Source organism: Spermophilus citellus, assembly GCF_964194105.1.
Source record: "Spermophilus citellus genome assembly, chromosome: 18".
In the NCBI taxonomy this organism is placed as follows: domain Eukaryota; kingdom Metazoa; phylum Chordata; class Mammalia; order Rodentia; family Sciuridae; genus Spermophilus; species Spermophilus citellus.
In genome coordinates this window covers 63,045,176-63,170,151 of record NC_138200.1, presented here as the reverse complement: position 1 = coordinate 63,170,151, position 124,976 = coordinate 63,045,176, and the positions used below count along the sequence as shown (strand labels likewise).

The window sequence follows — 124,976 nt, the reverse complement described above, 5'->3', positions numbered from 1 at the left end:
TTGCTCCCTCGCACCCGCCTCTGTGTTCCAGAAAATCCTTATGTGTTTTTAAATAATTTTCTTTTAATAGTGTTAATTCAATACTTCTCTCATTTGAAGCTTTTGATGTTTAATACTTCTGAGCATCTTTTTTTCTGTGTACTCATCACGAGAGTAGATGGTTTCTTTGTGTATCTTAATTTAATTGTTGTAAACATGGTTTTAACAGGGTTTTTCTCTTTGGACTTTATGCAGCCTTACTTTAGAGTTGTGTCTTTACTGAGAAGGCTCTGTTTGTCTCTGCTGGGCACCCCTGACTCAGATCTCCTTGTATAATTTTGCAGTTCAGGGATCCCTGGACATCTTGAGTAACACATGTTATTCAGGTTTAGGTGAGGACAGACTCATGGTTATGAATTCCAGGGAAGCATTTTTCCTACTCGGAGCCCAAGATGAGTCACACAGGTTTAATCATTTTCCTGGCCTGGCCGGTGGTTGTTTTCTAGTTAGCTTTTCTTGGAGGGTTGCCCTTTGGTTCTCTCTGTTTGCAGCCCCGAGGGATTGTCTTTACTTTTCTGTGAGCTCAGCCTGCTTTAAAAGCACACTTGATATCTGCACTGTAGTGTGTCTTTGGTAGCTATTCAGCAGGAGGGTTTCTAGGTCATCTCATGAGTCTTATTATCAGAAACATGTTCTGTATGTAAGATTTTTATCTAGGAAAGAATCTGCCCACTGGGAATGATAGTATTTGGTACAATTTGAGGACTAACTCCTCATTCCAAAGGGTGCGGGAGTGTGGAAGGGGTTGGGAAGATTGAGGTGGGGAGGGCAAAGAGATGAATTGTGAATGGGCATCCTGTTTTCAGATGCCTTTGTCTACATATGGACCCTTACTACTTAAACCAGCTACTTAATGTAGCTATTTGCCACTTAAACCATGGGCTAGCACCTTCAGCGTCAGCATCACCTGGGAGAGCTTTTTAGAAATACAGTCTTGAGTCCCCTTCTGGACCTACTGATGGAGAATCCTCATTTCAATAAAATCTCTGGATGATTTGTATGGATATCATTTGTGTGTGTGTGTGTGTGTGTGTGTGTGTGTGTGTATGTGTGTCTGTGTGTAGTGCTGGGGATTGAACCTAGAACCTTGTGCATGTGAGGTAAGCACTCTACCAACTAAGCTATATCTGCAGCCCTGCATATCAAAATTTGAGAAGCACTGACTTAGACTATTTCTGATAAAACTATCCTCCTCAAGGTGACTGCTTCTTTGGGTTTAATGATCTTCCTTCACTCTTGTCATCACTTTTAACTTAATCCTTTTTCCTAGTTATTTTTAAGCATCTTAAATACTTCCCTGAAATATCTGTGTACTGAAGTTTTTGAGAAAAGTTCTTAATGGCAATGTATTATATTGAGGAAGTATCAGTATGACCTGTTGTCATAATGACTGTTACAGCAAAATCTTACTTAAGAGCAAAGCCTTTATGGAAGTTTGGGGGTGTCTGCATTCTCCTCAGTGAACAGAGAAGATGAAGCCTCTTATAGTTCAGGATTGCTGTGATCATAATACCCAACAGGAGGAACTGGGAGGAGGGAAAGTTTATTTTGGCTCATGGTTTCAGAGATTTAGTACATGACTGTCCGAGTCCATTGCTTTGTGCCCAAAGTGAGGCAGAACATCATGGCAGAAGGGTAGGGTGGAGGGTGTCACGTGGCTGGGGAGCAGAGGTGGGGAGGAAGGACTGCTGGGAAAGTGGACCTGTGTAGGGCATGCCTCCAGTGACCCACCTCTTCCAACCCACCCTCTGCCTACAGTTACCACTCAGTGCATTCAAACTAGGATGGACTGATTTGGTTACAACTCTCACATTCCAGTCATTTCACTTCTGAACATTCCTGCATTAGCATGGGAGTTTTGGGGGGATACCTCATATCCAAACCATAACAAATATAGAGAGCTTTACCTGGCCATTTTTCACTGGAGTGTTCATATTTCCTAGTCTCCTTTGATTGTTGGTTTGCTGATTGAACTTACTAGGAATATTCCAGAATATGAAAAGGGATCTTTTCAAAGCTGATAAAAATATTAAATAAGGGGCTGGGATTATGGTTCAGCAGTACAGTGTTTGCCTAGAACATGGAGCCATTGGGTTTATGTGGCTCAGCCCCACATAAAAATAAATTAATTAATTAAAGGTATTGTGTCCAACTATAACTAAAAAAAAATTTAAAAAATTAACTAAACAAGATTATCTAGAAGTCATTCAAGTTGCTATGATGTCTTCACCTACTAGAATTACAGTTTAATTCAGCCAGTAGATAATTTACCAATATTCCATGGGACTGAGGATGGGATTTATGTTATTTCTAGACTAAAGGCTCTCTGTTGTGGGAAGACACCTTATTTTTTAATTTTTTTGGTACCAGAGATTTAACCCAGGGGCACTTTTCCACTGATCCATATCCCAAGCCCTTTTTATTTTTTAATTTTTGAGATAGGATCTAGATAAATTGCTCAAAGCCTTGATATGTTGCTGAGGCTGGCCTTGAAATTACAATCCTCCTGCCTCAACCTCCTGAACTGCTGGGATTATAGGCATGTACCACCATGCTGGGAAACACCTTATGTTTTTTGTTCATTGCTGTATCTTTGTGACTGGCACATAGTTGATGCTCAGTAAATGTTTTTTGTTTTTGCTTTTGGATGAATTAAGTTTTAAAGGATGAATGTATAATGTAAGTGTTGAATTAATTGTTGTCCTGAAGGACTTTAAAATTAATTTTTTCCTTATTTTTCTGTAGATTACTTCATAGGTACATTGTTAGCTATTTACACTTAAAATAAGAAGGGCACTCTGTGTCTACTAGTAGGTCACTGGTTGAATAAGTCATAGTGCATATACACAAAGATGTACCATGAAACTAGAAAAGGGAATGAAGAGGATTTTTCCATATGTGTGATTATGACTATATAGTGATATCTGTATCTTTAAGGAAAAAAGAAATCCTAAAACTGGAAAACTCACTGAAATAAATAACTCTCAGTATATAGCTAGTTGGTTGTATTACAATAATTTTGACTCTTCATCCCTAGAAGGAGATACAAGCTGGGTGCAGTTGCACACACCGGTAATCCCAGCAGCTCTAGAGGTTGAAGCAGGAGGATTGTGAGGTCAAAGCCAGGCTTAGCAATTTAGCAGGGTCCTAAGTAACTCAGTGAGACCGTGACACTAAATAAAATACAAAAAGGGCTGAGGATGTGATTAAGTATCCCTGAGTTCAATCCCAGTACCGAAAGAAAGAAAGAAAGAAAGAAAGAAAGAGAGAGAGAGAGAGAGAGAGAGAGAGAGAGAGAGAAAGAAAGAAAGAAAGAAAATTGCTGTGTCCTCAAAGGAGATACATTCTGAAGATAAAAAGGGCTTCAAATAAGTGTAAGACTATTTGTTAGTAATAAAAATAATATTTATCTTGAAATTGGTACTGTAAAATATCATATACATGTTATAAAATAAGTAATATATTGGTAGAAACCAAGAATTTCAACCTAAAAATAAAACAAAGTAACAAGAATAAAATCCAATTCAAAGCACTGTAATACTCATTTAAATGAGAAATATTAGTTTGAATTCATGATTTATTTTTCCAAAAAAAGAGAGTACTTCCTAGTTCTGTGCACTGAAAAGATCTCTGAAGCAAAGACAGCTCAGCAGTGAGCACCCAAGGCACCCAGTAGTGCTTTCTTCGTATAATTTCTCCTAAAACAAAACAAGGCATCTATAGAGAAATGGCAGATTTAGTTCTTGGGCAGAAAAATGCTATGCTGAGGCTGGGCTTTCTTGTGCCAGAAAGCAAGGAACCTGTCAAAGACAGTTGAAGTCACCAACGCACAGGATTCACCTTGCAGGAGTGCCCACTGACCAGAGATGGACAATATAAGCACCAAAAGGATAGTGCATGTAATATCTATAGTACATTGAATGTATAAATATTCCCAAGTTCATGAAGATACATTAAAAGGCACTGTCGTCACAGAAGGCTGCTAGGGTATCACTCATTAGTTGCAAAGGGAAAAGGTATATGTCCTGACTTTCTTGTATAAACCATATTCAAAATACCTAAATGATTGACTGAAGCAATGTTCTTTTGATCTTGAGCTATCTACATACCATAAAATCCACCCATTTAATTTAATAGTTTTTGTTATATTCACAAAGCTTACAGGTATAACAGTTGAAGTCTAGTATATTTTCATCATCCCCCAAAGAAGCCCTGTACCTCTTAGCAGTCACTCTCCATTCTCCACCTTCCTCCCCAGCTCTGGCAGCCATGAATTCTAATTTGCTGTCTCTATGGATTTGCCTGTTCTAGACATTTTATATAAATGGAAATGGATATAGATCTTTTGGGATTGGTTTTTTCCACCTAGCATAATATTTTCAAGGTTCACCATATTGCAGTATCTATCTGCACTTGATTCTTTTTTATTGCTGAATAATGGGAGAGTTCTTTCTTAAAGAATTCTAGCTAATAAACACAGAAAGACTGTTAAAGTTAGAAAAGTACCCTTTGCAGCCCCTAATACAATAACAGATCAGTGATGTTTAAAACCTGTGGGCGTTTGAAACCATTAGGTGACAGAGAAAGCTTGATGGGGAAGCATTATGTGAATGATTCAGACCAATGAGCCCTGAACATATCGTTCAATCTTAAAATTCATAAATCATTGCTAGTGAGACCACTATGTATTATGTGCCTCCTTTTAAAAATAATGCTTGATGCTGCACAGATTTAATGCAATCCCTATGAAGATTCTATTGACATTCTTTATGGAAATAGAAAAAGCCATCATGAAATTCATTTGGAAAAATAAGAGGCCCATGTAGCCAAAGCAATCCTTAGTGCGAAAAGTGATGCAGGAGACATCACAATACCAGAACTTAAGTCATACTACTATGGTAACAAAAACAGCATGGTATTGGCACCAAAACAGACAGGAAGACCAATGGAATAAAGTAGAAGACACAGTCACATCCACATAAATACAGCTGTCGTGTCCGAGACAAAGGTGCTATACGCATGCATTGGAGAGAAGACAGCCTCTTCAACAAATGGTGCTGGGAAAACTGGAAATCCCTATGTGATCAAATGAAATAGCTCACTCTGCACAAAACTTAAAGATCTAGGCATTAGACCAGAGACCTTGCACTTTCTAGAAGAAAAAGTAGGCCCAACTCTCCAACATGTTGGCTTAGGAACTGAATTTCTCAACAAGACTCCTAAAATGCAAGAAGTTAAATCAAGAATCAATAGATGGAATGGTATCAAACTGAAAAGCTTCTTCACAGCAAAGGAAACAATCAAGAACATGTACAGAGATCCTATAGGTTGGGAGAAAATCTTCACCATCAGTACCTCAGATAAGGCATTAATTTCCAGGATATTAAAAAATATTTAAAAACTTAACACTAGAAAAATAAATAATAGAAGTGGTGATAGGGGGCATCCCTTCTTGTTCCAGATTTTAGAGGGAATGAATTAAATTTTTCTCCATTCAGAATGATGCTAGCCTGAGGCTTAGCATAGATAGCTTTTACAATGTCGAGGTAAGTTCTTGTTGTCCCTAGTTTTTCTAATGTTTTGAACATAAAGGGATGCTGTACTTTGTCAAATGCTTTTTCTGCATCTATCGAGATGATCATATGGTTCTTATCTTTAAGTCTATTAATGTGGTGAATAACATTTATTGATTTCCGTATATTGAACCATCCTTGCATCCTAGGGATGAGTCCTACTTGATAGTTCTCGAAACACTGGCCAGAGCAATTAGACAGATGAAAGAAATTAAAGGCATAAAAATAGGAAAAGAAGAACTTAAATTATCACTATTTGCAGATGACATGATTCTATACCTAGAAGACCCAAAAGGGTCTACAAAAAAACTACTAGAACTAATAAATGAATTCAGCAAAGTGGCAGGATATAAAATCAACACACATAAATCAAAGGCATTTCTGTATATCAGCGACAAAACTTCTGAAATGGAAATGAGGAAAAACACTCCATTCACAATATCCTCAAAAAAAATAAAAATAAAATACTTGGGAATCAACCTAACAAAAGAGGTGAAAGACCTATACAATGAAAACTACAGAACCCTAAAGAAAGAAATAGAAGAGGATCTTAGAAGATGGAAAAATATACCTTGTTCATGGATAGGCAGAACTAACATCATCAAAATGGCGATATTACCAAAAGTTCTCTATAGGTTCAATGCAATGCCAATCAAAATCCCAATGGCATTTCTTGTAGAAATAGATAAAGCAATCATGAAATTCATATGGAAAAATAAAAGACCCAGAATAGCAAAAACAATTCTAAGCAGGAAGTGTGAATCAGGTGGTATAGTGATACCAGATTTCAAACTATATTACAGAGCAATAGTAATAAAAACAGCATGGTACTGGTACCAGAACAGGTGGGTGGACCAATGGTACAGAATAGAGGACACAGAGACTAATCCACAAAGCTACAACTATCTTATATTTGATAAAGGAGCTAAAAACATGCAATGGAGAAAGGATAGCATCTTCAACAAATGGTGTTGGGAAAACTGGAAATCCATATGCAACAAAATGAAACTGAATCCCCTACTCTCGGCATGCACAAAAGTCAACTCAAAGTGGATAAAGGAGCTAGATATCAAATCAGAGACTCTGCGTCTGATAGAAGAAAAAGTTGGCTCCGATCTACAGATTGTGGGGACGGGCTCAAAATTCCTTAACAGGACACCCATAGCACAAGAGTTAATAACAAGAATCAACAAATGGGACTTTCTTAAACTGAAAAGTTTTTTCTCAGCAAGAGAAACAATAAGAGAGGTAAATAGGGAGCCTACATCCTGGGAACAAATTTTTACTCCTCACACTTCAGATAGAGCCCTAATATCCAGAGTATACAAAGAACTCAAAAAATTAGACAATAAGAAAACAAACAACCCAATCAACAAATGGGCCAAGGACCTGAACAGACACTTCTCAGAGGAGGACATACAATCAATCAACAAGTACATGAAAAAATGCTCACCATCTCTAGCAGTCAAGGAAATGCAAATCAAAACCACCCTAAGATACCACCTCACCCCAGTAAGATTGGCAGCCATGACAAAGTCAAACAACAACGAGTGCTGGCGAGGATGTGGGGAAAAGGGTACTCTTGTACACTGCTGGTGGGACTGCAAACGGGTGCGGCCAATTTGGAAAGCAGTATGGAGATTCCTGGGAAAGCTGGGAATGGAACCACCATTTGACCCAGCTATTGCCCTACTCGGACTATTTCCTGAAGACCTTAAAAGAGCACACTACAGGGATACTGCCACATCGATGTTCATAGCAGCACAATTCACAATAGCTAGACTGTGGAATCAACCCAGATGCCCTTCAATAGATAAATGGATAAAAAAAATGTGGCATTTATATACCATGGAATATTACGCAGCACTAAAAAATGACAAAATCACGGAATTTGCAGGGAAATGGATGGCACTAGAGCAGATTATGCTTAGTGAAGCTAGCCAATCCCTAAAAAACAAATACCAAATGTCTTCTTTGATATAATGAGAACAACTAAGAGCAGAACAGTGAGGCTGAGCAGGAAGAAAAGACTAGCATTAAACAGAGACATGAGGCGGGAGGGAAAGGGAGAAAAAAAAAAGGGAAATCACATGGAAATGGAGGGAGACACTCATTGTTATACAAAATTATATATAAGAGTATACGAGGGGAATGGGATAACAAACATGGAGGGAAATGAATTTCAATAGATGGGGTAGAGAGAGAAGATGGGAGGGAAGGGGAGGGGGGATATTAGAGGATAGTAAAGGTAGCAGAATACAACAGTCACTAATAAGGCAGTATGTAAAAATGTGATGTGTAGCCGATGTGATTCTGCAATCTGTATTTGGGGTAAAAATGGGAGTTCATAACCCAATTGATTCTAATCTATGAAATATGATTTGTCATGAGCTTTGTAATGTTGTGAACATCCAATAAAAAAAAAAATCACGGAATTTGCAGGGAAATGGATGGCACTAGAGCAGATTATGCTTAGTGAAGCTAGCCAATCCCTAAAAAACAAATACCAAATGTCTTCTTTGATATAATGAGAGCAACTAAGAGCAGAACAGTGAGGCTGAGCAGGAAGAAAAGACTAGCATTAAACAGAGACATGAGGCGGGAGGGAAAGGGAGAAAAAAAAAGGGAAATCACATGGAAATGGAGGGAGACCCTCATTGTAATACAAAATTATATATAAGAGTTTATGAGGGGAATGGGATAACAAACATGGAGGGAAATGAATTTCAATAGATGGGGTAGAGAGAGAAGATGGGAGGGAAGGGGAGGGGGGATTTTAGAGGATAGTAAAGGTAGCAGAATACAACAGTCACTAATATGGCAGTATGTAAAAATGTGATGTGTAGCCAATGTGATTCTGCAATCTGTATTTGGGGTAAAAATGGGAGTTCATAACCCAATTGATTCTAATCTATGAAATATGATTTGTCATGAGTTTTGTAATGTTGTGAACATCCAATAAAAAAAAAAAAAAAGAAGAAAAAGTTGGCTCCGATCTACAGATTGTGGGGACGGGCTCAAAATTCCTTAACAGGACACCCATAGCACAAGAGTTAATAACAAGAATCAACAAATGGGACTTTCTTAAACTGAAAAGTTTTTTTCTCAGCAAGAGAAACAATAAGAGAGGTAAATAGGGAGCCTACATCCTGGGAACAAATTTTTACTCCTCACACTTCAGATAGAGCCCTAATATCCAGAGTATACAAAGAACTCAAAAAATTAGACAATAAGAAAACAAACAACCCAATCAACAAATGGGCCAAGGACATGAACAAACACTTCTCAGAGGAGGACATACAATCAATCAACAAGTACATGAAAAAATGCTCACCATCTCTAGCAGTCAAGGAAATGCAAATCAAAACCACCCTAAGATACCACCTCACCCCAGTAAGATTGGCAGCCATGACAAAGTCAAACAACAACGAGTGCTGGCGAGGATGCGGGGGAAAGGGTACTCTTGTACACTGCTGGTGGGACTGCAAACGGGTGCGGCCAATTTGGAAAGCAGTATGGAGATTCCTGGGAAAGCTGGGAATGGAACCACCATTTGACCCAGCTATTGCCCTTCTCGGACTATTTCCTGAAAACCTTAAAAGAGCACACTACAGGGATACTGCCACATCGATGTTCATAGCAGCACAATTCACAATTGCTAGACTGTGGAATCAACCCAGATGCCCTTCAATAGATGAATGGATAAAAAAAAATGTGGCATTTATACACCATGGAGTATTACGCAGCACTAAAAAATGACAAAATCACGGAATTTGCAGGGAAATGGATGGCACTAGAGCAGATTATGCTTAGTGAAGCTAGCCAATCCCTAAAAAACAAATACCAAATGTCTTCTTTGATATAATGAGAGCAACTAAGAACAGAACAGGGAGGAAGAGCAGGAAGAAAAGTTTAACATTAAACAGAGACATGAGGCGGGAGGGAAAGGGAGGAAAAAAAAGGAAATCACATGGAAATGGAGGGAGACCCTCATTGTTATACAAAATTACATATAAGAGGTTATGAGGGGAATGGGATAACAAACATGGAGGGAAATGAATTACAGTAGATGGGGTAGAGAGAGAAGATGGGAGGGGAGGGGAGGGGGGATAGTAGAGGATAGGAAAGGTAGCAGAATACAACAGTCACTAATATGGCAGTATGTAAAAATGTGATGTGTAACCGATGTGATTCTGCAATCTGTATTTGGGGTAAAAATGGGAGTTCATAACCCACTTGATTCTAATGTATGAAATATGATTTGTCAAGAGCTTTGTAATGTTGTGAACATCCAATAAATAAATAAAAAAAAGAAAAGAAAAATAAATAATGTAACCAATAAGTGGGCAAAGGAACTGAACAGACACTTCACAGAAGAAGAAATATGAACGGTGAAAAGATATATGAAAAAATATTCGAAATCCTTAGCAATTAGAGGAATGCAAATTAAAACTACACCGAGATTCCACCTCAGTCCATTCAGAATGGCAGTTACAAAGAATACAAGTAACAGTAAATGTTGGCAAAGATGTGGGGAGAAAGGTACTCTCATACATTTTTGGTGGGAGTGCAAATTGATTCAACCACTCTGGAAAGTAGTATGGAAACTCCTTTGGAAACTTGAAGTAGAACCACCATTTGACCCAGTTATCCTAGTCCTCAGTCTATAGCCAGGAAACTTAAAAACAGCATACTGCAGTGACACAGCCACATCCATGCTATGGAAACAACACTCAATAGCTAAGCTATGGAAACAACTTACATGTCCTATAATGGATGAATGGATAAAGAAAATGCTGTGTACATACACAATATTACTCGTCCATAAAGAGGAATGAAATGATGGCATTTGCTGGTAAATGAGTGGAACTGAAAAATATGCTAAGTGGAATAAGCCAATCCCCAAAAAACCAAAGGCTGCATGTTCTCTCTAATTTGTGGATGCTAGCCCAAAACAAGGGCAGTTGGGAGGGGAATAATAGAAATCCACTGGACTACACAAAGGGAAATGAAGGGAAGGGAAGGGAGAGGGGAGGGGAGTAGGAAAGACAGTAGAATTTATTGGATATAACTTTCTTAGCCTCATGTTTGTATACATGACCAAGGTAACCCTCTATCATGTATGACCACAAGAGTGGGAACCTAAATAGAATAAGTTATACTTTACACATATATATTCATTCTACTATCATGTATAACTAAAAAATAAAAATATTTCAAAACATGCTTGAAAGTCCTCTCTCATATTCCTGAATCTAATCAAGCCTCTAGTATTCACTTCCCTTTTACAGTAATCTGAAAGCTAGAGAAGCAAGTTACACAGTCACCACAGAAATCCAAAACGTGTGGCATTCTCTTGAACAAACGGCCCAGTCTCCTTAGTAAATGAATGGCATAAACTCGGAGAGGGAGTGGGCACTGCTTTAGATTAGGAGACTCGGAAACGTAACCCAGGTCAACCTGAACCTGGGTCTGATGGGAACCAACCAGCAGTTTGGAGACAGCTGGAGAAATCTGAGTGCGACTGGATTTCAGATGATGTTAAGAAATGACGGCAATTTTGTTTAGTGTAATACTAACATTGTGATTATGTTTTGAAAATGTCCTTATCAGTTAAAGATGCTTTGTGGTGTTTACAGGGCAAATGAAAGTTGTGTGGGATTTACTTTAATTTGTCAGCAAACAAAGTGGGTGCAGGGGACTAAATGAAGCAAGATTGGCCATGGGTTGGTAACCATTGGCACTGGATGACAGATGGAGGAGGGTTTGCACCTTTTCTCTCTTCTTTAATGAATGCTTGATATTCTCCATGATATATATTTTTTAAAATTTTATATTCTTAGAGTCAAGAAGCAATTTCATCTAGAAATATAACTTTTCAGAAGTATATACCTTTATGAGAAAAAGACCCAGAACTGCTGGTTCTTCTTTTCTTAAATGCCTAAGATTTAATTTGGTCTTTTTGACTCTGAGGAGTTCCGGGTTCTTCTGCTCAAGACAAAGGACAGCCTTTCAGAAAAAAAAAGTGTCGGCAGTGGAAGTGCCACCCTGGAAAAGGACATGGACAAGTGAAGCACGTGTGCCCACCTAGAAACTTACTCAGAACTATTTTGAGGGCTTTTTTTTTTTTTTTTCTCCTCAGGGCTGGCCTTCTTTTCCATGACAAATTCCTATGAATCTAAATTGTCTTTTTCAGACTGTCTTGAGAGGCAGAATCCTGAACCCTGCCATGGTTGGGAATCTGGAATTAGATCTGTATTTAAGCCCCACTCCATCACCTATGAGCGGAGGTGATGAAGGGCAAGTTTACTCAGGCTCTCACAACACCAGTTTCTTGAGCTATGAAATGGGAATGATTACAGCACCTACTCCACAGACTTGTGAGGACTGAAGGATCACGTTTCACGCATGATGAGGTTTCAGTTGGCATGTGCATGGAACACTGTGTCTGTGGGCACCTAGCAGGTGTGTGTGCATGTGAAAGAGAAAGGAAGAAAACAGGAAATAAATGCATGCACCCAGCCATATGAAGAGAAATGCCTTTAAAACCCAATCTCATTGGGATACACGACCTGTTTGAAGAGAAGGAATCACTCCTTCAAAGTGAATTCATACAAGATTCTTACATTTCTAGAGTTGACTGCTCAGAGCTGTGATTCCAAACATTTATCTCATTTCCCTTTGGACTTGATTGGTCTTCTCAGCCCTCCCAGGGAAGAGAAAGAGGTGTGAAAACCAGACAGAGGGACACAGGGAGCTTTTGACTGATGGAGGCAGGCACTGCTAGATCCCACCTGATTTCCACAGAGGAGCAAGGGCCGGTCGCCTGCTCCAGAAGGACTGGGCAGTGTCTCTGTCTTAAGGAAAGGAAGAAGAGGTGGTGGTGTGAAAGGCAAGTTTAAGAATCAGAATTTTTCCTGAGATCTTGGCCTCCCTGTGCATCTTTTGCAAGTTGTGTTACCTCCTTGAACCTCAGTGTTCTGATTTTGAAACTTGCCTTTCACACTACCACCTCTTTTTCCGCCTTTCCTTAAGGTGTCAGAGCTATCTAGTTTCCTAATCTGTAAAACAGGGACAGAGGGAGTATTGGATTAAATTCTTTTCACTGCTAATTTCTTGATTTCATTGCGATTTGCCTTTTGTTTGCACAATATGTTAGTTTCCTGTGATCACTGTAACAGTTACCATAAATGTGTTTGGCTTGAATCAACAGAAATGTGTCCTTTAGTTCTGGGGGCTAGAAGTCTGCAGTGGACCTCAATGAACTGAAATGTGGTGAACTCCCACTGGAAGTTGTGGGGAGGAATCCACGCCCTGCCTCTGCTGGCTTTTGTGGCTGCTGACGTTCTTGGCTTGTGGCAAATCACTGCGATCGTGGCCTCTCTAGTCACATGGCCTTCTCACTTGTGATGGCCCTTAGCGCTCTCCACATAACCCAGGACAATCTCAAGCCCCCTAGTTTAATCACACTTGCAAACATCCTCTTTCCATATAAGCTAACAGGTGCAGGTCCCAGGGATTAGGACCTGGTGTCTCTGGAGGCCATTATTCAGCCTACTGCACCTAGTGACAGTTCTTAGTGGTGGACTCACTTTAGATGAAGCACTGTGGCTATGTCATTAGATGTGTGGACATTGCTGCCTGCCCACCAGGATCTCCAGGAGAGAATTTTCTCAGTGTTCTGAATGGATACCCGAGTTTGATAAAACAATAGGAGACTGCTCTCTGCCCTGCTCCTACAATGAATTACTTTAATTTGTTTAATGTCAGTCATCTTTACTAAAAGGTTAATCATGAAAGTATCCAAGTGCAAGAATTATTTCCTGCATCACCCAATCTCCAAATGGTGGAAGGGAACATCAACTGGGACTTGAGTCAGAAAAGCCTACACTATATTGCAATGGAGTTAGAGAAGAGAACATTTGCTCTATCAGCTGGGTAAGTGATGTTTCTCTAGAAGTATACTCATAAATTTGAAAATATAAAGGATCGGCTCTTACACAGCCCAAGAACAGCTTGTAGCTCTGATTTGGAATGTCGTGTTTTACTGTTACTTAATCAAATCTAAGAGCAGTGGTTGGGAAGTGGGTTTTGTAAATATTGTTCCGAAGCATTCACATTTCAACAGAAAACAGATGCCAAGTGTTTTCATTACTGTTGATGTTTAAAGTTATTGGAATAAAACACGAATCTACTCTCTGGTAAAGCAGAATGCCTGAGAAGGCCCGAGGTGGGGGAAGGGCAGAGGGCTCGGAACTTGCATTTGTAAGGTTTGAATAGGAATGAGGTCACTGGAGACCTTCACTTTTGCAAGAGAGGCCTAGAGATGAAATATTTATCACCAGAGGGAAACAGAAACACAATTATATTTTAAAGTGTGAGTCACAACACTGTCTTGTTCAGCTATGGAACAAAATGGCTTGGAGGAGAATAAAATTACCTTGTTTGTATCTCTTCAGAACATGGTGTTCTTTCAGTTTGCTCCTGTCCTTGGGTTCAGTGGCAGAGTGGCTGTTCTGTCCCTAGGTGGTCAGAGGTCTCATCTCTGGCCATTCATCTGGAGTTGCTTTTCAGAGGAGTAATGTGATAGTGGAAGTAAGTGTTTGCTAAATGCTGAGCGCTGTACTTTGGGCTTTCCTTGCCTTATCTAATTCTCCTCTTACCCTCTAGTAAGCATCGCTGTCCTCATTTTATTAATGAGGAAGCTGAGGCTTGGAGTAACTTGGCCACTTATCTGAAATAACTCAGCTGCTAGGGGTCAGAACTGATGTGTGACTGCAGTGCCCTGTCACAGACAGCCCAGTTCCTGGTCTCTGAGGCTTGGGAACTCCCCTGGCTTTCCCTCCAAGGCCCATGTCACCAGCTGTTATGGTGAGTTTTGCCATGCTATGCTGTATAGTGGTCACTGTAAGTTAAGAGGGTTGAGAGGACGGGTTTGGGCTGCTTGGGGCTCTGAGCACCGATCTACTTCTCACTCTGACTGTATCTCTTCAATTACCATGTATTTCTAAACGGGAGAGAATACAGCATTTGATGGCTTCCAGGAAGAAAGAACAAAATCTCCTTTCAACTAAAGAAAATTCCACTTACTTCCTCATAGAGGTATTTTTCCTTCAGATTCCTTGTCTGCTTTTTTATTTTTAATTTTAGTTGTGGATGGACACAATACCTTTAGTTTATTTATTTATATGGTGCTGAGGATCGAACCCAGTGCCCCACACCTGCGAGGCAAGCGCTGCTCCACTGCTCTAGCCTCAGCCCCAGCCCTCCTCGTCTGCTTTTGACTGACGAGTTGGCACCTGCTTTTCACTGTGCGCTTGCCACAGGCACTTGAGTTCTCTGGGCCGCTGCCATAGAGCTCTGCATTCATACATGCATTCTTCGCCTCAGCCAGTATTTATGGAGCCCCGGCTCTGCCCAGGCCCAGTCTAGCATTGGGGCAGCACTTCTGAACACGTCAGGCCTTGCTCTTGGCCTCCCAGAGCCAACAGCACTTGCAGTGAGGGTACTCTCAGCCTTTTAGGCCAGACAGCACTTCTTGTGAGGGACTGTCCTGCTCATTGCAGGCTGCAGGCCCTGACCTGCTACGTTCCAGAGTGGGAGACCACTTCAAATGCCATCACACATTCCTGTCTGCCTCCAGGGGGCACTGCTGCCCCTGACTGAAAACCACTGCAGGAAGCTGGATTTGGAAGAGATTGTGGTTGGCTGGAGTCTGTGACAATTCTGGTGAGGTATGGTGCATATTTGTCTCCTTTCTAGGATTTTGGCCCATGTTTGCTTAGAAAAAGGAGGTATTTGAAAAAGCAGAGGGAAAACTAAATCCATTTGTCAGTGTCCTGTGCTGAGAAGTGTTCTTCTTACCAACAGAAGCTGGTGTCCAGTTGCTCTTGCTGAGGCTGGGCCAGGAAGGCTGCTCTCTTTCATTTCTTCTTTGCTTTCCCTTCTTTCTGGTCACTTCATCCTCTTCCTTACCCTCTAGCTCAAAAGAAAGCCTGATGGACCTGGTTTACTGATAACCTGAGGCTGAGGCTAAGGAAGACCCTGGTTAGGAGGGAACGAGTGGCCCAGAGCACCCTGGGGCAGGAGGGACTCCTCCATAAGCTGCTTGGCAATTAGAGGGCAGAGGGCACCTTTCTCCCATTCTTTAGATTCTGTGTGTGCTGATTCAGCCAATAGCAAGAATTCACAGTAGATAGACTACACCTCTCCTTCCTTCTTACCGTTAACATGGAAAAGGACTTACACCTACAAGAATGAGGCTGGGACCCCTCTCCAGGAGCCCACTGTCACCTGGCTCTCCTTCATGAAATGTACAAGAGTTAAGAGTCTACAGTGGGGCTGGGATTGTGGCTCACGGTAGAGCGCTCGCCTAGCATGGATGGGACCCAGGTTCAATCCTCAGCACCACATAAAAATAAAGGCATTGTGTTGTGTCCATCTACACCTAAAAAATAAATATTTTTTAAAAAGAGAGTCTACAGTGGATGAGCTAAACACAGTCCTTGCCCATGTGGTATGGAGAAACTAGCAAGAACCATGGATGATTTTAAAAATTTCAAAATTAACAGATGTTAAAGTTGGCTCTAGCATGTGTTAGTAAGGATGCGGAGGGACAGAACTCTTTTTAACCTCTGTTGGCAACAGACGTTCAAGCTGTATATATCTCTGACTCGACATTGCCTCTCCTATTTACATACCCCAAAGGAACACTTCTACAAATACACCAAGAGTTGTGTACTGAGAATTCCACAAGAGCTTTCTTTGTAGAGTTAAGAAAAGCACAAGAAAAGATTCATGAAGAGGAGGATGAATGAATACTCTGTGGTTCTTTCACACACGGGAGAGCCTCATCGAAAATGTGTGAATGGGGACTTCTCCTTCCTGTGGACATGCTGCAAATCTGATAATGAACAATGAAAATAAGTTGCAGAGTAGTTTCTACAGTATGATCCTGTGTACATTAAGTTTAAAAATACAGAAAAGATTATAGCATATTGCTTAGGTATACAAACATGTATATTAGAAGCAGAATAAGACACATGGGAACAATGGACAGTTCCAAAGAACAGTAACTGAGGAGGAGGAAGGGAAGTGATTTCCCAGGAAAGCAGGGGTCTTCCCTTAGGGCTGTGTTTTACATGTGAGGTGGGTGAGATGGTGGCACATTGGTCTTATCTCATTGTCATTTATGTACAGTACCTTCCACGATCCTCTGTGTTCTTCCTTACAGAACCTCCACTTTGTTTAGATACCTCCTTCATCTCTGCATCTTATGCGGGCCTTAGGAAGCTGACCTACCCTCAGGTTACTGTGTGGTGCCTAATTAGTTTAAGAATAACCGATCTTGCCAGTGACTCTTTTCATCCCTTCCTCCCCCTCTCTCCTTGCTGGATCTGGTCTAATTCCTGTGTCCACTTTGAGTTGATTTTTGAGCAGAGTCAGAGAAAGGTATCTAATTTCATTCTTCTACATATTTTTTCCTAGCACCATTTGTTAAAAAGGCCATTTTTTCTCCAATGTCTGATTTTGGCACCTTTGTCAAGGATCAGGTGACTGTATTTATATGGATTTGTCCCTGAATTCTAAGCTCTTCTTTAATTTCTTTCTTTGATGTTTTATAATTTTTACTGTAGAGGTCTTTAGTTAGATTTATTCCTAAGTAATTTTTTTGGTACTGGGGATTAAACTCAGGGGTACTAGACCACCAAGCCACATCCCCAGCTCTATTTTGTATTTTATTTAGAGAGAGGGTTTCATTGAGTTGCTTAGCACCTTGGCATTGCTGAGGCTGGCTTTGAACTCATGATCCTCTTGCCTCAGCCAAGCTGGTGGGGTTATAGGCATGTGCCACAGGGCATGGCCCTAAGTATTTATTTGAGGTTATTGTGAATGGGGCAGTTTTCTTGATTTCTTTGTTGATATATTTGTTTCTAGAGTATAAAAAAAACTATTGATCATTGTAATTGATCTTGTATGGTGTTACTTTGCTGAATTTGTTTATCAGATCTAGAAGTCTTCTGGTGGTATTTTTGGGGTCCTATAGGTATAGAATCATGTCTTCAGCAAACATAAATAGTTTGACTTCTTTTTCTATTAGTTACCACTTTAATCTCTTCTCCTGCCTGATTTCTCTGGCTCAAGTTTTCAAACAGTAAATGGAAAAGGAGTGGTGAAAGTGGACTTCTTTGTCTTGTTTCAGATTTTAGAGGAAATGTTTCCAGTTTTTCTCTATTCAGGATGAGGTTGGCTTTGGTTTTGTCATAAAGTGTCTTTATGATGTTGAGGTAAGTTCCTTCTGTCATTTTCTCCAGAGTTTTAAAAATGAATTGGTGCTGGGCCTGGGGTTGTGGCTCAGTGGTAGGGCACTTGCCTAGCATGTGTGAGGCACTGGGTTCGATTCTCAGCACCACATATAAATAAATAAATTAAGGATCCATTGACAACTAAAAAACTATTTAAAAAATAATGAATTGGTGCTAGATTTTGCCAAAGGTTTTTTCTGCACCCATCAAAATGATCATGTGATTTTTGCCTATGATTCTATTTATGTGATGAATTACATTTATTGATTTATGTATATTGAACCAGCCTTGCATTCCTGGGATGAATCTAACTTGATCATGATTTTTGATTTCTTAATATGTTTTTAAATGCAATGTTCTAATATTTTATTCTGTTTCTATGTTCATCAGGGATATTGGTATGTAGTTTTCTTTCATTGACTTGTCTTTATCTGATTTTAATATCAGGGTGATACTGGCTTTATAGAATAAGCTTAGGAGTGTTCCCTCCCTTTCTATGTCATGGAATAATTTGAGGAGGATTGGTGTAAGCTGTTCTTTAAAGGTGTGGTAGAACTCAGCTGAGAATTCAATCTGGTCTTTGGCTTTTCTTTGTTGGAAAGCTTTTAAGTATTGCTTGATATGGGTCTGTTTAGGTTTTCTATATCCTCTTAGTTCAATTTGGGTAGGTCAAGGAGATTTGTCAGTTCTTCTAGATTTTCTGATTTATTGGATTATATCTCTGGATTTTGCAAATGTCTGGTGATATCTCCTTTCTCATTTCTAATTTTGTTGATTTGGGTCTTCTCTCTTATTCTTTTATTGTGTTACTTTGCTGAATTTTTTTATCAGATCTAGAAGTATTCTGGTAGGATTTTGGGGGTCCTATAGGTATAGAATAACGTCATCAGCAAACAGAGATAGTTTGACTTCTTTTTCTATTAGTATCCCTTTAATTTCTTCTTAGATTTATTCCTAAGTAATTTTGGCTAGACTTTTTATCAGTATTGTTTTTCATTTTAAATAAACGTCTTTAAAAAATTTTTTTTTTAGTTGTTGGAAGACCTTTATTTTATTTACTTGTATGTAGTGCTTGGAATCGAACTTAGTGCCTCACACATGCCAGGTAAGTGTGCTACCACTGAGTCATAGCCCCCAAGAAACAAGTTTTTATTGAATTGATCCTTTGTATTTTAAAAAATTATTTATTTCACTAATTTTAGCTCCTATCTTAATTATTTCCTTTCTTCTACTGATTTGGGAATTAGTTTATTTCTGATTTTTTAAGGCCTTGAGATATAGCATTAGAGAGCTTATTTGGAATCTTTGTTTTTGTTTTTAATGTGAGCACTTAATGCTATATACTTTTTTCTCAGTGTTCCAAAGGGTTTGGTATGTTATATAGCTGTTCTCATTTAATTCTAGGAATTAAACATAAAAATCCTTCTCTTATTTCTTCTGTGATCCATTCCTCATTTAAAAGACTATTGTTGAATCTCATATGCTTATGTGGCTTCTAAAAGTTTTCTTGCTTTTGAGTTCTAATTTCAACCCATTATAATCTGATATGATACACAAGATCAAATTTCTATTTTCTAAAATTTGCCTTGTGTTCTAAAATATGGTTTATTTTGGAAAAGGTTCCATGAGTTGCTGAGAAGAAAGTGTATTTAGTTGTTGGGTGAAATATCCTGTAGATGCCTGTTAGGTTCATTTGATTTATAGTATCATTTAGGTCAGATGTATCTTTATAGAGTTTTATGTCTGTATTACTTGTCTCTGTTTTTTAAAATATATATTTTTTAGTTGTCAATGAACCTTTATTTTATTTATTGATACATGGTGCTGAGAATTGAACCCAGTGACATGCTAGGCAGGTGCTCTGCCACTGAGCCACAACCCCAGCTCAACCTGTCTCTTAATGAGAGAGGTGTGTTGAAATCACCAAGTATTATTTTGAGTCAAGAAGGATTTATTTTATGTAATTAGGTACACTGACATTTGGGGCATAAATGTTTACTATTATTATATCTTCTTGTTCCCTTTAACAGCATGTAGTGGCCTTCCTTGCCTCTTATGATTAATTTTTCTTGATATTTGCTTTATGAGATAGGAGAATAGCTACCCCTGCTTGTTTTCAGACTCCATTTGAGTGGAATATCTTTTACTTTCAGTGTGTGGATACCTTTGCTTGTAAGTCTCTTGCTAATAGCATATTGTTTGATCTTGTTTTTTAATCCACTCTGCCGGTCTGTATCTTTTAATTGGAGAGTTGAGACCATTTACATACATACAGAAATTAATATACAGCATTAGAATAAATGTCTGGTGTCTATTAAGGAATGTACACGATTAATTATCACAAAACGAGGAACTGAAGGATCAGCATTTAATATCAGCAACAATAAGAAGCTGCAAGCTAGATATAGCATTAAAAATAAAAAGCAGGTGTCAACTGTGCCCTTCCCAGTACAAATAGCCACAATAACATGAATAGTGGGAGGTAATTATATGAGCTAAATTGTCCTTAAAGATAGCAAAATCATTAAGAAGAAAGAAAATGGGATAGGAAAGTAAAAGAGTTTAAACTATTTCAAAAGGTGAACAGAGGTGTAGCAGGAGAGAGGTAGCAAGGAGAAGTAAAAGAAGGAGTAAAAAATAAAAGAAATAACGAGGGGGGACGAGGGAGAGAACAAGTAAATCTGACTATTGAAGGAGGAGGAGAAGAGAAAGGAATAATAAGAGAAAGACAAGAGCCAAAACACACAAATAATCAAACCAAGGCACGTAAACAAAACCCGTTACTCCTCTAAAGTCAAAACAAGGCAAGATAGCATATGGTTGAGGAAAGACAACAAATGAAAACTAAAAAGGTAGAAAAAGTGATAAAAATGAAGGTAAAAAAGAATGTGAACACGTTCACAAGCTAATCCACACAGCTAGAGCACACCCACCCACCCACACAAACACACATTTATACTTATGCTCGATGGAAAAAGGAGAAAAGAAGGAAAAAGAAAAAGAAAAAAAGAAATCTTAAAGAAAAATGAAGGGGGGCTGGGGCTATAGCCCAGGCCCTGGGTTCCATCCCCAGCATCAAAAAGAAAGAAAAGATGAGGGTCTCCATTATACAAAATACATGTATGAAGATGTGAAAAAAATGTATCATAACTTTATTTGTTGTACCTTATATCCTATTTGTATTTCATTAAATATTTATTAAAAGAAAAAATATTAAAGAAAGAAAGAAAAGAAAAGTGAAGGGGTTTTCTCCACAGAAGTGTTCAGTGAGACTGCATCACTTGGCTTACTTCCTGCTTGCTGCTGTAATATTGAAGACCCCTATGGTGACTCTCCCTTGAGTGTGAGTCCTGGAGTAGCAGACAGTGGAGCAGGCTGAACAGAGACAGATGTAGCTGAGCTCCAAACCTGCATGCAAGTAAGAAAGCTTCGTTGTTATAAACCCAGGAGATTCTTGGAGTTGTTATAGCAAATGATGAATAATCCATGGTCATGTCGGCAAGCTAGGAGGGGTCCCTGCATCCTCAGGGAAAACACTCCTCACTGAAGGCATCTAAATGGCTTTCAGATATCTCCCCAAAGGGACCTATAACCTCACTCGGTTTTCACTGACAGAATCCTGTGTTGACATTATGTTGATGGGGAGCAACATAAACTCAATGATTGAGAGAGAGTCTGCCTCCTAAATCCTCTGCCACGTCCTCTCTGTGACCTTGGACAATTTGGTTTACCACTTGGTTCCTCCTTTCCTTCACTTGGCAACAGTAGAACCCACCTGAGTCGGGATGTGAGGGACACATGCAGTACAAGGTAGCTGGGACTGTTTTGGTCACTGACTTCCTCCCATTGATGGACTCATCTCTTCAGGAGGGAATGAGGGACATTCATGGGACGAAAGGAAGAACTTTTAGAACTGGAGCTGGATCTCCTGCTGCCCATGTCTGTTCCTTCTGATTTCTGAGCATTTTTTTCCTCCTCAGTAGGTGAGCTTTCTCCAAGGCCAGAGAGGCAAAAGGCCTCCCGTGCTTCCCCATTTACAACAATCAGGGAAGAACTGGAATGGGGCTGGCTTGGGTCACGTTTCCATCCCTAAGTCAACCTCTTCACTTGGGAGGTCTTCTGGGCAGCTGTGACTGGCTCATGCCCCACGAGGCTCTGTTGCTAGAAGACGTGGAGGGCTTTGAGGCAGTGGCACCATGCCCACAGTTGATGTAACTTAGCTCCACTTCGTGACAGTGGGTGTCAACATGAAAACCTCCTGGTCTTAGAAGGCAAGCAGCTGTGTGACCCTGAGAAAGTGTCTTCATTATACTAAACGTTTATTCCCTCAAATGCCAGTGGAAGCACTCCCTCCTTGCAGATCTGTAATGAGGACATGAGGTACTCTATAGCAGCATCTGGACCCTGCTCCACACACTAGTTATTATTCCCTAGGTCTGTTGTACTTGCACCTGGCGGCTTGGACATGAGATGTTTCCCTTTCCCTGATGGCCCATTTCTTAACTTTGCAATGAGAAACATGGCTCTCTTGTGGCCCAAGTGCCACCGTCAGGAGCTCAGTACATTCTCTTCTTGGAGGCAATAAGATGGGAGACCAGATTATCAGAGGGCAGCGTCTTGACAATGACTCTGAAATATATGAAGGAATTTGTGTGATTATTGAGAGGATTTTTTTTAAGGTAGGAAAGATACCTTGATGCTTTGACTTGTTAACTACTTGGCATCATGAATTCCTTAGAGAATTAAAAATGAAGCTTAGATACTCTTCCCAGAAAGATATACAACTACACATACAATTTCAGGAGGTTCACAGAAATCATGAAATTGTTATTAAGTGATTAATAATCCATGGTCGTGTCAGCAAGCTAAGAGGAGTCCCTTAGCCAAGGGATCCCAAGTTCAGACCCCCCCCCCCCCCACACACACACACTGGATGTGTCATCTTGCCAAGGAAACTCTGATCACTTACTTAATGGACACAGAATGGTGCTTTGATGGGTACTGCAAAAACAAACAACAACAACAAAAAGATGTGATAATTATGTTTTTTCTACACTGTTACTTCCAGGTTACATATATCCCCATATCAGACTGATCCCAACAGTTTAATTGAGACTATGGTCACATCATATAAGAACTTGCCAACAAAATGGAAAATTTAAGAAAGTCTTTCCAAGTTGTTAAAAGTTAGCTTGAGGAATAAATTAAGTTGTAGACAATTTCTTTCAACTAGAAAGTCTTCCAGAAATGTCCGTTTTAGAACCAGCTAAACACATACAACATGCACACTCACACACACTCACCAGAGGCCCCCTGAAGTTGTTTAGAATTTCATGTCATCGGTCCTATTTTAATCTTCCAACTTCTAATTGAGCTCATCTTCCCTGAAGTTTTGCTATTTCCTGATAACTGCAACATTTTTTTATATAGTACATTGTAGATTAGAGAGTGTTTCCCTTACTGTTACTTTTTTTCTTCACACTCATTATTTACCTCAATGTACAAATATGGAACCAATACATGGGGATGAGGTGCAACTTTCCTATACAGCTGGTAAGGGGGGGAAGAAGAAGAGAAATGTAACTCAACACAATCCCTATGCTTGTTTTCCAAAGGTTATGATGGGCTGCTACAGTTTTGGAACATATAGGATGTTTTTATTTACAGAGAATAAAATTTAGTTGTTTATGGTAAAAGCTATTTTATATAAATTTTTGTATGAGTTTTAACCCAGCAATACATCATTACCATTTTTTTTTACAATTTCCTCTGCCTTTCAGATGTCATTTTTATTGGAGATGTTATAATTTATAATACCATTTCCTAGTGTTAGGCATTTAGTTTCTAGTTGTTTTTCTGTAACAGTTGACAATGTAATAAACATGTTTGTGACATATAGCCTTTCCCTTTTGTTGAATTATTTCCTCAGAATACATTTCCAGGAGTGAAATTACTAGAGATGTTTTATAATATTGTTTTCCAATGAGGTCATCTTAATTTGTAAAGGTATCTATAGTGAATGAGAGTCTGCATTTCATTCCAAATTGGCCCACAATATCTACTGTTTATTTTGTGAAATTTTTCCAGATTGAGTAAGTTTAAAATGATATGTCAAGACTGCTTTCTACTGCATTAAAATTCAGTAGCATGGATTTTGATTCTATGCTTGTGTATGGGGAGTATACTGGGGGTTGAATCAGGGGGTGCTCTATCACTGAACAACATTTCTTTTTACATTTTATTTTGAGACGGGGTCTTGTTATGTTGTTCAGACTGGCCTCAAACTTGCCATCCTTCTGCCCCAGCCTCCAAAGTTGCTGGGATTACAAGTGTGTGCCACCATGCCCAACACTGTGCTTTTTTTAAAAAAAATATTTCTATTGGTGCATGTATATTATTTATATCCTTTCCCTATTTAAGTATTGGATCTCAATATGTTCATATAAATCTGAGTTATCTCAAGGTTTAATACATTTACTTTAAATATTTCTTTCAGTGATTAAAGTTTTAAACAGATTGAGGTAAACAGTTCACATAGGGCAAAAAATCACCCTTTTCAGATACTGTGACAAATGCAGGCAATCATGTCCTCACCAGTGCAATCAGGAACAACTCTATTCACCCTGTCTCCCTCCTTCCCCTGTGCAGTGCCCTCTGCCATCAAGCCTAGGCCCTGGGAACCACTGATCTGTTTTCCTGTCCTGTAATTTCTCCTTCTCCAGGATGTCACAGGGGTGGAAACATGCAGGCGTAGCCTTTGGAGTCCGGCTACTTCCCCCTGCAGAGAGCCCTTTCAGGACCATGGGTGGTGCTCCTTCTCTCGCTGCGTCAGGTTTCATCCTATGGTTGCAGCCGTCTATTTATCTCTCTCTCTCTTTTTCAACCTTTCTATTTTTAGCTTTGTGAATCTCCCTTTCTAAGAGTTTTAAATCTTAACGATTTGCATTTGTTGGCCAATCTTTTCATTTGGGATTATTTTTCTGGAGAAGATTTCACTTCATCAAGTTCTTTTGCAAATAGGAGAATTCTAAGAAGCGGAGTCCGTATGTGTCCATCCATGTCCTTTCACAGAGTAACTCACATTTGTCAACATCCCATTTTCTGCCACTATGGGCCAACTTCTGAGCATCCTCGTGAAGTGGCATAATCCTGAGAGCTCTCTTGCTGTGAGCTCTTGATTTTAATGGAATTTTAATTGTTCGTAGTAGAAATGAAGATGCTGAAAATAAACATGTTCCCCTGGAGGCAAGACAAATGCCTGGTACCGCAGGGATGCAGCACCACGTAGGAGGGGAGAAGTGAGCGCCATCTCACCTGGTTGGGAGACTGTGGTGCACTCAAAGTAAACATCACTTTAAATTCAAGGAAGTGTTTGCTTTTATGTTAGTTGAATTCTCAAGTGTCCCGACATTCTCCTTGGCAACTTCTCAGAGCAGCTGACAGATGATTTTCAATTCCTTCTCCCAGGTCATTATCAGGATTGAGCTTGCACAGCTCCCCTGGAGATACGTGGGAGAAGTAGAGAGCTCATGGGACCTGATTTGAGGGGACTCTTGTATCCTATGGGAAAGGAACATGTGACAGAGAATCGGGGGGGTTTCCGAGATCTCAGTGATTCATCTTGGTTTGAAGCAGTCTTTTTAAAATTTTGCAAATATTTTTTCCTATCATCAAGCTACCAGCATGACATTGTTGAACATGAAGTTGGAAAAAGATGAGGCCCATCAGCTCTGGTTAGCTGGCCACGTGTGAGCTGGCTCAAACACACTCCTGAGTCCACTGACCAAGGTTTTATGTCTCCAAACTGCCCCAGCTGCCCCAGCTTTCACCAGTTCTCTCCCCTGCCATTCTTCCCTTCCCCTGACAGGGCACTCATGAAGGCATGGGGAGAGGACTCAGTTTCCAGTGCATGTGAGGCCTTCTCTTAGCCTTTCACTGACTGATTTGTTCAAGTGAGAGTTCTGGAGTATCAACCCCATGAGAAGAAGTTAGTTGTATGTGTCCTGGTTTCAAGAGTTAACAGGCTTGCCAAGCTCCCTGCTCAGAGTTAATAGTCTAGCAGTAGAGGCACTCAAAATCCAGTAAAAAGCAACGAAGATATCAGATAATACTAAGTGCTGTGTGGGGCATTTAAGCAAAGTTAGTGAGAAGGAGTTCTAGGTGACTTTTAGGTGGATACTCAGGAAAGACTTCTGAGGAGGTGACATTGGAACCAAGACCAAGAGGCAAGAGACATAAATCTTGTTTGGTCTTTGTCAGTCCCTGACTACTTACCTGTTTTGCATATTTTATTATTATTATAATAAAAATATTATTATTAGTAGTAGTAGTATGTGTATGTGTAGGTATGTGCTGTGTATTGAGCCCAGAGCCTTGCTTATACTAACTACATGTTATACCACTGAGACGCACCCCCAGCCTCTAATATTTCTTGATAGCACTTAGCATCCCATGGCCTTTACATGTTGATTGCTTATACCCCTAGTATTTAGAACAACGCCTGGAACATAGTTGATATTCATACATATTTATTAAATTGATAACTAATTGAACATGATTTGCAGTCTCACTCAAAAAGCCTAGGCATCAGCTTCATCATGGTGATCCAAATACCTCACTTTTCCAAATCAGTTGGAGGTTTCTAATTAGAAGGACGGGGGCTTCAAGGTTAGTAAAGTTCAGCTAAAGAAACCAGCTATTAACAGTTGAGATGTCCTTGTGTAAGTGTAGGGCCATTCACGGTTCTCTTCCTTGAGATTAGTTAGGTAGCTGGTGCAGAATGGGGAAAATGCAATATTCAAGTTTTTTTTCACCTGAGTTCATTCCAGTGTTGCTTGAAAATTTCTTTTTGATAATTTTAGGGTTATGAGATTTCTATGTCCTTAAACTGTTGATTTTTAGGAGAACACGGGGCCTCTAGGAGAAGCAGATTCCTCTGCCTTGTATCTTGATCTTGCAAAAAATTAGCTAACTGAGGGGGCTGGGATTGTGGCTCAGCGGTACAGCACTCACCTAGCAAGGGCGAGACCTGGGTTCGATCCTCAGCACCACATAAAAATAAAGGCATTGTGTTGTGTCCATCTACACCTAAAAAAAAAAAAAATTAGCTAACAGGACTTACCTGGGCACTTCTCGGGAAGGGATGAGGTTGTACCACGGGGAACAACTCTGTAACTCCTCATCACTAGCCTATGAAGATTGCAAAGTTTGTTACTTGGTTTTATTTCCAGCCAGCTACTAAACTGAATTGTGGCTTAGCACCTAGATTCTCTCTATAGAAAATGGTCCTGAATGAAAGACTGGACTCCAAGGGAGGTCTTAGCCTTCTTCAGACATTTTTTCAGCAAAGCCTTCCTTGATAGCCTGTTACATGCCATGATCTTTTCCCATATTTTTTTGCATATTTTTATTGGTGCATTATAGATGTACATAATGGAGGGATTTGTTGTTACATACTCATACACGGACACAATATAACAATATACTTTGGCCAATAGCATTTCCCAATATTTCTTCTTCCCTCCTTTCCTCCCCCCCCCCCCGTCTCTTTCCTGTCCTCTAGTGATCTACCTTGGACTTTCATGAGACTCACCCACGTCCACCACCATCGCCTTTCTCTTCCTTTTTACTCTCCAGCTTCCACATTTAAGAGGAAAACATACAACCCTTCAAATTCATGAGTTTGGCTTATTTTATCATAATGTTCTCAAGTTCCATCCGTTTTTCTGCAAATTATAAACTGTAATTTTTCTTTATGGCAGAATAAACCTCCTTTGTGTGTGTGTGTGTGTGTGTGTGTGTGTACATATCCCATTTTCTTTATTCATTCATCTATTGATGGACCCCTCTATTGGCTCCAGAGTTTGGCTGTATGCTCCTATAAACATATATATCCCTATAATATGCTGCTTTAATTCTTCAGGATAAATGCCAACGAGTGGTATAGCCGGGTCGTATGTTGTTTCCACGTCTAGTCTTTTGAGGAATCTCCATACTGATTTCCATGGTGGCTGTACTAATTTACAATCCCATCAACAATGTGAAGTGTTCCTTCTTCTCCACATCTTCTCCAGTATTTATTACAGTGTGTGTTCTTGGTGGCTGCCATTCTAATTGGAGGGACATAAAATCTCAGTGTCATTTGTTTTTTCCAGTGCAGTTTTGATTTGCATTTCTCTAATTGCTAACAACGTTGAACATTTTCTCATGTATTTGTTGGCCATTTGTATTTCTTCTTTTGAGAACTATCTAGTTAATTTGCTCATTAATTAATTGGGTATTTGTTTTCTTGGAATAAAGGCTTTTGAGTTCTTTATATATTCTGGATATTAATCCTCTTTCAGCAGAGTAGCTAGAAAATATTTTCTTCCATTCTGTAACTTCTCTCTTCATTCTGTTTTCTTTGCTGTGCAGAAGCTTTTTAACTTGATGCTATTCCACTTATAACTCTTGGCATTATTTCCTGAGCTTTGGGGATCCTATTGAAAATTTTTGTTGCCTATGCCTATACATTGGAGTGTTGACCCTGTTTTTTCTTCTAGGAGTTGTATAATTTCTGGTTTAATTCCTAAATCTTTGACCCATTTTGAGTTGACTTTAATGCAGGGTGAGAGATAAGGATCTAATCTCATTCTTCTACATATGGATAGCCAGTTTTCTCATTACCATTTGTTAAAGAAACTGTTTTTTTTTCCTCCAGTGTGTTTTTGGCATCTTGGTACCACATCAGATGACTATATCTGTATGTGTTTGCATCTGTGTCTTCTCTTCGGTACCATTGCTCTGTGTGCCTGTTATCAGGCCAGCATCATGTGGTGTTTGTTATTATTCCTCTAGAGTACAATGTAGTCAGGTATTGTGAAGCCTCCAGCACTTTTTTTTTTCCTATTTTGTTATTCTTTCAAATGAATCTTGGGACTGTTTTTTTTCCAGTTCTGTGAGGAGTATCATTGTTATTTTAATGAGGAATCCATTGAATCTGTATATTGCCTTTGATAGTATGGCCATTTTAACAATATTAATTATACCTATTCTTGAACATGAGAGGTCTTTCCATCTTCTTGTGTCTTCTTCAATTTACTCAAGGTTCTATAGTTTTCATTGTGGAGGTATTTCACCTCCTTAGCAAGATTTATTCCTACATTTTTACAAAGGTCTATTGTGAATAGGATTGTTTTCCTGATTTTTTTCTCAGCAGATTCATTATCCATGTATAGAAAGTTATTGATTTTTATGTTGATTTTTTAACATGCTACTTTGCTGAATTTGTTTTAATAAGAAAAACGGTGGTTTTGGTGGAGTTTTTTTTTTCTTTAATCATATAAGTATAGGATATGTTTGGGCCAACTTTTTGTTGCTATGACTAAAAGATCCGACAAGAACAATTTAGAGGAGGAAAAGTGTAATTGGCTCAAAGTTTCAGAGGTTCAGTCCATGGTTGGCTGTCTGACTCTTTAGCTCTGGACCTAAGGTGAGGCAAGGAGAGAGAAAGATGGGGGGTTGGGGAAGTTGGGGGAATAACTCTTCTCACCAAGGACAAAATATAGACCCCAAAGACATACCCTCAGTGACATCCTTCCTCCAGTCATCTTACCTGTCTATAGTTACTGCCCAGTTAATCCAAACTTGTGCATTAACCCACTGATTATGTTATACCTCTCATAATCGAATCATTTCACCTCTGAAAACTTTTACATTGCCTCACACATGAGCATTTGGGTGACAACTCATATATCTAAATCATAATAGGATTATATCATCAGCAGTGACAATTTGGACTTCTTTCTTCCTATTTCTTCCCCTTTTACTTCCTCCTCATGCTTAATTGCTCTAATACTACTTTGAACAAGAGTGTTGAGAGTAAACATAAAGGGCTTGTTCTAGATTTTAAGGGAATGCTTTTTTAGTTTTTCCACATTCACTCTGATGTTGGCTTTGAGGCCTCCACAATATTGAGGTTAGGTTCCTTCTGTTCCTAGTTTCTTCAGTGTTTTTCTTTTATCATAAATGTGCTGAATTTTTATTAAAGACTTTACCTGAATTTATTGAGATGGTGAGGTGATTTTTGTCTTTAATTTTATTTGTGTGGTAAATTACAACAATTGGTTTGTGCAGTTAAGCTACACTTGCATTTCTGGGATAAAGTGAACTTGGTCAAGATGGATAGTTTTCTTAATGCATTGTTGAATATGATTTGCTAATATTTCATTGAGGATTTTTGCTTCTAAGTTCATCAGTGATGTTGGCCTGTGGTTTTCTTTCCTTGATGTGCCCTTGTCTGGTTTTGGTATGAGCGTGATACTGGCTTCATAGTTTGTATTTGGAAGTGTTTCATCCCTTTCTTTTTCATGGAATAATTTGAGGAGAATTTGTGAGAAGAAGGAGAAACTATTCTTTAAATGTCTGGTGGAATTCAAATTAGAATCCATCTGACTTTGTTGAAAGACATTTTATTGCTTCCTATATCTCAGTGGAAGTTATTGATGTGTTTAGTTTTTTTTTTTTATGTCCTCTTGATTCAATTTTAGTAGGTCATATGTGTCTAGAAATGTATCCATTTTAAGTTCTCCAAATTTTTGGTGTGATGTTTTCAAAATAGTCCCTAATGATCTCTGGATGTCTGCGACTTCTCCTTTTATATCTCTAATTTTATTAATTTGGGTCTTCTCTTATTTATTTTGACTAGTTTATGCTAAGGGTTTATCAATCTTGTTTATCTTTTCAAAGAACCAGCTTTAAAAAAAAAAAAAAAAAAAGATCAACCTTTGTATTTTTAAAATTCTCCGGTTGATTTATTTCAGCTCTGATCTTAATTATTTCCATCCTTCTACTGGTTTCAGAATTGGCTTGTTTCTCTTTTTCAAGGACGTCATTTCAAGATGCATCATCAGGTTGTCTGGGATCTTTTCAGTATTCTTATGTAGGCCCTCATGACTATGAACTTTCCTTTTTGAACTGACTTCATAGTGTCTCAGAGGTCCTAGTATGTTTTCTACTCTTTTTGTTTGATTTTAATAGTTTAAAAATTTCTCCTCTGATTTCTTCTATTACTTGTTCATCATCAAAAATGTGCTTTTCAATCAAGCTGTCCCTGTCTGTAATGTGAGTCTCTTACAAACAACATATAGTTGGCTCTTGTTTTTTTAATTCACGCTGCCAGCCTATGTCATTTAATTGGAGAGTTGAGACGATTCACATTCAATGTTATTATAGAGAGATGTTTATTAATTCCTGACATTTTGATTTATTTCTAATGTTTAAATTTGTCTTGTTTCTCATTTGCTTAGCTACTCTTCAAATGAGACTTTTCCATTTGTGAACTCAGGTTTGTTTTTGATTGCTTCTCTGTGTAGTATTTCTTTAAGTATTTTCTGTAGTGCTGGCTTAGTGGTCTCAAGTTCTTTTAGTATCTGCTATCTTGGAAGGTTTTTATTTCTTCTTTGATTCTGAAGGATAGTGGTGGCTTGATAAAGCAATCTTAGTTGACAGTTATTTTCTTTCAGGATTTGAAACACATCATTCCAAGTCTTCTGGATTTTAAAGTTTCTACTAAGAAATTGGATGTAATTATGATTGGTTTCTCTCTAAATGTGACCTGACGTTTTTTCTTCTGAGGCTTTTAAGATTGTTTTTTTTAACCCTGTTCTGAATGTTAGGTATTTTCATTATAATGTGTCATGAAGAGGTTCTTTTCTGGTCTTGTCTATTTGGGGTTCTGAATATATTATGTATCTGGATGTTAATCTCATTCTCAATATTCAGAATTTTTCTGTTATTATTTCCCTTAAAATGTTATTCATACATGAGTGTGCATTTCACATCCCACTTAAATGCCAATGATTCTTAAATTTGGTCTCTTAATGTTGTCCCAGAGTTTTTGTATATTCTGTTCATCATTACTTGTTTTCTTTAATATTATCTGAATGCTCAAGGCTAGACACTTTGTCTTCCAGTTCTGAGATTCTATTGGCCTATTCTACTAAAGTGACTTAAAAAAATTTTTTAGTTATAGTTGGACACAATACCTTTAATTAATTAATTTATTTTTATGTGGTGCTGAGGATTGAACCCAGTGCCTCACATGAGCTAGGCAAGTGCTCTACCACTGAGTTACAACCCCAGACCTTAAAGTAACTTTCAGTTGTTCATTTATTTGTGTCTTTCATTTCCAAGATTTCTGTTTGATTCTTTTAAAATGTCTCTATCTCCTCATTGAACTTCTCATTCATGTTTTGCACAACTTTCTCAATTTATTCCATTGTTTTTCTTTTGAATTCTTAATCTGATACTTCACTCACTTCCATATCTTTGGAGGCAGTTGCTGGTGAATTAAGAACTTTAGGAGGCATTGTGTTACCTTGTTTTTTCATATTTCTTTTATTCCTGTGCTGAGTTTTATGTATCAGTTGGGATAGATTTCTCTTCCACTCTTATCTATGAGCTCTTTTAGGGCATGGGTTCTCTTGTTAAAGTGTCCCCCAATGATCTATATTGAGACCCCTCCTATGTGCTATCTACATGCTTTGTGTTAATTCTCTTTGTTTTTGGTGTAGGAGTGTGTGGTGAGCCATTTTGCTGCGCTGCCTTGTGTGGGTGTTGGCTTAGTTCTTGGATAGTGACTCAGTTCCTTGTGGTCGGCCAGTTCCTGGAACAAGCCGATATGATAATGTACTGAGTGTTCTAAGAACCGGTAAAAACTGGTAAGAACCGGTTGACCTGTTCTTCCTGGCTCTGGGCGCCAGTGCTGAATTCCTTGCCTTATTGGCTGCTGCTGTGTTGCTATGCGCTTTTGTCCAATCGCGTGAGACTTAGGCCGTGGCTCTAGTATATTAGGGGTGGTCTTTTTGGGCTTGGGGTCCTTTCTCTCAACGAAACATAATGGATGCTCCCAATAAAGCGTGCTAAAGAAGAATCCTGTTTTGTCGTCGTCATTCCTGCTGGCGGGTAGACGCGACAGGAGTGGATGCCCTTGAAGGGACCTTAGAAGCCCTCCCAACCACTTCTGCCTGGGGTCTGGTCATTAGGTTTTATTTGTTTGTTTGTTTTGTTGTTGTTGTCTATTCTATTCTTTGTATTAAGGTATTGCTGAAATTTGAGTTTGTGAGACAAGTTATACTGTCTCTTGGCTGGGTTTAGTTCATCAACAGATTCTCTACCTATGAACATGTAGTGTTCCTATAGATCCCCAGAACCTCTCAGAAAACAGGGAAACAAACCATATCAACAACTGGAGAAACCATATAAGCTTTAAAATAAGTACCCAGTGCTTATTCTGACATCTACAACACTAATCACCTTAAGAACAGGAATGGTGGGGTTAGAAATTGCCAAAAGCAAAAGCAATAAATATCTGTGAGCTAGGTCTGGCATTAAAGTAAACAGCAGGTATCAACTCTGCTATCCGTAGTACCAATAACTGCAACAACACAATTGGGGGGGGCAGGAGTTGTATAAACCAAATAATTCTAAAACATGGTAAAAAATAATTCAGTAAAAGAAAATAAAATGTAATAGGAAGGAAAAGAATGTTTAGAATGTTCAAAGTGTAAACAGAGAATGCAGAAGAGATGTAGCATGTGATGGCTGTATAGGAGGAGGAAAAAATCAATTAAAAAAACAACAAAAAAGTAAAGGTAGAGAACAAGAGTGTTTGACTTCATGGGAGAATAAAGGAGAGAAAAAAGGAACAAACAAAAATAGACAAACAAAATTCTAACCCTCAAAAGACAAAAAAAAAAAAAAATCATAAAAAATGCTAAAAATGGGGAAGAAAAAAACATCTATACATCCATGAACCAATCACTACAGTAAGAAGACCACATGTGAATACACGTGCACACACGCGCACACATACACACATACACGTACACATACACACAAGGAAAAAAAGGAAAAAAGATTCATGATTAAAAATGGAAGAATCATCTCCCTTGAGGTTGTCAGAACTACTGACAAGGATGGGTGGTCACTACCTGTGCTTGGCTATCCTTTCCATATATTCTTGGTCAATGGAGAAAGGGGCGGGGGGCGTGCACAAGTGTGATGTGGGTTTATAACTCCTTTCTCTTTTTGTGTTGCTCACTGAACTGCCAGTTGGAGTAGCCTAAAACTGAAACTATTGAACTAACTTTCAACTTCCCTTCTCACCAGTATATGGTAGGATGGAATCTGAAGAACTGTTGATTGGAATTTTATCCAGACAGACTGGATTGATGCAGTCCCAGAGTGGAGTTCCATTGCCTGGACCTTAGGTCTAATAAGATCTTAGGGACTTTGTTGGTATCTCTTCTGGAGACATTAGATCAACACCCCCTCAGAATTAGGTAGATGTGGGTTTCTGCTGGGAATCTGGATCTCAGGTGCCTCCCAAGAATTCTACTTATGGGGCTTGGGAACTGCCACACTCTGCTACCCAAGAATACTTACTTCCCTGGCTTAGTCTCTGAGTGTATTCATACCCACCTGTTCAGTGTTCTGACCATCTTCAGCTAGTCACATGAGCTGCCAGACTCAAAAAGAAGTGAGTTGGACTCCTCTCCTTATCTCTGACTTGTACACCCCTGGGTACGTGTTTCACTCATGTTCTGCTAAGCACATACTAGTCCCCACATGGTAGTCACTTGCTGGGTCAGTATGGCAATATTTGCTTTGATCTCCTGTTCCCACAGCAGCAAGCTGTGGTGTGGCATCCTCAAGATCCTTCTTCCTCAATTTTTTACTTGCCATTTGAGAATCTGAACGCACAGGTTTCAAATACCGGTTTTCTGTGTAGCCTCTGGATCAGCTGAGTTCTGATTGCTTTTCTGATCCACAGGTTTTTTCATGCCAAATTTGTCTGTTGGTTTCTCTCTCTGTGTTACCTTTCCTCCTCTGTGGTGAACCTGCTGCTGCTGCTGCTGCTGCTGCCACAATCACTGTGGCTCCAATTTACTCTCCTTGCTCTTTGTTCAATGCACTCAATTTTCTGAGTTTCTAAGAGACTCTGACTGTCTGATATTGAATTTCAGTGAATTCCTCCTTTCACCCCACCTTGCTGAGAATCTGTGCTCCTGCTGCTACAGAGCACCTGGAAACACAGCCTTGCTCTAACCTGCCATCTTGAATATATCATCTTTTTTTGTACTGCCTCATAGAACAAATTCCTACCTCAGCTTGTAATTATGAATTTATCTCTATGTTTTTTTGATTAATTTCCATCATCACCACTAGACTATAGCCTCCAGGAGAGCAAGGGCCATGTTTGTTTTGCTAATATGGTATCCTGAGAGCATAGTTCTTGATAAGTATTTATTAAATGCATGGATGGATAGATGAATGGATAGATTGGTGGATGGGCTGGGTGATGAGTAAATAAACTATTGTATGGAAAGTTTCTTGACCAATTCTCTGAAACTACAAGGCATACATCATATAAATACATCGAGGAGGCCGACCTTGTTCACCTCATGGTGCCGTGGAATAACAAGGAGGCAGATCTTGAATTGAGGTCAACAGAGCCACCTGGAAAACTTTTTTTTTTTATTTTTAAAAATTTTATTTATTTATTTATTTGTGGTACACAGGATCTAAACATGGTGTGCTCCACCGCTGAGCTATATCTATCCACACCTTTTCCTTTTTTGAAACAGGGTCTCACTAAGTTGCCAAGGTTGTCCTCAAACTTGCAGTCCTGCCTCAGCCTCTTGAGTCACTGGGATTCTAGTTGTGTGCCACCATGTCTATCAGATTTTTTTTTTCGGTGGGGGGAGATATAAAAGACTTAGGCATCCTGAAACCTGGAAAACTTTTGACTTCAGCATCCAAGATGGAAAATAAACACAAACCCAAGCTGTTGGGGGTTAAAGATGTCCAGATACTCCATGTGGAATTAACCCAATAGGTTGCAAAGGGTCAGCCTATGGTCTGTTTAGATGGTCAAGTCTAAAAAGCGGGGCTCAGCTGATGTGGGGTCCTTTTTCAAGAGGGACATAGGTGGAAGAGGTGGGGAGATTCAAAAGGACTTAAGCCATTTCTTGGCATAAAAAGCTGCCACCTCAGACCAAGATATCCTGAATACATTTCTTGAGCCCTGACATCTTAATTGCAAGTATCTAATCTTTACTTTCTTGTAAAATGTCTTGTAGTCAGAATCTTCTAGTCTTAAGGCAATTGTGGAATATGGAAAGTGTCCTCATTAATTGTCGTTCTCAACCCAATCTGAGTGAACTAAATTGGTAGTGTGACTTCCTGAGCCCTGTCAGAATGGAGATCTGGTGGTACCCTTGGGTTCCCCAATGTGGGAGGAGGACAACACATGACCTCGTGTTGGCAGATGCTATGGGTGCAGAGTACACAAGCCCAAATACCTGTGGACTCCACAACTTGAGATGTGGATTTAAGTTGGTTTTTTAATACTGTAGACAAAAACAACACTTTTTTTTTAGCCTTTTCTCTTTGAATCCATTGCTTCAAAACTAGATTAAGCCAAAATGTTAAACCCATTATCCAAACAGAGAAGTAGCTATTTGCCAGTGTGGAGACGTTTGATGGGACCAATGCAAGGAATCTGGAAACTAGGTACAAACAGCAGAAGCCCAAACTGCATTCCCTTCCCCACTGATCAGCTCCAGCTGGATATCCATCCTGCAGAAATCTCTACCTCAGAATGTCAAACATTGAACTCATCCTAGTCCCTGGTATCCTTCCCTTAGTGACAAATACCACTGATATATCTACTTGTTTTTTTTTTCCTTTTTGTTGGAAAATTATGAACGAGTTAAACTCTCCCTCCCCTTCACCTTCATCGGCAGTACCTCACCAGGTCCTCCTGATTTGACCTCTTAAATGCCCTTCCAATCTGCCCTCCCTTATCCAGCATCTCTAACCAGGTGCAGTGAATGTAAGATCCTCCTAACTAGTCTCCCTCCCGTCAGTATCACCCCTCCTCATTCTGGTCCTACCACAGGTCACAGTTGTTCTTCATTCTCTTGGGATAAAGGCCCTTCATGACCTTACCTTCGCCTGTTATCCAAGCCCCATCAGAAGGCTTTCCCTTCTGTGCAATCTAGGCTCCAACCACTATGACCCTCCTTCAGATCTTCCAATATGTGGGCCACTCTGCCCTTTCCCTCAGCCCCACCCCCTCCATTCCCAAACCCTGTTTCCTGGCTAATTCCCACTCACTCTTTAAGTCCAGTTAGACCTCACTCCTCAGTTCCCAAAGCTGGCACGGAGGGAGCTTCCTGTACACCCTTTCAATGGCTTCTTGGTTGGCATCAGTCTTTACTGCCAAGTGCCTCTTTGTTGTTGTAGATCATTATCTAGCATACATATTAGGTGCTTAATAAATGTTTGTAGATTGACAGGATGATCTGAAATAAGAGAGAGATTCACTTGGCATAAAGGGGCCTATTTAGACCTTGTGGAGCTCTAGGGTGTGTTAGTGAGAAACCAGGACTTTCTAGCAGTGAGATAATTGGCAATTCTAATTTTCTCCCTTTCTCTCTTCCTCCTCCCCATCCCTTTTCCCCCTCCTCCTTCACTGTCCTTCTCCCATGGCCTCGTTTGGCTTTCTAAAATTTGTACTTTCTAAAACTTCTACAGTCAATATATATTTATTTTATAATAATATTTTTTTAAAAATTACTTGCTACAAACCCTGCATTGCCAAGGTCTGACACAGAGGCTGTTCCTGAAGGCCCAGCAGCAGCCCTTTACGCTGGAGGTGTTACCTTTGCTTCATTTCAGCATTTCAAGGAGTTTTAGCCAATTAAGATAGATGTACATGAGTGAAATGGCAAAAGGGTATCTAAAAGTCTAAAGTAGGCAAAATAGCAAATGACATTTAAGAGGAAACAAAAACACTCCAAAGGAGCTAAATGCACAATGGAAGAATGGATGAATTTCAACAAATACTTGTTCATATATGGAATTAAGGTGGATGCGTCCTTGGAGGTGTGTGTGGAATACACTGGGGATGGAGGGAGGGAGGCCCCCTCGAGTGCTGTCCTGTGTGTTGTGTACCCCACCTGTGCTCCCACCCTCCCCACAGATAGGCACATCCCACCTGAGGGCAAGCCTTCTTCCCCTGGTGGGTCGTCTGGCAGTGAGGTGGGTCCTCAGACAGGAAGCGAGGCTAGAGGTTTAATTTCAGGTTGAGAAGAGGATCCTGTCCTATCGCTAGGTCTTGTTCTTTGGGTCTGAAATGTGGAGGAAACTGTTTCTGCTCTACTTCTGCCCTGGCCAACTCGTTCTCTTTTTTTTTTTATTTTTTAGTTCTCGGTGGACACAACATCTTTGTTGGTATGTGGTGCTGAGGATCGAACCCGGGCCGCACGCATGCCAGGCGAGCGCGCTACCGCTTGAGCCACATCCCCAGCCCCCCAACTCGTTCTCTATGCAGCTGTTTGTTCTGGCCCGGAGCTGCACAAGGCATCCCCTCAAACTCAGAGTGCCAAGCAAGCGTTTTCAAGGTTATTCTGGGGGGAGGGACTGCAGGACACATCAGGGTGGCATCTCTGTCACTGAATGTGTGGGGCCTCAGCTGGGACAGGCGGGGGGCCAGGGTCCTCTGAGGGCTCCTTGACTCAGTTGTCCAGTGGTCACAGTTGGCTATTGCCTGGGACTTCAGTCCCACTCCATGTGGTCTCCCTGCCTGCACGCATCTGGGCTCCCTCACAGCACGAGGGCCGGCATCTCCACAGCAAGCATTCTCAGAGAAACCCTTCTGATGCCCTCTCCCTAGGAGTCACATAGCACTGGTACCTCTGGGAGAGTAGTCCCTACCAGTGCCCTGACTCAAAAGGGTGGGAACATAAACCCTTAGAGGGGGAGGTATGCATGTCACACTCTGACAGCATGTAGGGGATCTTGTGGTCAATTGGGAACTCCCCTGCTCAAAGGTTCCAGTGACATCGCATTGTGCTCTTGGTGTAAAATCCCCAAACCACACCATATGGCCTGGCCCCCTTCTCCCCATATGGCCTGGCCCCTCTGGTCTACTTTCTGGGGCATAGCACTGGCAGGTCCTGTACCAGCCAGGCACTTTGTATACCCTCCCCGAAGCCTGGTACCATCTTTGTAAGGCTGGCTCCTCCTCTTCAAGTCTGAGATTACAGGGCACACCTTCATGGTGTGCCCTGTAATGGACTTGGATTTTTTTCTGTCACCTCTTCTTCTTCATTTCCTTTATTAGCCTTATTCCACTTTGGGATTAGCATTGATTTCTTAAAATAAGACCTATGCTTACTTTATTCAAAATATATCTCTATTGCCTAGTACAGTGCCTGGCACAGTATATTTTCCCTAGAAAGAAGTGTTCAAGTCAGTGCTGCACAGGGCCCACCTCAGCGAGGCTGGCTAGGAACTGAGTCTATGGCTGGCCCCCAGCCAGTGGTCACATTTGTAGTTGGTCCCTATGCTGAGTCCCCTTCTGCTCTCCCCTAGAATTTGCAAACTTGATCTTATGCTCAACCTTGACACATCTGTGCTCCAGGGCGTTAGAGAGGTGGCTCCCCATCAAGGCTAGTAGGGTGTCAAGTGGGAAACAGCAGCCCCTTGTGGCCAGCAGGATGGCAGTGGTGACCGACCTTGGGAAAAACATCTGAGAACCAGAGCTTGGAGATCCAGCTGCCCTTCCCTGTGTGGAGATTCGTTGAGGTGTGTCCTCAGGGATTCTGGGTTTCACTGGGGTCAGTGGAGGTTGCTTTTTATTACAGTTGGCAGTTTAGGGAAAGACCCCAACACACAAATATGCTGACATTGAGCTGTTGTGTCATGTAGAAAATGTAGCAAATATTCAAAACGTGACTTTTAGGTAGCTGTCACCAGGCGTATTGACTTAGGGCAACTGTTGCTTATCTTTGGTTTCTAACATCCATTAATAAAACCCACAAAATGATGCTCTGACCTCTTTGTTAATTGTCTTCCCTTCACTCACTCTGCCCCACTGTGATGGTGAATTTTATGTGTTTCTGCTTCTCTGGAGAACCTTGAGACACCCATGGTCCTGCCTCTGTCCCTCACTGGGAGTGGTTTTGATGACTGTCTAATACTGGCATTCAAGAATTCTTTGGTCCTAGTTGATTAGTGTTGGAGAGGAATTGTGCAACAGAGAGAAAAGCGGTGGGCATGTCATGCAGAGAATCAGGTAATCTTAAATTGGAAGCAACTCTCACTTGTTACAAGAGAGCTCAGGCTCTGTCAGAGCAGTACCTTTAACCTATTGCATGCAAAGACAAACTCAAAGATATGGAAACTGGCTGTGGCCCCAGTGCTGGCCAGGCTCTGCAGTCCAGCTTCCCCAGGATGCTCTTCTGGTGGGGCCTATGCTGGGCAGGGAGGGGAAGACCCAGCTCTGTGTGCATCTGTGTCTTGAGCTTCGTTTTCCCAGGCTGGTGTCTGAGAGGCTGCACTCATGTTACTGCTTACATGTGGAGATGAAGCTCGCTTTGGGGTTCCAGGCCCAGGAGGTCTCAGATCATAGGTAGAAAATGTGCCTGATGGTTGAGTGCAGGTGACAGGAGGACTGAACTGTGTACTAGCTCTGCTGGGAGAATCTCAGTGCCCATTGCTGAAGTTCAGGGTCAGGTAGAGCTTCAAAACAGGCTGTAGATACCACTGCTTTAAGATTTCCCCTTCTCTTTTATCTAAATGCTGGGGAAAGAATAGCTCTGGAAATGAGAAGGAAAAGTGGAGTATTTCTTTCTGAGACTGGAAGCAGGTACCAAAGTCTACTTGGGTTATCTATAGAGAGGAACGTTTAGATAGAGTGCTTCCAAAAGTGGGTGATGGAATATTAATTCCAAGAGGACATTGTCAAACTTGAGGACATTGTCAAGCTTCTCCGTGGGTCATGAAAGGAAAAGATAAATCCTGGGTAAATACCAAAAATAGGCTAAAAAGTTTGAGAAGCATGAAAGGATGCTTAGAAATGTGGCTGACCGACATGTTCATACTTCTTGAAATCTTATCCTGAATTCTGTTCATTGTAGTGAGATTTTTGTTTTAATTGAAAAACTAGAAGTTTAGCACTCATTTTGATACCTTCTGACTCCTTCACTTCTCTTCCCTTCCACTCCAACATACCCCTTTATTTTCTCTGACCTTGAACTTGCTGTTGTTGCCAAAAGGGTTAGTCAAGAAGGCCATGTTTAATTTACTTAAGTGGATGTCCATATAATGTACATGAAGATTTGCCTCAGAGGAAAATACCACCTCAAACAAAGGCAGTAGATACAATCTAAAAGACTAGAAGCAGTTTTGCTTTGATGCTTTATTTTTCTTTACTTGGAGGAATAAAATAAAATTTAGTGGAATAGAAAATTTAGGATAAAATACTAAAATTATCTCCGTAGGTCCTTTCAACCAAGGTTTCCCCAACTTGACCCACATTTAGAACTTGACAAAATACAAATGCATGGATTTTACCCTGGAGAGTCTGACTTAGCAGCACCTGGATGAAACCCAGGGATCTGTGTTTTAAAACTCTCACCTGATCTGGCTGTGTGCCTGCTAGGAGTGGTTTACATCATCGACTATCATCCAGGTGGCACACCCACCTGAGGGCAGTGTGCCCTGCAGGAAGAGAAGCCAGGAGAGGAGCCACAGCTGCCCTGTACAATAGTCCTGTGGACCCTTGCCCATCGACTGTCAGGAGTAGCCCAGGTGGAAACCAGCTACATGAGAAAGCAGATGAACAAGGAATTCTGTGATGGTGGAACTCTGTGATGGTGATGGACTAAGGGGAACTCATGTAGCTGACAACATAGTACTCTGTCAGTCTGTGAGGGTGTTTCCATAAAAGGTTAGCATTGGGATCAGGAGGATGATTAAAGAAGATCAACCCTCACCAGTATGGGAGAGCATCATCCGCTCCATGAGGGCTGAATAGAACAGAAAGGCAGAGGAAAGGCAAGTTCTCTCCCTTCTTGATCTGGGACATTCGTCTTCTCCCACCCATGGACATCAGAGTCCCTGGTTATCTGGCCTTTGGACTTCGGGACTTGCACCTGCTCCCTTCTGTGTTCATTTCTCAGGGTTTTGGCCTCAGGTGTCGTTAGACCACTGACTCTCCTGGGCTCCCTCTGCCAGCAGTGACCATGGGACTTCCTGGACCCCATGATCATGTGCACCTATTGCCACAATAAATCTCTGCTCATCTATCTACATGTCCTACTGATTGTGTCTCTAGAGAACCCTCACAAAAGTCAGTGCCACGTGGGAAGTGGGGCTGGTGGGTCGCCCAGGTCAAGGTGACCAATAGGCAGGTAGAGACAGGAATCTGGAGCTTTGAGAGTCTTGAGCTCATGGATGATGACACAGGATGAAATGACAGCAGGGTAGGATGTGTAAGAAAAGACAGGGGCAAAGGCCACATGCAAATGAAATTCCACATCTCAGACGGGGCCCTAGAGAAGTGACATGGGGACCAAGGAACAGAATTTCCTTAGTGACTTTTAAGGGGAAGACTCCAAAGCTTTCAGGGACAAGAAACCAAAGAGTCAAAAAAGTTTTGAGTGACCTGCCCATGAGCTCAGACCACCTGTGTAGTAAGGAGAACAGATGAGGAAAGAGGAGAGACTGGTATTTTGATGGGGATGAAAGAGGGTTGCTTTAGGTTTAGGGGAAGCTCAGCTAGTTTATAGGCAAAGCAGAAAGACAGGAAGATATTACGGTTGTGGATGAGATAGAGTAATTGAGGAACAATATTTTGAGGAGGGTTTGCTTATGAGTTCTAGCAGGAAGCAATCCAATTCAAATTGGGTTGACATTTTAATAAAAAGAATATTCTTAGAAGCAAGGTTAGAGTTGATCAACAAGGGATGTTGAGGCACCCAGAGCCTGGCATCTACTGGAGGCTGAGGCCGACCATGGGCTTGAAAAGGCAAGAGGAAAGATTGGGGTGCATGGAACCCACACAAGCTGGGGAGGACTGAGATGAGTTGTGATCAGGATTGTGGCCCCAGGACACTGGTTCAGTAAGGGAGCCCTGGAGTGCCACCCAGGGTCGACTGGGGAGGCAGCAGGACAGAGGGTGAAGAATGGGGTGCAAGGGCAGACTGAAGAAGAATAGATGTTAACATTTGGAAGTCAGGAGATTTTTCTGGAAAGCTACCTTCCCTCTCCATGGTTAGCGTGAAGAGCAGAGGGACTAGTGGATGATGAAAGTACCGTGACGTGAAATTATCTTCATGGGGATGCACTTGGTTTGGACCAGGTCAGAGGAAAGGGGGCCAAAGCTGGAGTGAAGCACAGCTTGGTGAGGACCCCTGCTTCTGTCTGGAGTGGCATCGTTCCTGAGTTTTGTTGGGGCTTGTCTTTCTTCCATTCTCAGGTCAGGTGTTGGGGGGGGGGTCCCGTTGCTCTTCCTCCAGGGAGGGGCCATGACATCCTGTTATGGTTGGATGTGAGGTGTCCCCCAAAAGCTCACGTGTGAGACAACGCAAGAAGGTTTGGAGGAGACATGATGGGTTGTGAGAGACTTAACCCAGTCAGTGAGCTAATCCCCTTATAGGGATTAGCTGAGGGGTCACTGAGGTGGTGGGGTGTGGCTGGAGGAGGTGGGAACTGGGGGCATGGCTCTGGGGTATATATCTGTATCTGGAAAGTGGAGACCTCTCTCTGCTTCCTGACACCATGTGAGCTGCTTCCCTCTGCCACCCTCCTCCGCCATGATGTTCTTCCTCACCTCAAGCCCGGAAGAATGGAGCCAGACTTCTATGGACAAAGACCTCTGAAACCATGAGTCCTCAAATAAAGGTTTCCTCCTCTACAATTGTTCTGGTCAGAACTTTTAGTCACATCAGCAAAATGGCTGATTAAAACACATCCAGACCGAGCAGCATCACTACCCTTGTGGTCAGATGATCGGTTGGTGAACATGTGACTCAAATTAGCCCAATCGGAGTGAAACCCAGGATCTTCCTGGGAGAGAATTTCTTTTTCTTTTTCTTTTCTTTTCTTTTCTTTTTTTTTTTTTTTTTGCTGGACTTGACCTGGGGGATGTGAGGAGAACCCACGTGAGGTGTAGCCAACAAAGCAGAGAGAAAGTAGAGAAAAGCTGGTGACATTGTTCAAGCCCCAGAATTCCCCATGTTTCAGTTGGCCACAGACCTGGTTTTCTCTGTCTCAGGTTGAAGTGTTTCCTCTTTGCTTAACCAATTTGAGTTAAGGTCTTTGCTTGGGACCCACCCTGCCCCTTGTTGGCCTCCTTTGATCCCATTGTGCATTGAACATTTGCTTGCCTGTGGCTTTAACACCCGTGTAATTTATCAAAGAGGCCTGTAGACACAGGTGGCAGGTCATTGATGACAGGTTTTCTGAGAAGCAAAACTGTACCCAAAATAGGATACTTTGTATTTTTTCCCATTTGAAATTCTTCATTGTCAAGTCACACAGTGAGGTTTTGACCCCTGCATTTGTAGGGGCATGACATTGCAACAAAGACCCATGAAGCAATTTCCCTTTTTTGGGGCTAAGTAAATATAGAACTAGTCATTGCCAGAAACCAATGTGCTAGATAAATGTTCTTTATCAGAGAATAATTTTACTTATAATAAGTAAGACAATGATTTTACTGATAATCATACCAAACTAACTAGCATTTTAAAGTCTCTTATTCTTTGCAAGTTTTATGGATTTGGGAATAGGAGTGCCACAGGTTAAATTAGGTCACTCATTCTCTCCAGCTAATGAAGATCAGAGATGGAATTGGGACCTGGGTCTCTGATTTCAAAATTCTCCATAGTTCCCATCATGCCGCGTGGCAGAATAGGAACATCCAGGGAGGTTTGGATCTCAGTGTCCATTTCATACTGTGTTGCCACGGCCATCTGCATGACTTCCGTGGACCACTGCATAAGGGCATAGGAAACCCAGAGTACCCTTAAGGGGCAGTGCTTTAAAGAGTGAAGAGGTTGCCAACCTGGTCGTCCCCCTTCGTCTCTCATGATGGCCTATTGATTCTGCTTCTTGAACCACAATCAGGTCTATTTTGCTTTGTCTGCAAGCTCCCATCCAGTTTCCACAGCTGCCGCCTCACCACAGGCTCTTTGTTTCACCCTTGTCAGCGCCAACCCATTCTCCATAGGGCACAGGAGTGAAAGGAACAGTTGGATCACATCCCTTTTCTACCTAAGGCTTTTCAACAAGCCCATCTTCTGTTGGGGTAAACATCAAAGCTTTGGGTGCTATGCATGGTCTACCCCTGACCTCTCTTTTCTCTAGTGCTAGAACTTACATATCTCTTGCTCATCTTTGATCTCTGCCTACATTTGTCCTTTCCCAGATCTCTCCAGTATCATTACCCTTTTAGTCCCAGAGCCTGTTCCCTTACCTGGGATGCTCGAACCCTTCTTTTCTTCAGTCCCCAGCATTCAGCCCCTTTCACCTAATTTATCCTGTCCACTCTTCCAGATCGGCTTTCTCAATTCATCAGAAGAGTTCCCTAATTATCCGTCCCAATAGTGTTCTCTTCATTTCTTTTCTGTGCAGGATCTACCAGTTGTAATGATACGTTTTTCTGGTCATTGACCTTGCTCTAACTAGTCCAGGAACTCCCTGAGGACAGGGAGTATGTATGCTGGCTGCTTCTAGTAAACTCTGGGTGCCTTATTTCCTCAGTTTCTTCACCTCTTCTCCTTCCCAAGAGCACCCTGTGTTCCTTTGTGGGATCAATTGTACCCTGTGGTATAAGAAATAATAGATCTGAGGGTTGCGGACAGTGTGTCCTTGTCCTTGCTGTGAGGACCAGTACTGTGGTGGACAGTGACACGTCCCTAAGCTAGTCATGCATGCTAGTTTCCAGCCTTGCTGGTTGGCCATCTCAGAGGCACCTTCAGACCCATGTGGGATGGTTGAAGAAGTGTCTTCTAATCTGCCGAAAGCCATCTTGCTCCCTAAAGGTAGTTTTCATGAGGACCAAGTGGGTGTGCAAAAGAAGGTGTCGCTGTGAGCCCTGCAGAGAAGCCAAGGCAGGGGGATTCTTACCTGTTAATGAGGCGACATTAAAGATACTGCCCCAATGCAAAGCCTTCCAAGTTGGGTGGAGATGTTTTCTATAGGCAAAGGACTATCACTCTTGTTCTTTCTCTTTGGCTGTCTCTTCCTTGTGCAGTCTTTATTCACCTTTATTGAGGGTATCCTAATGGGACACCTAATGAAGAATCCTTCATTCTTTTCATGTCCACACCTTTGCAATGGCTTTGTTATGGTTGGACAGTATTTCTCCACCCTTCAAGCATGTGACTTACTTTGGCCCATGATCTATGTGGTACCTCATACACCCATTTGCTCTCTTGTTCTTCTGCCCTGGATAGCCAGGTAGTCCAAGGAGGGAGATGAGTGAATGTGAAGCAGAAGTGCCTCAGCAGAGATCCGCCTAGATCAGCCAAACTTCAGTGCGCCTATGGACACATGTGTTAATAAATGATACTATTCTAAGCCACTGAGTTTTTAAAAATCTGACCATTATCTTTATTTTAGCAAAATTCCAATTGCCTCAGGATGAGATATCAGTATAGTGATAGAACTTCATTTTATAAATGTATATGATCATTAAGGCAAGCCACTGAGCTTTGGGATATTGCGGTGATTTGTTACACAGCAATAGCTAACTGATACAATGCTCAGTGAAGGTGGTTCCCACTGGGCATTGTTGCTTCTGCTGGTGCACTGTGGTTTGTGGCCATGTGTGTGTTCCTAACTTTCTATCACCTTTGATCACGTAAGACTGCTTATGTCCAACTTCCAAAGTGCTTTCTCCTGAATGCAAGTCCTTCAACTTGTGGTCATTACCTCCTCTCCCATGCAAGCTAAAAATCTGTCTCCAAATTCTGATCAAGGAGACAGTCACCATGGCAACCCCTCCATCTGCCTGCTCTCTCTCTTGTCTTCAGACTCTAAATTCCATCATCCTCTTTCACAGAAAAAAAAATACATAAATAAAAACAAGAAGATTAAAGCCTGCTTACATTGATAGGTATGCAGACTCATGCAAACACCTGACTTGAGGCATCAACGGCCTTCCAGTTTGAAAAACAGCCAGGCTCTGTGTGCCAGTTCAGGTCTCTAAAAGCAGACACCAACACAGGATTAAGACAAGCCCAAGATTTACGGAGGGACTTGACTGTAAAGCAGATAAAGGGAGGGGGGGAAGCAGAAAGAGATGGGACAAGGCTTAGGATGAGATTCAAACCTGACACCCGTGAAAGCAGAGTGGGGAGGAAGGGGGACTGGGCCTCAGACCACAGCCCAGGCTGATGGGGAGCCCTCCAGCCAGGGCCAACCCTTAGAGGAGTCCACATCCTGTGGGGTGGGGCTGTCACTGTGCTGTGCTGACACGGGAGTGTAGCAGCCTCGGGAGGCAGTGCCAGCTGGGTCCTGCAGGCAGACCTGAGCGGTGTGCTTTCATGGCTGCCATACTCTACATCCCAGATTGGCCCTGGATAGAGAAATACATTTAAATAAAGTGTTGAAAGAACGGGTGATGGGAGAGGAGAAGGAATCCTGGGAGAGAGCGTGGCCTTTTGAGAACACATTCATATGGAGCAGACATATGGAGCAGCCGACTCAGAGACAGGTACCCAAGACAAGGTGTCTTTCTTTATCTAAATCTGGAATGCTAACCAGATGGGCTTTGGAGCCGTCCACAGGTTCTGTGGCTGTTCACTAAAATGGTGTTGATTATCAAAGATCACATGGTAGCAAAATAGGAGTGTGGGAATCATCCCTGTACTTCCCCCCTGAAATCAAAAGAGGAAGGTGCACAAAGTTCTCAAGACATGCTAACAGAGCCCGTCTCCAGGCATGGAAAGAGGACTCAGGCCTTCTCAACAAGCCGTGCCTGCCAGGGCGAGGAGAATGTTCCAGAGATCCTGCCCTTGCCCTCCTACCTACTCTGTTCTCCACGCTTCCCATCTTTTTATGGCCAACACTAGGTGCCAATGTCCTCTGGTGACTCACCAGGCTTGGCCCAGGTGGGGGGTCCATCAGGAGATCTGAAGGAGTCGTCAAGTACTCCCTCCGTCCTTCTCTGGCCCTCCCCTGTGTGGTCACCTGGCATCTCTGTGACAGGGTTATCAGGGGCTGATTCTGCACAGCCGTCCTCGGGCTTTCCTAACTGGCCTGCGTTCCTCCTCCCAGGGTGGTGGCCTTCTGCCTCTGTACCTGCCCTTTGTGTAAACAAACCCTTCTCTGCTTATCTGACTCAGGTGTGTCCTCACCTCCTGTGAGGTCTGGGATGTGGCTTCTCTGGGGACCAACAGACATGGACTTAGTTCATGCTGGCGGCTTAAACAACCAAAGTTATTTTTCATAGTTCTGGAGGCTGGGAACTGCAAGATCAAGGTGCTGACTGATCCTGGTGAGGGCTCTCCTTTTGGCTATGTTATTACTATATCCTCACATGGTAGAAAGATGGGGAGGTGGGGAGAGAGAGAGAGAGAGAGAGAGAGAGAGAGAGAGAGAGAGAGAGAATGTGAATAAACAAGCAAGCTTTCTGTTGTCTCTTATTTTTTTAATTTCAAATATTTATTTTTCAGTTGTAGTTGGACACAATACCTTTATTTTATTTTATTTACTTATTTTTGTGTGGTGCTGAGGATCGAACCCAGGGCCTCACACGTGCCAGGCAAGCGCTCTAGTGCTGAGCCACAGCTCAGCCCCTCTGTTGTCTCTTCTCCCAAGGGCATTAATCCAAGCATGAAGATCACCACCTCCCCATTACCTGATCTAAACCTCATTTCTTCCCAAAGACCGTTTCTTTAATACCATCATATTGGGGGTCAGTGATTCAACACATGAATTTGGGGCAGGGGGATGTGATTCAATTTAGCCCATGGTACACATAAACAAATTATTCCACCAACATTTTCAAAGATACAACGGTATCCACAATGGAAACACAGGGTGCCCCTTATCTGGGGTCAGGTGGGTTAGAACCGGCTTCCCTGAGGGCGGCAGGATTGGTGTGCTCTGAAGGTTAGCTCCAGGGGAGCAGTGGCACCCAGAAAGCCCGGAGGCAGGAATGGCCAGGGAATGCTGCAGGTGGGGACAGGAGTCCAGTGACAGTGGTGGGCAGAATGATAGAGAGGAAGCTCTGCAGGTGGGTGGGGCCATCAGAGCCTTCTCCCAGGAGATGGAGGAGCCCCTGCCTGGGAATGGAAGCTGCGCCCTTCAAATCCCCTGGCGCAGAGCCCTCCTGGGAGAGGCCATCTCCATGGGCCATGCCTTGTCCCATCTCCTCGAGTCCTCATTTGAGGCTCATTGAAGTTGTTTTTCAGCTCATGTTTGAGTCATTCATATAAATCTGTCAGTCTCTCCTCTCTAAAGAAGAGGATTCAGGGTGGGAATGGTGGTCACAAAGGACCAAAGGATACAAGGTTTCATTTATGCAGGATTAGTCAATCCGAGGGTCTAAACAGCAGCATGGTGGATATGGTGAAGACACTGTATTGCATTCTTGAAAATGGCTAAGAGAATAGATCTTAAATGTTTTTAACACACAAAAATTGTAACTGTGAGAGGTGATGTGATGATGAGTTTGGTTATGGTGATCAGTTCACAATGTATATGTGTATGTATCCACCTTAAACATATGCTCTAACTGTATTTCATAAGGAAGGGGGGAAAAGAAATCAGGGAAGAAAAGAAAAGACACACATTATGAGACAGAGGGAGAGAGGGAGGGAGTCAAAGAATAAGTTCCATTCCCAGGGCTTCTGCAGATCTTGATAAGGTCATGGGTTAGGGTCTTTCTGGCTGAGCCAAGGGAAGAGTCCCCAGGTTTATAATGCCCAATGAAGGCTGGGCTGCTGCCTTCTGCCCTCCTCTTCCTCTGGACTGCAGGGAGGCTGGGAGGACTAACACTCTGTGAAACTTAGGGCAAGAGGGTCCAAACGGCTCAGAGGCAGAACCAACCTAAGACACAGAGGGTAGTTGTTAAAGATTCCCAGATGCCATGGCACGCAGGACAGAGGACACATGGCAGGACAGGGTGGAATCTCATTTATTGGATCCATTATCTGAATTAGGAACAGTGTGAAATTATGGTCACTAGATAGACATAAAAGATAAGAATGTTTGCAATCTTCCTTGCTCTTGCTTGTCAGGGTTACAGGCATTGTGAGGACCTCTCCTATTTCCTCATCTTTCAGAATCATTTAATTAAATTTAATTAGTTCTCTGGACCCCAGAAAAGGAAGAAGGTGGCATTTACCGCGTGCTAGGCACTTCATTAGGCATTTTAATCCTGGGAGCCATATGCCGCAGTGCAGTTTCTCATTTCGTCCTCCAGCAGCCCTACAGAGAAGGTAGTTTCCACATTCTATATGCTGACACTTGGCAAGACTGGGTACCTAACTGTAGTCCCTCAGAGTCAATGCATCCATCTGTCCATTTGTCTATCTATCCACCTATTCACCTATTGATTGATGGATCAATCATCCATCCACCCACTAACCATCAGCAATTACTTATTTTTAAAAAATATTTATTTTTTGGTATAGATGGACACAACACAATGCATTTTATTTTTATGTGGTGCTGAGGATCGAACCCGGGTCCCGCCCATGCTAAGCGAGTGCTCTACCACTGAGCCACAATCCCAGCCCCCAGCAATTACTTATTGATCACATTTCACGTGCTCTGTGCAGAGTAGTAGAGCATCATCGAGGCAGGAGAATCTCGGTTTTCTGCCCTCAGGGAGCTCACAGTCTCCTGAGGTGGATGCTCGGACATCTCTGGCTTCCTTGGGTGGGATGTCTCAATGAATTTCTTATTTATAGTCCCACTATAGTCAAGGTTTCCTTCCCAGTTGTGATCTGGACTTGGGTAGCTGGAGGAACTTGGGGATTCTCAGTGGCACTTGGCTCCCTTCAGCCCTCTACAGGGAATGTGCTTAAGGGTGAGTAGCTCTCTCAGTTGTCTGAGACTGAGGGGTCTCCTGGGTTGCAGTGGTTCTCAGTGGTGGTGGTCGGGGTGATCTCTCTTGATCCTACTTCCAAGGGAAACTTGGCAGTATGTAGAGACATGTTTGATTGGCAACTGGGTAGAGGCCAAGAACACTGCTAAACATCCGACAGTGTTCAGGACAGCCCACCCCAAGAATTATGCAGTCTGAAATGTCAGTTGTGCCAAAGCTGAGAAACCCTGCCCTCCTTGGTAGGGGAATGGTTCTAGGGCAAGAGCAGGTATAAACTGGTAGGTGGGTTGATCTAGACCAAAATGGGAAGTGAGCGCTGCGTGGCCACAGGCAGCAGACCCCACATATCTACCATCGTGGCTCTCCTGTCGTTGCTTTCCAGGTTTGCTTGGTCTTTGGAATCACCTGGAGTATACGTTAGCAATCGGATTTCCGGGACCCACTCCAGTCCTGCTGTGTCAGACTCTCCAGGAGTGGAGACTGGGAAAACGTACAGTTGTCCCTGGAGTACGCTGAGTCACCAACAAGGTTGCTCAGAGGTGAGGAGGGTTCTGTGGAGCCTGACACTGCCCAGCTTAATGGTGGTTCCACCACACTGTGGGACCGGGCAGAAGGTGTGCCTCTACGCTGGTCAGGCACTCATGGTCTTGCCTGTGGGTCACTCCAGCTGTGGGAGCCTAACTGGCTGTCTGTGCTCTGGAGTCAGCCTGAGCAGGTGTTCGTGCCGCTGGCAGGGATCTTTGAGGTCATGTGGGGACCTCCTTGCTGCCCTTGAAGAAGTGAAGGCCCCAAGATCGGGTCCAGTGATGGTTTGTCTTGGAGGGAGGGAAAGGACCAGGCCAGGACTCAGACTTTGAGAACTCTGGGGCTGTGACATTTTCTATGACTGTGCATCCTCTCTCTAGAGCTGAGAGCGGAGGGCCTGCAGGTAGGGAAGGGGGAAGCCTCCTTTTACAGGACTTGCTGGATTCTCTCCACTACCAGGGCAGGAAATGGGTCTCTCTTGTCTGTTTTTGTTTATATCTTTCATGTTCCACAAAAGATTTTGAATCAGCTTACCATCCCCCTACCACACACACATGGATAACATGGTAAAATGTACACAGGACCTTAAAAAATCAAAACTCAGAGGGATTACATGTAGAATGGGGAATCAACCTCAGATTTGATATTGAGCATCCTGCCAGTCAAACCAAAAAGGGAGATGCTGTTAATTGCACAGTTTTTAAGAGTTACGTCATTTTTACAGGGGCAACTGGAAGCAGGATCATCTCTCACATGGGCCTTCATGTACTAAAAATGTGTAGAACAGTCTTTTTCAACCACTATGCACTGCTATGATAAGTTACACCAGACTATTTCTTATAACAACACAACAAAAGCCAAGAGCATATGTAGGGAGCCATGACTTTAGAGATAAGGAAAGTTTCATGGCAGCCCCAGTACTTGGGAAGGGTCTATAGAATATTTTATTCTTTATGTAAACAAGATATTTTAATTCTTGGACAGATGACTCAGTGATTGTGCTTCCAGAAATATATCCTAAGAAAATAGTCATGGGCAAAAATTCACATCCCAAAGCATTCAGTGGGCATTAATCAATCCATGGCACACATATAGTTGACATTTCTACAGTGACAGGTGAATTCTAGGCAGTGGTGATCTGGAAGGACATAGAGTGGTGGCTGTGGTACTGTCATAAACACAGCTGCGTTTGAGTGGGAGTAGCTGTACTCATACCTGCACTAGTAAAAGTCCAAGCATCTGAGAGTACAGAAGCGATAGCTGGATACCTGGAATGGTAAAAGCGGAGAACTAATGCAGCTCATGGTAGGCAAACCAACTTGGAGGAAGATGTGTGCAGGCACACAGGCAGGATGGTGTTGGCTTTGAGGGCTCAGTAGGCATCACAGAATGATCTACAGAAGGAATGTAGGGTGGCCAGGTGAAGTGGATTGAAAGTTGTGCTGTTGATGCCCTGCCCATGGGCCGACAGCATCCCACTGCCATACCTGTGACTCGCCACCAAAGGGCCTATGGTGGCCCATGCACAGAGGTCAGGCTACGAGGGCTGAAGAGGTACTAACTGCAGAAGCAGCATTCAGCCAGTGAGGAGCTGGGGGATAACTACCCTGGCTTCCTCACCTCTTATCTGGGGAAACTCTGATGCATGTTCATGTTCTCTTGGACACTTGGATGCTCTTCTTGCCTCCCACATTTCCAGCCCCCCAACTCAGTTCTGGGGTCTTACTGTGTAGCCAAATGCAGATCTGTGAGAACGGGCAGCTTTTCATACAGAAGCTGCCACTGCAGACCCCCTTGCAATGACCTTGGGTGCACACAGACTTGGGCCAGGGGCTTGAGAAGGGCATGGCATTGGTGAGAGATATGGAAAGGGAGAGTAGAACCAGCCAGGTAGGGCTGGGAGTCCTCTGACCTCGACTGGTGGACAGATAGGAGCGATTCTGCTGGTTTGTACACTGAGAGGGTAAGATTCCTGGCTGGAGTCCGACAGAGGTGGGTTTGAAACCTGGAGCCCTTTGACCTTGGCTGGTTTAATAAGTCCCTTGCCTCTTGGGATGGAATGTACCTAGATTGGTTGGCGCTGGACTTGACATGCCATAATATAGATGTAGCAATTATAATATTGGTATGTGTGTGTCTCTACCTAAAATACATTTTTTTTAGTTTATGCCTAGAAAACATGGCTGGCTCTTGCTCCAAAGTGTGTATCTACAGGGAGATAAGATCTATGAATGCAGGAAAAAGATTTATTTTCTTAAAAAATGTTTTTCAATATTGAAAATTTCAAATGCATCAAATACACACAAGGGTAGAAGGAATAATATAATGAACCCTCAACTACCCCTCACCCAGCCTCAGCAGTTATCAATACCTTGCCAATCTCATTTTACCTATCCACCCCCCTGTCTTTTCTGGAGTGTTTTGAAGCAAATTCCAGGCAACAAGGCATTTCAGCTGTGACCTTCGGTTCACATTGTGATGGATGCAGCCTCATTCTTCTTCATGCAGGGCCAAAGGCCCTCTCTGCAGTGCCATCAAGACTGTCCTGCCTTGGGCTATGGGATCATCTGTGTCCTCTCCCTCCCCAGGATTCTTCTTCCTCCCAGGGCTGGGCTGAAGCACTAGTTTATGGTGGGTCTCATTTACACCCAGGTGCCTGCTGCTGTCTCTCCTCTTATCTGGCATAATTCATGCTGAGCGCCTGTCTCATCTCAGGGAAGGCACTGCTGCCTCCACATTTCACAATAAATACCTTCTTAAATGGCCTGGCGTTCCGCTCGTTTCTCATTTCCAAGGAGGCTTTTGACTGATGACCTCAAGAATTGCTACCCTCTGACTGACGGGAGGTGCAGTAACGCAGCCTTGCCTGTCTCCCTTCTGGGAGCTGTGACTACCGAGTGCCACTGGCTTGTTGGACAGAGTCATTTACCCCCAGCGACAGCCCGTTTTCCTCTGTCCTGCTAGGCTGCGGGCTGCCACTCAGCAAGTCAGTTCCGACCTGAGGAAGAGCCAACCTGCTGCATTTCTCTTGCGTGTCAACGTGAAAAGCCTCCAAGGGAAAGTGAGTGAATTAGAGCTCTCTGGGCGTGTGAATGCCCGGGCCGGGTTTGCAGGCAACGCTGAAAGGCACAGGTTAGTAAAGACCTTGAACTCCAGGGCTGCAAAGGTTGTGAGAGAATTGTCAGCATTGTCTCTCGGCATGGAGGCCACAGCTGTTAGGGCAGTGATATGCAGGTCTCCTTAGGCCCCTGCCTTCTTACTTTGTGAAGCTGCCTTGCATCTCATGACTCATGATAAAAGTACCCACATGCCACCTGATATACGATTTGTATATAAATGTTGAGGTGCATATAACTCGAAGGCCGTTGATACTCTGTAGACATCTTTTAGGTGCAGATCCCAAGTTACATCTGAAATGTTACATTATTCATACATTGGATTATGTGTCTATTAACTTGGTATTTGGGGAGGGTGTCTTTTTGAGGGAGGTATACTAGTAGCTGTGCAATTCCAGGTAACTCACTACAGTGACAAAGAAGAGTTTTTCATTACTACAGTGAAATACCTGAGGAAGGCTACTTTATAAAGAATAAGTTTATTTAGCTCAAAGATCTGTTGATCCAAGAGTATGGCACAAGCATCAGATTGACCCTGGTGAGGACCTCATGGTGAATAGAAACCATAACAGAGGGATCACATCACCAGATTAGCAGCAAGAAAACGTTTCAGGGTTAGGCTCAACATTGGTAATAACTTGCTCTTGAAGAACTAACTCAGGGTCTCATGAGAACTATCTGAGTTCCTTCTGAGGGCAGTGCCCCAATGACCCAAACCCCTCCCATTAGGCCCACTTCACCTCTTGACATCCCCACACTGAGGACCACACTTCCAGCACATGAACCTTGTGCTGGAACCAAAGCAGACCATATCCAAGTTACAGCGGGGGGTATTCATTTAACTGGACTTGGCCTCTGAGAGGGAGTCTGGAATTTAGAAGGTCAAAAGACCCTTATGTATGTTAGTCAGTTTTCCATGACTGTGACAAGATACCTGAGAAAATCATCCTAAAGGAGAAAAGTTTTATTTTGGCTCATGGTTTCAGAGATTTCAGTTTACAGTTCTCTGGCTCCATTGTTTCTGGGCCTGTGACAATGTAGGACATCACAATGGCAGGAAGAACGTTGTGGAGCAAAGCTGTGTACCCTATGGCAGCCAGGAAGGGTAGGGGAAGGCCAGGGGACAAAATAGAGTCTTCTAGGGCACACTCCCCAAACCCACCTCCTCCAACCTGGCCCACCTCCGAAGTTTCCACCACTTCCAGTGTGCCATCCAGTGATGAGTCCATCAGTGCGTCAGTCCTGAAGGCACCTCTGAACAAGCTTCCAACACAGGAGATTTGGGAGAACATTTCAGGTCCAGCCCAGAACTCTTGGGCCCACCGAGTGCTTGCTTATCCAAAGCCCACTTCAAGGTACTGGCAAGGCCACGTTCTCTCCAAAGCCCTTGTGAAGAACCAGAGGGACACAGCCCACTGGGGACAGTTATGATTTTTAAAATCTGCTCAGGGTGTCTTCTTTCTCTCCTTTTAGCAGTATAGCACTCTGAGGGCATGGTCTGAAAGCCAGGCTGCATGCAAGCACTCTCATAGGATCAGGGACACAGCTCTGAATATACTAAAGCCATTTATTGCACATTTTAGTTTTTTAAATTTTTACTTTTGAGTACCAGGGGTTGAACCCAGGGGCACTTAACCACTGAGCCATATCCCCAGCCCTTTTAAATATTTTATTTGGAGACAAGGTCTTGCTGTGTGGCTTAGGGCCTCGCTAAGTTGCTGAGGCTGGCTTTGAACTTGAGATCCTCCTGCCTCCACCTCCCGAGCTGCTGGGATTATAGGCATGTGCCACTGCACCTGGCCAATTGTACATTCTAAATGGATGAATTGTATGGCATGTAAATGGCACCTCAATAGAGCAGCCCTAAAAACCCTGGCTCTACCACTGCGTCGCATGGCGTTGGGCAGATTGCTGCGCACGCTAGCTCCCCAGGTTCTTACCCACCCTACCAGTGTCCTGCGGCTGCCCTAACAAGTAACCACGGATTGGATGGCTTAAAACAACAGACCTTAGTTCTCTCACAGTCCTAAAGACTAAAAGCCAGAGATCAAGGTACTGGCAAGGCCACGCTCTCTCCAAAGGCCCTTGTGACGAACCTGTTCCAGGACTGTCCCCAGGTTCTGGTAGCGGCTGACAGTTTTTGTCACTCCTTGGCTTATATGGAAGCTTCACTCCCGTCTGGGCCTCTGTGATCAAATGGCTTCCTTTATTTGTACCTGTGTCTTTATCCAAATATTTCTCTCATTATAAGAAAACCTAAATCCAATGTGACTTCATCTTAATTTGATAACATCTGCAAAGATCGATTCCCAAGTAAGGTCACACTCACAGGTTCAGAGCACACTTGAGGAAAGTGTGCAACCGAGACACCGACTTAAAGCTTGCTCCCTCCAAAAGTCTCTCACCGTGAGACCATGAAGTCCTCTTCCCCCATACGCTGGTTTGATTTAGATAGATTTCTGTCACTTGTAAGTAAGAATCTTGACTAAAACAAGGGCTAAGGCACCTTTTCTTCAGAGGGACAAACTTGGAGAGGAACATAACAAGGGTCATTTTGAGACACCTTTGCAAACCTTGTGCCGGGACCTGGAGCCCAGTGCAGGGCTGTCCAGTTCCACTTGTGTCTTTTCAAGGTAGATAACACTGAGAAGGTAGAGAGGGGAGGAAGCGAGCCTCTACTCTGTCAGGGCTGATACCAACCCACATCCCTTGTCCTCTCTGCACATGTCAGAGGGGCTTTCCTCCTACCTTACTGTGGTGGGTGGGTAAAGATGCAGCATCATTCCTGCTTGATGTGCTGTCAGTGTCCTGGGGGGCTCTGGGATGGGACTTTCACCTCTTTCCCATGGAATCATGCTTATTTGCATGGGATTTAGCTCTCTGGTGCCTTTGGGCTTGCAATTTCAGGAAACTGACTACAGTAGAAAAAGCAACCTGGTCTTCTGGTTTCCAAGTGGCCTGGGAAGGATTTTCAGTCTTTAGATGTGAATGAGTCCAGTTTGGAGTGATCAAGTTGATGGATGATCCTTTAAAGCCCCAACCAGCTCCATCTCAGAAGTTGACAATAAAAAATAAAAACGCCATAAATGGGAAGTGCCTGAGATGTTGGCTCGAGATCACAAGGAAGCTCTCAACTCTGAGATTCATTACCAGGTCATCCCTGAAGCTGACGGCTTAGTTCTGATTATAGGACCTCCTTATGGGCTGAATTATGTCTCCCCAAATTCACATGTGGAAGTCATAATTCAGCACCTCAGAATACGTCTACATTTGGAGATAGGGCCTTTACCAAAAGGTGGGGTTAAAATGAGGTCCTTAGGTGGATCCTGATCTGATGTGACCGGCGTTCTTATAAGAAGAGATTAGAACACAGAGGTCACACAGCACAGGGGGAAGGCTGCGTGGAGACTCGGGGAGATGGCCTTCTACGGGTCAAGGAGAGGCCGCAGAAGAAACCACCCTGCTGACACCCCGATCTTGGACTTCTGGCCTCCAGATCCAGGAGCTAACCATGGTTTAAGCTTTCCAGTCTGTGGTACTTTTTTATGGCTGCCCACGGAGCCGTGTAGCCCTGGTTCTCATAGTGGCACCTCTGCCTCCGTCTCTTGGGTGGTCCAGGAGCAAGATAGCCACCATCTGGCTTTTGGTTCTTCCTTTTGCTCTGCCCCACTAAGTTTTCAGTGTGTCTCCTGGGCACACCCACTTTGTGCAGACTGGTTTGGTTTTTAAAAGAGACGAAGGCAGGGGCGGCTTGTGTATATCTTCAGTGAAGCGATGGCATCCGGAGGTGACGCAGCCACACACCGAGGAGGCCTCAGCTGTACTGTTCCTTGCTGCATCCGGGCTGAGCTGCCAACAGACCTTGCAGCTCTATGGATGGCTGCATCCCCCCACCCTGGGTGCCTGGCAAGAACCGGTTGACTGACAGATGACCTCAAACAGGTTTTGCTGTAAGAAGTCCCTGAATGGCCCACCTTCCAGTGCTGCCCAGTGACCTTGACAAGGCTCCTCCAGAGAAACTGCCCAGCAGAAACTGTCCATTGTCACTCTGAGCCCCCCAGCAGGTGAACTGGCTGCACTCAAAGGCACAAGATTCCCTCGGCATCTTCAAAACCTTTTTCCCCGGCCAAGTTTCTGTTCTGCTAGCCGTTCTTATTTGTGACCTAGAAGCAGCGGTGCTCCAGGGAAGGGTGCTGGCTATTTACTAGGAGACGGGTCCCTCCCAGGAGCCTTGGCACCAGCCCTTCCTGCGTGCCACCTCCAGCACATCCCTGCTCAGCACCTCACCCTATAAGATGCAGGCTCTGAGCTGGATGGCAGCCAATCATAGCCATCAATGTTGGCACCAGGTTTAAATCCACACCGGTCTCCCTCCCTCCCACAGCAGGCCCAGTCTGGTCTTCCTGTTCTGAGTTCTCTCTCCACTATGGCTAAGGCACATGTGTAGAGTTTCTTGGTCCAAATCATACACAAACAGCTGGGATTTGTGTTACTGCCTGCATTCTTAGCTTGGTGGATATGGACTCTGGAAATGTCCATAACTTAATTTTTCTTTTGCACATAGGTTTGCTTGATCCATTATCTTATGTCCCCCACTTCAAGAAATTCCAGAGCCCTCTTTTCCTTGTCTTTGAGTGGAAGTGACTACTTGTCTGGTTGCCCAGATTGTGCTGGGAGCAGAGCCAAGAATCCCCTCTTAAACACCCTGCTCGGTGCCTGTACCCATCTAAAAGCTCCTTAGAAACCTTGACTCATCTTCCTCACACTGACCTTGACTCATCCTCTTCATCACTGCCAAGAATTCATTACAAGAATATTGCAGCCCCTGTGCCAGGGACTCTATTGGATGCTGAGGGCACAGCATAGAAAAAGAGACAGTGACCCCCGCTGTCCTGGAGCTCGGAGTCTCGGGGGACACAAATAAACAACACTGTCCTCTGATATAATAGGAGACGGCGGGAACACAGCAAAGGAACCCCTCGTCCAGGCTTGGAAATCCAGGGACGTTCAGGAAGAAATGCCAGCACACCGGGCCTGCCTACCAAGTGCTGGCATCAGGCAGGGGAGGCTGGGGGATGCTGGCGGTGACCATGCCCTTGCTTCGTACTGGCAGATGCCATGATGGCACCAGGCCTCAGGAAACAGAGGACACTGACCCCGTAGTCTCCTCCATTTCTTGGTACAAAATCTCTTCATCGTCCACCTTTAAAAATGGGATTTCAGTGAATTCTATTTTTTTGCTTGTAAGAGTCTGTATTGGTGATTCTGTACTTCCGTGTACTCCTGTAGAGTCGAGGCTTGTCCGGTGTCTAGTGGATGACGATGACCTTGTTGCCTTACGGTGAAGCTGCAAGTGGAACTCTCCAAGGTCACGCTCATCCACAAGCTCCAATTTCTAGACACTGACAATGAACTTACTATGGGATGAGGAGCTGAGGGTGGGCGGACAGGGAGAAGAGCACCTCTTATTCCATACATGAGAACAAAGCATTCACCACTTTGGGAAATTTAGTTGGATTTGGAGTTGTTTGGGGAAATCAGGGCAGATGACCTTTACTGTGTACTTACCGTGAGCTTGCTGATGTGACCTCCTGCCATCCCCAGAGCCACACAGTGGTGTAGGAGCCATCAGCTCTTCAGTGTTCAGAAGAGAGGGATGAGGCACAGGAGGATGACCAGGCCCAGGCGACATCTCGGGCTGGATCTGGGCTCCTCACCACAGTGTTGCTTTCCAAAGTCCTGTTGACTCTTGGCTCTTCACATAGAGAACTGAGCTCCCCTTAAAGCCCTGGCTCGATTCTTTGGGTTGAGAAGAGCCTGGTCTGGGGACTCTGAGCTTGTGAAGGCAGTGCAGAGAGAACAGTGTGGGGACTGGCACTTTGAGGCTGGGAGCTCTGCCCACCCGTTCCCGAAGCTTTGGGCTCTCCGTGCCGCCCTGAGGGTGTGAGCGGCTGAAATCCCACACGACTTCCTTTATCAAGCCCCAGAGCCCCAGGCTGCACAAGTGCCCCCAGACCCTGCTCTTCAAAGCCTGCCTTGGCCAGCCCCATTTTACACGGAGTCCTTTGGAGAACCAAGGTGTTTCTCTGCCTCCGTCCTGTATTGTGGGCGCGTCCCACCGCAGGCTCACGACTCCTGCCTGAAAGCAAGCAGAGGAGCTTTCTGGTTTTTTACTTTCCTGAGAAGCAGTTCCAACAAGAGCAAAGCATTACAAAGGATGGGGAAAGAGAAAGACAGGGAGAGGAAGAAGTAGCCCAGGTGAGCTCACCTGCCTGTCCTCCAAGCCCTGGTCACTAACTGAAGTGTCTAGGTCACTAGCTGAAGCCACAGGACGGGGTCCACACATCTCAGGCCAGAGGTGATCCCGGCCCCCTGGGCCCTTCTCAGCCCACGTGGGAAATAAACTGAACGGACAGGATCAGCAGACACTTACAAATGCATACAGAGCACCGACTTGTCAATTTTCCCCAAGTTCCTGTAAGAAATATTACATAACAGATAAGAAGCCAGCTCACTGTATGCGCTTGGGAAGTGAGCTCTTCTGGCTGGATTAGGAAATAAGGTGGCGTTTTCTTTTCTTTGTAAAAGAGTTGAACATTTACATGACACAGGGACTGGCCTCTGGGTTTGGTATCTGTCTTTGAGTGTGCCTGCCTGCTTGCACCTGCTGGAGTGATGGGTGCATGGGTGTGTTGCTGCGTGCGGGGACGTGGGGCTCCCCACCTGCTGCAGTGGTAAAGCCCGATGTTGCAGTTGCTCTGGAAACAGCACGCCTGCCCTGCCATAGCTGGGGACCCCGGAGTGTGGCAGCGGTGATCTGATATGGCTTTGGTCTCCAGGGATGTAGAGGTGCTCTTGCCCCTGGCCCTGGTGTTCAGTCCAGTGTGCAAGGAACATGCAGGATAGCGAGGTGTGGGCAGGTTTCTTTCAAGGAAGTGGCGAAACCTTTGTCTGGAGGTGGATCCCATGGGCTGCGCAGTCTGGCTTTCAGAGTCTTATTTTCTACTGTCTGAAGAACGAAGCCGATTCCTCCCTTCATGGAAGTCTTTTCCAGAGGAGGTAGGTACCAAGGGACTAGGGCATTATAGGGGAGCATCCTATATTGGTTTTATCTATGGGATTTTAGCAGCCAGATCCTGTGTTAAGGTGCAGGGGATTTTTGTGATGCTTGCTGGGCAAATAAAGAAGATCAATGAGAAAACATTTGGTTAGGGTGATGGCCACATGGGAAAGCTTACAATTACAAATATCATTGTATACAGAGCACACACTGTATACAGCATAGTTATTTTTAAACAAGATGCTTGTTCTCATACCTTAATATATGATGTTAAATCCAGGAGAAATCCAGGAGCTAGACAGTGATGATCCAGGGATGAAAACTCCAATCCATGTTATGAAAGAATTCACAGAGAATGGAGAGAGTGTTCAAGACGTCGTTGCCATCAAATGTGATTAGCTCTAAGAAAGGTGGAGTAGCAGGTGTGGCAGAGCACCTACCAGGGAGACGGAATCCAGTGTGGGGTGTGAGCTCACCTGCCTGTCCTCCAAGCCCTGGGAACTTTCCTTCCTGACCCATGAGCCGATGGACAGGAGAATGGTAATAAGTAAAGAATGCCAACTTCTATGTTACCTGGGGTGACGGGAACATGGGGGGCTGTGCTGGGCTATCATCGGACAGGTGGGAGCATCTGGTGTGTCTCTTAGTGAACACTCAAGTGACTTTGCAGATGACCAGTGCACAGGAGTGAGCAGATGGGTACTAAGTGTTGGGACAAGTGCAGCTCTTGTTCATTTGGCCCACTGCATGGTGGGCACTGTGCCCACAACTCTGCAGCCCTCGTCTCATCTAGTACTCCACCAATCTGTGTCCCAGGTTTTAGAGGAGAAAACTGTCTCTCAACAGGGTTAATGGTGGTGGACTTCAGGTCCTTTCGTCTCTAAGCCTGAGCCCATCCCACACCCACTGACTGTGGACAGTCTATGCACAATCCTAAGTAATTGGACCCCACGGCATGTGAGCCAAGTCAGCTTGAATTTGCTGTCCCCTCTGCTCACGCCTACCCACATCATGGAACAAGTTCTTCTCTTGCCCCTGGGAGGAGGAGCTGATGGGCCTGATAGCTTTTTCAGCCACTCTCAAACGATACAAATACCTTGTTCACTCTGTGTCCCAAAGGACTCCCATTTCAGTCATTGGTATGTTCCTACTAGGTAAGGATCCTAAAGGTGAAACTTCTGCCCTGCTCTCCCCAGCTGGTCCTGCTGGTGGAGGATGGCAGAGGAGTGTCCACATACTCAGCTTCTCTGTCTTCTGCCTCTCCCAGCTGGGTGAGAAGTTTCGGATCCCCCCAGTGCCCAAGAGGGGAAAGGGGGAGAGCAAGGGTCTACTCATCAGGCCCTGTCCTAAACTGCCACCATATCAAGAAGTAGTGGAAAGGGGACATAGTTTAGTTTAGAAAATAGAAAAGTGAATTTGTTTATTTTTGGAGGAAAGTGTTCACAGGGAAATAATTATGATGACTAAAACATACGGATCCCTTTTCCTGTACTTTGCAAACATATCCACAACCAGAGGTGGGTATATTACTTTTCTTTGCCTTATTGCTAAGGACACTGGGGCTCTGAGAGAGGAGTGATTTGTTAAGGTTAAATAGTTGTGAGGGCAGAGCGGGGCCTTGAACCCAGAGAGTTTAGCTTCAGAACCTGATTTCTTAATTGCTCTGCTATATGAAGTTGGCATCTATTGGGACACAAATTTATTATTCCTTACCAATTTGATCATTTCCCTCCTTTCTTATTCTGGGAACTATTACTACACAGATAGCATTCCCTTTTAATAGCAAGTATCGATGCAAATTTAATGAAAATGTGTAACTTGAAAAAAACTCCTCCGAAGTTGATCATAATTTACAATCATAAAGGGATTTCTTGTGTTTGAAGATAGCATGTAAATAATTAGGAAAACAAAGCAATTCTCAAGGGAACTAATTTGTACAACTAGAAAATATTTCCAAAGAATTATTTCTTGCAATTTACGATACTTGGGAGCATATTTCATATAGTCCAGTTTGCAACATGAAATATCTGTTGCAGGAATAAGACACCCTCCCCAAACCTGAGGCCTATAGGAACCCATTGATGATGATGATTTCCACGTGCAGGGCTGCGATTTCGGTGGTTGCAATTGGTTTCTTCCTGATGCTTCAGTTTAGTTGGCACTCACAGGAACATTGAAGCTCTTTTTACATAATGCAATCCTCCAAAGCATGTTTAGCCCAAGGAATTGGAATATTTGGGGTAGAAGTGGCAATTGGGGTGGGTGCCTTGCATCTGTAGTCTCACTCTGCTGCCTAGCTACTTTCTCTATGTAGTTTATATCCATTCCCTCTACGTGTTGAACTCCTACTGATGCTGCAAGGCACACACAGATTGTCACCTCTTAGTGGAAGCCTTCCTGTTTGCCACAACCAGACAGCTGTCTACTTTCACTGGGCCTTAGAGAGTTTTGTCATTTACAACATTTTACCTTGCTCTAGATTGCTTCTCTTTGCATCATTCTCCCAACTCAGAGTTCCTGGGTACTGGGTAGCATGGTCTGACTCTCCGGCAGCGGTTGCCAAATCCAGCCTGCTGCCTGATTCTGTACAGCCCCTCTGGAGAGGGCTTTTTCAATGATGGGGGTGGGGGAGCCAAAAGAAGAATAATATTTTATGAAAATGATATAAAATTCAGATTCCATTGTCTGTAATTAAAGCGTACTGGATCGCAGCCTTGCTCATTTGTTTATTATCATCTGTGGCTGCCTTTGTGCTACAACAGTAGTGTCAAGAAGTTGCGGCACAGACCATCTGGCCTGCGAAACCTAAAACATTTCCTATTTGGCCTTTTGCAGCAAACCTTGGTTGACCTTTGCGGGGGTCACTTTTGAGTATTTGGCAGGGGACCTTGCTAGCACAACTTCTTGGCCCCACACCTGTTGTTTCTGATTCAGCAGGTCGGGTGGGCCCCGAGTTTCTCTGTTTCTCACAAGTTCCCAGGTGATGCTATTGCTGCTGCCTGGGACCCACACTTTGAGAATCACTGGTTCAAGCAGAAAAGGATGGTGTTTGAAACCACAGATTCATATTTAGCTATTATGCTATTAATCTAGAAATTAACCCATTTGAACCTCAGTTTTGTCATCTGAAAGATGGGGCTGATGGCGACCCTGACACATTGTCTGAAGATCCAGCACCTAAGTCTCTGAAACTTCCCGTAACAGGTAGAGGTCCAACAACTTCTCTGCCTTCCCTCCCTTCTCTCTTCACACCCCTTCCCTGAAAGGAAGCGCAGATGCTGTGTCTTCTCAGTAGCTAAGATTGCCCTTCTCCATGGGGCTGCATGGCATCTCAGAGCAGTGCGTCCCCCCCAATGTGGTGCTCGCGTGTCCCCCAGGCAGCCTGGAGAAACCATCTTGCTCTAAGCTTCTCGGGGACCTATTGTATGTGAGTTCTTACTGAGGAAGAAGACGAAGATGGAGGACTAGAAGAGAGATGGGCTCTCTACCCCTCAGAAGCTTTCACCATTGGGCGGAGACCAGGGTGTAAAGAACACAGGGTGGCCCTTCCGTTGCAGGTGAGTTTGTCTTCTTCCCCAGCAAGAACGGTCAAGGCCAAGTGCCTCAGAAACAGCCGGGCCAAGTGGTTAAGGACCCAAACCTGAATGCACTCAGAAGCAGAGGCATTTTGAAAGGAACTTTTTTTTTTTTTTTCTTGAGCTTGGCTTTCACGCCAGGGTTAAATTAGGCGCACAAAACTGTTTTCCTTTTTTCTCTTTAAAATGTAGCTATTCCTTTTTTCATAAAACTGTTGCAAGGATCAAGTGAAATAATAATACAATTGTATTTGAAAATTATAAAGCACTGTTTACATGCACGGGGAATCTGGTTTGCACATTAAGTCGCAATCTAATTAGGAGAGAAAGAGTGCAATTTATTGGATGAATAGCGGAGGGTGCGGAGAACCAGGTGGATGCTGTAGACTCCACTTCTTTCTGCCTTGGCCTCTGGGAATCAATGCACCTTAATTTGCCTGTTTAGCTAATTATAGAGACGGTCTTTTGACCTTCTTGCTCTCAAATTTCTTACTTTCTCTCTCTACATGTGGCAGAACCTGAAAGATGAAGAACAAGCCTCACACAGTCCCCTGCACACAGGGTGCAGAACCTAATTGCTGGCCTCCTCTGGCCCCAGGTGGGGAGAGGGCTTTTCACTCTGCCTCTGTTTGCCATTGTGCCCCTTCCCAATAGCTGGCTTCTTCGGCTCCGGCTACATTTGCAAATCGTACTTCTTTTGGGAACTTCACTGAATAAAATATGTTTTTAGGCAGTGGTCCACTGATAAATGCCAGGTTTGTTATCAATATTATGTAGGTTTATTACCAGTATCACTGATATAAGGGGTGTGTGGCACACATTTACGAATAATGGTCAAATATGCAATAGTCTCCATTGTCCATTCCATGTAGCTAGTCGCTTCCACAGAGCGCATTGCTGACTTGTGCCCAATTCTTGTGTCTTTCCCATCACCATTCCCCCACTTCCCACCACTCTGCCCTGTCCAATCTGGTGACCCCCTCTGTATTGTGAGTCAGCATCCACAGAGAACATTTGAACTTTGGTTTGGGGGAATTGGCTTATTTCACTTTCAAACTTGTTTTTCAAATGTAATATATTGGGTTTTTTAAATTATTTTTTAAAATTTTTATTATTAGTTATTCAAAACATTACAAAGCTCTTGACATATCATATTTCATACATTTGATTCAAGTGGGTTATGAACTCCCATTTTTACCCCGTATACAGATTGCAGAATCACATCGGTTACACATCCACGTTTTTACATAGTGCCATACTATTGACTGTTGTATTCTGCTGCCTTTCCTATCCTCTACTATCCCCCCTCCCCTCCCCTCCCCTCCCATCTTCTCTCTCTACCCCATCTACTGTAATTCATTTCTCTCCCTTGTTTTTCTTTCCACTTTCCCCTCACTTCCTCTTATATGTAATTTTGTATAACAATGAGGGTCTCCTTCCATTTCCATGCAATTTCCCTTCTCTCTCCCTTTCCCTCCCATCTCTCGTCCCTGTTTAATGTTAATCTTCTTCTCATGCTCTTCCTCCCTGCTCTGTTCTTAGTTGCTCTCCTTATATCAAAGAAGACATTTGGCATTTGTTTTTTAGGGATTGGCTAGCTTCACTAAGCATAATCTGCTCTAATGCCATCCATTTCCCTGCAAATGCCATGATTTTGTCTTTTTTTTTTTTTTTTTTTTTTTGGTGCCGAGTGATACTCCATTGTGTATAAATGCCACATTTTTTTTTATCCATTCATCTACTGAAGGGCATCTAGGTTGGTTCCACAATCTTGCTATTGTGAATTGTGCTGCTATGAACATCGATGTGGCAGTATCCCTGTAGTACGCTCTTTTAAGGTCTTTAAGGGAATAGTCTGAGAAGGGGAATAGCTGGGTCAAATGGTGATTCCATTCCCAGCTTTCCAAGGAATCTCCATACTGCTTTCCAAATTGGCCGCACCAATTTGCAGTCCCACCAGCAATGTATAAGTGTACTCTTTTCCCCACATCCTTGCCAGCACTTGTTGATGTTTGACTTCCTAATGGCTGCCAATCTCACTGGAGTGAGATGGTATCTTAGAGTGGTTTTGATTTGCATTTCTCTGACTGCTAGAGATGGTGAGCATTTTTTCATGTACGCCTACATCCTGGGAATAAATTTTTACTCCTCACACTTCAATAGAACCCTAATATCCAGAATATACAAAGAACTCAAAAAATTAAACAATATGAAAGCAAATAACCCAATCAACAAATGGGCCAAGAACCCGAACAGACACTTCTCAGAGGAGGACATACAATCAATCAACAAGCACATGAAATATATTGTTTTTTAAACAGCAGGTTTAGGTACACTGAGAAAATACAGAGATTCCCACTTGCTCTCTGTCCCCACATGTGCAGCCTCCCCATCTGTGAGCATCCCCCAGAGTGGCCCCTGGGTTATGACTGAAGAGTCCACACAGACACATCATTACTGCCTGGAATCTATACTTCCCATCAGGGATCAGTTCTGGTGTGGTACCTACAAATGGAATACATTCCCTGTTACAGTGTCACATGGAGTAGATTTAACTGCCCTAAGCACCCTCTGCGGCGCATGCTCTGCAGGATCAGACCCCATCATCAGTAGTTGCCAGGTGTTAGGGTAGGTTGGAGGGATGAACTGGGGAAGCTCAAACCTGTTTTTTGTTTGTTGTTTGTTTGCAGTCACTGTGATCTCTATAGTCAGTGTATTCCCTACTAACAATTTTTTTGGCCCACTCACAAATATTTTTATAAACAATATTAGGTCTATTAGGATACATGTTTCCCCCCCACAGATTAAAAATACTTTATTTTATGCATTTATTCATTTATGACTTTAGATTTTCAAAAATAAGATTTAAGATAGATTCCATGAACTTATTAAAAAATAAATACCTATAAGTTAGTAATAGCTACTAAAAATAGAGGTAAGCGAATTTGCTACAAGTGACTGATCGACTCAGCTTTCTAATAGCCATTGAAAAATTAAAAATTTGATCATTTAAGAATTGCTCAGAGAAACTTGTAGAAAGTAACAATTTCTGACCCACAATTAGAAAGTCAATTTTTCTTCAAAAGAATCCTTGGAAAAACTAGGATACTAGCACACTTTTTTTTTCACCTAATATAGCATGAACATTTGCTCATGCCCTTAAGAAATGATATTCTAGAAGAACAGTCAATGTTCCATAATCCTTGGTCCAGATAGACCATCAATTAGTAAGGTCCAGCATATTTAAGCTTCCAAGTTTGATTTTAAAAAATATTTTATTTGTTCTTTTTAGAAATTTCTGACTCTAGAGTGTATTTTGACATGTTATACATATGGAATATAACTATAATATTCTAATTAGGATCCCATTCTTGTGGTTGTACATGATGTGGAGTTTCACAGGTGGTGTATTGATATATGAACATCCAAAAGTTATGTCCTCTGTTTTGTGCAGGGTGAGAGATAGGAGTTCAATTTCACTCTACTTCTTTCCTGTTCCCGTCTCCTCTCCCTTCCCTTCATTTCCCTTTATCTAATCCACTGAGCATCTATCTGTCTCCCCCCACCACCATTTTGTGTTAGCAGCTGCATTTCAGAAAGAACATTTGGCCTTTGATTTGGGGGGATTGGCTTATTTCACTTAGCATGATAGTTTCCAGATCCATCCATTTACTGGGAAAAATCATAAGCTCATTCTTTCGTATGGCTCCTATTCCATTGTGTATATATATATGTATCACATTTTCTTTATCCATTCATATGTGCCTCAGTTTGTTCCATGATTTAGCTATTGTGAATTGAGAAGTTGTCAACATTGACATGGCTGATTTTAAGTCTTTGGGGTATAAGCCAAGCAGTGGGATAACTGGGTCAAATGGGTTCCCTTCCAGTTTTCTGAGGAATCTCCATACTGCTTTCCAGAGTAGGTGCACCAATTTGCAGTCCTATTAACGATGTATGAGTGTATCTTTTTTCCCACATCCTTGCTGACATTTACTGTTGCTTGTATTCTTGATTGTTGACTAGATGAAATTTCAGTGAACATTTATCTTCATTTCTCTAATTGATAGAGAGGTTGAATACTTTTTCATATATTTGTTGATCAATTGTATTTTTTCTTCTGTGAAGTGTCTGTTTACTCCCTTTGCCCATTTATTAATTGATTGAGTTATTTGCTTTTTTGGTGTTAAGTTTTTTGAGTTCTTTATATATCCTGGAGATTAATACTCTATCTGAGGTGCAGGTGGCAAAGATTTTCTCCCAATCTGTAAGCTCTCTCTTCGCTCTCCTGATTATTTCCTTCACTGTGAAGAAGGTTTTTAGTTTGATTCCATCCCATTTATTGATCTTGATTTTACTTCTTGCACTGAATTGGTCGGTTCTTAAGCTGACGTGATGGAGAGTTGGGCCTACATTTTCTTCTAGTAGGCACAGGGTCTCTGGTCCAATGCCTAGGTCCTTGATCCACTTTGAGTTGAGTTTTGTGCAGGGTGAGAGATAGGAGTTCAATTTCATTCTGCTACATATGGGTTTCCAGTTTTCCCAGCACCATTTGTTGAAGAGGCTGTCTTTTCTCCAGTGCATGTTTATGATGCCTTTGTCTAGTATGAGTTAACTATTTATATGGGTTTGTCTCTGTGTCTTCTATTCTGTTCCATTGGTCTACATGTCTGTCTTGGTGCCAATCCCATGCTAGTTTTGTTCCTATAGCTCTGTGGTGTAACTTAAGTTCTGATATTGTGATGCCTCCTGTTTCACTTTTCGCACTAAGGATTGCTTTGGCTATTCTGGGCCTTTTATTTTTCCAAATGAATCTCATGACTGCTTTTTCTATTCTATGAAGAACACTATTGGAATTTTAATAGGAATTGCATTAAATCTGTATAGCACTTTAGGTAATATGGCCATTTGGACAATACTAATTCTGCCTATCCAAGAACATGGGAGATCTTTCCATCTTCTAACGTCTTCTTCAATTTCTTTCTTTTGTGTTCTATCATTCTCATTGTAGAAGTATTTCACTTTGTTTCCTTTGATGCCTAAGTATTTTTTTGAGGCTTTGTGAATGGATAGTTTTCCTAATTTCTCTTTTATCCGATTCATTATTAGTATATAGGGATGCAATTGATTTATGGATGTTAATTTTATATCCTGCTACTTTGCTGAATTTGTTTATGAGATGTAGAAGTTTACTGGTGGAGTTTTTGAATCTTCTAAATATAGGAACATGTTGTTAGCAAATAGGGATAGTTGAGCACTTCCTTTACTGTTCCTATTTCTTTAATTTATTTCTTTTGTCTAATTTCTCTGGCTAGAGTTTCCAGGACTATGTTGACTAGAAGTAGGGAAAGAGGGTATCCCTGTCTTGTTCCAGGTTTGGAGGAAATGCTTTCAGTTTTTCTTGTTTAGAATGATGTTGGCCTTGGGTTTATGTATATAGTTTTTACAATGTTGAGGTATGTTCAAACTATCACCTAGTTTTTCTAGTGTTTTGAACATGAATATATGCTATATTTTGTCAATGCTTTTTCTGCATCTATTGAGATAATCATGTGATTCTTGTCTTTAAGTTTATTGATGTGGTGAATTACATTTATTGATTTCCATATTTTGAATCAACCTTGCATCTCTGGGATGAACCCCACTTGATCATGGTGAACTATCTTTTTAATATGTTTTTGTATGTGATTTGCCAGTATTTTATTAAGAATGTTTGCATCTATGTTCATCAGAGATATTGGTCTAATGTTTTCTTTCCTTGATGTGTCTTGTCTATCAAATCCATTTTTTAATCAGGAAAAAAAATACTTAACTCCACAAAATACAACATCTGTTTATTGACTATGTGTACTATGAGCCAAGCACTGTGCTTAATTTTGAGAATCTGAGAGTCCATTGCTCAAAGATAAGGCTTTCATGGATTTCACATTCCAGCTAGGGCAAACAGACAATTACAAAAAAAAAAAATTGTGATTCTTAACTGAAACTCAAATGTAAAATAGAGAAAAATCACTGAGTGACCCAGATTTCTGACTACTTGTCCACGTTCTGACCCCACCAGTTCTCTCTGCGCTTAACTCTAGGGCTCCACTGATCAGAGCTTGAAAACCGTGATTCAATGGGTGGTTGTGGGATGTGCATGATGTTTGTTATTAAGCCAGAGCCTTGGATTGTTTTGCATGTGAATCTCTGATCACACCATTTCTTACAGCAGGTTTCTAGCAGAGGATTTATGAGGTCAAAGGGCATGACAACTTTTAGGGCTCTCACTCTGTGTAGCCTAAATGTTTTGTTTGTGCTACCCTGAGCCCAAACGGGTCGTCTCTCACCTTGGCCAATGTCGGTGTTGGCATTTAAAATGCATTTTCAAATTTGATAGATGAAACATATTACTTTGTTGTTTTATTTGCATTTCCTTGATTAGTTGAGTGCAGAACATTTTTCATATTTATTAGTCATTTGCATATTTTTCTATGAACTGATGAGAATGGGACATTTTGAGCATAATTTAAATAGAGATTTGAAAAGAGATTAATGAATCAGGCCTTTTCTCCCCAGATACCAGCTTGGAGTTGGAATGAGGTCAGGCTAATAAACATCAGGATTCTGTGGGACACTCCCAGGCTGCCACACCTGTGTCTTATTCTGGATACACTACTAATCTCAATTTGATAAAATAATATTTTTTCAAGTGTTTAAAAATACTATTTGAAATTTTCCATGCAGAGATTTGAGTATGAGAGAGAAACAACATAATGCCAGGGCTCAGCAGAAGGGCAAAAATGAGACTGAAATAACTCAAGCTGTGGCCCGAATGCCTAGTCTTCCCCAAACCTGCACGCTGAGTCCCAGATATCATGGAGGTGGCGCTTGGAAGTAAGGACTCTGGGAGGCACCAGGTCATTCGGATGGGGACTTCCAGATGGCATTAGGGTCTTATAAGAAGCAAAAAGAGAGAGATGGTCACCTTCCCTGCTCTCCTGTGTGAAGAGATAAGATGACCCATCTGTGAGCCAAGAAGCAGGTCCTCCCCAGACACCAGATCAGCTTTGGTCTTGGACTTCTAGTCTCTAGAACTGGGAGCAAAAATTGAAGCCACCCAGTCTATGCTGCTCTGTTGGAGCAGCCCAAACTAAGATTTGTATTAGGGTTTGCTAGAGAAATAAAACCAAGTATAAAATTATAATGCAGTATATCTAGACGAAGAGATTTCTGATAGGGCTGGGCGGGTGGGACTGTGTAGGCTGAGAAATCCCACGCTCTGTTGTCCACACGTGGAGCCCCAGGAAAGCTGGTGGAGTGGCTCAAAGGCCCAGGAGGTGGAGAGGCCACGGGAAGGTTCCAGCCCGTCAGCAGGCCAGGGGCGCCAGGGCAGAAAACAGGGGGTCGGCTCAACCAGGCAGGCAGCAGGAGGGCCGACTCAACCTTCCTCTGCCACTCTCTTCTATCCAGGCCTCAAGGGACTGGGTGACACCCACCCGCCTTGGGCGGGGCTGTCTACTCCACTTGGTCCTCTGATTCAGTGCTACTCCCGCCCGAAGCACCCTACCTTACCCACACACCCAGGAATCATGTTTGACCAGCTACCTGGGCAGTCCATGGCCAGGTCAGGTTGACACCTGAAATTAAGCATCATAGGATGACCCTTGGGGGTTGGCAGGAGAGAAAAGCTGGATAATCACCTCACTTTCTATATTAAAAATTTTTTATAAACAAAACATCCACCCCACAGTATACCCATTCAGTATATGAAAGTAGACCTAATCACTATTCTATTTTAAAATGTGATATAGTTTTTCTGATGTTTTTGCATCTAACATTTTTAATTTTTATTTTTTTTTAATTGTAAAGTAGTATCTTATTCAAGATGTGGCTTGGTTTGTCAAAAGAAATACTCCTTCCTCTGAATTTCATATCAGCTTCTCCTTGTCCCAGAGTTCCCGCTTATATTTTCTTGGGATTATTATGGAATTTCTCAAAAAGACATGAATGTGAAAATAATAAACTCCCGTGAATCCATGACCCAGTTTCAACAAATAGCACCTCTTATCAATCTTGCTTTATTTTCCTCCTCCTGCCCCCCAACACCCCCCCACACACACACATACACACACCCTTTACAGTGGTACTTGTGTCTCTGTCTGCGGCCCAGTCTTCGCCTGTGTGGTCCCAGGGGACTCCGCCCACAGTGGACCCTCCGCTCCTGCTGCAGCTCCTCCGGATGCTCTAGACGTCGTCCTTGCTCTCCTGGACCTTCCTTGTGGGTCTCCTTGGTGAGGACTCGTGCTCACCCTTCTCTTGTTCCCCACTCTCGTCTCTCTCTAGGGTGCTCTGTCCACTTCTGTGGCTTCAGAGACCATTTCTCATCTGATGCTTCCCAAATCTCCCCTTCCTTTCCAGACTTTGAGCTCGAGACCAAATACACGACTGCTTCCTCTTCATCCCCGGGCTCTCAAGTAAACCCGTGGGTTCAAGCCAAATCCACACGCTGGCTTGGCCCTTGCCCTCCTTCTGCAGAGCCTGGACTCTCCCCCAGGATTTGCAGAATCTTTGAGGCACGCGATGGACCACCTGTTGGCCCTTTGGCCCATCCGAGGCCCGATCACCATCTGCTCCGCTACCCTTAGTCTTGTCTCACACCCCAGAAGATGAATTCCCAAGCTCTTCTGGTTTACCTCGGAATCATCCTTTACCCCTCCGTAGCCCCCTCCCCTGCCCCTGCCTTGCTCCTTTGCCTTATCCCTTTAAAATCTTGCTGCAGGACACTTTTCACTAGTCTCTCTGATTCTAGTCTTTGCCTTCTTCTAGTTGGTTCCAACGCCAGAGAGATGTATTCAAACTGCCAGTCTGGTCACACTTCCTTGCTTAAAGTCTCTCAGTGGCTTTTCATTGCTCTGAGGCTAAAGATGAAATCCTACTGGGCACAGTGGCACTGTGACTCTGGAGGCTGAGGCAGGAGGATAGCAAGCTTGAGGCCCTAAGCAATTTGGCAAGACCTTATCTCAAAATAAGAAATACAAAGGGCTGGGGATATGGCTATGGCTCAGGGGTAGAGCGCCCCGGCTTTCATCCCCAGCAACACACACACACACACACACACACACACACACACACAATCCCAAAATCTTTCATAGGACCTCTGGGGCCTTTCTTCACAGAGTCCCAACACATGACAGGCTCTTTCTCCTGTTGGTCATTCTCCTGTCCCGGGCACGCACACTCCTCCCAGTCATGCGCCGTCTTTGCACAGGCCCTCGGCCTGCTTCTCCTCCAGGGTTCTCAAATGTCCTCAGAGCCTCACCTGGTCCCTGATGTTAGGCTCGAGCCCCTGAATTCCTGACCCTGGGCTTCTCTGGCATCATCACAAAGGGGATTAAGTAGCTGCTCACGCAGTCCAGACTCGGAAGTCTGTGCGCTGGCTGCTGTGTCCAGTAGAAGGAAACAGCTGAAGGTAGAGGTGAAGGCAGTAGTGTGTCAGGTGACCTCCTAGTCCAAGTGCACACACGTGCGTGGACACACACACCCACACACATTGGTTTTCTTTTTATTTGTTCTTTTTAGTTATACATGACAGTAGAAGCCATTTCAATAAAATTACACAAGCATGGAATATATCTTACTCTAATTAGGACCCCATTCTTGTGGGTGGGCATGACGGTGGGATTCACTTTTGTATTTTCATATATGTACATAGGAAAATTATGTTAAATTCATTCTACTGCCTTTCCTATTCCTGTCTCCCCTCCCTCCCCTTCATTCCTCTTCTGTCTAATCTACTGAACTTCTTCACCCCACTTTATTGTAGTTTAGCTTTCACATATCAGTGAAAACATTTGATCTTTAGTTTTTTGAGATTGGCTTATTTCACTTAGCATGAGAGTCTCTAGATCCATTCATTTACTGGCAAATGTCATAAAGTCATTCTTTATGGCCGAGTAATATTCCATTGTGTATATCAAAGACCTGGGAAGTACACCAGAGATGGTGCACATACTAGAAGAAAATGTAGGCCCAACACTTCAACATATTGGCTTAGGAACTGACTTCCTTACCAAGACTCCTAAAGCACAAGAAATAAGACCAAAAATCAAAACATGGGATGGCATCAAACTAAAAAGCTTATTCACAGCCAAGGAAACAATTAAAAATATGAAGAGAGAGCCTACAGAATGGGAGGAAATCTTTGCCACCAGCACCTCAGATAGGGCATTAATTTCCAGGATGTACAAAGAACTCAAGAAACTTAAGACCAAAAAAAAAAAAAATCAATAAATGGGCAAAAGAACTGAACTGACCCTTCTCAAAAGAAGAAATATGAATGGTTAACAAATACATGAAAAAATGTTCAACATCTCTAGCAATTAGAGAAATGCAAGTTAAAAAAACTACATTGAGATTTCATTTCACTTCAGTCAGAAAGGCAACCATCAAGATCACAAGTAACAAGGGAAGGGAGGGGGTTAGGAGGAGGAAAGTTCGTACAATCAGACATCACTTTCCTATGTTCACGTACGAATGTACAACCAATGTAATTCCACATCATGTACAACCTGAAGAATGGCTAGTTGTACTCCATATATGTATAATGTGTTAAAACACATTCTGCTGTCATGTATTTAAAAAAAATAGTAAGTAAAAAAAAAAAGAATACAAATCACAGTAAGTGTTGGCGAAGATGTGGGGAAAGGGTCCACTCCTGTATTGCTGATGGGACTGCAAACTGGTGCAACCACTATGGAAAGCAGTGTGAACATTTCTCAAAGACAAACAAAACCCAGAACGGAACTTCCATTTGACCCAGTTATCCCACTCCTCGGCATATAGCCAGAGGATTTTAAATCAGCATATTATACTGATGGGGCCACATCAATGTTTACAGCAGCACAAATCACAACAGCTAAGCTATGGAGCCAACCTAGGTGCCCTAGGTGCCCTTCAACAGATGGATGGATGCGCACATTGGTTTTTAAGCTGAATTTCTCTCTTCTCTCATTGGTTTTGGCCCTGATGGAGAAAGATTGTTCGGGGGGGGGGGGGCAGGAGGAAGACCTCCATATTGATACCTTTGCTCTGTCCTCCGGGGGCCCCTTGACCTTCTTGTAAGCCTTGGCTCTTAGTCTTCAGCATCTGCCCACAGATCCCTAAGAAGTGGGGTTTCCACCATCCTGGTGCTCATGCCCCTGCCCAGTCTTTCCATAAGGTGAGCCAGGAATCACCTGCAGCCTGTGAGCTTGAGGGAGAGGTAAAAAGCCCAGGGGTTGGAACCCGCTCTCCTCTGAGGGGCAGAGCAGGCCTGGGCTCATTACCAGAGTGGCATTACCAGACCCGAGAGTTAACCACGGGACGTCTGCCTGATGCCACAGGAGTCATCAGGATGAACTGTGGGGTCACAGCTGGGCTGGCAACCATGGGAATGAGGGAGCTCGGGGTCTTCTTTACTCTCATCCTTTAGACCTCACTGTGGTCTTGATTGTAAATTTGCCCTTGGTAAATATTTGTTAGATGCATGGGAGATTGCCGCAGTCTGGCTGGGCACAAAATCACAAGCCACTCACAGCCTCGTAGATTCAAACAGCAATTCTTTATTCCCCAACTCTCACCAGCACTCTACACACACGTTCTGGGGAAAATCCACACCTACACTGGGCTCTGCATCCCAAATACTCTCTGAATCCCGCGAGAACTCAACGGGAACTCAAGGAGCGGGTGCCTGAGGCAGCAGGATATGCCCTATTCCCAGCAGGATCCACCTTAAACCCGGATCCACCCTAAACCTGGATCACCCTAAACCCGGATCCGCCCTAAACCCAGAGCAAGGTCATCTTTCAAAACAAAACTCTCAAACATTCATGCAATGTCACTGCAAATGACCTGGGTCCAAGGCAAGCCCATTTCCACAATGGAGAGTCCTCCCTCTAAGCTACATGGGGTAGGCTGACAAGGAAATTGCCATGCGTCATTCCTACTTGGCTATGGCTCTCAGCATTTCCTCCCTTCTGATTAATTAAACAACAAGCAATGTGGCTTAGGGACCGTGCCTGTTAGGTTGTCCAATTCAACATATGGTCCTTACCCGTCATGGGAAAAACTGACCTCTAGGCGTCAGCCTCCTGTCTTAGGTTGGTACCACTGCAATTAGATCATACCCGTCACTGACTACCGGTCCAGCATACAGCCATACTTGTGGATAGGCCTATGCACCAGTGGGGGGGTGAGGTTCTTTGCCTCACCTCTGTTGGCCCCCAAAGTTTAGACCATCACTAGCAGAAGGGAGAAGGATACAGAAATGCCATGACACCAAGCCAATTGACGGCTCTTTTGGAAAAATCACCGGTGACACCATCAGCAAAGATAGGCCAGCACTACCACAATTCGCTGCACCAACAGATAGTTCACAATGCATACAAGTGATACATAGTCCAGGCAAGTTCTGCAAGCAGTTCAAAGCAGAGGAATCTATTAATATGTTCATTTCCTCCCAAAGTAAATCGACTCCTTGATTGAGCATTACTTGTTGAGTTATTATTCATTGATGCATCAGTTTATACAGTTTACTGTGATAGCTATCGAAGAAGCTGTAGTTTGGTTTTATCTTTGTCTTCACCGGCACTGGGATGAAGATAGGAATTCTGGCAATGATGGCTAAAAAAAAAATTATGTAACATTCCAACAGGTACTAAGAAAACAATTTTCTGAACAATTTACATTATCCTGAACAGAATTATTAAATATAATGAAAAGGAAAGGTGAAAGTAAACAAACAGATCTGTTAACCTCCTTTAAAAACAATCCTTAACAGCTGTTTACCTAATTTAAATTAAACCATTTAAATCACGTGAATAAAAAAAAATTTGGATCCATTTTTTCATGAGCGCTCCTCATATATGAAATATGGACATTTGCACATACAGACATACAACACAAAACACAAGAGTGCACACAAACGTACAACACATAAAACAATAGTAAAGGCCTTGTAGCTTTACACAGGTGAAATCTCCATTGCAATGTTTAAAAACTCCACAGTCAAAAAATAAAACTGATAAGAAAAACATTAACCTAGGTTTGTATGAGCTCAAAAAATAAAATAGAACTTTATGATGTGGGAAAAGGCAATAATAAAATAGATATTGAAAAAAAAGCATCCTGGTTAATCACTGTTGCAGATGTAAGAATAGCCAACCTGGAGCTCTGGATATCAGCTGTTATGCATTTGAGTCAAATCATCTTCTTTTTGGTCTGTAGAAATTGCTTTGGTTAGTCTCTCTGGAATCCAAATCGGCTGCTGTTCTCCCTGTGGAAACACACAAACAGAACCCCGACTCCAGACAATCACTGGGTCAGGACCTTTCCATTGTCCTGTTAGAATATCTTTCCAAAGTACCTTAGGCTTATGTACATTTTTTGGATACATATGTCTTTCCACAGCACTAAGCCCTGATGAATCCAAATTTAAAAAGTTTAGGGTAAAAAGGGTTATTTTAAGTTTATCTTTGGGGGATATATACCCCTTTCCAATTCCCTCTTTTTGCTTTAATAAGTACGTTTTAATAGTTTGATGAGCTCCTTTAACTATGCCTTATCCCTGTGGATTGTATGGGATTCCTGTTAAGTAAAAAATTAACTGATTTTTCTTCAGGGATGATGTTCCAAAATATCCTATATGCATCTTTTGGAAATTTAAAGATCCTTTTAAATTTAAGTCTTCCAAAAGCATTTTGCCTTAGTTTTTAGAATTACTTTAGTCCTTTTAATTTTTTGATGTGGTTTTAAACCAGTTTTCTTTTAGTTTAACGTTTTCTAAATTGGCTCTTGTCTATAAATTTTAACACCCTCATCTGAGACTTCTAATATTTGTACCACCAGAAATTAAAGTTGATGGGCTTTTTGAAAAAATTACTAATAATCTCCTTGTTCTTTTATTTTATCCAATATTTGACTGTAAACTTCTCTCTTCTACCTTTTTCTATCTTGAATGTCTGTATCTAATAGTTGTCTTAGCTTTTTGTATTTTTTATCTGAAATACCTTTATTTGACATTTTTAACCATTTTTTATCTTGTTTCTATCTTCTAGATTTCTTCTAAGGTTTGTATATTTATCCTTAGTTGCTTTTTTTTTCCTCTTAGTTTTCTTTTGTTTCCTATTTTGTGGGTTTAAAATTCTTGTCTTCCTACATCTTCTCTATCTTCCTACATCTTTTCTATCTTTTTTTTCACCTTCCTGTACTTCTGTCTTCAAAGTTTTTCACTTCAAATTTCTAATATTCTTTCTCCAAATTGCTTTTATCCTATTATCCTATCCATGAAAATGGGTTTTTTTAAGTAATGCTTTTAAGATTAACTAGGCTTCGAATGACGCAATCTTTTTTCCGCCATGAAGGTATCTCAACCACCTTCAATTTAACCTTTTAAAACCTTCCAATTATCATCTATACTATAATTTTAAATGTACTTTTTCACTACCTACAGCTTCACTCTTTTAAACGAGGCTTAGATTGGAGGCTGATGCCTAGAGGTCAGTTCATCTGATGACGGGTAAGGACCATATGTTGAATTGGACAACCTAACAGGCACGGTCCCTAAGCCACATTGCTTGTTGCTTAATTAATCAGAAGGGAGGAGATGCTGAGAGCCATAGCCAAGTAGGAATGATGCATGGCAATTTCCTTGTCAGCCTACCCCATGTTGCTTAGAGGGAGGACTCTCCATTGTGGAAATGGGCTTGCCTTGGACCCAGGTCATTTGCAGTGACATTGCATGAATGTTTGAGAGTTTTGTTTTGAAAGATGACCTTGCTCTGGGTTTAGGGCGGATCCGGGTTTAGGGTGATCCAGGTTTAGGGTGGATCCGGGTTTAAGGTGGATCCTGCTGGGAATAGGGCATATCCTGCTGCCTCAGGCGCCCGCTCCTTGAGTTCCCGTTGAGTTCTCGCGGGATTCAGAGAGTATTTGGGATGCAGAGCCCAGTGTAGGTGTGGATTTTCCCCAGAACGTGTGTGTAGAGTGCTGGTGAGAGTTGGGGAATAAAGAATTGCTGTTTGAATCTACAAGGCTGTGAGTGGCTCGTGATTTTGTGCCCAGCCAGACTGCGGCAGGAAATTAAATTCTTCAATCCATTTGGAATCCATGTGGGTGTGATTTAGGGAACGAGCTTTATTTTCCCCACAATCAGGGCCCTTGACAGCAAATGTCAAGTCACTTTCTGTTGACTTAAAGCATGGCATTAGATTCTTAGATCTGTACCTGATACTGGTTTGAAACTTTCTATTCTGTTTATTAATCTCTTGGTTTTTTGATACCATTTCTAGCACCCCTTTAAAAACTGATTATTTTTTTAAAATCAAAAGATCTTGCTTTCATAAATTGTATAAGAATAAAAATATCTTTAAAACTTAGAGCCCAGATCACGGAAGATCAAAATACTGAGGTCTCCTGATACCCTTTGGTTAATGAACAGAGCATGGCTCTCTGTTTCCTTTCTGATTGTGGTCTATTCTATTTAAAAAATAAATAGATACAGAATATATCCACATAGATCACTTTCCAGGGTGATATTTTTCAAGGTGCTTGTTTACTAAGGTAAAGCCGCTCTTAGTGCCTTGTAGCCTTGTTCTTTTCTCTTTCCCGTGGACACCTGTGAGCAGCTGGAAGAAGCCAAACTCAGGTCTCCCGGAAAGTAGTCAAAACAGTTGTGCGTTTCTGCATGGCTCCTCCTTCCCCGTTACTAATTTCCAAAGTCTTCTTGGCTGTTCTCACTCATTTATCATTCCTGATCAACCTTACAATTACTGTGTCAAATTCTGTAAGAGAAATCCTGCTGATATTTTGACTAGAATTGAATTACATTTAGGGATTAATTTGGGGGAAATTTTAGTTCTTTGCAATACTAAATATTTCATCTAGGAACATGATATGCCTTTTTTAAAAAAGGAACTCAAGTTTCCTTTGATGTCCCTTAGTGAACATTTTTAGCTTAAAGATCCCATCACCTCTCAGCACTGCCATGCTGGGGACCAAGCTACCACATGTGTGAATGAATCTTGGGGCACATGCTCAAGGCCTATCCAAACCATAGCACATTTCATTGGGAGATTTTTAACCATGGGGGATGGAAGCTACCTTTCATGAAAGGGTTTTTTTTGCTTCTGTTGAAGTGGATGATTTTTCCACTTCGTTCTGTTAACATGAACCATCTTTATGTTCTTAAAATTCATTTTGCTATAGCTACTAGTTAGGCTTGTTTAAATGCTATTTGGATTTTTGTGGCTATACTTAAAGGTGAGGTCTCAGAAAGAGGTGTATATTCAGTTTTTAACCCTGAATTCTTCTATCTGTATTTTCTCTCTCCTTTTTTTTCTTATTGAACTTTATTAAAGTTTATCCCCTGCTTAATTTTCCATTTTAAATAACCAGTTTTTAGATATATCAATTCTATTCCATTTTTCTAGTGTTTAATGTCTCCTTTATTACTATTATCATTTACTTCATTTTCTTCCTATGTTAAGTGTCTCATTATTTTTTTGTTTAATGATAAAAGCATTTGAGGCTGTGAATATTCCTTTGAATACAGCTTGCTACATTCTTTGAAATGAGTTATTTATTGTTGGAAAAATTTCCTAAATAGTTTCAATATCCTAAATTATAGATTTTATTTTCTTCCTAACCCAAGAGCTACCTTGTAAAGAACTTAAAATTTTGTTGGGTGATGGAGTAGTAGGAATACATTGTATAAATTCTATTTTTGAAAAAAATAGATTTTTCTTATAGATTAATAGCTCATTGGTATATTTTTTCTGCTTATTTTATTAAAAATCAAACATTTGTTATTTTTCATCAGTAATTGCTTTATGTATTTTGATTCTAGTACTGAAAGGGTCTCCACGGTTGTGTCTTTTGATCTCTTTACTGGGGGGTTGCATTTTATGTGAAGGATGTGCTCCTGAAGACAGCAAACCACAGACTTATTTTCTCATGAAATAAATGCAAGCGTATGTGTGAGGGTATTCTTGATGTGCATAAATCTTCCACCACAATAGTGTGCTTTTGCTTTAATGATTACTTATTTTTCAGCATTTGTCTAATGTAATTTTTTTCAAAGGGCATAATACATCACCATGGCTTTTTGTCATCCTTATCATGTATTACATGTAAACTTTTGTTTTAAATTTAGTGACTTAGGGGTATGATTTCAGCAAGAGTATTTGTATTTTATGTAACAATACATACATCAATAAACAAATGCAATTATGCAGACAGTTTAAAGTATCAACTATCATCTTTATTGTACACATAGTCAAATAATAAATGCCCACCACAGTCACGGGCAGATGTGCTGGCCTTTAACAGCAGGTGCAAATCTTAGAAATATGACGCAACAGTGGTGTGCTTGTCTTCCGCTAATGCGGTGCCACCGTTCGGCCACGTCAGCTGTCACCATCACCATCGTGGTCGTCATCGCAACAAACACTATGTGATATTTACATACTTCAGGCTGAGTCCTAAGTACTTCAAAAGTGTGGACTCCTTAACACTCTTTAATACGTGGTCTCTTGTTAATCCCACGTCATAGTGCAGACACCAAGACACAGAGAGGCAAAGCAACTTGTTCAGGGTCACACAACCTAAAATGGCAGGGCTGGTGTTGAACCCCTGGTGGCCCATTCCCAGGGTCCAAACTCAAAACACCAAGCTATGCTGTCCCTCCACAGTTTATGATTCCCTTGGATAGAAAGCAGTGTAATTTTAAAGAAGCTGGGCTTGGGGCTTGAGATTTAGGGGTACAGTTCTTGCCTGGGATGTATGAAACCCTGGGTTCCAGGTCCAGCACCTCCAACAAAACATAAGTCTGGGCTTTGTTATTTCAAGTTTTACTCATAAAGTAAAAATTTTTAACATGTTTATAGTTCACTACTTAATTTATTAAAACTACACAGAATGTAACTATAGTATTTTGCTCAATTGTCCTATAGAAAGTTTGCATGAGTTTATATTTATATTTCCCCCCTTACTATCATTTTTATGAGAAATCTTTGTCAACAAGGGGAAATATGAAATGGCTTATCCTTTAATTTGCATCTTTCATTGAATTAAAAATCAATTTATTGACCTTTAGTGTCTGTTCTGTAGATTTTCTGCTTACATCAATTTTCCTTCTAGATGTTACTATTATGCTCTCTGAGTTCTGAAAATCCTATTTAAAAGATACCAACTAATCTTTCAAATGTAAAGCAACCTGACAAAATCGAGCAGTTGCATTTTGTGTGATTTAAAAAAATTATTGTGTTTTTTTTAAATGCCTGTGTCTCTGGACTTTCTGAGTATTTATTTGGTTAGGAGAAGTTGTACATTTTAATGTTATCAAGTCCATGGTTATTTCCCATTATAACTTATTACCCAGGCACTCCTCCCTCAAGAGTTTGATAAATATTTAGCAATATTTGTTCTATTTTTATGGTATAATTTTGTTTTATTCAGCTGGGATTTCTGTTTGTGAATGGTGAAAGGAGAAATTCTTAACTGAAAATGAATCTTTATATTCCTCTTATGGGGGTTGGCCTGTTGTGATAACACAACTTATTAAAAGCTTGTCTCTGGTTTCTGAAGCACTTTAAATTAAGTTAATGTGAACAATAGATCTGCTTCTGGCTGACTGGCTCCATCCCACCAGTCCCCCCTGTCTGTCTCCTGGAGTATCTCCCTGTTATTGCATCCTGAGATAGCTGTCAGGCATAGTCTGCTTTCATTAGTGGTGTTCTTTGATACCTTATCTATTTTTCCAATTTCATTTTAAAAGGACAAGTTGCAGAGGAGTTGAGAGCCTGGCCTTCGATGCCAGACTTGCTTCTAATGCTGAACTGATGCCCTTCAGCCTAAAACACCTGCTCAGGTGGCTTGGCCTCTCGGTGCCTCAGGTCTCCCATCTGTCCAATGCAGCCAAGGGTGGTTTCTTCTTTATGGTGCAGTCATGAGGATTCATGGAGTTAAAACCCATACAGCCCTAGAGGAATACCTGACATCAAGTGAGCCTCAAACCATGCTAGCTATCATCAGCATTTTGTCAGGTTTAAAACTTGTCCCACTGTGATGTTGGCTGGAGTTACATTAAACCCAACCTATGTACTGGTTTGGAAAGAATGATAAATCCCTAAGCAGGAGCATAGCTTGCTTTATTCAAGCCCTAGTGTACGTTTCATCAAGGAGCACTCGTTGTGTTGTAGTTGGGTGCCGCAGTCTTGGCTGGGCACAGAATCACGAGCCACCACACAGCTTTGTAGATTCAAACAGCAATTCTTTATTCCCGAACTCACACCGGCCTCCACACACGTTCTGGGCCAATCCCAGTTCTGCTGCCACCCAATTCACCTACTCCACGAGGCTTTCTTCCCAAAGTGCTCTCTGAATCTCACGAGAACTCAACGGGAGCTCAGGCAGCAGGAACGCCCTAATTCCAGCAGCAATAATCCTCAACATCGAACTTCCCTAAAACCCAAGGTCTTAAACTGGGAACGCCCTTAACCCAAGGAGCGGGATACTTCCTCAAACTGCAGGACACACCCTAATCCTGGATCCACCCTGGTCGTTGAGCAGGGTCACCTTTCTCAAACACACATGCAAGGTCAACAGCGAAATTAACATGGGGTACGCTGGCAAGGAAATTTCGATGCGTCATTCCTACTTGGTAATGGCCCTCAGCATCTCCCCCCTTCTGATTAATTAAACAACAAGCAATGTGGCTTAAGGACCATGCCTGGTAGGTTGTCCAATTCAACATATGGTTCTTACCCGTCATGGGAAAACTGACCTTTAGGCGTCAGCTTCCTGTCTTAGGTTGAATCCACTGCAATCAGATCAACCCGTCACTGACTACCAGTCCAGCATTTAGCCATGCTTGTGGATAGGCCTATGCACCAGTGGGGGGGTGAGGTTCTTGTCTCACCTCTGTTGGCCCCCAAATTTAGCCTTGGTGCCAGTGGGGGGGTGAGGTTCTTTGCCTCACCTCTGTTGGCCCCCAAATTTTAGACCATCACTAGTAGAAGGGAGGAGGATACAGAAATGCCACGACACCAAGCCAATTGACGGCTCCTTTGGAAAAATTGCGTCATTGGTGACACCATCAGCAAAGATATGCCAGTATTACCACAATAAACATGGGGTGAGCTGGCAAGGAAATTGCATCACTGGTGACACCATCAGCAAAGATATGCCAGCAGTACCACAATTCGCTGCACCAGACGATATTTCACAATGCATGCAACTGATATATAGTCCAGGCAAGTTCTGCAGGCAGTTGAAATCGGAGGAGTCTATCAATATGTCCATTTCCTCCCAAAGTAAATCGAGTCCTTGATTGAGCATTACTTGTTGAGTTATATTCATTGATGCATCAGTTTATACAGTTTACTGTGATGGCTATCATAGAAGCTGTAGTTTGGTTTTATCTTAGTCTTCACCGGCACTGGGATGGAGATGGGAATTCTGGCAATGATGCTAAAGAGACATTATCCTGAACAGAATTATTAAATATAATGAAAAGAAAAGGTGAAAGTAAACAAACAGATCTGTTAACCTCCTTAAAAAACAATCCTTAACAGCTGTTTACCTAATTTAAATTAGTAAGCAAACAGATCCGTTAACCACCTTTAAAAACAATCATTAACAGCTGTTTACCTAATTTAAATTAAACCATTTAAATCACGTGAATAAAAAAAAATTCGGATCCATTTTTTCATGAGCGCTCCTCATATATGAAATATGGACATACACACATACAGACATACAACACAAAACAGAAATGTGCACACATAACATACAACACATAAGACAATAAAGGCCTTGTAGTTTTACCTAGGTGAAATCTCCATTACAATGTTTAAAAACTCTACAGTCAAAAAATAAAACACAGTCAAAAAATAAAACTGATCAGAAAAACATTAACCTAGGTTTGTATGAGCTCAAAAAATAAAATAGAACTTTACGATGTGGGAAAAATGCAATAATAAAATAGATATTGAAAAAAGCACCGTGGTTAATCACTGTCGAAGATGTAAGAATAGCCAAGCTGGAGCTCTGGATATCAGCTGTTATGGATTTGAGTCAAATCATCTTCTTTTTCTGTAGAAATTGCTTTAGTTAATCTCTCTGGAATCCAAATCGGCTGCGGTTCTCCCTGTGGAAAAACACAAAGGGAACCCCGATTCCAGACAATAACTGGATCAGGGCCTTTCCATTGTCCTGTTAGAATATCTTTCCAAAGTACCTTAGGCTTATGTACATTTTTCGGGTACATAAGTCTTTCCGCAGCACTAAGTCCTGATGAATCCAAATTTAAAAAGTTTAGAGTAAAAAGGGTTATTTTAAGTTTATCTTTGGGGGATATATACCCCTTTCCAATTCCCTCTTTTTGCTTTAATAGGTACATTTTAATAGTTTGATGAGCTCTTTCAACTATGCCTTGTCCCTGTGGATTGTATGGGATTCCTGTTATATGAGTAATACCAAATGATGAGCAAAATTGTTTAAAAGAGGCAGATGTATAACCAGGACCATTATCAGTTTTTAACTGTTTAGGAACACCCACAGTGGCAAAATTTTGTAAGCAATGAGCTATAACATCTTTAGTTTTTTCTCCGGCATGAAGGGAACCCATCAAAAATCCAGAAGAAGTATCAACTGTAACATGTAAATATTTTAATTTTCCAAATTCTGGCAAGTGTGTGACGTCCATCTGCCAAATATGGTTAGGTATCAGTCCTCTAGGATTGACTTCAAGATTAACTTGTGGTAAAAAGGTCACACAATTTTGACATTGTTTTATTATATGCCTGGCTTGTTCCTTAGTTATTTTAAAATGCTTTTGTAAAGTATTAGCATTAACATGAAACCTTTTATGAAAATTTGTAGCTTCTTCTAATGTAGAGAAAATATGTACGTCATGTGTAGTTTTTTTTATCTGCTAAATCATTGCCCAAACTAAGGGCTCCAGGCAATCCTGTATGTGCCCTAATATGTCCTATAAAGAATGGATCTTTTCTGTCCCATATTAGACTTTGTATAGTGGAAAACAAAGAAAAAACAGTAGAGGAAGGGGAAATCCTACCAGCATCTTCAAGGGACATAATAGCATTAACTATATATTGACTATCAGAAAATAAATTAAATACAGAATCTTTGAACATCACAAAAGCTTGTAATACTGCATTAAGCTCTACCTTTTGAGCTGATTGTTTGGTACTAAAAATGTAAAAGTTTGATCAGGGGTAACTACAGCTGCTGTACCATTATTAGACCCATCAGTGAATATATTTGGGGCATTCATGATAGGTGTTTTCCTTGTCATTTTAGGAAAAACTACAGGATGCTTAGACCAAAAAGACAACAAAGGATTCGATGGCAAATGATTATCAAATGAAACATTAGATTTACACATGATTATTGCCCAAGTATTTATCTCATTAGCTAACTCATCAATTTGATCCATAGTATATGGAGTAATAATTTTATTGGGAGAAATTCCAAACACTCCCTTTGCTGCTCTTATTCCTTTGAGTATTAATTGTCCTACAGCCTCAGGATACCTAGTAAGAATAGTGTTAGGAGAATAAGATAAATGTATCCACAATAATGGACCTTCTTGCCAAAATACTCCTGTAGGAATATTTTTTGTTGGTAGTACAATAAATAATAAAGGCAAACTTATATCAATTCTATCTAGATGCATATTTTCCATATATGTTTCAATAATTTTTAATGCCTTTCTAGCTTTAGGAGTTAACATTCGGGGTGAATTTGGATCTGATGGACCCTTTAGAATATCAAATAAAGGTCCCAACTCTCCTGTTGGTATGCCTAGATAAGGCCTTATCCAATTTATGTCTCCCAATAACTTTTGAAAATCGTTGAGTGATTTGAGTTGATCTACTCGTATTTGAATTTTTGGTGGACGGACCATGGTTGAGGATAATAGAACTCCTAAATAATTAATTGGAAGATTTAATTGTACTTTATCTATTGCTATCTCTAGATTATAATTTTTCAATAAATTTGTAAGTGTGGCATAACATTCTAGTAATGTGTTTTTATCTTTATGTGCCAGTAACACATCATCCATATAGTGAAATATTTGTAGTTCAGGATTTTGGTTTCTAAGTGGCTGGATTGCTTTATTAACATAAATTTGACACATAGTTGGACTGTTAGCCATACCTTGAGGGAGTACTTTCCACTCATATCTCTCATCAGGACCTTCATGATTTAATGCAGGGATAGTAAATGCAAAATGTGGACTATCCTCGGGATGAATTGGAATCGAAAAAAAACAATCTTTAATATCTATAGATAAGACATGCCACGTTTTTGGTAAAGCAGACAATTGAGGAATCCCTGATTGAGCAGGTCCCATAATAACCATCTCATTATTAATGGCTCTTAAATCTTGCAATAATCTCCATTTACCCGATTTCTTTTTGATGACAAAAATGGGAGTATTATGGGGAGATACGGAAGGTTGTAAATGTCCTTCCGCTAATTGTTGTTTGACCAGATCATGGGCTACTTGTATCTTTTCTTTAGTCAAGGGCCACTGAGGAACCCACACTGGTCTTTCTGATTTCCAAGTAATTTTGATTGTCTCAGTGGCCCTTTCTGAAAATCCGACCCATGTCTGTCTGTTCCTTAATCTGATTGAATTGGTGCTGCTAAACCTTGTTCTTGTTTTCCTAATCTTTTTTCTTTCTTAACACCTTGTCTAGTCCTAGTAGTGGGCGCATTAGAATTGATGTTATTTGTTAACATCAAACCTAGTTGATCCAGGACATCTCGTCCCCATAAATTAATAGGAAGGTGATCCAAAACATATGGTTGTATAGTTCCTTCACATCCTTCAGGATCCTTCCAATCTAATACCATAGAACTTCTATGGGGATTAGTCGCCACTCCTAGGCCTCAAAGCGTTTGAGTGGCTTGTTGTAATGGCCAATGTTTTGGCCATTCTCGACGAGATATGATGCTAAGGTCAGCACCTGTGTCCAGTAGCCCATTAAACTCGTGACCTTGAATATTTAGTTTTAGCATTGGGCGAGAATCTAAATTTAAAGACAACATAGCCCAATCTACACCTGTGGAGCCTAATCCCTTAGAACCTCTTTCTACATTATGACTAGAGAACTTATTATGTAGGCTGGGTATTATTAACAACTGTGCTATTCTATCTCCAGGTGAAATTACTGATATACCTCCTGGAGAACTAGCTATAATTTTTATTTCACCTACGTAATCAGGATCAATTACCCCAGGACTTATCATAAGTCCTTTTAATGTAGATGAACTACGTCCCAATAATAAGCCTACTGTTCCTTGGGGAAGAGGTCCTTTTACTCCTGTAGGAATGATTTGAACTCCCATCTCTGGAGTTAATACTGCTCTGGCAGAGGTGCAGATGTCCAACCCTGCGCTCCCTCGGGTTTGTCTGATGAGGGATTTAATGGACAATGTGTCCTGGGCACCACCCTGATGGTGTTGCTGGGTTCCTCCACTGCCCCGTATATTTGTGGTTTTGGGCCCCGGAGCATTGGGCCCCTCACTCCGTTTTTTGGCAATGAAGCCTGATGCCGTTCTCCACGGTATCGTGGGTAAATACCTGATCCTTGTCTGTTTTTTGATAACGGAGTACCTTCTATGGTGGTTTGAGAACGGCATTCATTAGCCCAATGTCTCCCTCTACGGCATCGTGGGCAAATACCCGGTATTCTATTCCTTTGATTTCTAGTTTTGTTAAAACCTCCTCTTACAGGGCAACTCCTTTTAAAATGTCCTGTTTGTTCGCAATTATAGCATGTTTCTGGCCTGGCATCTAAAGCCTGTTGTACTGCAGCTGCCAAGACTTGCCCTTGTTCATTAATATCTCTACATAATTTAATATATGTATTTAAGTCTTCATGTCTCCATGGTCTAATAACCTCTCTGCAGCAACGATTCGCTTGGTCATAAGCAAGTTGTTTTATTAATGGCATTGCTTGATCTGTATCCCCAAAAATTTTGGCGGCTGTTTGAATAAGCCTATCTACAAAGTCAGCGTAAGGTTCATTAGGTCTCTGTATTACCTTAGATAGCTGACCTTGTGAATCTCCATGTCCTTGTAAAGTCTTCCATGCCCTAACTGCGTCTGCAGCAATTTGTGCATATATAGCAGGATCATATTCAATTTGTTGCCGTTGACCCTCATAAGGTCCTTTTCCTAAAAGCATATCTAGATTTCTTTGAGGGTAACTGGCTGCTGCATTTCGCCTAGCTGTCTCCGTGCAAAATTCCTCATTGGCAACTTTCCATAACAAATATTGTCCTCCATTTAGCACAGATTTACACATGCTAGCCCAATCTGCTGGCGTCATGTCCAAGTTAGTAATGGATTCGACCATGCTTACCGTGAAGGGAGCTTGGGGACCGTAGGTTGTTACAGCCTCCTTTAACTGCTTCACTGTTTTAAAATCTAAAGCACGGTGAATTCGCTGCCCTCCTACCTGTTCAAGTACAGGGCATGCTAATCTTTGAGGTCCTGTCTCAGGATCCCACTTATCAACTACGGGGTTTGAGGGCCACTCAGCTGTTTCCATCGGTGGGGCTGTTGGTTGAATTACGCCCTCTGGTAATAAAACGGAGTTAGTAACAGCCTCTTGTTGTGGCCTTTTTCCTAATAACCCCTTTTCCTTTAAATTTTCTTCCTCTGTCTGACTAGCTCGAGAGACCTTCTCTTTTGCTTGATCTAAAATGTCTTTCTCCATGGTCTGAATCTCTAACACTTTGCTTAACACCTTTTCGGTTTCTTTTTTACTAATTTCTAATCTTCTATAAAAACAACGCAACCCAATAAGATAACACAAAACAAAACCGCAACTGAATGAAACAAAAACTGAATAAAAATTCGTTGTATCAATTTTCTCTTTCTCTGGGCTGACAAACTTCAAACCTTGAGCCATCCATTTTTCCCAGTTTGCCTGAGAAATTTCTAGGGACAGGCAGCTTGAAACAAAAACGAAATAAATCAAAACAAGAACACATTGTTTTTTAAAATAGTCACCCATTCTCTCGCCTTCCCTCAGGGGCGAGCAATTTCACTTACCTCCAAGTTTCAGACGCTCTGCGTACGGGCCACCAAATGCCGCAGTCTTGGCTGGGCACAGAATCACGAGCCACCACACAGCTTTGTAGATTCAAACAGCAATTCTTTATTCCCGAACTCACACCGGCCTCCACACACGTTCTGGGCCAATCCCAGTTCTGCTGCCACCCAATTCACCTACTCCACGAGGCTTTCTTCCCAAAGTGCTCTCTGAATCTCACGAGAACTCAACGGGAGCTCAGGCAGCAGGAACGCCCTAATTCCAGCAGCAATAATCCTCAACATCGAACTTCCCTAAAACCCAAGGTCTTAAACTGGGAACGCCCTTAACCCAAGGAGCGGGATACTTCCTCAAACTGCAGGACACACCCTAATCCTGGATCCACCCTGGTCGTTGAGCAGGGTCACCTTTCTCAAACACACATGCAAGGTCAACAGCGAAATTAACATGGGGTACGCTGGCAAGGAAATTTCGATGCGTCATTCCTACTTGGTAATGGCCCTCAGCAGTTGGGTTCTTAATTAACTACAGCAGATGAGTCTTGAGTGGGAAGAAGGGATTCTCATCATCCCAAACCCATTCTGATGGTATCGTTGAACTGGATTGAGTCTCCTCACCAGTCTCAAGAGCAGGGTGAGACCCTCTTCTTGCTCAGACTGAATACAGAAGACACAGTAGCATCACCCTCTCCTGTTTCTGATGGCCTGAAAGCAATACCCTCCCTGATCTTGATATGGGCCAGACATGGCTGGCAGCAGGGGATGGGGGCTGAACTTGGCCTCTGGGTATCATCCACACGCTTGTGGCAGAGGAAGGCCAGGGTAGAGCCCTCCAGCCTCCCCTCCTGGATCAGCCTCCACACCTTGCTGGAGCTGTACCCTGGCTCCAGGGAGAGGCGGGAGCCCTCAGCTCGTCAGCCCCCCTCCCCTGCCCCCGGCTTACTGGGGAGCAGGATGAACTTGCACCTCCGGTCATTTACTCCTGGCGTCCTCTCCCTAGGAGCACTTGTGGACGCATGGCCTTTCTTTTGCCCAGCCAGTCTCCTTCCCGCATTGCGATCTGTAGCTATCTGTAGGAGCTGGGGTTCCTTCTGCCCTCTTACCAAGCACCTGCCATCCACGGGCACATCTAGAACTTGCTCTCCTTCCTCATCTTTCAAGGCTAGATGGCTGTCCACAAGATGTAGTCAGTGAGTATTTGGAGTTTTCTTCACATCACACAGTGTTATCATGTAAACCTTGTATAGCTGATTTAATTATTTTGTTATTGTTATAAATTGGATGGCTGTTTTCTTAATGTTTGCTAATAATTATCACTTATGCTAGAAAAAAAGTCATGATTTAAAAAATTTTTTTAGTTGTAGATGAACACAGTATGTTTATTTTTATTTATTTATTTTTATGTGGTGCTGAGGATTGAACCCAGGGCCTCATGCGTGCAAGGCTAAGCGCTCTGTCACTGAGCTATAAACCCAGCCCATGATGTTTTTGAATATGTTTCAACAAGCCACTTTGTTTCAACTTCTGTGGACTGAACTTCTCCTTACTATTATTTCCCCACTGATTTACAAAACTAAGCATTTTTTTTCACTCTTTTAGGGTCTTCCTTAAAATTTGTGATGCACATATTTGACTGAAGGTTTAAGTTAATTTATATCTTTATTCTCTTTCCAAAATAGGAAAACTTTAAAATAATTGATCGGTGTCTCTTAAAACTCCAAGTTTTTATTATCTAGTGGCTCATCTTGTTTTTTTTTTTTTTTAAAAAAAAACATGTATTTTAAATTAACTATAGATTCACAGGAAGTTGCAAAGATGGTACCCAGAGGTTCCTGTAAATTCCATTCAGTTTATCCAGTTATCTATGCTTTTAAAAACAGCTATTTTCAGATACAATTTGCCTACCACAAGCACACAAGTTCATTGTTCTTAGTAAGTTTGTGCACCTTCCCCATAATCTGTTTTAACCATCCTATAAATTCTCCTCCAACCCATTTGCAGTTAATCCCCACCTCCAAATTCAGTCCTACACAGCCACTAAACACTACACAAATTCCATTTGTGGAATTGTGTAACATGTAGTTTTTTAAATCTAGGTTCTTTCCCTTAACATGATGCTCTTGAGATCCACCCAAGCAGTTTCACGGGCCATTTGGTTGTTTCCCATCAGATGGATGTATGATAATTTGTCCACTGACATTTAGATTGTTTTACTTTAAGCCACTACAAATAAAATTGCTATGGACATTCATGTCCAGATTTTGTATGAACTTAAGTTTTCATTTCTCTAGGATAAATACCTAGGAATGTGATTGCTGGCTTACATGGTGGTACATATTCAACTTTATAAAAAACTGACACAATTTTTTCCAGACTCTCCCATTTTATATTTCTTTAATTTTTTTTAGTTGTCATTGGACACAATGCCTTTATTTTATTTATTTACTTTTATGTGGTGCTGAGGATTGAACCCAGTTCCTCACACATGCTAGGCAAGCGCTCTACCACTGAGCCACAACCCCAGCCCCATTTTATATTTCAACCTGCAGTATTCCAGAGGTCCAATGGCCCCACACCCTTGGTTTTATCCACATTAATATTAGCCGTTCTAATATGCGTGTAGTGGTTTCTCATTCTAACTTTACTTTGTATTTCCCTGAAGGGCGGTAAAGTTGAACATTTTCTCATGTGCTTACCTGCTATGTGTCTTCTTTTGTCTCTTGGTTTAGTGACTTGTCTTAAATAAGTCTGTGAAGTCAGTGTCTGAATTCTCTGCTGAGATTCTTTTTTGACCTCTTGCTTTTTTATTATGGGGACTGTGCAGTGATTGGACAGAAGTTGGGCTCAAACACCTTCTGCCATGGGTCTTCTATCCTCTGCTGTTGGGCCTGTGTTGGTAGGAAGTGCATTCAGATGTAGGGTGTTTTAAGTCTTCTATGCTTTTACTTTCTGCTAGTTTCTTGTCTCTTTCTTCTGAGCATGAGCAGACTCTGGGTTAGCCAGCAGTGCGTGGGTACCTGTGTTTTCTCTCATCCATGATAGCCTTTGTTAATCTTGCCTATCTGAGAAGATAGGTTTTGCCTTCTATTATTGTTATTTTTATTTTAATTAGTGCTACATATTACTTTTTTTTTAAAGAGAGAGTGAGAGAGAGGGGGACAGAGAGATAGAGAGAGAGAGAATTTTTTAATATTTATTTATTTTTTCTTAGTTCTCAGCGGACACAACATCTTTGTTGGTATGTGGTGCTGAGGGTCGAACCCGGGCCACGCGCATGCCAGGCGAGCGCGCTACCGCTTGAGCCACATCCCCAGCCCAGCTACATATTACTATAGGTATGAATATACCACAATAAATCACATACATGTATGCTCATATATGAACCATATGTATCATGTATGTACGTGCATATGATTCATTGTGCTATATTCATAAATGGACATAGTATAATTTGCTAGATTTCTTTCCTTCTGCCCTCCCTTGCTCTCTCCCTCTTGATCTCTTTACTCTATTAATACTTTCTTCTATTTTCATGAGATCCCCTGGTTTCTAACCCCCTCCAAGCTTCCGCATATGAAAGAAAATATTCACCTCTTCACTTTCTGAATCTGGCTTATTTCACTTAGCATGATATTCTCCAGTTTCATCCATTTACCAGAAAATGACATAATTTCATTCTTTATGGCTGAGTAGAGCTCCATTATGTATATATACCATGTTTTCTTTATCTGTTCTTCTGTTGGCAGACACCTGGGCTGGTTTCATAACTTGCCTATTGTGAATTGTGCTGCTATAACATGGGTATGCAGGTATCCCTATGTATGCTGATCTTTTGAAAACCTTTATTTTTCAATGTTTATTTGTGGCATTTATGTTTTTGCCCTATTTAAAAAATTTTGGTGACATTCACATATCATAAAATTCACCATTCACCACTCACTTCAACCATTTCATGTGTACATTCTAGTCACTAAATATATTCATAGTGTCATGCAACCATCACTAGTACCTAGCACTCGCACAATTTCTCCTTTTCATTCTTTGGTGCTGGGGATCATGCTAGGCAAGCATGCTACCACTGATTGGCATCCATATCCCTGATTCCTGGACATTTTTATCACAGGAGAAGGAATTCCAGACTGATTGAACAATCACTACCTCTACCCCTACACCAGCCCTGGCAACCACCATTTTTTTTCCTGTCTATGGATTTGCATATTCTGGATATTTCATATGAATGGAATTATACAACATATACTCTTTTATGTCTGGCTTCTTTTACTTGCTATCATGTTTTCTAGGTCCATTCATGTTGTAGCATGGTTTTATTTTATGTATTTATTTTTTAATAATATTTTTGTTTTAGTTGTAGTTGGACACAATACCTTTATTTTATTTTTATGTGATGCTGAGGATTGAACCCAGCACTCCACATGTAGTAAGTGAGTGCTCTACCTCTGAGCCACAACCTCATCCTGGGTTTTATTTTTGATAAAGTTTCAATTTGCCTATTTTTTTGGCTTTTGTTTTTCTAATAAACCATTGTCAAATCTAAGGTAAGGGAGAGTTATCTGTTTGTTTTCTTCTAAGAGTTTTATAGTTTTAGCTTGTATATTGAGATATTTGGTCCAATTAGGATTAGTTTTTGTATTTTTATTGAATCTGTAGATATCTTTGGGAGTATTACAAATTTAACAAATATGAAGTCTTCTAATCCATGAACATGGGATACATGGGATGCCTTTTCTTTCTTTTTTATCTTATTTAATTTCTTTCAATAATGTCTTGTGACTTTCAGTGTACAAGTCTTGTACCTCCCCCACCAACTTTAGTTTTAAATATTTTATTCTTTTTGATGTGATTATAAATAGAACTGTTTTCTTCATTTGCTTTTTGGATTATTCATTGCTACTGTATAGAAACAACTAATTTTTATGTGTTGGTCTTTGCTGAAATAATTAATTAATGGAACTTTGCTAAATTAACCACTACTTCCAATAGTTTCTTCTGGATTCCTTAGGATTTTCTTGATATGAGGTCATATAATTTGTGAATAGAGATAGCTTCACATCTTCTATTTTAATTACCTTCATTTTTTTCCCTTTTCCCTCCCTCCCTTCCCTCTCTCTTTCTTTTTCTCTAATTGTCCTGGCTGGAACCCCAAATCCAACATTGAAAAAATGTGGAAAAAGCTGGCAACCTCGAAATCTTAGGAGGAAAGCTTTCATCATTGAGTACAGTGTCAGCTCCACGTTTTCATAAATGCTTCTGATCACCATGAGAAATTTTTTTCTATTTATAGTTTATTGGAGGTTTTTTTCATGAAAGAATGTTGGGTTTTATTAAATCTTATTTTTATGTATAAATTTAGATACTCACTGAACCACCCTTGCATTCATGGGATGAATATCACTTTCTCATGGTGTATAATCCTTTTGATATGTTGAAAGACATGGCTTGATAGTGTTTTGTTGAGGATATTTCAATTACATTCATAAAGTATATTGGTCTGTAATTTTCTTTTCTCATAGAGTCTTTGCTATCAGTATAATGCTGTCCTCATGGAAGGAGTTAGGAAACGTTCCCTCTTCTTCATTTCTTTGGAAGAGTTTGAGAAAGAATGGTGTGAATTGTTCTGTAAATGTTCGATAGAATTAATGAGTGAAGATATCTCATTCTGCTCTTTCCTTCATTGAAAAGCATTTGATTACTAATTCAATCTCTGTGCTTTTGTATGACTGTTCACATTTTTATTCCTTCTTGAGACTTGGTGGTTTTGTGTTTCTAGGCATTTTCCAATCTCTTCTAGGTTATTTAACTTGCTGGCATGCACTTATTTATACTATTCTCTTATAATTCATTTCTTTGTGGTTGGTAGTAATGTCCTCACTTTCATTTCTGATTTTAGTTATTTGTGTATTCTCTTTTTTTTTCTTAGACAGTCTAGCTAAAGTTTGTCAGTTTTGCTGATCTAACTTTTGGTTTCATTGATTTTTGCTATTATTTTTGTATTCTCTAGTTCATTGATCTCCTCTCTAATTCTCCTTCTGCTAAATTTGTGTTTAGAGTGTTCTTCTTTTCATAGTTCCTTAAGATTTAAAGTTAGGTTATACTTAAATTCTTCTTCTGTGCTTATTTATGTCTATACATCTTTTGTAAAGTCTCTCTTCAAATAATCTCTCAATTTAAAAATTGTATTGTTTTGTTCTTACTATTAACTTGTAACGATTCCTTGCATAGTCTAGATGTAAATATTTGCAGGCACAGATATTGCAAATATCTTATTTAGTCTGTGTCTTGTGATTTCAGGTATTTTGCAGAGTAAAATTTTAAATTCTGTTGGTTTCCACTTCACTGTTTCCTTTTAGGTTAACCACTTTGTATGTTCTCAGTGATCACTTTCTACTTTAGAGTTGCAAAAATTTCTGTCTTTCCTTCTAGAAGTCCTACCTTTTGGTCTAAGATTTATTTTGGGTTAATTATTGTATTTTATATGAAGTGGTGGTTTAGGTTATTTAGTTATAATAGATCTCTAGAAGTTTCAGTATCTTTTGTCCAAAAGGCTATCTCTTCCCATTGAATTAAATGGGAACTCTGTAATTTTAATGGAAAATCAACTGAAACTTGATTTGATATGACTTAATACCTGTAGATTTCTTTCTAGATCTCTATTATATTCTATTGACTTATATCATATTCTTATTACCATATTGTATTTATTAAGACTTTATAGTAAGTCTTGAAGTCAAATAGTATAGGTAGTAAAATCCTTCAGCTTTTTGTTGTACAGAGGTCTTGTGAATATTTTGTTAAATCTGTATTTCATTCTTATGATACTGTTATAAATGGTGTCTTTTTAAAATTTCAGTTCTAATTGTTGTTAGTAGATTGAAATGTAACTGATTTTTGTATATTGTTTTTTACACTATCCTTTGACTTTTATAGTTACTTAATAATTCTAGTAGTTTAAAAGCATATTCCTATATTATCATATACATAGGATATTCTAGGAATATGATAATATCATCTGAATGTAGAGACAGTTTACTCTATCTTTAAGGTTGAGAATCTTTCTTTCTTTGTTATAGTAGGTAGGACCACTACTAAAAAGTGAAGTAGGAGTTGTCAAGTGGACATTCTTGTTTCTTGATCACAGAGGGAAAGTTTACAGTCTTCTGCAATAAAGTATTATGTGAGCTGCTGGCTTTTCATGTACGATAATCATTGTTGTCAGCATGAGAAAGTTTTCTTTTATTCCTATACTTCTTATAGGTGTTGTCATGAGAAGTGTGGAATTTTGTCAAATTCCTTTTCTGTATCCATTGAAATGATTGTGTTTTGTTTTGTTTTAATGTGTGAAAAAGGGCTACCTTGCTTGATTTTTTTTTTTTTTGGTAGGGGGGTGGTACTGAGTATTGAACTCAGGGGCACTCAACTGCTGAGCCACACCCCCAACCCTATTTTGTATTTTATTTAGAGGCAGGGTCTCACTAAATTGCTTAGGGTCTCGCTAAGTTGCTGGGAGGCCCTTTGAATTTGTGATCCTCCCACCTCAGCCTCCCAGGCAGCTGGGTCTACAGGCGTGAGCCACCACACCCGGCAGGTTTTCTTTTTTATTATGTAAGCATTTATTTTTTTTTTAAAGAGAGAGAGAGAGAGGAGAGAGAGAGAGAGAGAATTTTTAATATTTATTTTTTAGTTTTCGGTGGACACAACATCTTTGTTGGTATGTGGTGCTGAAGATCGAACCCGGGTCGCACGCATGCCAGGCGAGCGCGCTACCGCTTGAGCCACATCCCCAGCCCTTATGTAAGCATTTAAAGATATAAGTTTCCCTCTGAGTACTGCTCTATCTGTATGCCACAATTTTTTAATATAGTTTCTTTTCTTGCTATTCAGTCCAAAATATTTTCTAATTTTCCATGTGATTGAATTTTTGACCTATTGTTTTTTAAACATGTGTATAAATTCCAAATACTTAGAATTTTAAAAGTTTCCAAATTTTTTTATTGGATTGTGTTTTAATTCATTATGATTAGATAATATATTCTAATGGTTTCTATCCTTCCATATTTTTTTTAAATTTTTTTTTAATATTTATTTTTTAGTTTTTGGCGGACACAACATCTTTGTTTGTATGTGGTGCTGAGGATCGAACCCGGGCCACACGCATGCCAGTCGAGCGCGCTACCGCTTGAGCCACATCTCCAGCCCCCTTCCATATTTTTTGAGACCTTTTACATTGCCCCACATATGATCTATCCTGGTTATGTTCCATGTGCTATGCTTGGGTGTAATTTTGTATTAATTTCCATTGGGTCAGGTTGATGGTGTTATTCTAGTTGTCTACACCCTTGTGGATATTTTTCTGTTCTATCAGTCAGTGAGAGTGGAATTCCATAATCTTCAACTATCACTGTATATTTGTTTCTCCTCTAAGTTTTGTTTTTTCTTCATTTTGAAGTTCTGTCATTTTGCATATGTTTAAAATTGTTCTCTCTCCTTGTGAATTGATCTTTTTATCATTACAACATCTCATTTTATCCCTAAGCAGAATACCTTGTCCTGAAGTGTATTTGTCTATTAATAGGGTTACTCCATCTTTCCTATGATTGGTGTTGCAAGGTGTTTCTTTTTCTGTTATTTGTAACCAATTTATGTCTTTATGTTTAAGGTTAATTTCTTACAGTAATATGATATCTTTAGCACATAGTTTTTTCCTTCAGTCTCCAGTTATTATAATTGGAGTGTTTAGAGCATTTACATTTAATGTAATTGTTGATGTGGTACTCTTAGCCTTCCATTTTTATACTTGTTTCCTAATTTTGTTCTCGATTCCTTTCTAAGTTTTTCTCTTATTTTACTTCAGATCAATTGGGATTATTTGTTTTATTTATTTATTTATTTTTGGTATTCTGTTTTATCTTTGCTGTTGACTTACATGCCATACTTCTTTTTAAAATGAGATTTTCTCTGTTTTGTTCTAAATATTGTTATGACATATTACATTTATCTCTGCCTGCTTTCATTAATATACTATTTTATTTATAATGTAAAACCATACGGCAGATTATTTTCATTTTCCCCTCTTATTCTTTGTACTTGTGATGTCATACATTTTACCTTTACATATGTCATTAACCCCAACAGGTATTGTTCTTTTGTGTTAAATTGTGTTTTTAAAAGAAATCAAAAAACAAGAACAAGTTTTTTATTTATCTGCATATTTAGCATTTCTGGTTCTCTTAGCTTATCTTTGTAGTTCTGGAGTTCCATCTAGAATCATTTTCCTGTACCTTAGAGGATATTTTTAAACCAATAAATTCTTTCAGATTCTGTATGTCTAAAAAATATTTTATCTTTACTTTTAAAGGTTTTTTTGTTTTGTTTTGTTTTGTTTTACTGGATATAGATGTTTTACAAAGTCTCTCATTTTGGTGATTGGAACTTGAACATATTCCAGTTTGGAGAATGGTCCAACTCTGAGCTTCATGGTTTCACCTTATGCATGCACAGCTTACTATTAATCAGTGTACACAGAGAGACCCTGATGTGGGTTTACTTAGCTCTTTCTTGGTGTAAGTCTTCCTTTCTGATACATGCTTTCCTAACCTCAGTTACCTCAGTCTCCACCTCCACAGCTCAGTGAGCACCTCTTTGACTTCCCCCTCTCTAGGCTGCAGTCTAGAAGGCCTTTCAACAGAAGTCAGGTGATGGGGAAGGTCCTCACTTACTCCCCGCCCCACAGGGACCAGAGTTCTGCATTGTCTGTGGTCCAGTGTCCTGTATACAGCTGTTTCATATTTTTCCAGTTTTCTGTTTGTTTTTGGTGAGAGAGCACATCTGGTAACAATTACTCCAACAAGGCTCAAAGTGAAACTGGGCATCTATCTGATCTTTTGCCACAATATAGTGTAGAAACACTAACTTTGAATTTAAAACAAATGAAGCAAAGACCTCCCTCTGTTTTCAGATTTTTTTGGCCTTTCACCCATTTTGGAGATATTGATGTAATTTAAATAAATTAAATAGCCTCATAATTTCAACAGTTTTTCATTAATGACAGATCCTTATTGTATAGCTAGTGGAAGTTATAATAAAAAATAGGCACGTTCACTTTATTATTTCCATCATAACTGTATAAAATTATATAAATTAAATATATAATATAATATGCATATGTAACATTCATTGTAATCTTTAATTTTTTTATTTTTAGGAGAAAATTTTAGGCACTTTTCTCAAAATAGTTAATATGGAATAATTGAAAGGGGATTTTTCTAACTCTAAAACATAAATGACAATTTTGATTTGATGTATAATTCCTGTTCTGAATGTTTAAAAAATTTTCTGTACTTACATTCAGAACTTCTTATTGAAAATTAGAAGTGTGAAACCAACATGATTTTATTTAATTATTAGGTGTGTATTTATGAAGGTTTCACTGTGACATTTCCATACATACACATAATGTACTGTGATCACATCCACCCTCCCTACCACTCTTTCTTCTCCTCTCTTGGATATCCTTCCCCTTCCCTACTAATTCCCCTTCTACCTTCATGTTATTTTTTTTCCTTTTAACTTCCACATGAGAAAAAAAATATGCAATTCTTGTTTTCTCGAGTTAACTTCTTTGAAGGTAATACTTCTTTTGTTCTGCTAGTGTAATTGTGGAATTTCCCCAGTTTTGAATTTGGATCTGTTTCTAATATAGGTTCTGATGTGTTGTATTCACTAAGTTATCTTAGAGCACAGTCAACACTTCCAATCTACAATATTAAATACTTTATTAAGCTTATACAATTTTCTTTTGTAATATCCATTATTATTACTTTTACTAAAATTGTTCTTTTTTTTTCCCCCAGGTGCACCCAATATATTTAAGTTGTATATTTGGCATTTGCCTTCCAGGTATTTGTCTTCTTTCACATTAAAAAAAATTTTTAGTTGTTGATAGAACTTTATTTTATTCATTTATTTATATGTGATGCTGGGAATCGAACCCAATGCCTCACACATGTGAGGCAAGAGCTCTACCACTGAGCCACAACCCCAGCTCTATATTTTTATATATGTTGTTCTGTTTCTGGAGTATTTATATACTTGTTATCTTTTTTTATTCAATTGAGTCTCTGCAGTGTCATGAGCATTCTTTTTATTATTGTATGTTAGTGTTTTATTAGTTTATTATAGCTACATATAATAGTGTTCATTTTGACATATTCATACATGCATGGACTATAATTTGCTACATTTTCGTCCCTAGTACTTCTACTTTCTCTCCCTCCCCATTTTCCTTCCTCTACTCCCATGGTCTTCCTTCTTCTATGTATGTATTTATTTATTTATTTAGTGGCCATGAATTTATTTATTATTTTATTTGTTATTTTTAGATACACATGCCAGTAGAGTGTCTTTGACATCCATACACGGAATATGACTTATTCTAATTAGGATCCCATTCTGGAGGTTGTACATGGTGTGGAGTTACAATGGTCACGTTTTCATATATAAACATAGGAAAGTGATGTCCAGTTCATCCTACTGTCTTTCCTATTCCCATCCCCACTTTATCCTTCATTCCCCTTCATCTAATCCAATGAACTTCTATTCTTTCATCCCTCCACCCTTATTGTGAGTCAGCATCCACATATCAGAGAGAACATTTGACCTTTAGTTTTTGGTATTAGCTTACTTCACTTAGCATAATAGTCTCTAGTTTCATCCATTTACTGGCAAATGCCATCATTTCATTTTTATGGCTGAGTAATATTTAATTATACATAAAGGTGGAATTCACGACAGTAAATTTATATATGTACATAGCATAATTTGGTCAGTTTCATCCTGTAGTTCCTCATTTTCCCATTCCTCCTACCTTCCCTTCAATCCCCTTTCTCTAGTCCACTGATCTCTCATTTATTTTCGTGGAACTCTCCACATACCTCTTCTTCTTCCCCCTCTTATATCTTCCTATCTTCTTATGAACAAAAATATTTGACCCTTGACTTTCTGAGTTTGGCTTATTTTACTTAGCATGATATTTCTCAGCTCCATCCATTTTCCAGCAAATGGCATAATTCCATTCTCCTTTATGGCTGAATAAACCTTCATTGTGTATATAGACCACACTTTCTCTATCCATTCATCTGTTGATGAGCCACCTGGGCTGGTTCCTTAACTCAGCTATTGTGAATTGTTCTGCTATAAACGTTGATGTGCCTTTATCACTGTAGTGTTCTGATTTTAGTTCTTTTAGATAAATACCAAAGGAGTGGTAACTGGGTCATATGGTGTTCCATTCCTAGTCTTTTGAGAAAATTCCATACTGCTTTCCAAAGTACTTGTACAAATTTGCAGGCCCACCAACAATGCATCAGTACACTTCCCACCATATTCTAACATTTAACATTTATTATCATTTGTATTCTTTCCCTTTTTTAGAGGAGGAAAAGTTTGTTTGGGGGCTCATGGTTTCAGATGTCTCAATCTATAGATAGGAGGTTTCATTTCTCAGGGCTTAAGATGACATCATGGTTGAGAGTGTGATGGTGGGAAGCAGCTCACATGAAGAACAGAAATAGAGAGAGAGAGAGAAAAGATATCTTCACTTTCCAGATACAAATATATATCCCAAAGCCACACCCCAATGCCCATCTCCTTCAGCCATATCCTATCCCCTAGCCATACCCTATCCCCCTTCAGATACCACTAAGTTAATTCCTATCAGGAGATTAATTAACTGATTGGGTTAATACCCTCCAATCCAATAATTTCTCCTCTGAATCTTCTTGCATTGTCTCACATGTGAGCTTTTGGGGAACACCTCACATCCAAACCATAATATTCTGCCCCTGGCCCCCAAAAGCATCTGACAAAGCAAAATACATTCTGTCCATTTGTAAGAGTCTCTATCGTCTCAACAGTTCCATACTCTGTTCCAAGATTGCCCAAAAGTTCAAGTCCACAGTCTCCTCTGAGACTCAGCAAGCCTGCGTTGTGAGTTTCTAAAACTGAAAATGATTTACAAGTATTCAATGCATAAAGGTACAGAGTAAACATTTCCAATTACAAAAATAGGGGCACAGAAAGAAGGGATGGGACCAAAGCAAGACTGAAGTCCAGCCGGCAAACAAGTCCTCTAGTTCTGTGTCCAGTACCTGGGGCATGTGGTTCTATCCAAAGGGCTTATGTAGCTCCGCCTCCGGGGCCTTGTTTGTTGCAGCCCAAGTGGCCTTTCTGTTGGCTTGTCTCTGCTCAATTTCTGCAGCTTTCTTATGACAATGTCCCATGTTGCTGGCATTTCTTAATCTTGGGGCGTCTCCACTGCAGCTTTGGCTTCCTCCTCCCATCTCCACACTTTGACTTCTTAGGGGGTTCCTGCAGGGACTCCCACCCTGCTGCACTTTGCCTGGCCTCCCAGCCTTCCTTTGAAACCTTGGCGGAAGACTCCATGGCCCCCTAACTCCAGCACCCTGCATTCCTGCAGAACCAGCACCACGTGGTTGATACCAAAGTCTGCTGCCATCTCAAGCAGTAGTCAAGCCTCCAGGGACCCTAGCTGCAGCAGCCTCTGAGCATCTGGGTGATGGAGCATGTTCAAAAAACTTCCTAGGCCCCCTTGTGCGAGAAGGGTGCTCCACTGGTCTCTTCTCAAGAGAATTTTTACTTTTACTTCCTTGAGTCTGGGATGAATATGATCTTGCCAATTCCTGAGATGCCCTCAAGCCATCTTTCTTAGAGTCTCAGGGTAGAGCCTCTAGCATTTCTTTAGTGGAAGCAATGTCTTTAACAACTGCAACTTCTTAGCCCCAGTAAACTCCCACCTTTCAAGTCCAAGTTTTTCAAATCTTTCTACTCTGCTTTCTGCTCCTGATTATTACAACAAATTTAGCTAAAAGTTGCCAGCAATATCCATGTCACCCCCTGAATGCTCTGCTGACTAGAAATTTCCTCTGCCAGATTAAGAAGTTTGTCATTTTAAAAATCAGCCTCACCAAAAGTCTCAAGACAGGGCAAAATGTGGATAAATTCTCAGCCAGGACATAGTATGAATGGCCTCTAGTCCAATTATGATAGTGTCCTCCTTTTCCTCTTAAACCCTCATGAGCCCTGTCTTCACTGTCCACAGTCCTATTGGCATTCTTGTCTTCTGAGCTCCACCAGAATCAGCCATTAAGCTCTGATTGCAACAACCCAGAGCATTTCCAGCTTGCACTACTACACATCTCAAAACCCCTCCCACACGTCCAGAAAGCTCCACATGCTTCTGAACCACATGCTCAGGTTAGTCGCAGCAACTTCCCCACTTCTCAGTATCAATTTCTGTTTTAGTCAGCTTTTAACTGCTATGACAAAAACACCCAACCAGAACAGCATTAGAGGAGGAAAAGTTTATTTGGGGGCTCTCGGTTTCAGAGGTCCCAGTTCACAGACAGCAGGCTCCATTCCTCAGAGCTCGAGGTGAGGCAAGACATCATGGTGGAAGCATGTGATGGAGGGAAGCAGCTCACATGACGATCGGGAAACGGAGAGAGCTGTTGTTGGTATTCTTTTTTCTTTTTAAGAAAGAGTGAGAGAGAGTGAGAAAGAGGGAGAGAGAGAGAGAACTTTAATATTTATTTTTCAGTATTTGGCGGACACAACATCTTTGTTTGTATGTGGTGCTGAGGATCGAACCCGGGCCGCATGCATGCCAGGCGAGCGCGCTACCACTTGAGCCACATCCCCAGCCCTGTTGTTGGTATTCTTGATGATTGACATTCGATCTTGAGTGGGATGAAATTCCAGTGTAGTTTGACTTTGCTTTTCCTTGATTGCTAGGAACGTTGGACATTTTCTCATGTATTTGTTGACAATTTGTGTTTCTTCCTTTGAGAAATGTCTGCTTAGTTCTTTTTTGCCCCTTTGTTTATTGAGTTATTGGGTTTTTTGATGTTAAGTTTTTTTGAGTTCTTTACATATTCTGGATATTAATCCCTTGTCAGAGGAGCGACTGGCAAAGACTTTCTCCCATTTGTAGGCTCTCTTGTTATACTCTTGTTGACTTTGCTGTGCAAAAGCTTTTTAATTTGATGTCATCTCATTTACTGATTCTTGGTTTTATTTCTTGAGATTTAGGGGTCTTGTTAAGGAAATTTCCTGTGCCAGCATGTTGGAGCACATAAACACTCTTTCAAATGACTTCCAGTATGATTTTAAATTTTATTGCTGAATTCTTAGCTATTTAAAAAAAAATTAAAAATTTTTTTTTAGTTTTCTCGATTTCCCAATGTTTTCCTTTCTTTTCTCTTTTTCACTTTTTTACCTTTTCCCCAATATTTTTCTTTCTTTCATTTTTCTTTTTTACCTAGAACACCCACACCTTTGGTTGTATGGACTCCTCAAAACTTTCTCATGGTGATGCCCCTCAATAGATGAATGGATAAAAAAAAATGTGGCATCTATACACAATGGAGTATTATGCAGCACTAAGAAATGACAAAATCATAGAATTTGCAGGGAAATGGATGGCATTAGAGCAGATTATGCTAAGCGAAGCTAGCCAAGCCCTAAAAAACAAATGCCAAATGTCTGCTTTGATATAAAGAGAACAACTAAGAACAGAACAGGAAGGAGGAACATGAGGAAAAGACTACAGTAAACAAAGACGAATGGGGGGAGAGAAACGGAGAGAGAAGGGAAAGCACATGGAAATAGTAGGAGACCTTCAATGATACATAGAATTATAAGAGGTTATGAGGGGCAAGGGGGAGGGAAAAAAAGGGAGAGAATTGAACAACAGCAGGGGAGGTAGAGAGGGAAGATGGGAGGGGAGGGGAGGGGAGGGGGGATAGTAGGGGATAGGAAAGGTAGCAGAATACAACAGACACTAATATGGCATTATGTAAAAGTGTGAATATGTAACAGATGTGATTCTGCAATCTGTATTTGGGGTGAAAATGGGAGTTCAAAACACAATTTGAGTCAAATGTATGAAAGATGATATATCATGAGCTATGTAATGCTTTAAATAATCAATAAAAAAATACAAAAATTAAAAAAAAAGAAATAATCCTGTATCATGGGAAATATTCATTGTTTTCATCTCAGGAGATCCTGGTCTAGAACTCTCTTAGCCTCAGCATTTTTACTGTGAGTCTGTTTTTTTTCATGTCCACATCTCGAGTAATTATGCTAAATGAGTGATTTTTTTTTAAAGAGAGAGTGAGAGAGGAGAGAGAGAGAGAGAGAGAGAGTGAGAGAGAGAGAGAATTTTTAATATTTATTTTTTAGTTCTCGGCGGACACAACATCTTTGTTTGTATGTGGTGCTGAGGATCGAACCCGGGCCGCACGCATGCCAGGTGAGCGCGCTACCGCTTGAGCCACATCCCCAGCCCTAAATGAGTGATTTTTGAGAACGGCCTTTCGCTCTCTTTTCTGTGCCCCTGAATTTTCACAGATTGGACATATGTTCTGAAGCCAGAGGGCACCTGGAGTCTGAAGCCCCCACCCAGTTCCTGGCCCACTCGGGCTTGTTTTTTCCTAACTGTAGAGTCCCACTCATAGTATCATGGTAGTAAAATTAAGCCTTTGAATTTTAGATTAGAGGGAAAGGGTCCTTTCAGAAAAGTTCCATTACAGACAAAAATAAAAGGTGACGATACAGGGGTTATCTACAGGATTACAGGTTTAACTGAAGACTGAGAGGAAAACGGAACTGTGGGAAGGGCTCTGTCCCCAGATCCTGTTAGCCATCCAGGCCATTTCCAGAGCAGCCTGCTGGACTCCTCCGAACCAAATCCTTCCCCCAGTCTAGATGGAGTGCAGCTAATGGGTGGGGTCACACTGCACCTGCCTGTCCCCCTACCTGCTTCCCACCTGCCCGCAGCTCGGCAATGTCCGCTCTTAGCTTCCTCTCATCACTGATCTGTGCTTTTATTCACTGATCCCTGGACTTTTACCTGGTTTCTTTTCCTCTGTATTTTCCTAATGTGTAATTGCGTACTTCCAAACATCTCACACACAGTCATGTGCTGTGTACTGACATTTCAACCAACAATGGACTGCATGCATGCGGGCGGTCCCAGGAGACTACAAAGGAACTGGAAAATCCCTAGTGATGGTGCAGCCGGAGGAATGTTGTCGCACAGTGCGTTAGTCACATTCGCAGTGACACGGTGTGAACAAACTTACTCCACTGCCACTTATATAAAAATACAGCACGTGGAATTGTGTACAACAGAAATCCAGGATGATGATAATAAGTGGGACTTTGTTACTGGTTTGTATATTTGCTATTGTATACTTTATTGTTTTAGAATGAACATCTACCTACATAGAAAAGTTTACTGCATGCCCTGTGACCCTAACAGCAACCCGGTACATCTTGGGCTCCCATATCTCTTGACTGCAACAAGAGGCTGCTTCCAGTGATTGCTTTGTGCCATCCAGGTTTATGTGTGTACATGATGTGATGTTCACACAGTGACAAAGTGGCCTAAGGGTGCACTTCTCTGAATGTGTCCCCATTGTTAAGTGATGCATGGCAGTATGCAGAACATAATGTTTATTTGCATGCATTTGAGATTGTTAACAGCATCAACTACATATTTAAACAACATTTGAGGAAAGATATTTGAATGAACTGTTTCTTGGTTCTTGACCAATTGTCTCTTTCTATTGTCTTTAACACACGCAGGTAAGTGTGAATCAAAATGTTGGAGCCATGAATTTTTTTCCCTTGAAGCTCTACAGCCTGTTTCACTATCTTATGGCATGTTTTTGTCTCGGAGGGGAAGTGTGTGCTACACCCAATTTTTTTTTTATCCCTTGTCTATTCCTCATTTTACTCTCCTTTTTGAGATCAGACCCTTAGAGGATTTTCCCTTTACGTTCAACTCAACAAACACGTCCTAATCATGGACTAGTGTTGCGTATTTTTCTAAGACCTGAATCTACAACAACACAAGTGATAGCTGAAACCTTCCTACTGCTTCACATCAGTTATGGGTGACTGACATCAAATACTTAATTACAAGTATGATGAGCATTATTGAAGTTCATAGGGCAAAGGTGGGCAAGCTGGAATAATTTAATGCATCTAAGGATGAAAGAGCAGCTTTCTTGAGAAAGAGATAACTCCAAAGAGGAAGCCTTTGATACCATTGCCTACACTTTGATGGCTACTCTGGAAGGTTGGGTAGAGTTAGAACGTGGGAGCGAAAGAAGAATGTACAGACGGAGGGAGAATTATACACCCAGGCAAGGAGTGGGGAAGAGGTACCTCATGGAGGCGTGCTGGAGGATTTCATCCAAAAGAGATACGCAGAAAGGTGGGTTTGAGATGGTTTGAGTTTTAAGATGTTTTTCTAAAATAAGAGCCAAACTAAAAAGTTCTAAATATCTATGGATTGGTAAGTAGCATGACTGGCTTTTTATCTTGAAAATCTCTCCAGTTGCAGAGCTGCAGGATTGATTTGAGGATGAGATTCAAGATTCACTGCTAGAAGGCCAAACTAAAGGCCAAACTGAAGAGCTGAGCTGAAGGACAGGTTGACGGTTGTGAGAGTGGAGAACATTTCACATTCAGCCCAGCAGGATGAGGCTTTTCAGTTTGTGCAAGGGTGAGAAGAGTCAAAACAACCGAGCTTTCTTGTTTGAGCACCTGAAGGGGTAATGGTGTCATTTAAGAAGTCGGGGACAATGGCACAGGACACATTTAGGAGGAAATAGAAAATATCAGGTCAGCTCTGGCCATATTCCAGAAATACAACGGAAGGGGTTGGTGCTCACGGGACAGCACTGGGCCAGAGATAGAAGCTTGGGGAGAAGATGCAACTGCACACTCGCTGTGTGGACCAAGGCCATTAGAGAGAGGGGGCTAGAGGGTTGTGCGAGGGAGCACTGGCGAGAAGGAGCGTCTGGGAGAGGAGAAGGAGCAGACGCACTTAGAGCAGGTGGAGGAATTGGGCGAGTAAGGTGTCCTGGAGACCAGCCAAGAGCAGGTTTCTAGCAGGAGCCTGTCAGTGATCTCAACTGTCTCAGGACAAGGGTCTAGCAATGTCCTTTAGTGTGTGTCACAATAAGGAATCTCCGTGGGAGAGTGGAAGTCACAACAGTTGGTGAAGAACAAAGCTCCTGAGAGAAGACAGCTCTCTGAAGAAACTCCTCTCACCCCCTGCTGGGTGGCCCTCTCCAACAGGTGTTTTTCTTTCAAAATTTGACCACTGTACGTCTTGATAAGGTAGGCTTGGTTCTCTCATTCTCAGAAATTAAAAGTGCTCCGTTTATGTACATTTTCTCTTACTACACTTTTGATTATTGCGTCAATTTTTTTGCCATCTTTCCCTGCAGAAACATCCATTCTTTAGTTGAATGCTTGTAATCTATCAGATTTATCTGTCGACATCCCCAGTATACTCCTGTTAATTTTCATTCCATATTGATTTAATAATCGATTTTTAATAATTCTATTAGTGTGCCTAAAATTAATTCTGCACTTTTAAATCAGGTTTGGATAGCATCATGTCCTTCCTATTCAACTGTTTTTTGAATTATAATTTTTATATGGATTTATGGCTTATGTCTGATTGTTCTTATTTCATAGAAAATATATTGCTTGTATCTAAATGACCATTAGAGGTGGATCTTTCCTAACTACTTAATTTCATGAAGTTTAGTAGAAGAAAATTTATTTAGGAATCTAAACAGAAAAAAATGTGTAACTGTTATATATTTGTTATATTCTTAGTTTTAAAAGGCCACTGTCTACTTTAAAAGATTGTTTATTGAAATAATTGCAGATGGGCTGGGATTATGATTCATCGGTAGACCGTTCGCCTAACACGGACGGGACCCGGGTTCGATCCTCAGCACCACATAAAAAAAATAAAGGCATTGTGTTGTGTCCATCTACACCTAAAAAATAAATATTAAAAAAAGAAATAATTGCAGAATGATTTCCTGAAGTGGAAGGTGAGGTGGCTCCCTGAGCTGTGTCCAAGATGGTGAGTATCGTAACAGATGGGGGAAGAATGCTTTTCTTCGATGCTACTTGATTTTGTGAAATCTCATAAATTTCATGGGACAAATGCCATTTACTACTGAACAGGAGATGGCTTAGATGCAGAGGCCAAGAGACACCTGAACAATCAAAGCGGAACTGGGAAGAGCAGACGAGGGGTCTGTTCATGAACGCGGCTGCACCTCTCCAACCTCTAGTTTCTGCACTGCTATTACATCAATCCTGCCTCTAGGGACCTCTGCCACTGTCCTCTCTCACCTCAACAAAGATTTCCTGGAGAAAATTTCATTTAAAAACTAATTGATAATTTTTACATGTGTGTTATTTTTAAGGAATGTGTGTGCAAAGCAGATTCTGTGGATGAGAATTGGTGAGTAAAATATATTTGCTGTTTCCATTATTTAATATTTAGATATAGATCAATGCCGTCCCCCCATCCCCTCTCCCAATTTTCAAGTTAACCCAGATCTTTCTAATGGGTGCAGAAGGATGATGGATGCTTAACATATTCTGCAGTTAGTTTTCATGACAACATTTATGTAAGATAAAATTCTTCTAGGATCTACCTGCTTTTAAAACTAATTTACTTTTTACTACACCATAGGTCTCACTAATGTTCTAAGATTCCTTTTTTTTTCTTTTTCTTTTTATCATTTTTCTCCTTTGAGGTTAAAATATGCAAATCTGGAACCACACTGTAAGAGGTCAGATCGTGGACTTTCTAGTTAGATGACCTTTCACTGTAAAGCTGTTTCAAGGGAAGACCTCCTCTGAACCCTACTTAGCACTTTACTCCTTTCTCTTGAACTTCAGAAAGTTTTATGGTTTCTTTTGATGTCTTATCACAGCATCTCCAGGTGGACTCCGCTGTTTTCAGCAGCCGCTGGGAACAGGAAAAGCCACTGGCTATTGCGACAGTGGCTGACATTACGGTCAACATTCAGAAGTTGACAGACAAGTAACTTCATCAACTTATGGTCCACTGTCTTCTTCACGCTGCACGGCTCTTAGCAAGAGGGTTAGGATCATAAGCAGAGAGATGGTGGAGTGAGACCATACTGAGGCCCTCTCAAGTACACAAGCTCACATTCCTCTTTAACCATCCAATTTACCATCTGTCAGCCTCAGAGACTCTTCCTAAACTCCAGCACACTTTCTCCCCCAAGTCTCTTTTTCATTTACATTTGTATTCTACAAGCTCAAGTGTTTTTTCTGAGACATAGTTTTTTTTTTAAAAAACTGTGATGTTTGTCTAATTCTGATTCAGAAATTCCCTTTCAATCGTTGCAACATTACCTGCCCCAAATCCCACACATGCATTGCCAGCCACAGAACCTCCTGCAATGTTCAGTTTCTGTGTGTGATATTTAAGCCGAAAAATACTCTCCCATTTTATTGTGCCATTCTTCAGTCATGATCCATGTGACCCATCAGATTCGACATTGGTTTTTATGTTCCTTCTTGGACACGCAGTGTAGCAATATATCAAGACCCAGTGTTGGGCAATAGAATTCTTTCTTTAGCTCTCTGTGAGTCAGGACCTCAGGATTTTCACAATCATCTTTAAAGTCCTCTGGCTTTATGGTACCTCATTTCCTAAAGTATAACTCTATTTACAAAGTGAGCGATTGGGAAATGGGGCAAAGAGCAGATGTGTCAAGAAATGATGCTGCTGCAGTGTGGTAAGAGCTCTGTCCAGGTCTGCACCAAGTGCTGTGGAATTCATGCATGCCCAGAGAATCGTTATTCATGATAGCCAGAAAGTAGAAAAAACCCAATGTCCAACCGGTGAACGGGACAAAACGCAGCATAGTCACACACTGGAAATTACTTGGCAGTAAAGAGGAATGAAGAGCAGCACATGGTACAAGGAATGAGCCTGAAAACATTATGTGGGGTGATAGAAAGCAGTCAAAAAGGACCCTGTACTGTATGGTTCCATGTATGTGAAATGTCCAGAATGGGCAGAGCCCATAGCAACAGAAAGTAGATTGGCAGTTGCCCAGGGATGGTGAGGGGAGGGGTGGGAGAGAGGACGGTGGTTGGAGGAGGCAGGATTTCTTTTTGGCGGGATGAAAATGTTCTTAAATTGATAGCAGTGATGCTTGCACAACTCTGTGAATATAGGAAAAGCCATGGAGTTACATGCTTGAAATGGGCGAATTGCTCTATATGAATGACATTTTAATCAAGCTGTTAAAAAATGCTATGGGAGCAGGGAAAAATGTATGAATCACTGACATTGTCATGGGGACGGTAACTAGCACTTACAGAACAGCTGGTCCTCAGCGCAGCCTTCAGCGGGGTGCCATCACCCCCGTATACCAAGAACTGAATCTGTCCCTGGCCCCAGAGCAGGGTCAGGAGGTGGTCTCCCGCCCGTGGGACTCCTGTTAGCAGTGCTTCGTGTTTACCACACTTCCTCTCAGAGGAGGTGATGTTTCTTACTTCTCTTTAATGTATCCACAGGAGCTCATAAGGCAGGGATGGCCAAATAGGGGCATTCAGACAGAGAAGCACGTGGCCAAGGTCCCAGCAGAAAAGAGATGATGCCTGCCATCTGGGTAATTTGAAGAGAGATAAGAGATCAACAAAATGGCCACGTTCAAGGAACCAAGCTAGGGATAGTAAAGACCTGACACATCCAGGCTTGCAGGGGCACACAGGAGAAGCTATGGTGGAACCCGGACAGGATGTTTATACATTCGAGGCTGCCTTCCTTCCACAAAGGGACACAGCAACAAGAACATCCCAGTGTGTGAGAGCACAGACAGCAACTGCCCTGATTCCTTCTCCTCCTACCTCTGATCTCTGCCAGCCCTTTTTATATACTATACTCAGCAAGAGGCTAGAGGGCAGAGAGTGTCATGAAAGGTAGACCTAGAGGGACACATGGAAGGTATTCAGCATAGATGTGGAGGCATAAAAACAACAGCAAGTTCTAGGGTTGGTAAAGGGCACAGTGAACCATGGTACCATCCTAGTGGTCTCCCCTGGTTCTTGGTCTTCCCCATCTTCTTGCCCTGAACCAGGTTTTGTGTCTGTACACCTGAGAGGTGTCCTCAAAAGATTTCCCCGAGTGAGCCCCCAAATCCTTCTTCCCTTTTCCCAAGACATTGCAAGCTCTCATTTTCCTAATTCCTTATGCCCTTGCTCTTACCCTCATGGACCATCTCAGACAGGGAAGGCCTTCCAAGATACGTGAACTTCTAAGCTACACGCATTCTAGTTGTATGACCTTACACGAGTTATTAATCTCTGTGTGTCTTAGTTTTAACATCTGTAAAATAAGAATAATAATATCTGCCTTTAAGTTAGGTTTAGATTTTTATATTATTTTTCTCAAAAATCTAACATAAAAATCTAGGTGAATTCTTATTAATAAATGGAGAAAATCAACAAAACCTTTGTGACAGTGTTAACACAAAGGACACAAACACTTGAAACAATGGCCATGTCAGTAAACTTTGGTGGGAACAACAGCTCAACATAATTTTACAGGAAGACATTGATTTCCTGGAATTGTGTTTCCCAATATGGTAGCCACATTTGGCTACTGAGATGTGAAATGTAGCTAGTCAAAATCTATATGTCATAAAATATACACAGACTTAAAATACAGTATTAAAATGTAAAATATCTCAATAATTTTATACTGATTATATATTAAAAGGTAATATTTGGATAGGCTGGAAAACATTGAATAACACATATTACTAAGTTTAATTTCACTTGTTTCCTTTTTACTTTTTTATACTGTGGATACAAAAATTTTAAAATCACATTTGTGGTATGGTTGTATTTCTCTTCAGACTCTTCTAGAAGAAAAGAACTTTAGATACAGAAGCACTAATGAATTTGTTTTGGTAAATCTTTGCATATTAATAAACAAATAAGATTTGGCTAGAAAATTAGGTTTACAAATGTGAACTAAGATATTTTGTTTAGAAGTTGGAAGGCATGATTTCTTATAAAAGAATGTAAACATTTGTTTTGTTTTCTTATCTTCTTGTTCTCCAAGGAAGAGTCAGGCATTGTATTAATTGCTCAGTGAATGCTAAGTTAAATTGACTAAGATTGGGGAAGGACTAATTCATAAGAGAAGGAAATGAGGTGTTAGAGAATTGTGAATTTGACGGTGTCCTCACTTTTACCAGTGACTTTTAGATGATGTTTCCATGTCACTAATTAATGTCTTCTTGTTTTAGGTTGAGGAACTCTGGTTAGCATGTCTGATCGGGAAGTCTAGTAATGATGCACTGCCTCAGCTTTGGTTTGTCATGGAATGTCTTTGTTTTTCCCTCATTTCTGAAAGTATGGCTTCCCTGATTGGAAGATTTTCCTTCAGTACTTCCAATATACCATCCTACTTTTGCCTAGCCAGTAACATTTCCGCTAAGAAATTCTCTGATAACCTTATGAATGCTCCCTAGTATGTAAAGAGCCTCTTTTTTCTTGCTGCTTTCAAATTTTTCTCTTTGTCTTTGGTTTTTGACAGTTTGATTATAGATGGCCCCTAACTTATGAAGTTGTGAAAGCCATACTCACTCAGTAGAAACCGTACTCTGAATTTTAAATTTTGACCTTTTCTGAGGCGAGCAATTTGTGATATGATATTCTCTTGTGATGCAGGGCAATGACCATCAACTATACCTCCCAGTCAGGCACAGAAGCATGTGGATAAACAATTGATACTACACAGTGTATGTTTTTAATAAGCTATGATGTTCAGTGGGTTGACATATTAAATGCATTTTGACTTATGATATTTTCACTTTATGATAATTTATTCAGATATATTCCCAGTGTAAATTGAGGAGCATCTGGATGAAGACTTGATAAAATCCTCTTTGGGTTGACATGATTGGATACTTTTGAGCTTCATATATTTGGATGTTCATATCTCTTACCAGATGTGAGAATTTTTCAGCCATAATTAAAATATATATTTTAAAATTATTTATCTAATTATATATTTTTCATTAAAAATATATATATTCCTTTATATCTTCCTGTTTGGAGACTCTTAAAATGTGAATGCGAGCTCTTTTGTTGGTGTCCTGAAGACCCCATAGGTTTTCTTTGTTCTTTTTATTCTTTTTTTTCTTCTCTGACTGCATATTTTCAAATGACCTATCTTAGAGTTCACAAATTCTTCTGCCTAATCAAATCTGCCATTCACTCTATGACATATTTTATTTCATTCTTTGTATTCTTTAGTTTCAGAATTTTTGTTTGGTTCTTTTTTAAAAAATACAATTTTTATCTCTTTATTGAACTTCTTGTTTCGTTCACGTATTGTTTTCCGATATTGTTTAGTTGACTGTGTTTTCTTATAGCTTGCTGAGCTTCTTTAAAACCATCATTTTAAATTAGTTTCAGGAAATATAAAGATCTCCTTATTTGGGGGCTGGTTGCTGGAACATTATTGTGTTCTTTTGGTGGTGTCATATTTCCTTGATTTTTCATGTTCCTTGATATATTGTGTTTCTGCTTTCACATTTTCAGAAATGGTCATCTCCTCCAGTCTTTATTGACTATTCTGGGGATAGTCACCAAATATCTCAGCTAGGAGTTCTGAGGCTCTCTCAGACCTTTCCAATGAATACCCTGAGTTCACACTTTTGTTCTCTTTGGTGGGAGATTTCTTACGCTTGTATGTCTTCTCCCAACCCTAAAAAGCCAACCTAGGTGATGCCTTGAAATATTTAAGTTGTGTACCTTCCTCCAAGTTCACAAAGTTGAGGGGGTTGTGTTTGTAAGATGCTTGCATTTGCCTTCTGTAGGGGTATGTGTTTTAGGCGGGGTAGCTATGAGAGATGGCCCTGAGGTTGAGGAGTATTTGTGGTGTCCATGGCCACTGGTTTCAGGGGGGGGCACAAACGATGCATCTCACGTGGCTCCTGGGTGGGCTTCCTAATGGAATCTGCAGAGTGGTTAGTAGGACCTGTTACTTCCATTCCTAGCTTCAGTTTGTCCCAAACGCTCAGCCATCCTGATCACTTCAGTATTCTGCATGGGGTGAGAGAGTGGTAAGCCTCTTGGGCAATGTCCTGCCTGGCTGGAGGAGCTGGGTATGACTCACTCTTCCCCATGGGGAAAATCACGGGGTAAGGTGTCTCTTGGCACTAGGTTGTGCTATGATGGGGGAGGATGACATGGGTAAAGTGCAACTCTTCTTTTTGCCCTCTTAAATACTTCTCAGATTTTTCTTTTCTCCAAAGCGCTGGATCCTCTCTTCTGGATTCCTGGACTCCCACAAAGACACTCTTGTCCACTGGTAGTTGGTTGTCAAAATCAGTGCTTCTTTATTTGTACATGTAGTGTAAGTGTGTATAAATATAGCATGGGGGATGATGGTAGACAGCTCCTGTCCCACCACCTTGCTGACATGATTCCCCATTCCCATCACTTCTCAGGTTTCATCTCTGAGCTCCGATTGTCAGTCCTATTACCTGAGTCCAGTGTGTACTAAGAATGTGTGTCTATCCTTCACTTCTGTACTTAGCTTTGCAGAAGCAAGTAAATAAATAGATCCTTGAATTGGTGGTGAAATCCTCAATAGTACTGATTCCACCTTGCTTGATATGTCTGCTTTATGTCCTCATTTGTTGTGTTTATGTGGTATCTAGTAGCTCATCCCTTCATTTTTAACTTTTCTTTAGCATAAAGACTGTCGCACTTAATTTTATATTATACACTATTTAAAAATTTATACTATTTCATAATTAGTATTTATTTTATTAGCAATTCCTCTTTTTCATATTGTCACTCATGACAGATCTCCTGGATTCATCCTCATTTTAAAAATGTTTGCAGGCAAGTTCCCTCCATGTGTCTTACAATCACTGGTCCACACGTCTTCAGTGGCATATGAACTTCTCCTCCCCCTTCAGTTCACTCACTGACTCGCTCAGTGGTTGGGCTGCCAGGTAAATCACAGAACAAACAATTACATTTTAATATCAGATCAACAATGAATGAATTTCTTAGTGTAAGTATGTATAAATAAAGCATGAGACATAATATACTGAATCTATTCATTATTTCTATGGATTTAAATTTAATTTGGGGGCATTTTCTGTGGTTTTCTTAAATTCTGGCAACCCTATTCAATGGACAAAGCATATTTTTCCGAGGTCCAGACATTCTTTGCATGCACTGCATTTGAATCTCCTTAAGTGGCTTTATTTATTTGCTTGGTCAGGTTGCCCTCTGTTGTTTTTAAAAGCTCCATTTCACTAGCCAAGTGTTTTGTTGTTCTGATTGAGTTTTTCTTTTTCTAGCCAAGTTTCCTTTAATGTTTTATTTAAAAATGGGTCATAGATCTGCTTGTTGGAGGACCCCACGTGAGGGCTGGTCTTTGATGGAAAATGAAGGGAGTTCTACACAGAAGGAAGGGGGAGGGGGAGGGAGAGGTGGGTAGCAGTTCCTTCCTGAGGGCCTGAGAAGGAACCCTTTGGTGCCCAGCTATTTTGCATTCTTGTGTTTTCACAGATGCAGAAGATGAGTCCCCCTGTTCAGTGTCACTGAGATGTCTTCAAGGCCACAGACCCCAGAGGTACTCATTCATGACCAACAGGTCTCACCGTAGGAGTCCTCAGATTCCCACGTGCCATACTGAATCTGTCACTAAAATTCAGGTGCTAGCCTCATGCTTCTTCCTCAGCTCAAGGTGAGGAAGCCCAATGGCAGCTCTGTCCCCTGGGACCCATTCCTTGTTATTCCCCCTCCATCCAAGTAAGAAACTGACCTCTTCCAGAGAGGAACCAGACAGAAGTGGGAGAGGGAGTGGGTGTTGAATGCATTGAATGGCCTAAAAGATGCAAGTTGCTTAATAAAACAACAAGGTGTGGTGAAAGACCCCGTAAAAAATCAGAAAAAAATAAAATTTAAACATATTCTGCTCTCAAAATATGTCACAATTGCCTCTAACTTCCCACCTCCATCTTATTTTTCTTTACATATGTTTTTAAAGAAACCAAAAGTGAAAATCAGAGAGGAAGCATATGAGTGTGGTCTATGCAGAGAAGACTACATGGATGTACATCCTGTGCTGTCCAACACAGCACGTGCATCTGTGACCATGTGGCCCATAGTGCCTGCATGACACCAAGCGCGAACACTGTATCTCCAGAGAGTTCCTCTGGACACTGATGCAGTCATATGTCCCGTGCACAGACAAGTCCTTGCCAGTCCATTTCAAACATTGGTTAGCCAATGTGCCTATGCACATCTCAAGGTAAATGGCATGTTTAATGCATGTATTATTTTAATAGCACCCTGCAACCTGGAGACCATTATGCTAAGCGTGCTAAGCCAGACACAGAGAGATCAATAGTGCATGATCTCACTTCCATGTGGAATCTAAGGAAATCAGGCTCATGGAAGTAGAGGGTAGAATGATGTTTGCAGGTGCCGGAGATGGAGGGCAAGGTAGGGAAAGGGAGATGTTGGTGAAAGGTGGCCAACTTTCATTCTCACAGAAGGAATCTATCTTTGAGATCTATGGCATAACAGGGTGACTCTAGTTAATTTGTAAATTGTTAGAAGAGTAAATTCCGTTTTTGTTTTGTTTTGCTCTGGGTAGCACTTTACCATGGAGCCACATCCCCAGTCCTTTTTATTTTTCATTTTGAGACAGAGTCTTGATAAATTGCTGAGCCTGGCCTTGAATTTCTGATCCTCCTGCTTCAGCCTCCTGAGTCACTGGGATTACAAGCATACATCACTGCGCCTGGTTAAATTTGAAGTCTTATCACGAAAATGGTAATTAATTGCAGTGATGGGTATCTTAATGATCTTGATTTAATCACTCCACACTGTACTTTTATATCAAAACATCACAAAGGCATATATTATGATTTGTTTATTAAAATAATGTTAATTTTAAAATTCCAGTTTTTAGTCTACTTCAGTCTCATTGGAGAATAAGACTCTTCTGGGGTTCTAAGTCATTATGTGCCTAATGAAATGATTAAATAATGACTTAGAAGAACACAGGGGCAGGAGTTGAAGAGGAAGGGGTTCTGCCTGTTCATAGTAAATAGTGTTTTATTAGTTAGGGGACACAATTAGGATGGACTTCACTGGAGGACACATGGTCCGGCATTTTCCTCCCTGCCTGTGGACTTGGGGGACTTCTGCCCCCTGGGCATCAGATGGAGAAGGCTGTCCTGGCCAGCCAAGCTCTGAGGTGGCCTAGTTTTCTGTGGCAGAAGCCAGCTCAGACCCCTGCTCCCGCCCTGCCCGCCTGCTCTCCAGGTCACACTCCTGTGCTTCCTTCTTACCTGTGGTTTTTTCCCCTACCTCTGAGCTCACAGGGCAGGGCCATGCCTGGTTTTGCTCCTTGCTGGATGCTCAGTGCTTAGCACCTAATGAGGCGTCAGTAAATGTTGGTGGAAGGGGAGATTAAGTTAGCAAAGGGCAAGCTCCCGATGATCACAGGTCTGCACCAACCAGGTTCTGTTCCGTCAGGAAATGGGAGCCCGGCTGCTGGCGGCAAGAGCTCACTGCATCTGTTTACATTTATGCATTTGACCCCCAAATATGTCACCAGATTTTACGACTTATTTATATGTCTTGGAAATACTGCAGGCTCAAGTTAAGGCTGAAGAAAAAAAACATTGAAGAATTGGTTGCATGTTTTTGAAAACGTTTCAATTGCATTTTTTTTTTCTTATCCAAAAGGCAGAAAGCTTAGTGTCTATAAATCTTTAACATAAATATCCCCCTTTAAAATTCTTAAACCCCTCTGTTAGTGAATCTCTTCCTGCAAGTTTATGATGCACTGGGACTACAATGAGGTCATTTTAGTGGGATACACAGGGAAAGAAGAATACCACAACAGGAAAAATGAACTTTAACTCTACTTAATCTTAAATAAAAACCAATAACTGCACAAGAAATCATCAGAATCTTTGAAAAACATGGATAAGCAGTCTTTACATGGCCATTGAGAGCTTAACTGTGTACGCTAGAAAAAGTTCTTTTTCAAGGACTTGAAATAAAAAAGCAAGTTGCAAATTATATGCTCAAACAGGCAGATTGCAGTGACTTCTCATCCTAGGACTTCCAATGCCTTTGTGAAAGAAATAGTAACAAGGAACTTTCTACTAGCGTAAGCTATAGGAAATAATTTTGATTTTTAGAACTGATAGGATTTCAAAACAGGAAAATCTTCAAAGCAGATGAATTAAGAAAAACAAAAACCAAAAAACAGAATATTTCTTCCCAAGGCAACAGTCATGCTCTAGGAATAGCTGAGCCCTCCCCCTGTTGACCTTTACCCTCACCCTGGAAGCAGTAATGGTGTCTTGGCTGCCATTTTCCCATCCTCCTCTTAAGCAACGTGGTGTCCTGAGGTCCAGCCCTCAGACAAAACTCGATTTTGTTTTTGTTGTTACAGTTTCTCTACTTGGAGAATGAAATATACATCTGAATCACAGGAAGGAATGGGCATGAGAACTTTTCATTTTTCAAATTTATGGAGACAAAAGTATCCTTCTTACACCAACCCCCTTGTAATTTCTCTTGGAACTGTCTCCTTTCCAGAATCTTGGGGCATTTGGAAGACTCAAAGATATAAACATACAACAAATTGGTTTTTGGAAACAGAATAGTTTCTTGTCCTCTTTTCCTAGTTTTGTCCCTGTTCACTGTGAACATCTGTAAATGTGATCACCGGGAAACACAAGTTGAGTGGAAACAGGGATTGTACTGTAGCCATGAAGCCAGGGACCAAGGTCTCCTGTTCCCGTGCCTCCTCTTGACCCTCTTCTCCACCTTGGCTCTGACCTGCTTCCCTTGGCACAGTTGATGTGTATCTTTATCATCCTTATGGTCAGGGCAAAGCCTGTTCAGGTGGGTTGGAAACTTTCAAGGGCCACCATTTTGGGTTCTCATGGAATTACTTTGAGAGATCGGTCAAGACACAACATTCCTGAAGACAGGAACAGATACACAGAAAGCCTGGTGCCACCCAGGGGCTGCCTTTTCTGGGATCCCTGCTGTTCCTTCTCTTGTGATATGGTAGCCATTCTCTTTGGTGTGCCATGGCTGAGCTCCATGATCTGTGCCAGCTCCCAGCACACTTGGCTACAATTAACTATTTTCCTGACGTCCCTCATTTGATTTGAACTCAGAGAGAATCGTGACAGTAAATATCACGCCTTATGTGATGTTGGTGTGGCCGGCAGAGTCCCGTGGTGGTTCAGGGCATCACATGGCAGGAGAGAGCAGGCACATATGTGCATATATGTCCTTCCGCCCCCTCTCCCTCTTCTTAAAAAGCCACAAGGATTCAATCATGGTGGCGTCACCCCCATGAACTTGTCTAATTCTAATCACTTCCTGAAGACCCCACCTCTAAACACCACAGTCAGATTATTTTTCTATGCTCTAAATACCTCACAATGGATATTAAATTTCAACACATGAAGCCTCAGGGGGACATTCAAACCATCCAAACCACACAGGGGCTGATATTTTCTTTATCTCCCCATTAAAAGATCCCCTTCTAATATTATTCTCCCACAGTTGCTTAGTCTCCTAACTTCCTATACAAGCTTTTTTTTTTTTTTTTTTTTTTTACAAAGGATGTCATCAATTTATCCGTATGTTCAAGATGTGGACCTTTTCCTAGAAGCACAACATTGTAATGGGATATCAAAATGTTAAAGATGCCCCATCCCCACAAGTCCTTCACCTTGAACAGCCTTACTAGCACCAAGTCTCTAAGGAAGTCTGTGGAGTTCTGTGACTTGCAAAGTTACTCCATCTAGATGTTAAACACCCAGCTCCTCCTAGTTGTGCTTCACTTCAACTGTATCCTACTGCATCGGTGGTTCCCCCAGGGGTTGGGCTGATTGTAAGCCCCCAAATATGAGTAAAAGAAGAAAAATTTAATTTGATCATTGGGTCTTGCTAGCAAATCTTTTTTTTATTTTATTTATTTTTATTGGTTGTTCACAATATTACAAAGCTCTTGACATATCATATTTGAAATCTTGTTGGCCAGTTTTTTTGTCCTTGTGACAAATAACTGAGAAAAACAACTCAGAGGAGGGAAAATTAATTTGGCTCTTGGTTTCAGAGGCTTTAGCTCCTGGCGGTCTGGCTCCATTGCTCTGGGCCTGAGATGTGACAGAACATCCCAGTGGAAGGGCGTGGTGGGGGAAAGTGCTCCACTCACCACAACTGGGAAGCAGAGAGAGAGGACAAGGGCATGTCCAGGGCATGTCCCCAGGGACCTGCTTCCTCCAACCCTTTCCCACTGCCTATGGTTTCCACCACCTCCCAACCGTCCATTCAACTGTCAGTGGATCAGCCCACCAAGCAGCTCTCTGACCCAAGCACTTCTTGAGAGCCCGCCTCTGAACATGGCGGCACTGGGGACCAACCTTCAACACCTGAGATTCTAGGGGACATTCCAGATCCGAAGCACAACGCATACTGAAAATTGTATAAAGGTTCAACTGGATGTTTTGACTTTGGCCGTTGAGATGAAGCCAAAGTCTACATTTGAGTTTTTTGTAGTTCTTCTTCAAGTAGTTGGGACAGAGTGCTTCTTGGACAGCCAGAACATCACAAGTTCACAGGAAGACTAAAACCCTTCTCACACCCCCTCAGCTTTGGTGTTCCTTGGTGGGTCTGGGGTGGTTGGGAGGAAGTTCTCCACAGCACCCAGGGGTGAGCAGAACCAAACAACAGGTGCAGGGTTGGCAGATCAGTGTTTGTCATCTGGGTGCCATTTTGCATCTAGTGGGACTTTTGGCAGCGTTGGGGTGCAGTTTGGGTTGTTACAATTGGGGCGGGGTGCCACTGGAATCTAGGGACACTGCTTAACCTCTGCAGTTCATGAGAGAGCTCCTACCACTCAGCATGATCTGAACCCCCCAGCCAGTAGTGCCACAGTGGAGATGCCCCCCAGCAGAGAATGCTGAATGTCCAAATTAGGGAAGCAAAATCTATCAGTGGCAAGAAGGGTGCATGTGGGAAGCCAATTGAAAAGTCAGAACACAGGTGGACTCTGGGAACTGACAGTGAGGATCAGAAGCAGAAAAAACAGGGGAGCCAAGAGCATTTCTGTGGTGCAGGGTGTGCCCCCAGAGATCCTGCAGTGCATGGTGCGAAGCATTGGAGCGTGCCTTCGTGGAGGCAGGTGGATGAGCCTGGGAAGGTAGTGGACCCCTGGATGGGTACCAGCTACCCCGGAAGTCTTGAAGGATTTGTGCAAGCACAAATGAGAATCCACTGCAGCCAGTAAGGCGCCCAAGAACCGAATCTAGGACATCACCGTGGAATTTTGCCAATTCAAAGAACATATGACCGTGGGCAGCCCTGGGGAGCAACGGGGCTACGGGAGTTCCTGGTGGAGGAGAGGCTGCAGGGCAGCAAGCGAGGACCGTGAGGTTTGGGGTGAGACAGGCGTCTGCTGTGAGGACGAGGTAGTGAGGAAAACCACTTCTCTTATCCCTAAAAGCCTCCAAGTTAACCTCACACGGTAGCTGTGTGACGTGTCAGTGGGGGAGATGAGTAGGGTTCAGAAGCGGGGAAAGGAGGTAGCCAGCTGAAGCTTAGGCCTGACCCCGTCCCCTCCTCCTCCCCATTCCTACTCCCTCAGGCACAGACGGTCATAGGATTTCTCTTAGTATCTGAAATGGGGATTGAGCCATTTTATTTGGATAATAAAAGTTTATCTGGGTGATAAATGAAAAGGTGCTCTCAGCAAGGTGGACAGTGCCTGGAGACGTCTGGTCT

The 124,976-nt window shown here is 41.5% G+C and overlaps 1 long non-coding RNA gene across 2 annotated transcripts; it reads left to right on the top strand.

Annotated features, from left to right (window-relative positions):
• The first annotated feature begins 14,381 nt into the window (after positions 1-14,381).
• Positions 14,382-122,975, top strand: LOC308637979. Of its 2 annotated transcripts, XR_014019719.1 has the most exons (5): positions 14,382-14,483; positions 118,713-118,890; positions 119,194-119,457; positions 119,860-119,984; positions 122,813-122,975. It is a non-coding gene; the product is annotated as an uncharacterized lncRNA (long non-coding RNA). The 2 variants fall into 2 exon arrangements; XR_014019720.1 differs by lacking the exon at positions 14,382-14,483 and having other exon boundaries at positions 118,656-118,890.
• The last annotated feature ends 2,001 nt before the right edge of the window (positions 122,976-124,976 follow it).